The sequence below is a fragment of the Rhinatrema bivittatum genome, chromosome 13, assembly GCF_901001135.1.
Source record: "Rhinatrema bivittatum chromosome 13, aRhiBiv1.1, whole genome shotgun sequence".
Classification (NCBI taxonomy): Eukaryota; Metazoa; Chordata; class Amphibia; order Gymnophiona; family Rhinatrematidae; genus Rhinatrema; species Rhinatrema bivittatum.
The window spans coordinates 77,487,420-77,631,598 of NC_042627.1; the positions used below are offsets into that span (position 1 = coordinate 77,487,420).

A 144,179-nucleotide genomic window follows, 5' to 3' on the forward strand; every position below is an offset into this window, starting at 1 on the left:
ATGATCATGTTCACCCTGCAGCTACTGCATATATATTGGAGTTACCTCATTTTTAAAATGGTGAAGAAGGTGTTCTCCGGAAACGTAAGTAGAATCCTGAGCTTGCACCTGATTAGTCAGAGGTTGTATTGCCTCCCACCTACCCAACACGATTGTGGGTCAGTGGGCCACATGATCAGTCCTAAGGCAGCTTAACCGGCAGCAGATCTTGGAATCTTCTGTGTCCAGAGAGCTTGCATCAAGAATCTCACCTCCTACTACTGGGGGCCTGAGAGTGCCCGACTCCGCTTTTATCAGTAGGCGTTGTTCTGTGACGAGCATTAAACCCTCACCGCTCCCACCCCCTCAGGACTGGCTCCTTGTATCTGCTGGCTGGAAGGTAGATGGCAGGTTTAGGGGATGATCCAGGGTTGTTACTGAGCTGATGACTAGAGAAGATCCAGAAGGGCGGCCAAAATAAGGGGCATGGAACTGACTCCCCTATGAGGAAAGGCTAAAGAAGTTAGGGCTGTTCAGTTTGGAGGATATGATAGAGGTCTACAAAATAATGAAAGGACTTGAACAGGTTAAGTTATTCACTCTTTCAGATAATAGAAGGACTCGGGAACATTCATGAAGTTAGCAAGTAGCTCATTTAGAACAAATTGAAGAAAATTCTTCATTCAGCGCATAGTTAAGTCTGGAATTCATTGCCAGAGGATGTGGTTACAGCAGTTAGTGTAACTAGGTTTAAAAAAGGTTTGGATAAGTTCCTACAGGATAAATCCATAAACTGCTATGACAGTAATTAATAAGCAATACCGTGTTTCCCCGAAAATAAGACAGTGTCTTATATTAATTTTTGCTACCAAAGATGCACTAGGCCTTATTTTCAGGGGATGTCTTATTTTTCCATGAAGAAGAATTCACATATATTGTTGAACAAAAAAATGAACATTTATCATATTCTGAATAGTTGTCTGGTTATGCTGGTTTGTGATGACAACTAACTGTGAATCCTGCAGGGTAAAAAAATCACAGCTGCATGCTCTGGTGTTCTGTGCGACGGGCATGCTCCCAAATAAAAACTTTGCTAGGTCTTACTTTCGGGGGAGGTCTTATATTTAGCAATTCAGCAAAACCTCTACTAGGTCTTATTTTCGGGGGATGTCTTATTTTCGGGGAAACAGGGTAGTAGCTTTTAATCTATCTAATGTTTGGGTACTTGCCAGGTACTTGTGACTTGGATTGGCCACTGTTATGTTCTTATGTTATGGTAAAAGATTCAACTTGGAGGTTTTCCGTTTCAGCATTGCAGGATCCCATCCTTAGCAGTAGCTGCTCTTGTCTGGTTTACTGCTTTCTTAAAGCAAATAGAAAATCTAGATAAGTGCAATTGTATATTCAGGAATTAGTTGAGCAATGCAGATTAGAAGAGGTGTACATAGTGTTCAGGGTGTGTGCAGAACTCTGTGTGAGTAATTATTAGATGGTGCTGCGGGCTACGGAGTGACAAACTGGGGCTATTACAGCAGCGATGCCTCCTAGAGATATCCAGATATCGTGAGAATCTCTTCCTGCCGGTGAGATTTTTTTTATTCTTAATTTCAAAGCATTGTGATTGTCTGTCTGGCCTGCTGAAGACTGGGGCTGTCCTGTTTCTTTCTCTGATTTTAGTCAGTGCCTCTGCAGTATCTCTGACCCTTCTCAATGTCCCACTCTATAAGTCAGGGCTGCAAACAGCAAAACTCCGAGGAATGCAGTGGAAGCCCTGTTTTTTCTTCTGAGAAACTTGGCAGTGGAAGATTGGGCTCAAATACTCAGCTGGAGGGAGGGAAGCTCCCAGCGTAACTGTCCGAGCAGAGGCCCTACTTCTTTAAGAGAGTAAATTTCAAAGGCGCTTGAGCTGGTGAAGCAGTGCTTAATGTACATATATGTCTGTCGTGTAAAACTGCCTGCCTGAGATGTGGGGTATTTTTGTCTTTAGGTCTTGAACTAGTAGATGTGAATCGGTTATTTACACTTTCGAATACTAGAAGGACTAGGGGGCATTCCATGAAGTTAGCAAGTAGCACATTTAAGACTAATCGGAGAAAATTCTTTTTCACTCAACGCACAATAAAGCTCTGAAATTTGGTGCCAGATGATGTTGTTAGTGCAGTTAGTGTAGCTGGGTTCAAAAAAGGTTTGGATAAGTTCTTGGAGGAGAAGTCCATTAATGGCTATTAATCAAGTTTACTTAGGGAATAGCCACGGCTATTAATTGCATCAGTAGCATGGGATCTTCTTAGTGTTTGGGTACTTGCCAGGTTCTTGTGGCCTGGATTGGCCACTGTTGGAAACAGGATGCTGGGCTTGATGGACCCTTGGTCTGACCCAGCATGGCATTTTCTTATGTTCTTATGTTAGTTAGCCCCCCCCATACCGACAGGCCTTGCTAGATGGCTACGGTGCACGACATCCTTCAGAGCCTGGTGGGATTCAGCAGGGGACCCTGATGTATGTGTATACATGTGTGCGCACACTCACAAAATTCTTATCTAGGTTAGATCTGGTACTCTGTACTTACTGCTTTTGATTTTCTTCTTTGAAATCTTGCTTGAACCTAGGGATGTGCAGGGAAAAAAATTAATTTTCTTTATTCGATTTGTTTTCCCGGAGGTTTTTCCCCACAAATTTCGGTTCGTGGATTGCTTGATTCGTGTGAACAAAACGAATCAAGCAATTAAAAAAACAAAAACCCAAATATCCTAGTATGTAGCCAGATGGACTCAGGACCAATGGGTATTGTGCTCTCCTGATAGCAGATGGGAGGCTGAGACAGATTTCAAAGCTGACGTCACCCTACATATACCCTTGCGGTAAGCTTAGCTCTTCCGAATTTCTCCGTCTCCATAGCAGATGCGGACATTATCCCAAACGAGAATAGTGTAACATTTACAACAAGAAAGAAGAAAGAAAATGTACCTTTAAGAAGAGAGCCCCGCTTCTCCTGCGGTGAAACCTAAGGGTCCCTCTCCCAGTCGAGATTTCCTGAGGTGATTTTCGATATGCCTCAGGGGTGAGCCTTGGTCCAGCAGCCGGTTCCCAGCGTGGACTTAGTCCCCAGGGTGGCTGAAAGGCAGCGGGTGCAGATTCAAGCGCAGCGGTGAAGGTATTCCCCTCTTCCTAAGCAGCTGGAGACCGCCCGGCACACGACCGGTAAGCTCCAAGACCAGGTAAGGTAGAAACCTTTACATTTAAGTCTCCGGTCTCCAAGGCTCGAATAGCCGTACCGATCTTTTCCCCAGTGAGGTTTAAAGGGCACTGATCAGGTTGAGCAGCCCTGGTTTGGCTAGGCCCCGATTCGGTGCAAGGGTCCACACACGTGGAGACCCTCCAGGGGGGGGGGGGCGCCATCTTACAAGTGGGGTCGTCGGCGCCATTTTCTCCCCTCGACTGGCGGGACAGGCCGGGCGGCCGATGCGCCTAACTTGCGCGCGTCACACGTAGAGCAGTGCGCACAACGGGCGCACAAAGTTCATAGCCCATGCGCACTCCATGCGCATAAACTCTGTGCATCCAGCACGCACAACTAAGCGCATCCGTGCGCATACCTACACGCACAGCCGAGTTTGAAGCTCTCCACGTGCACAAACAATGGCACCGCCATCCAAGAAGGCCAAGGGACACTCCCTTTGCCCAGCCTGCCACATAAGAGCCGTGCAACCTGAATTGGAATCCTTCTTATGGCAGCAGTGCGAAGAGGCCCAAGGGGAACCTAAGCATGGCCCCTTACAGCCAAGAGCGGGGTCCAGAACCACTGATGATTGTACCTCGGACCTATGTATATTCGACTTGGCACCCCCCCACAGGAAGGCACCTCTGGGGCTCCTACTATAACCCCTCCTGCGATTCAGTCACAGACTCCGGGGCGAGTCAATCAGTTATGTAGGACAACACGACAACAGTTGCCTACATCAACCACCAGGGAGGAACCAAGAGCCAGCAGGTGCCTCTGGAGGTAGACCCCCTCATGGCGTGGACAGAAATAAAACTGCAAGAGATTTTGGCCTCCCACATCACGGGAAAAGACAACGTCTCAGCGGACTAAGTCAGCAGAAGAGCCTGGACCTGGAGGAATGGTCACTGGCGAACACGGCCTTCCAGCTGATAGTAAATCGCAGGGGTCTCCCAGTCATGAATCTACTGGCAACCCGTCTCAATGCACAAGTTCCCAGGTTCTTCAGCCGCAGACGAGAACCACAATCCCAGGGAATCAACGGTCTCATCCAGAACTGGCCAGAGGAAGACCTCTTGTACGCCTTCCCACCCTGGCCACTACTGGGCAGGATCATCCACAAGATAGAGCATCGCAAGGGGCTAGTTCTACTAGACGCCCCGGACTGGCCAAGACGGCCATGGTATGCGGACATGCGAAGACTACTTGCGGGGAACCCTCTGCGCCTACCTCCACACAGGGACCTTCTCCAGCAGGGACCGATCTTCCACGAAGATCCGTCTTGATTCTCTCTTATGGTATGGCCCTTGAGAGGACAAGCCTGAAGAAGCACGGTTACTCAAAGGCCGTGATTGATACCCTGCTCCAAGCACGCAAGTTCTCCACATCCCTGTCTTACGTACGGATCTGGAGCTCCAAGATTCCCTCGATCCTGGAATTCCTACAGGACGGCATGAAGAAGGGGTTGTCTCTGAACTCCTTCAAGGTTCAAGTTGCAGCACTGACCTTCAGATCCAAAGTGGATGGTACCAGACTATCAACTCATCCAGATGTGTCCCGTTTCCTGAAAGGGATTAAACAACTCCGACCACACCTAAAGTGGCCAGTGCCTCTATGGAACTTTGATCTAGTATTAGACTTCCTAGCAGGGGATTCCTTCAGACCATCACGCGGTCTGTCACTACGTCTCCTGACCTTAAAGACGGCATTCTTGGTAGCAATAAGCTCAGGTCTGCGCATCTCCGAACGTCAAGCACTATCCTGCCGGGAACCATTCCTCAGGTTCATGCTGGGTACCATACAACTGCGTTACTGTACCATCCTTCCTACCGAAAGTGGTTTCACAGTTCCACATGAACCAAACCATATCGCTACCATCTCCAGATGAGCACAAGGACTCTGAAGACTCACGCCTCCTTCGCCATCTGAATGTCGGCAGAATCCTAGTCTGATACTTGAAAAGATTGAAACCTGTGCGCAAAACAGATCACCTGTTTATTCTTCACAGCGGGAAGAAACAAGGGGAAACGGTATCGTGGGTGACCATAGCCCGCGGATCAAAGAAGTAATCAAGGCAGCCTACATAGAGGCAGGAAAACCACTACCTCTACAGGTCAAGGCCCATTCTACAAGGGCCCAGGCAGTCTCCTGGGCGGAAACTAAGCTGCTGTCGCCAGCCGAGATCTGTCAGGTGGCGACGTGGTCCTCCCTACATACCTTCTCCAGGTTCTACCGCCTGGACGTTCAGCCCAGGGAGGATACAGCCTTCGCCGTGGCAGTACTAATTGGGCCACGGGCAGCCTCCCACCCTGTGAGGGAGTAGCTTTTGTACATCCCATTGGTCCTGAGTCCATCTGGCTACAGGCTAGGAAATGGAGAAATTACTAGTGTAGACAGATGGACTCAGCATCCCACCCACGGCTGCCCCAGAAAACAAGAACCTCGGATAACAAATCTCGAGACTTAGCAAACACGGGTAAGCCATGGCCTACCCCTAGTTCAAGACACCCACAGTTTGTCTGGTGTCGGCTTTAATTGGTTGAGTGCACTAGCGGTCTCCAGTTTAAAAAAAAAAAAATCAAAAAAAAAATCAGTTGAACCAGTTCAAGGTTAATCAAGTTTAATCAAGTATTAAGCTACATATATCCACACTGGCTTTTCGAAGAGAATACTGAAGAACTAAGCTTACTGCACAGTAGGTGCTAGCAGGAGCACACTATACCCATTGGTCCTGAGTCCATCTGTCTACACTAAGGAAAATGAAATTATCAGGTAAGTAATTTTTCCAATGGCCAAAAAAACAAAAACTAGGCTCCCCCCTCAACCTCCTGGAAAAAAGCTGGGACCAGGATCCCCCTGGCCCCCACTTAGTGGTCTGGTGGGGATCCTCCGGTGGTGTCTAGGTCGAGGCCGATGCATTGGCCGAGGCCAGAGCCCGAACACAGGCCCAACGCTGCAGTCCAGCACAGAGACCGGTTCCCGACACCAGGGCCTCAGTCAGGTCCCAAAGCCTGGGACCCGAGCTCAGGGTAGACGTCGCCACTGTGACCCGAACCATAGGCTGGATCCCATCGCTGGGGCCTCAGCCTGGACCTAGACCTGACGATGCAACCCAACCCAGAGGCCAAGTCCCAATGACGGGGCCCGACACCAGGGCTTTGGCCAGGAGGCTGGATCCTGACGCCTGGGCTGAGAGTCAGGTCCAGGCCTGGGAGCTCCATAGTGTGTTGTCTTCCATCTTCGGCTTTTCAGTGCCAAATGGTGCCATCCGGTGGGGTGAATACGCCGGAGTTAATTAGCTCCGGACGCCCTTCAATTGGCATTGAAGAGCTGAAGAAGGAAGACAGTGGACCACGGAGATCTTTGGCCTGGACACTGAAGCCTGAGTTGGCGTTGGGACCGAGGCCCTGCCATCAGCCCTGGGTCTGGGCATAGGCTCCAGCCTCCGGGTCGTTGTGGCATTGAGCCTGGGTCCGGGCCTAGGCTCAGGCGTCGAGACCCCTCCTCCATGCCAGGTTGCAGTGTTTGGGTCTGGTCCCTGTGACCCGATGCCAGGGCCTTGACAGTGTAGTGCTGGGCTTGGGCCCTGGCCTAGGCTGAGGCCCCAGTGTCGGCCTGCGGGTCAGGTCGCAGCGTCTGGCCTCGTTCCGGGCTTAGGCCCCGGCGTCAGGACCCGGACTCTGGGTCAGGTTGCGGCATCGGGCCTGGTTCCAGGACTAGACCCGGCTTTCGCCAGATACCCGACAGATCAGGTAAGTTTTGGGTTTATTTTGTTTTTCTGGGGTCTCGGCATCGGCCCATGCCTCTGACGAGACCCCAGTGTCGCGCTCTGGCCTCGGCCTAGGCCCGATGGATTTGTTTAAAATAAAACGAGCAAATAAGGTTCGTTTCATTCAGGGGGCCCCTTATTCGGTTCGGGCCCCCCCCCCCCCCCGATTGAAACAAATTATCCTTATTTGTTGTGTTTTGCATTTTCGTTATAAACAAATGTATATCCCTACTTGGTTCTCCCTGTAATCAGAAGCAGGCTGTGAGATCTTGTATGCGTAGGATGAAAGAATTAGAATTGTAAATGTAGTTATATTCCTCCCCCTTTGTGTCACGGCTCCTAAAGACATCCTGGTGAAATGCCTGACAAGAGGTCCTTAACCAGGAATGCATCAAGCTGCAGGAAATGCACATGGCCTCCAGAAGCTTCATCAGTCCTGCCATTTTGTCTCCTCTGCTCAGATGTCCGGCGATGAACGAAGTGACAAAGAGGAGGACGACTTGTCCGAGGAGAATGAAGAGCCATTCATGAAAAATGGTTCTGGGGCAGGAAAGCGCCGGATTGTGAACGGACAGCATGACCATTAACCCCACCTCACCCCTGCACCGTGGCCTTAACCGATGCACACAAGCTGCCATTAACACGCCGTGCCTGTCCAAGTGATCGCTACACCATTAGAAGAGCCCTGGGGAGCAACTGCTTGACCTGAGAAAATGTGTTAATTCTCCTTAACCCCCCCCCCCCCCCCCCCCCCCCCAACCAGCCAACTGGTACATAAATGTATCTTCAGTATGTGTGAGTACACAGAGAGTAGCCTGGATGGGAGGATGTGGTGATAAAATGTATATTATGTATCTCTGCACACCCCTGCAATAATGTCTCAGGACAGTGCGCCTGATCTTTTGCTTGCCTTCTCCTCATCTGCCCTGCTATTATTCTGACCCACATTTATGACCTGTTCCTCTCCCTGAACTAGTCACCAGTTCCCCATCCTTGTTGGTGTACCATTCCTGCATGTACTCTGTAAAGCACTGGCTGGGTTGCAAGCATTTGAAACCACAGCGCCATCTGTTGACAATGCCGTTCACTGCAGGGTGGGAGGAGGAAAATGGGGACCACTCACTCAAAACCAGTCGCATTTAAAAACAATTTAAACACAATTAATGTGACCTGAGAAAGTGGCTTGGGAAACCTAGCCTTGCTTGTGGAACTATAAAATCCAGTCGGTCTAATTGCGTTTTCTCCCTGATTCCATGTTGTCATGCTCGTGACCACCAGCGCTGGCATTGACATAGCATTCTGGGGCATGAGGAAAAGGAGAGTTAAGAGGAAAACCAAGAGCCCATTTGTCTCTTTTTTTTTTTTCCAGTGTGAGTTGCTGCCTTCCTCACCAGCAGGTCACAGGCTATAGCTTACTAGTGAGAATTAATTCCACCTGCAGTCTCCCTGAAACAACTGGATATTTTATTTCAGGCAAATTCTATGCGTCTTAAACACCAACTATACATTGTATGTACCATCCATTTTTACCGTAAGTGCACTAAACTTATTAATATATATATACATACAATGGTTATGAAATCTTAGCTAGGAAACTAATTGGGCTATTCTAGGTCACATGACTGAGAATAGATTTCCCCGGTTCCCTCAGGATGATGTCATTACATGTACAGGAGCAGGCAATAGTCAATGTGATGCCACCATCATTTTAAATTTTAGAGCAGAAAAACAGCAGCCCCAAAGGAGAGGAACCAGTGATTATGGAGAGCAGTATTCCTCACTCTTCCTGTGCGGCCACTCTGGGGAGCAGTACAGTTATGCCTTAAGACTCTGTGGCAAATTGTATTTTTGCCATTATAATGCTGAAAGGTTAATACTGCCGGCATGCCGAATTTGCCCCAGGGCAGTTTGCTGCAGCCACGGTTACCAGATGACGCCATGTCCTCTAGAACAAGCTGAGGACAGACCTGGTTTTGCAGGCGTGGAGATGTAACCCTGTGTCCAACGGGGTAAAACCAGGACAGGCTCAGCAGGGTGGATTAATTTAAATCGCAAAGCCAAAAGCTTTAATTATAATCATTGATTTTAATAATTTTTAATTTTTATTTTTTTATAAGGATCCTTGTTGATTGTCATAGCCATCAAAACATTATTTACAGTTACCCAGCTTTTTCATTAGATTTGCAGTATTTTTTTCCTACCTAGAAGGTATCTTCTAACTACTTTTTTTAAAGCAAAGCTATAGCTTAATATTTTCAGATTTAATTATACAGACATTAGACAATTGTGAATGGTATGCTATTGATTAATAATTAACTTTTTTATTTGCTCCCAGCTGTCCTAGTATAGTATCTGAAATTTAATTACACATACAATACCATTTAAAATTGTACTTTTTATTAAACAAAACAACCTTAGATGATTGATTTTGTTTGCATTTCTATCTGTGCACCACTGCAAGGAGACATGGTCAGACCATCCAGAAACTAGAGCTGGTAATTACTGGGAGCTGCTATGTAGAGTCCTAAATAACCTGAATTGCAGAGGAAAAAGCTAGAATTAGGAGCTCACAGTTGTCTTGTGCTGGTAGCATCTACTTACCTGAGAACCAAGCCCACTCTCAGTACCTGCAATCATTTTATGTGCCAATCCATCACATCTGGTAACAGAGTCCCCTACAAGGTCCGATGTCAACCTTCAACCTCTGACTCTTCAAATGGACTCATTACATTTAAAGTTTCAGTAATTACCATATTATTGGGCCTTAACATTTTGCACTAAATGCAGATTGTGTATTAAAGTTTATTTTTAAAAAGAAAGCTTTACACTAATTAAAAAAAAAAGTCTGGGTTTTTTTTTTTTTTTGTTTCTGATGGATTTTTATTCCACCCTATGCCTCAGCCTGTTCTGGGGGATGTGGTATCCCCTGGTAACTCGAGCTGTGGATCAGCTGAAATCCTGTGAGGACGCTGCAGCGTGCGAGCAGTTAGGAGCTGCCAACACTGTGTGTCTGTGCCAAATATGTTCTATAAATGTCCATGTTTCTCAAACCATAACATACATGTGAAATCGTTGTGTACGTTTATAAAGATGTCTATTAGGAGAGCTCGGCTCATTTGGTAGTGTAATATTTAAGGCTGCTGCTGCACTGGTCAGATCTCATTGGCCAATCACACTGACATGCTGTGCTCTCTCTTTATCGGCCCTTCCTATTACCATAAACCTGGGTGAGAGCCCCAGGTATCAAGGTATTCGTTCCAGTAATGAAATTTGCTAGAAACTCATGGAATCCGTGCTGCAGAAGTAAAGGACCAGCACTGCAGGATTCTTAGCAGCGAGAATGCGAGGGCTTCAGCTAACGATAAAGCAGGGTTTCTTTGTTCTAATGAGAGACCACTGTATTTCTGTGGCCTCTGCTCTGTCACCGTGACAGGAGTATGACATTCCAGCTTTCAGCAGGATTTTCTCCACCATTTCTGGATTCTGTTGCCTGCCCTTCCAGTTTGGTAAGGGAATGCAGGTCCAATGCACCTGCTGAGCTCAGAAGCAAGAGTTAGGAATGCTGAGGTGACCCAGCAGCTCTGTCCGAACAGGGTTGCTACAAAGAACTAATCACTTACCAGTCAATAAAGAAAGCAAGTGAAAAAGATGATTTATGCAGAAGGTAGCTTGGATAGGATGCTCTGGTCTGTCACCTTTGCTGTGTGATTAGCACTTATCCAGAACAATGCCCCATTTATCAATCTGGAATCCCAGTCTCTCGGTCTGCATCGCTCTTTGGTCTAGTCATGCCTGCAGATATATCACATCTGGGATCTAAACTGCTTAGAATTGCTCCCGTCTGGGATCTCCACCACCTAGTCTAGACGGGCCTAATTCTTTTCATTTCTCACTGTGATGATGCTTGAATAACTCCTAATATTTGGGACTAATGATGTCCACTCTATATGTACTGACAGTCATATAGCCTTTATAGCTCCCTTCTGTGTGATCCACCACATCTATGTGACTCCACTATCCACATTTCGAGTCACCTCAGAATCTGCTGGTAGCCATCCCTTTATTGGGCTTGGTGAGCAAGGGTGCAACCCGTGAGGATCCATGATCCTTCTGAGCTGGGGGAAAAACAGTCAGGTGTTTGAATTTAGAGAGGAACAAGAGAGCAAAGCGGTCAGCGTGAGAGACGTGACAAAATACGTAGCAGACAACTCATTTCAAGGGCATGAACATGGAAAGGACGTGTCCCCATTAACAGAGAACTCTTCTCTTCACTTATTTCTCTGCTCATGCATGGACCATTGTTCTGTTCACCAGGTAAATAAGAGTAAACAGAACTTGTAAGCTTGTGCCAGAGTCAGCAGAAAGTTTAGATAAGCGTGAACTTTTAAATGCTGCAGATTTACCCTTGCCAGCCTTGTATGTTACATTTTGTTCTGGCGAAAAGGATTCCTTCAAACCAGCTGAAGGATGTGGCAGAGCTGATCTTGTTTACTAAAGTATTTGTATTGTTTTGTACATTTTAAAGTGAGGCGCTAAGCTGTTGTTTGTGTGCTAATAACCTTTGTTGTGCCTTCTTGTAACCTTTAGATGCAGAAGGCTTTTGTCAAATGTATGCCGTCACATACAGTAGGTTACAATTTTCTTTGTAGATGTTAGAAAAGCTGATTCATTTTCAAGTATTATTCCAGTTACGTTGTATGTAGAAGACATTACCTGCAACATGCATTGTATGATTTCATGTTTCTTGTTTTTATACTAAAAATAAAACAAGTTCTTTGCTTTGGGAAACACACTACTGGATATACACTTGAGAAGAAAAATGCCATAATAAGATTTTATTGTAACTACTTGAGAACTACCTATAATAAAACTAAGAGAAAATGGTTACTTGTTTGTTACTATCAGTTCTTGGCTTTGTGTTTGTCCAGATCTAGCCGTTCACAAATACACATACAGGGGCAGGGTGAGGCAGCCAGCATTACGGTGCAAGACAGTCTTAAGAAGGAGGTTAGTGATGAGGCCATGCTTTCAGTTCATCCAGATTCAGGACTCGGAAAGATTTCCATCAAGAAGTTGGTAGTTGACCTTGGCACACAAAGGTGGTCGTATCCCAAAGCCCTGCATGTTTCAGGAAACCTGACTAAACCTCCTTCACGTGGCTTTTTAGACAAGGCCCCCCTGTTTGGGATCGCCGAATAGGTTACCAGCTTCATTGCAATAGGCATAGCCCTAACCATTGTTTTGTGGGGAGGCAGCTGTGCTCTCCAGGCTTCACCAAGATCTGGAACGGAGCTGCAGGCAGAAAACCAAAAGCATTTACTCATTCCACTGTTTCGTTTCAGTGGCTTCAAAACTAAAAGAGAAAGTTGGGGACCTAAGAGAGAAGAAAAGGAGGCCAGAAATACTACATATCTCTACTGCAGTGTGGACACATTAGGGAAAACCAGAGAAAGAAATAGCTTTATCCCTACTGCACAGTTTGTATCATCCTAACTCTTATAAGCAGCACTGCAGAGAAGTGGAATATTCCTTCCACAAACATCTCCTTTCCAACACTATGGAGCCTTGTTCTCCATGCCAATCCTAGGATAGTATGACATCTTGACATCTGTAAACTGCACTGCACACTATCCAAAGTGAGCATCTGGCTACGACCCCTGACAGCTCATTACGGAAGTGACAGCACATAGAGACCTATTACATTACAGGTACATGGGGTGTAGCATCCACAAAGGCATGAGCACATCTGGACACATACGAATAATGGGATGTCTGTAGAAGAGCAGAGAAGCGTGATTACCTGAATGTGGACGTGTATGTGGTGTGATAGCAATTTAGTGCCATTTCCTAGCTCAGGGCCAGTCCCAGCCACTCCTTCAGAGTGATTCTTGGCCTCGCTGTGGCTTCCCTCCCGTCTCCTTGCTCTGATGCTGAGATTTGAGGGTCTGCCTTGTCTAAGCCGTGTCTGGGTGGTTAGGATGCAGCTTCCATTTCCTCATAATTGATCCAACAGTGCTAAATGGGATATCCAAGCACTTGGATATTATTTTGTAGCTTTTTCCTTTCGTGTGCATGTCTATATCTTTAATTTCCTTAGAATCTCCATTTTCATAGCTTTCTTTCAGATTCACAGTCTGACTTATGGTACTAGAATTAGGTTGTCTTTTATCCAGAAAAGCTGATTTTTTATTTTTTTTTAATGATTTACAGGTAGAGACCAATTGTTAGGGCAATATCTTTCATCTGTGTAAACTTGGAGCTTCCACAGCACAGGGGTTGAATAATTATGCAAGCAGCATTTTTCAGTTTTTAATTTTATTTTACAAAAAAATAGAGAACAAATTAATTGTGACTTTGAATATTTACTTTAAGAGCATACTGGTTTGCAATAAAATGCTGTCTGGAACAATCTGTGTCAGTGTCATTTGTAATTCACACATCTGCTGCCTTTTTAGGGGATTGAATACTTTTGCAAGCCACTGTATCTTTGAGATCCTTACCGTCCTGGGGAGCCATAGTGCCATGGACATGTAATAGACCAGTTGAAAGATGAAAAGGGTTTGCATGCATGCAGAATCTGTGTGGAATCGAAGTGTGAGTTTAAGAAAAAGCCTGAGGAAAGATGAGAATGTGAGAAAGATAAGGATAGATTAAGAGAGTGTATGAATGCTGTAAGGGTTCGAGCAGGCTGCAGCTGGTTTTCAAAAGTGAATAGTGCAGAAGGAAACTGGCTGTTTAAAAGCAACTTTTGCATGTTAAAAGTTAAGCCACTATTAAGTAGAGACCTTCCTTTTTGTTTTTTATTTTTTGCTAGGAATTTATCAGGGTTTATTATGACTAAAACAAATACAGGAGAAAATCAGTGGGGAAAAAATGACTCAGTTTTTCTGGTTAATATCAAAGTTTATTTTGGTGAACGGAAGCCAGGACAGTAAAACAATTAGTAAGCAGATTCTCCCACCCACTCAGCACCATCCCTTGCCTAACATGTCCCTCCCATTCTCCACCCCCTCATCATTACTGGTGGTGGCGCCAGGCTTGCTGCGCCTCCCAGGGAGCCTGCTGGAAAGTGCTCCTGGTGCAGGGGGAACCAGCTTCAAACGCTGCATCTGTGCCACCCGCCAGCAGTCCCTTTGCTTGGTGGGGGCAGGGAGGCAGGACTCGACAGGCTGCATCAGTGGCACTGGAGGGCAAATGCTTTTACAGGTGGGGGGCTGGGCCTTGCGATGCAACATGCGCGTCGATCTGCACTGGCAGGAGTCCGCGAAACGCTGCATCTGCAGTGCTTCAGCTGCTCGTGAATCGGCCTCAAATTAGAGTGAAAATCAGCTTAAACTGAAAATGAAGGATCCTAGCAATATTATAGGTAAAAGAGGATTTGTTCAAGCGAGCATGTTCATTTCCCAACAAGCATTAAAAAATGTTTAAAAAGGTCAACGTTGGAAGCAGCTCTGTGGTGCAAGATCTTTGCAGTTGTATCCCCCCTTGAAGGAGCTGCTGGGCCTGGATCATGCACAATGCCCAGGAAGGGGAAAAAAAAGGAGCTGCCACTACCAGCTTCATGCTGAGGCCCTTGGAGAAATGCCCTTCTAGCCCCAGGGCACCTCTGCTGTTCATCTGGCAAAGGCTGGGGGTGGAAATAGCTTTAGAAAACTTAAGTGCCAGTCAGACCCTTGGAGAAGGCAGGGAAAATGTTTTCCTTAATTGTTTCTTGCTTTTCCTTTTTTTTTTTGGTGCTGCTAGTCTGCTTATTTTCTTTGGCTTTTTTTTTTTTTACATTTTTTTGTTCTTTTTTAAATTTAGGTTTTCAAACACTTCTTTTCCTTTATTTTTAGCTTTTCTGCATTTTAGGCAGCAGTTGCCCTGGCTGCCTGTACTTTTCCAATCCAGCACCACGGGAGGTGGGGAATTGCCAAGACATCTACCCTATAAAGTAAGAGGCAGCTGTGCGCCAGGGCCGGATTACACCATTCTTGAGCAGGAGTAAATATATTTGGGTTTATGGGCAGAGTGGAGCAGCTTTGGTGCTTACTGCAGGCTCCAACTACCTTTTTTTTTTAGGCCATGATGAATTTGTTTTCGTATGTCCATCATAGCTGCTGTTCAAAACAGGTGCTACGGGGTAGATTCCATTATTCTTTGCCCACATGCCAAAAAGAAAAGGGGTGAGACAAATGATTTGTCTAAATCCACATAGTAAGTCAGTGACAGGGCTGAGAGTAGAAGTCAGGCACAAGCAGATAAAGTGACAGTCCCAAGGATACAGAAAGGCAGCAGCAGAGCTGGGACTGAGGGCCAGAAAGACACACAAAGTCAGTGACAGAGCTAGGATTAGCACTGAGGCACAGGACTTGTCCAACGTCACAGACAGTCATGGGAAGGGAATATTGAAGGTGTCTAATTTTCAGGTCTGTTCCTGTATTAAAATCCCAGCACATGCAAGAATGTATTCCAGCTGTTTGTGTATGCTGCAACCGCTTGACAGTATAACAAAAACTGAAGCAAATCCCCTTTCTAAAGCTCCTGCAGCTGATTGGCATGAGGACATGCACTCCATGCTTAGTTGGGTTATTTATTTATTTTTATTTTATTTTAAAAGATTTTATATAACCGCAAAATGGTCAGGGTCTGGCCGTCCAGGCGGTTTACAATAACACATACATAATTTAAAAAACAAACAGTATACATTCATTCATAGATAAAGCAGTACAAATTAATAATTAGTGCCCTAACAGAATAAAATTCTAACAGTATAGGTTCTTCATAACTTGAGAAATTTTAACGTGTCGAACGGAAGACTGTAGTGAGACATTTTTCAATCAAAAAATTGGCGTGTAGCTGCAGATAATGAATAAAAAGGTTATTAACAATTGATATATAAAACTGATTGGGTATGTACAACAGGATTAATCAGTTAACTGGGGTTGTAAGCACACTTAAAAAAGATATGTTTTGTATTAATCTGATATTTTCTGGAATAGAGTAATTGGTCAGTTTTTGGATAAGGCACTTGAAACTTTCCTGGCACTAAAAAAAAAAAAGGCAACAGAAGAAGTAGAGCCACTCAGGAAAGCGAACTAGATCAAATGTGTCCTGTAAAGATGCTGTGGAGGGCTGTCAGCGCAGACAGGATCTTGGGGCCAGAACTGATGCTCCAGTCTCGGAGATCTGCTTTAATATTGTACAGAGATGAATAATGCCCCTTCCCAAGCATTGTTGTCAGATACTTTGTTCACAGCAGCCAGTGAATTATTCAGACCTCTGCACATTAGTGTTACATGGTCTAGTGATGTAAGATAGGGGTTTTCTGTACATCCATTATCTGTGACTAGGGCACACACTCTATACTATTTTAAATCACGGCTGATGGAAGATCTTTGATAAGTTATGACCAGCAGATGAGATCACCTCTCACTTCTAGGAATTAAAAAAGAGCTAAGGTTAAGTAACTGCGGCCAAGGTTTTCGAGCACTGCCACGGTTGCAGGACTCGGTGCCAGATTGGTGCTGAGAATGCCAGTGCTAGCTGCACAAGGACCACGTGCATCAGTGCTGCTCCCACCGTGAGCAAGCAGGGTCTTTACAGCCGTCATGGGTGGGCATCAACCACTGGCAAAAAGAACCAGCTCCTTCCAAGAGACGGTCACTCCCTTCCAAATACAAGCTCTTTAGGAGGAGATAAGTTGCTGTCCTTTGAATGGGAAACAGATGTAATGATCACACCACAACCCAACTGAGAGATGGCAATCCCTTCTGTGCTGCATCATCTTTGTTCTAAATATGGCACAAGAAAAAGATGAAAAACTGACTACAGCCATGGGATTTTGGGCCATGGCCAGCTAAGAAACAGCGAATGGGAAAATCAAATTCCTTTTAAAAGGCTAAAAGCTTTCTCCCTGGGCCTCTGCCAGATGTGGTCAGTCAGGACAGCAGCTCATAAAATGCTCAGGTGCCATGCTGGCTATGCTGGGTGTAAGGCCAGGCTTTGGGTGGGAAGTGGCAATTCTCCAAAGCTTGCTGATTTAGCAATAAAAGTGGGCGAGTGGTCTGGCACATGATGCACAAATGAAAGGAGCATTGTTTCCACACTTTTGTCAGCTCCTGCCGTATGCAGCAGAGGCAATGTCACCACATGACTCCGCGCTACAAGGGCATAACCAGCCCATCCTGCATTCTTCTCCCACTGCAGGCCTGAAGCTGTAGTTCCTGCTTTTCTTTGGGGCATGAGAATTAGCAACTGTTCCTTCACTGAGTGTAAAAGCAAGATTGGATCAGCCAGGACACAAGACCTGGAGCTCATTGGTACCGTGCTGCCGCCGGCAGATGTAGCATTGAAAATAAACATTTTCTGGTACAGCTGTTGACACGAAAAACGGTAAGAGAGAAGCAGGAAGGAACCCTCTAACTACTGAAAACAGAAACAAGCTGCAAAGCTTTGGAAAATTATAACTGATTCTGCTGCCCTTCTCCATCATGCAAGGATAATCCAAGCCTCTTTTTTCTCTCTCGTCTTACTCTAATCTGGTGCACTTTGGGTTTTTCAAAAACCAGGTCTGGATAAAGGAAACTTGGGTCTTACCTGCTAATTTTCATTCCTGGAATACCACAATCAGTCCAGACAAGTTGGTTTTGCATCCCTACCAGCAGATAGAGGCAGAGAACAAAGAAGCCTTTCAGGCACTGCTACATAGCAGAGGTAGCACCTGCAGTCCCTCACCATTGACCTGTACCCAAGCCAATGTATAGCCACAAATCAACTCAACTTACAACTTCCCATCCTACATTGAGCATAGATTCCCGGGTTGGAGGCCCCTGAATTGGAGCCCTCACATCTAAGGACAGAAAAACTCTTTTCAGTCCAAAGATTTCAACTATATACAAAACTAAGCTTTGCTCTAAGGCACCAACTCCAACAATATAGTCTTTTGGTATCCCGGGGATGGATCTCTGGACTGATCGGTGGTATTTCAGGATGAAAGTTAGCAACTAAGAACCAATTTTCCTTTCCTGTTCATAACCCCGATCAGTCCAGACAATTGAGATGTACCCAAGCTCCCCTACACTGAACCTCTGAAATCCTTCTGGCTGAAAGACCTACTCATAGAACACTCTCACCAAAACTCACCTCCTCTGGCACGCGCACATCTATAACCAATAATGCCTGGTGAAAGTGTGAAGGGATGACCAGATGGTTGCTCTACAAGTCTCCTGTGGAGACACCAACAGATACTCCACCCATCAAGTTGCCTGCGCTCCAGTCAAATGTGCCCGCAATCCCTATGGGACTGTCTAATCCTTACAGAGATGGAGACTTTTTTTCAGCCTGTCAACCAACTTTAGAAGCTTTAGTTTCTTTCTTTGCACCTATGAACAAGGCAAAAAAAGATGATCTGATTGCCAGAAACTATTAGTGACTTTAAGATACCGCCACAGAGTCCAACAAACATCCAGGAAGTGCAGTTCCCTCTCATGCTGTCCCTCCCCAGCCAAACTCAGAAAAGCGAGAAGCTCTACTGTCTGGCTGAGCTGGAATGATGAAACAACCTTCGGCAAAAATGAGGGTACCGTCCGCAAAGACACACCACATTCCAAATTTCACAGGAACGAGCCTAAACCTCTGAAATCCTTCTGGCTGAACAAATTGCTATCAGAAAAATTGCTTTCAAAGTGAGGTCCTTCAATGATGCCCTCTGCAAAGGCTCAAATGGAGGATTGCAACACCAAATTTAAGTTCCAAGAAGGACACATCCTTCACAGCGGGGGTTGCAGATGCTTGGCCCCCTTGAGAAATTGTATGATATCCAGATGAGTCGACAAAGGCCTTCCTTGCATCTTCCCACGAAAGCAGCCCAAGGCTGACACCTGCATTCAAAGCAAATTATAGGCAAGACCCTTAGTCAAACCCTACTGCAAAAAGGTCAAGATGTGTGGAGTATCCACTTGTAATGGATCCAGGCCCTCTTCTATATACCAGGACTCAAACACTCTCCACAACCTGCCACAAACTAGCAACATGGCAGGTCTCCGTGCCTGAAGCAATGTAGCAATAATCGACTCAGAGTACCCTTATGATCTTAAACGTCTCCTCTCAAAAGCCAAGCCGTGAGACAAAAGTGATTCTCCCATTGAGAAGATAGGTCCTTGTCTGAGCAGACCTTGAAAATGAGCCAACCTGATGGGCCCATCCACGGCAAGATGAATCAGATCTGCAAACCAAGGACACCTTGGTCACTCTGGCACCACCAACACCACCCTGCCTGGATGTCGCTCTATGCGCCATAATACTTGACCTACAAGAGGCCATGGAGGAAACACGTATAGCAGAATCCCTGTTGGCCACAGAAGAACCAGAGTGTCGATCCCTTTGGCCCCTGATTTTCTTCTGGGACTGAAGAATCTAGTCACTTTGGCACTGCTGTGCGATGCCATCAAATCCAGTTGGGGGATTGCCCCACCTGGTCCGGATGAGGTCAAGGCCTCCATCGACAACTCCCATTCCCCCCGAATTCAACTGCTGCCTGCTGAAATAAGCTGCCTGTACATTGTCCATTCCTGTAACATGTGATGCTGCTATCCCTTGTAGGTACTGCTCCACTCAGACAAATAATTTCTGGGCCTCCAGAGCCACTCCTTGACTCTTTGTCTCGCCTTGATTGATAGATATATGCCACCGCTGTTGCATTGTCCGAGAATACTCTCACCATTCATCCCTGAACCTGAGGAAGGAACACCCTCAATGCTCTGCGAACTGCTCTCTTTTCCAATTGATAGACCAGGACACTTCCACTGGTGACCACAGCCCTTGGACTATCCTCCCTTGACAGACAGCCCCCCAACCTGAGGCTGGCATCTGTGGTTACCCACAACCCAATTTGGAACCTCCGGATCCACTCCCTTCTCCAAATTGGGTTGTGACAGCCACCACGAGAGACTGGATCTGGAGGCCTCCTGCAGCGGTAAGGGCAGATGAAATTCCTCCTCTGACAGATCCCAACAGGACAAAAGCACCCTCTGAAGCGGACACATATGAGCAAAGGCCCATGGTCCTAATCTAGCATAGATATCACAGAATCCAGAACCTGCAGGTAATCCCAGGCCTTGGGCACCAGCGTATGTAATAGTCGGACGACCTGCGACTGCAACGTCAGAATCCTTTCTGACATAAGAAACACCTTGCCCAGCCGTGTGTCGAATCTTGCCACCAAATACTCCGACTAGCTCTGAGCCAGATGACTCTTTGCTAAGTTCACAACCCAGCCCAGAGAAGGTAACATCTCCAGCACTCTTTGAACCGAACAGCAACATTCTACTTCCGATTTCACCCAGATAAGCCAGTCGTCCAGATAAGGGTGAACCAGCACCCCTTCCTTTTGCAGCATAGCTGCCACCACGACCATCACCTTCGTGAAAGTTCGTGGAGCTGTTGCTAAACCGAAACTGGAAATGCTGCCCCAGCACCATGAAGTAAAGTAACGTCTGATGCTCTGTGCATATGGGGATGTGTAGATAGGCCTCCCATTAAATCCAATGAGGCCAGAAATTTCCCTTGACGAACCGCAGCTATCAATGTTCGCAATGTCTCCATATGGAACTGTGGAACCCACGGCGCCTCATTGTTTATTATTATGTTTATTATTGCCTGATTAATCTCAATTAATTACAGTTGTAAAGCAAAGCAACGTACAAACAAAGTCAATTAAGACTTCCTGGCTGTTGGCTGAAGACGCGGAGAAGACCTCAGGGAAAGAGGGAACCAGGACCCCTAGCTTTTTAACCGCTGGATGCTGCGGGCTAAAGCTGCATAGGGATTACCAACCCCCTGCTCACCCGGCTCTACTTGAGGGATGGCCCACAAAGGAACCTAACAGCTGAGGGAGCATCTCTTCTAATCTTTTTTCTTTATCAGACGGTAGGTTTGCACTTCTACCATCCGCTGGAGACAGGGAAATATTGAGAGACTGCAGGTGGCACTCTCTGGTAAATGGCAGTGCCTGAAAAGCTTTTTTGTTCTCTGCCTCCATCTGCTGGTAGGGATGCAAAACCCACTTGTCTGGACTGATCTGGGGTATGACCAGGAGCATCAGTTTCACATTGAGAGGAAGTCAGGTTAACAACACCACAAACTTCTCAGTCTTCATGACCTCATCAAAATCACCATGCTGGACAGCAGGAGGAGACAAAGATTTATGAGGCAAACGAATTGTAAGGAATTGTGGCAAAAACCCGCTGCTGCCAATTTTCCTACTGCTTCACATACTCTTATTTTTTAATATTTTATTTTTCATTTATCACAAAACCATATTTAAACTCAAAAGTCAAAACATCTTTCACTAATTTTTCTTATTTAGATGTTGGAGTTTCTGAAAAGATGAAAAAAATGAAAGATGAATTGTCAAACCCTTAGTTTGCTGCTTGCTGTTAATAACAAAGTTATGGGGAAAAAACCCTTCAGATGACTCCAAGAAGTATCAAACTTCTCCGTGATAATCCACATTAATCGGCCGTCATGGGAAAAATAGCCATTTACAAGCCTTTTTGGCAATATCCTTATTGATTCACAGGTTGAGATTCACTCCTGCAGTTTTTCTAAAATGTCCAAAATCTGAATACTTCACTTCCAAGTCCATGGCTCTCATTTTGACTGTGCAATTCTCAATTTTAAATCCAACGTTTTTGAATTCTAAAAGTTCTTAAAATGGGCATTTAGCTTCAAGGATATCACTGCTGACATGGCCATGTTTCACATGGAAAGATGCTTCGGTGCAAACACTTATTTTGGCTCTCTCAACAGCTGTATTAGGGTTGCCATCTTACCCAGGTCAACCTGAGCAGGCCAATGCACTCCCGGATTTGCCCCATCGCATGCATGGGCCTTGTGGTTTGGATTTTCAAAGAGAAGTAGGGAAATCAGAAGTAGAAGTCCCTGCATGCAACAGGGAAAAACCAAGCCCTGCCCAGCCTCTCTGGGTTGAGCTGGCTGAGATGGCAAACTCTAATCTGTACTCTCCATCTGGCTTCCTACATGCTAGCAACAGCTTAGAGAGCGGCATCCTAGTGTGAATTTCTGTGCGAGCATCTGGGGAGAAGAGAAAGCTGTCCTTCCGCACCCTGACTGGGAGAAGTGTCAGAGCTTTATGTCACCTCCACTAATTAGTTTGCTACATTCTGGGCGAGATTTGCCACAATATCCCAACTTTTGCTCTTCTTCTGAAGGCGACTCCCTTCTAGGGGGGGAGACCGTCACCCCCTAAGTCCGCTATTCACTTCCATAATCGTTGGTGGCATGCTTCTCTAAAACATCAGAAATACAGACAGCGCAAAAGCAAGATAAATATTCAGAAAATGTGTTACAGATATTCAGCAGGAAAACGGCTCCGATTGAATATAGTCACCTAACGCTATAAATTATATAGCTGGGTAAGTATTGAAACAGAAAATGTAAAAAAAAAAAACCAAAACCAAAAACCATCTCTCTGTGCAGGCCTGGTCTTCCCACCTTGCAAAATCCTTCCAACTGACGTTAGGCACAGCTCCCGCCTCCCCCCGTGGGGGCATCGGCCTGAGGATCCTCCCCATCCCCTGCTCCTGGCCAGTCTGGTCCCAAACCCCCCTGTCCCTGGGAGCTTGGCACGCTGACACTGCTTTCAGGATCCCCGACGGCAATGCTGGTGCCAGTGGCGCTTGAAGAGCAGAGTTGTGTAGCCCTGATTTAAGCCTGGGTGGAGTCGTCGTGAGGAGCAGCAGCACCAGCCTGGATCCGAGGCCTTCTGGTTTAAGGCTTACAGTGCCACACAACTGCTGCCTCCACGTCACACCCCTTTATGTACTGCTGGCAACCTGTCAGGCTAATACCGCTGAAAGATAAAACCCCACATTTGGGAGGGTTGGAGGGATACATTTAAAATATATTCGTTGTTATTAATGCTTTATATGGTGACGACCTGCTATTACCCTGCAACTTTTGGAGTAATTAAAAATAAAATACAAACCCCCCTTGGAGAAGGATGGCTGCTTGAATGGAAGCAGAGCATGTCCGGAAGGGCTCAGTCCATGCGTCTCCCTGCCAGGCTCTCAATATGCACCAGCAGCTTCAGCAGTGCTGTGGGATTGTACGGGAAGAGGTTTCTCCCGTGTAAGCGGGAAACTGCTTTTCGCAGTTCCTGGAGGCATCTTACAGAGCGGAGCAGTGGCCCCTCTGTCGGGGCCCCATCATCGCAGGGCTCCTTCTGAAGGGAGGAGGTACTATCAGCTTTTGGCTTAAGAAAAGCTGTTTCCAGTTCAGCTCTGTTTATTCCTCTCATCTCGGAGCTGCCTAGCTGCCTTGCACAGCTCTGGTTGGCGTTTGCCAGTGATCCCAGTTCAGACTCTTCAGAGCTGCCATAATCTACAAGGCTTTGAGGCGCACCCAAAGAGGAGGCATCAGCCAGGCTGGGTTTCACAGACTGTTTGCCCCCTGGTCTCTTAACAGTTACACAAAGCTTTTGGGTGGGCGGTAAAGACAGAGGAACACCCTCCTCCATCTCACAGAAGGCACTGCTTACACTGGGGTCGGGCTCTGAAGTGCCAGACTCACACACAAATGAGGCATCTTTCACCGCCCGGGGGCAGAAAAGCGTGCAGACATGACAGAAGTGTGACCAGTCTCTTGTAAGAAGCTTGAGGTATCTGACAAAGTATTCCAAAAAGCAGGTCTCGGAGGAAATCAGGAAGTCGAGCAGGACTGTGGCATCAAACACAATGTTGTGTAAAAAGAACAAGAAGAGGCAGTGTGGGTTGTAGCCGCCGTCATGGGTTAGCCTGCTCCCTGGGGCATCTTCTTCCCCGTGGTGCTGGACCGCAGGAGATTCACTGCATAATCTGCAAAGAAGTTAAGTTCCAACACAAATTAACCCAACACTACAGCAGCCGTACATCTGCCTCATCTGACCCAATGTAAGAAGCAGCAGGGCTTTCCACACACCAGGCGCTAGGAAGAGGCTTGCGCCAGTATGGCTGGGTTAGAACAGGAAGGGAAAAAACCTTAACAGTTCCTCTTCAGGCAATGGAGGACCAAGAGAGTGGGCAGAAGGCCCTCGGCCTCCTCCTGCTCACACCTGGGTGCTTCTGAAGTGGCGCCCAGCTGACGAGCACTGAAGAGCCCATCTTACAGCAGTAGCTAGATTGCTAAAAAAAGATATCAACCTTTGTTGCTTTCTTCCACCGCTTTTCCTTCTTGAATTTTTAGTTTTTGTTTTTTTTTAAATAAAGAACAATTCCTCAGTTAGGGTTCCTCTTCCTGTACTAATGTTTCTGGTAAGGATCAGCATAGCCGTGCTTCTGCTTTACATTGATTCATAATGGAGGGAAGCAGCTAAGGGGAAGATGTAAAAATGTAAACAGCAATGTCTTCTCAGAAATAAAAGAAGACGTGGGATCTTCCTGATTGCTCGTTTTCCATTCCCAGTGAATTGCCCCTGCTTCTCTTAGCCAGAGTCCTATCCTGAAGCCTGTTCTCACCAAGCTATTCTCTCCCAGCTGAGGCATTTGAAAGACTTTTAGTGGATTCTTTACCCCACAGCAGGCAGTTTCTTGCTGGAAACACATTATAAACCAGCTGCTTTACTTTCCTAACTCAAGCGTATGCTGTTTCTCCTTCTTGAGTAGACTGTAAGCTCCCAGGAGTAGGGACCATCCATTATGTACAGTGCTGCACAAATGATTAATAATAGTAATTGTGAATGTTCCGATGGATTCTCTTTGCTGAACGATTTATTGGATATCGGGAAATATAAGAATATGTAAATACATAATAAGCTGAAGTAGGATAGAACTTAACTATAAAGCAGAGAAACACTAAACAGTGGATGACCATTTTCAAAATATTCCTGGTGGTTCTTTGCTAAGACATTCTACAATTTTGTGACATTATATGTTTGAGGATATGCTAATTTATATGATAACAACAAGAAAGGGATGGTTTAATAATTACATCTTTACAGGAAAGTCCCACTTAGAAAACACTAACCTCTCACACGCTAAATAAAGTGTCAGCAGAGTTTTCATAGCCTCTAGCATGTCGTCATCTTGTTCAATAAAGATGGAGATCCACTCACAGGCGTGTCCGAGCCAGGGCCTCTGAAGATGGGTCTGCAGGAACGTCAGCAGCTGCGACATGAAGCCCTGCACATCACCTGGAAAAGGAAGCCCAGGAGAGGAGAATGGTTTTTCTCTCTACCTTTGACAAGGTGACCCAATTGTTCCATCCCACTGCATCGAGGGATCTCAAAATTCTGCTGTTCTAAGGGAACTTGAAACCACGTGTGCAGAGATGCTAAGAGGTAAACCAGGACCACCTGCTCACCCTCCTGTTCAGGCTTATTTCGCAGGTCGGAGGCCTGCTCTTCTGGCAGTTTAGCAGAGCAAGTGTCCTTCAGGAAAGCACTGCCACCAAGTGGGCAAAGGACGCATAGCACAGGCAGCACATCAGTTTAAAATATAGACATTAAAACAAAGCACAGATTTGTTACAGAAGAAATTACTCCGCATGAAAATGTTCAGCCTTTAAAATAGAGGAATTTCCCACAAAATGTGCCATGCAGAATTTTACAGAAACCAGATTTTTCCAGTGCCCTGAGATCATGGGGAACAGTGCAATTTGTTGTGAATTTGGTTTCTGAAGGAAACCTTGCAGGTCAATCTTCAGCTCTGCCCCTAACTGTAAAATTACACTTTTTAAAGCCCACACAAAACACAAGGCACCTGCATGTTATAGGGCTAAATGCATGCACACACGTTTACTCCTTGCAAAGCAGGGCGGAGAGTGTGGCCTGGTTATCTGCAGCACCATGGAGACCTAAGCTATGTCTATGCCCCAGCAACAACTTTACATCCAAATCCGAGCTTGTGCACATGCTTAGGCAGCAGCAGATCCACTTCCATGCAGAGCTCCTTGTTCCTACGTCCCTGCAGAAAGAGGACATTTTCCCTTATCTCCCCTCACAGCCCCCAGAAACAGTTTTCAATTCATACCCAATCATTCTGGCACAAGACCTAATGGTGTACTGCCCAACCACGTTCTGCACTTCTGTTTAAACTCTTGCCGAGTTTGAAAGGATTCCCTTTCTCTGCTTGGCAGGACACAGCACTGCCACTGAGCCACCCAGCTCATCCCACAAAAAGCATAAACTTAAAAATGTGCTTGTGGCATTGGGGGAAACACAAAAAAATATATTTGTAGTCTGGTTTCCTGGCTCTGCTGCACACAGGCACAGCAAGGTCCCTCTACACACAGCAAACCACCCGAAGGCACTCTGCATGCAGAGAAAGCTCATGCCCAGGAAGTTACAGCAGAGGGCCAGGCTGCCTCACACCAGCAAAGAGTGTGCGAGGTAAGGGAGAAGAGGAGAGCGTAGAGGCTGTGACGCTGGAAGCTCAGGTACACCATCGTCTTTACAGACTTCCAACACATCCAAAACTTACCTTTAACCCCAACTCCTGATGCTGAAGGTTGGAGCTTGATCTCCAAAGCTTTAAGAGAAGTCAGACTCAGTGCTCGGAGGATCCCAATGTCAGGGCCAGGGTGAGCATCGTTTTCCGAGACCGTGGCCGGGCCTCCAAAGTGGCTGCTTTTCTTACCAACGGATATCTGCTTTAGCCACCCAGAATCCACAGCTCGCAAGATGGCCTGAGCCAGCGCCAGCATGTCCGTCCCCGAACAGGGATCCTGCAAAGCCCAGGCAGGTAAGGGGGCAGGCAGGAGGTCTTCCCCTGCTTTAGAGAGGAGGCATTTCTTAAGTAATAGGACAAGTTTCTTCTTGATGAAATAAGGAATAGGAGAGGTGACCAACGCCAAGGCTTGGGAAGCCTTCAGAAACGGGATCCTCTGGCACATGAAACACAGCCTCAGTCGGACTCTGAAGGCTACAAGCACTTCAAGCAAATCTATGAAACAGGACAAGTCATTATTCCTGCAGCTATGACTGGAAGGCAGAGACAAAAGAAAGTCGTACAAGCCTTCCAACGTGGCATCCAAGGGGCCTAGGAGCTTCGGCAAACTTTCTGAAAGACGGAGAGGAAAGAACCATTAGAAAGAAAGTGAAGATTCAGAAACATGCAATCCTATCACCCTCACTGAGTCTCCAGCCCACTCACATAACAAGCAAGATCTGATAGGCACTTGGGACCTGGACTGGCCTCTGTTGGAATCAGGATACTGGGCTTGAGGGAGTCTCAGTCTGACCCAGCCTGGCAGTTCTGATATTAGAGGACTTAAGCAATTACATATTTTATTTCTTTTTTTTTTTGGTCAAAAGCATTTTTGTTAGTGAGTACAAGCAGTAACAACCAGAACCGTGTTAAGGAGCTCAGGACAGGTCGTACGATCTTACAGATTTACAAATCAAGAGTCTACTCCTCGAGTGTCTTAACCAAACACAGATGGTGTCCTGCGTGCCCTCTTTTACAGGTCCAATGGACCATAACTACCAGACAAAAACCTAATCAATACTCACGCAATCCAGTCAATTTTGCTGGACCAGAATGAACGTCATGCCATTTGGCAGCTCAGTGACCTGCACTGGATTTTAACTTTCTTGAGTATATGTTTTATGCAGCTGTTGCTTTGTATGAAACAAAACCCAGAAAGGAACAGGCCTGCAGCAGGTCTTTTGCACTGCCATGCGGAGGGACCTAGGATTGATTTGGGGTTCAGGTCTTCTGGGACTGGGAATGCTGCACAACTGTGGGGGGGAGGAGGAGGTTACAGGCATCGTGCAACAGCAGCACCGAGTCTCTGGCAGAAACCCCAGTGCATGGTCCCTCTCCGAGGACTGTATAATGCAATGTCATTATCCAAAGGGAAAAAGACATCCAAGGGTAGATGTGATAAAGGCTCCTGGCACCAGATCTCAGTCCTGGTTCCAACTGAGTTGGAAGCCCAACGAAGCAGGAGGAAATTGCAGGACAAAAAATAATATATCCCTGAATGACAAGAATTTAAAAGGCGGCCACTGGCTGGGCTCTATCAGGGGTAGTCATACAACAGCCAATCATCATCATCAGGGTTAAAAGCAGCTAACGTGAGAGGCATCAACGACCCACAGCATCACTCCCAACAGTGCACATCCACAGTGAAAGAGTTCAAATAAACCATCCTGCACAGAATAAAATAAATGCAGAATTTCCAGGGCACTGCCAGCACTAGGCATGAGCAAACTAAGCAATTGTTTAGGGCTCCTAGACTCACTTTTTATTATTATTATGAGTTTTCCCACAGACCCCCACTCCTTCCTCAATCTCCCCTCCCAGCAGGACCTGACACTAAGGGGCCGATGCAATCAGACACGCATTAGAAACGGGCGCTCATAGCGCATCCCCACGGCACCCGATGCAATATTTAAATGAGGGGCTGCGTAAAAAAGGATGCGTTAGGGGAGAATTGTGCGTCCCTAGCACGCAAATGCATCGGGCGCCCGCAATTGCAACTGGCGCTCAATGCGAGTGTCCGTTCTTATCCCGCTTCTTATCCCGCTTCTTCTGGCCAATTTTGCTGAACATGCACATAGTAAGGGCTCCTTGCGTCTCCATTGTGCGTCCAGAAGAATTATTATTATTATTATTCCTTTTTAATCAACCCAATATATACTTATTTTTCAACACAACAATCAGTAAATTTAAGTGTCACAACGATATTAAGGAGGAGGAACCACAGAGGTCTGTATTTAAATTTCTCCTGAGCCCTTGACTCGCAGATTGACTTTATGCCACCTGCAGGGCTGGAGTTAAATTTGTTGCATTAAAAAGTGTGCGTTAGGCACCCAGCGATTTTCTCGTTGGGAGTAACAGCCAATAGCCTTATCTACACGGAATTTACATGTGATGAGCGCTATCGGCTGTGCATTTGTTTGGGTGCGTGCTTTGGACGCACTAATCTTATTGCATCGGATGCTGTTCTAGCGCGTTCAAAGCTTGTGTCCAACCACGTGTAAATCTGCGTGCTGGGTTAGGTGCGCTTTATTGCATCGGCCCCAGATAGCAGGGGGATCAGCTGCGACCGCACCGGATGATCTATTAAATCCTCAACATATCCAGCACGCCTCCTACAGCTCCCACTACTGAACTACTCCCATGTGTCTCCACTGCTAAATTACTCGTGCGCCTTCTGCCTGAATTATGGAGAAAACGGAGCTCAATCGTCCTAGTAAATGCAAGCAAAGCACCGCAACAAAAAGGAAAAGCCAGGAGTAGTAATCAAGGCATCCCACCCGCTGCGTTCAGGCGCCTGTCCCGGAAAACGCCTTTCAGGACCTCTAGCAGAGAGCCCAGATATTCCGCCGGTGGGGCTGTCGCAGGATCCGAGAACATCTCCAGGCAAACTTGCAGCCAAGCCTCATTAACTTTACTCTTTAAGAAAAATACAAATTAACTTGGGAGAAATCACAGGACACAAAAATTAATTCAAATCTTAGCTAAATACGATTGTTGAAAACAAATCCAAGTAATCCAATTAATCCACAGGCAAAATACAATAACACAACATAGGTGGATCATGCCACGTGATATTTCAATATTCATTTTTCTGGAGCACTCATGTAATGGCACACATGTCTTATCATGGCTCCACCATTTGTTTAGTTTTTTTAAAACGTACACAATAGAACAATTTAACAAGAGCCAGGATTGGCATATACCAGTCAGCTGCAATTATAAAGTCATGGTCTTATTTGTCACCAATCCTGTTCTTCCTCCAAGATTTATACTTGTTGATGCTGTATAAAAACATTCCCCTTCGGTGTCTCCTACCTGCTCAAGCTTTCAGAACTGAGGCCAAAATCCACTATCTATAGACAATCCTGACCTGGGCCAAATTTCGGCATTGCCAACCCACCTGCCTTGGGGGTACCGTTTCATCCAACTATCTCCTTGTAGATTTCCCATGCACTTTGACTTGTAAATGGAGCACAAAGTCAGAGGGCGCAGGAAAACTATGAAAAATGATTGGTGGTCGCTATTTGTTTTTCGATTGGCCCAAAGGAGTCATACAGAGATGTTACTATATAGGTCAGAAGACATTTGAAGGGCTCTATGCAGCTCTGAAAAGATCTATAATATCTGCTACAGGGTGAAACGAAACAACCTTCTTAAAATCTTGGGAATGTTTTGTTTGTTGATGCAGCAATGTAAGAAGAGGCCGACCTTGGTGCTGCTGTGACTACTCTTCCCCTGGGTGCAGAGAAGTGCTATTCACTTCTAGTCCTCGAGGGCCGCATGAGAGATTTGCATGCACGCCGCTTCAACTGTATGAAAATCTGAGGCATATTCATTAGGGATATCCTGAAACACTGACCCAGTTGCAGGACTGGAGGACTGGAAGTGTAGAGGGCCAGTGCTGAATTTGTACACAGGAGCTTTGCATACTCACCTCCTCCTTAAACTGAAAAAGCACCAGGTAAGCCATGCATTTTGAGGCCATGTGAGCCAGTAGCTTGTCAGAACACCCCAACAGGGAAATCTATAGATAAAGATAACACAGCTTCTTAAAACACTTCTCAGTTTCCTGAAACTTCTTAGAAAATTAAATAAAAACAGCAACTCTTACCATTTGAGAATCAATTTGTTTCTGCTTCAGTAGAATCGAAATGATCTCGGCATACTTGTGTCTGTTGCTGTCTTTGGTTTCTGGACACAGCACTTTGGTAATTATTGTCTTGATCAGAGATAACCGAAGCAATGCTGCTTCCTGTGGACAGACTTTCAGCTGGGTCTCAAGCACTGCATGGTCAGCTTTGTCCTCTGCTCTGGAGATCCTGTCATCTATGGTCACACCGCTCTGGCCACTGCCACATGCTTTGATCTCGGCTGGCTGATGTCCTTGGAGTGCAGTCTGAGAGCTGAGGAGAGATGCACAATCCTGGCTCCCCCTGCTTAATGGATCTCCAGCCAGCATGCTTCTATATATCTGATGCAAACTTACAATCTCTTCTTCCACCTTCGCCTCATCTTTTGAAGAACTATTTTTCTCATTTATCGTAACCATTTTGGGAGCGTTCCAATTCTCATGCTGTCAAAATAAATATTCTGCACTCAGATGAGTTTCCTTAATAAGTGAGAGTACGTGCTGTCATCTGAAATCAGGTTTTAATTCCACCTTCACCGTATGAAAAAGAAGTGCAACCTTTTCCTCAAAACCCTGCAGGTTCTCAGCCTTCTACAGCTCCTCCTGCACATGAAACTGAATGTAAATTATAAGAATGCATTAATTTAAGACCTTCAACATGACTTTTTTTTCAGCACTTCTATAACAATGATCCAGAACAAGGAAGTAAGCTGCTCTGCACTGGCTACCAATTTGGGAAAGAATACAGTATAAAGCACTAATGCTAATTGATACCTGAAATGTACCATGGCTCAGCATTACGTATTTACACACCATCAAGAACCCTACATTCACAAAACAAAGGCTTCCTTGACATCCCTGCAGTTTGTTTTCCTCATATTGGAGAAGTAAGAGATTGGGCCTTTTCCACTGCCGGCCCCGCATTATGAAATAACCTGCCAGAACAACGGAAAATGCAAACAGATACAAAAAGGACCTAAACTCCTGGCTGTATCATCAGGAATTTGCAACAGATAGCACAGCTACATAATGAATTCTGGCACAGATCAAAATCCAGCAGCCTAGTATTGTTTTCTTGATTAAGATATGTTTATTTAATTATTTGTAAATACATAAACCTACTTTTGTTATGTACATTGTATTTGTAAACTGCTATGACTTTTTTGTAGTGGTACATAAGTTCTTTTTAAATAAACAAATAAAGATGGCAAATTACCTACTGAAGTCTTTACATCACTTTTTTTTTTTTTTAAATTGTGGCACCTGCTCACTTATCACTTGTAGGATCTGTTTCCATAATGCAAATGCAATAGAGAGCTGCTGAATTAATTTAGTAAGAATAACTTGATGTTTGTAAAATTTTGTAATAATAAACATAACAGTGTGAAATAAATTATGTATTATTGTTTTTTTGTGAAACATTTAGTTTGAAGTGTTTACTTAGGTTTTGGGATTAATTAGGTTTAGGAAACAAGATATACCTTCTGTTATATTACAGAGAAAGAACACAAGTCATGAGTCAGAGGAGGGAGGAATGGGAAGGGAAAAGAGTCTAAGGGAAAAGAGCAGCAATGTAAGAAGAGAGAGAGAGAGAGTGTGTGTCTGAAAATGGGGGAAGACCATCTGGAGGGAGGGGAGCAGGAGAAGCCTGGGGGTAATGGAGAATAGCACCTAAAGGGAGAGAGCATCTGGAGGGACAGAGGGAGTGGGAAAGGGGAGAAGAGCTTTTGAAGAGTGGGTATGAATGAGAAAAAGAGCCTTGAGAAAAGGCAATGATGTGGGGGGGGGGGGGGGGGAGAACTTCTGGAGAAAGGGGTGAGGAGGATGAAAAGCCTTTGAAGGGAGGGGATGAGATGAAGGAGCAAGAAGGGAAGGAGGGGGTGAGATGTATGAAAGACCTGAAGGAGCTGAGAGGCAATGTAAAGAGTCAGGGGACTGCAGAGGGGATAAGAGAAAGAAGAAAAGGATTGGTCTCTGAAAAGGGGCTGGGAAGAAGGTGAAAGAGGGGGAACAGGAAGCTGGGTAGGGAGTAAGAGACAAGATAGGGGCTGGATCATGCTGGAAGGGGGAAGAATGACAGGGGAGGAGCTGGGGTTGGTGAGGGAATGAGTCAGAGGAAGGAAGAAGTTGGCAGGGGTGAGTACAGAAGGTGGAAATGGGTGACTAGGAAGTGGGTGAAAGACAGAGGGGAAATGGGAGGGGGTAAGAGCAGGAAATTGAAAACTGGTAGGCCAATTTCTTGAGAAACTCGGGAGGCAGTAAATAAATTTGTAAAATAAACATATAAGAATAAATAACTTAGCAATGAAGAGAGGAAGACTGTGGACTGGAGAGTGAAAGAAGAAGAGAAGGGTAAAATCTAGTTATTAGTAGATAGTGATGCAAAGAGGAGAGACATGGAAAAAAAGATAAGGGAATGATCAATGTCAGAGAAAGATGTAGAGAAGGAAGTGAAGAAGATTGGAGGAGAGAGAAGAAATAGAAAATGGAAAGGAGAACCTGAAAAAGGACTTAAAAGATCAACAAGAGAAAAGCAGACAAGAGAGTCCAACGAGAAAAATAAAATGCCCAGATATCAAAGTGACATGGTATCTGACCCCTGGGTCCATCCCCTTTAGTGTCCAGGTATTCTTTACCTGTTAAATATGGTTTAAATATATGAAAGCAAACATCTCCAATTTAAAAACCAAGGAACAGTTTCACAGTTTCAGTGTTAAATAAAGAAAGAAAACTGCATAATTGCTTGACTGGGAATACAACCGAAGCATAAGCATTAAGATGGTTCAGTAATGATGATCTGGGCAATGTTCCCAGCTTTCTTGTTAATAAAGTCTTTGGCAATCAAATAAAATTAAAAAAAAGTATTTTCTAGCATGTTTAAGAGATAGATTTAGAGTGACCCATATACTAGTTTATGGAGTTTTTCATAAATGACTATGTATTATAAACTACATTAAAATAAAGTTCTTTTAATATACTAACTTCTTATATATTTGAATGTCTGATTAAAGACAAGGCAAGGCAAAGCACTTAACCAGCTAAGCATGTATGACATTAAGGTATTATACATGATCAAGAATCTCTATGGATATAATTTAGTGCTTTTTAGTAGAGAAAACTTCTATATATAAATATATGAGCACATATTATAATCTACAGATATTGAAAAACATATCCATTTTAATAATATTGCTTTTACAGTTTTAGTGAGAAATATTGTATAAAATGTGAGCATGTGTCTCTGAGATGAAGTACATGTATCATTAAGACCATAAGCTGTCAACAAGAAAAGGGTATATATACAATGAAATGTAAGTACTCAAGACTGCCATACTTTCCAATTTGTGGTATGCCCAGGATCATGACAAATCAACTCGTATATGGTAAGAAACCATTAATTTTATTATCTTAAGTTTCTGTACCTATACATGGCTTCATCAATAATATACTTTCCTCATGTAAAATAAAAATCATATTCTTTAAGAATCTCTCTCTGGCTGGGTTACTCAGATCTCATAAATAATTAATTGTTCTCAAACTAATGCATTATCTCTAAAGAGCACTGATGTAACATGGTTTTATAAGAAAAGAGAGTAACCTATAAGGGAACTCCTTAGTAATGTTTCTCTTACCTATCTACCTATTAAAGCAGAAACGAGACAAAAGGTAGAAAAAAATTATTTTTAATTTTAAGAATTTGGACTATATTAGAAGAGATATACCGTATTTTTCGCTCCATAAGACACACTTTGTTTCCCCTAAAAGTGGGGGGAAAACGTCTGTGCGTCTTATGGAGTGAATATTAAAAAAAACAAAACAAAAAAAAAAACCCTAACTACAACCCCCCCCCCCTCCTGAACCCCCTCCCCCCCCCCCCCCAAGACCTTCCAAAAGTCCCTGCCAAAAGTCCGGGAGCGATCTCCTGCACGTGAGCCGTCGGCTGCCAGTAATCAAAATGGCGCCGACGGCCCTTTGCATTACTGGCAGCCGATGGCCCACATGCAGGAGATCGCTCCCGGACCCCCGCTGGACCACCAGGGACTTTTGGCAGGTCTTGGTGGGGGGGGGGGGGGGTTGTCAGGAGGTTGAGGGTTGTAGTTAATTAAATTTAAAGGGTTGGGATGGGGGGGGGGGGGGGGGGGTTCCCACAGAAAGAATGATAAAAGTTTTCTGATCTGGGGAGTGGACCGAAATGGCCCTCTCCAGACCCGAAAACGAAATGGGGACAAAAAAAATTTGTATGCATTCCCCTAATCTGCTCCATAACACGCACAGACGCCCGGGAACAGAGCCGGTTTAGCACACTATTTTTTATTTTTATTTTCCCCCTCTTAATCCTAGGTGCGTCTTATGGTCAGGTGCATCTTATGGAGCGAAAAATACGGTACATTTCCCATAGCTATATCTGTATTTTGCAAAATACAGGAGGAAATGCATTTGTTTCTCTTTCTTCAGTATTTGCACTGCTCATAGAATCTGGCTTCTTGGGGTTTCTATTTCAGTTTTTATCTGCATGTTTCTAATTTGTGGTCCCTTGTTCTGAATTAGATGAAGGATCTGTCCATGTTCTGTGCACGACCAACATAAGGGATTCTGCTAGCATAGTTTCTATGTAAGGATCTGTAGCAGCCAATAGGTGGTGTGCATTGGTATTTTAGGACCTTGTTTAATATTTACAATGCTACCTTTTCATGGGTGCTGCCATTTGAGTCCTGGGAGTTTGTGCTCTTATGGCATGGTAAGTTTACTACATAGATTCCAAGGGTCTTTATTGCAGGGTTTTATGTTACTTCACAAAGTGTCTAGCAATGAAAGGAGTGTGTGTTCTGAAGTAACACCACAATTTGAAAAAAAAAAACCAATTTTTTTGTCTAGTAAGATGTAAGAGGAAAAATGCTAGTTTTGTTGTTGGGGGGAATTTCTGTGGATGTGTTACAGAGATCATATTGAAATTCTGTCCCATTCTATATAGATTCCCGACTTCACTCCCATATAGAAATATTGGTTGAAACTGGCTCATCTTTTCTTTATAAAGAGACGGACCTTAGGACTTTTTCTTGTAGTGTCCTATTGCTAATTTAAAGGGGTTGGGAGGGAGGTTATGCTGTAGGGATCAGCATGCTGTGTGGAAATGCCACTTTGACTTGCCCCCCTGTTGCTTCCTCAAAAAGTTCTGTCTAGAGATCCACCCCACTTCACACCTCCATGGCTGACCCCAGCACCTTCCAACACTTCTATAGCACTACTCAACATGCACAGTGCTCAGGGCTGGTGGGACATATTAGCTGGACTAGGCAGCCGCCTAGGGTGCCGGAATGGGGCAAAATGCCGTATATTGATGCGAGGGCACCAAATTTGAAAAGAGAAGGAGTTGCGCAGTGCAACACGGAGGTAGGAGATATCCCTGATAGTGCAATTCAGGGATGTCGGGGAAGAGAAGAGAGAAGAGATCACCGCCTAGGGAGGCTGGACATCCTTGCACTGGAACTGACTGTGCTGTACAAAAAATATATATGACAGTCCTTTCTCAGTCTATTCAAGACAAACATACAGGGCAAAAGAGTTGGGGAATTTCATTTATGATGACAATGGTTAAAAATTAAAGAGGCTGTAAACAGGACAATCAGGGGTTAAGATTTAAAAGCAGCTTCAAAAAGATGGGGTTTTAGCTCCACTCTTGCATCAGCTTCCGAGCTGCCAAAAAAAAGCATTATTTCCAGCATTTCTCCTTTGCCATCTCTCCTCCCCTGTAAATTAACATTTTCTGTTGTATTCTTTAGGACTGTACCATATCTAAAACACTACTGAAGTTATACTAATTCTTGTCCTGTCTCAGATTGTATTATGAAATTCAATTAAATTGAATTCAATTTTGTATATATGCTTGACTTTTTCTAATTCGGCAGATTTCTAGAAAGTCACAGGTTGCAGTACAGAAATATGATGTAATAATACCTGTTAAAAATGGAAACATGTAATACAATGTAGTTTCACCATATCCCAAAATAATAATTTGTCTGGTCTGCTTGGAATATACTATGAACATTATGCTACAGTTATTATTATATCTGCTTATATACCACCAATGCAAAGGCTCTAGGCAGTATACAATAAAACATACAAAGTAAATCTTAGCTATAATAAAAGGGCAAGAACAAAAATAATCTATTAATGTAAATAACACAGTGACCTTATTTCTCCAACATTCTGATTTGATTTCTAGTACTAGAGCAGTAATTAAAGATATGAAGTGAGTAATGAGGGTGAAGGCCTTTGATGGGATTTGGGGAGAAGTGACAAGGCTACTAAGGCTTCCCAAGTAATTAAATAAACCTAAGATGCAGTGAGGAAATTCACTGTATGTTTCTGATGTGCTACAAGCCTTCAATTAGTGAGTTCCAAAACACTACTAAAATATGCCATTTTTATCTCTATAACATCAGTAAAATACATCCCTTCCTTTCCGAACACATTACAGGAACCCTCTCTCATCTCTTCCTGCTTAGACCATTGCAACCTGCTCCTCACAGGCCTCCCAGTGGGCAGTCTCCTTCCACTACAATCTATCCAAAATGTACAATGTAGATCGCTACACCCATATAACCCCTCAAGTCATTGCACTGGCTCTCTATCCGCTCCCGCATACAGTTCAACTCCTGTCACTCTCCCTACATCCCTCCTCGTGCACTCCGCTCATCAGGCAAGTCCCCCCTCTCCTCTACCGCCAGCTCCGTGCTTTTCCTCCAGCTGGCTGCACGGTACACTTGGAATAGGCTTCCTGAGCTGTCATGCTCCCTTTTATTACCTTATTTAAACCCCATCTAAAAATCATACATTGGCACTGATACTGACACAGAGGAAGCCTTCCGCCACATTTCCCATAGCTCCAGCAGGGCCTGTGAGCATGGGCTGACAGTCCACGGGTGCCTTCAACCTAGTGTTGCTGCCAGCGCTGGAGCCTTAGCCAGAACGTCAACGACCGACTTTATATGTAACGCTGGACCCCGCCCTGCCGGTACCTCCGCTCCAGCACCGCTCCAGGTCCCAGCGCACTTCCGCCAGGGTCATCCTGGGTAGCGCGCTCTTCACGTGCAAAAAAAACACCTCCCCCGCGGCTTAGCAACCTGCCGGAAAGGGGCGGGGCAATAGGGATGGCAACAGCCAATCGGACTGCGCGTCAACGTCTGGCTGCTTTACGCCGTCGTGCAGCCCCTTTTTACGGCAAACGGGGGAGCCGAGCGTGTGCGTTTACGGCAGAGAGCTCCGCTGAAGCGCTGGCTGCTGATTGGCTGCCGCGGGCCGTGGAGCTTGCCGGTGACCTGAGGTGCCCAGGGGTTGGCTCTGCGCGATGCGGCGGCGGCCTCCGGGCGGTTCCTGAGGGGCAGGAGCCGGGTGAGCCCGCTGCGGTGTCATGTGGGGACGCGGAACAGCAGGAGAGGGCCCTGAGCCGGGGAGACAGGTAAGGGAGTGCGGCAGGGACAGAGGGTGGGCCTGAGGGGGGAGGGGAGAGGGTGGGCCTGAGGGGGGAGGGGGCCCGGCCCCGGGCCCCGGGCCCCGGCCCCCGGCCCCGGCCCCTCGGGCAGTGGGCCCCATGTACTGCCTGCTGTAGGAAACCCCTTCAGTTCCCAGCTGCAGCCGTCACCTCTTTCTTGTTTGTGTGCCTTCCAGCCTCATCAGCAGAGCGTTGGCCGGGAGGAATAAGAGAAGTCTCTGGGGAAATCACACAAGAAACTGGGAGCAGATTTTCAGGTAACCAGAGCACCCTTCTCCCTCCCTTCCTTTCCTCTCCTCCCCCCACCACTCTACTCCCGGAGTACCAATCCCCTGTTGCTCCCCCTCTGCAAGCTTTAAAGCTTGGACGATCCCAAAGGGAGTCTTTTTGTTCCCCCCCCCCCCCCCCCCCTGCTTTGTGTATTCAAAGAAACGGAGACGCAGAGGGCGGAGTCGCTTCATGGAGACACATCCCCGTGTTGTTCTCGTCTTGTGGATTAATGGGATGATATCTCTCTTTAAATGACGGGAACCCCCCTCTTCAGATTTGCTCAGAGTATATTAGATGCTGCTTTTTAAGTTTGCTCTGTGAGTTATTTGTTATTTCATGATTTCGGTTTGATTAGATATTTCCTTTACGTGTTTATTCACTGTCTGTCAAAACGGCAGAGCAGAAATGTAGCCTACTGCAGCTCAAAACCTTTTTCAGAGTGATTAAACAATTAGAGAACAGGTTTTTATTTGAAAAATCTGCAGTGAAGGTTTTTCAAACAAGGACGATGGTGGATGGTATTTTTTTCTTCAGGGAAGTGTGTGTGTGTAGTTTAAAAACGAGAGGAAACTGAGTGTTTTGGGGTTTTTTGTTTGTTTTTTTTACAATGCCTTTTAGAATGAATTGTTTGAAAAATCAATTTGCAAGTTTTATTGTAAGACATTCTGGCATTTTGATGGTTCTGGAGTTTAAGGGTATTGGAAATGCAGTACTTAACCAAAAACTGGTTGTCAAATTGCCTTTGCTTGGTGTAAATCTAGTGTGGATGTATTTACTGTATTTCAAATCATACAATATGCCAATGCACAAAAACCAAGGGGCACACAATTGAAATACACATTTTTTGGGAAATGGTAACTGATCATAAACGAGTTTAGAAGCTTAATCCATAGTCTCTTGCTTGCAATGGGCTACAAATTATCATTTTGAAAGCACTGCAGGTAACATTATCAGTTCCCAACTTATCAAAAAGTAACCTTTAATATTTATTCTTAGAAAATGTCTTGTTTCATTAGAAAAACAATTTTTTTTCATATAAAAACCTTTAATTATCTTTTAACTAAATTTTGTACGTATCTGTTAGAACATATCCCAAAAAGTATTGCACCTGGAGAAAAACTCCGAGCATGTCGATGACTACTTCAGTGCTCAAATCAAGGCCTGATCGAACATTGACAATGTTCCTTCCTCAGGGGTCTAAACTGTGAAACCTCGTGTTCAGCCTCTCAAGGCTCTGCTAGCTTTTCGAAAACAAATCCTTTAATATTGCTAGTGCCGGAAGATTATTATTGTTTGAAAGCTGTTTGGCATAGGCAAAATAAGTTGTGGTCTTAGGGCAATTCCCAGTGTATTGTTGTCCACGCTACTAAAAAGTCATCAACAGAATTTGGCACTAACTTGGCACACCTGTTGATAGTCTCAGCAGAGAACATACAAGCACGAGGACTGAATTTCTCTTTAAGATCGGCTACCTCCAGAACAGGGTTATGGCACATTACTTGTTAACCGTTATGATGGTGAAACCGAATGACGGTATATAAAACTAGATAGATAAATGACTAACCTTGGGAAGTTTGCACTGCTGCTGTCCATGCTGTATATGCTTTGATGTAACCAGGGAAACAATAAATCATGGGTAATCCTTTATATCTGCATTTGAGATTTTGCACTGTAATTACATGACCTTGCTTAGGGCCCTGTTAACCCCAAACTTTCTTCAGAGGCATCATATAAGAGGAAAGACATGTTGTGGAATAGGGCCCAGCATGACTAAAAGTTTATTTTTGCTTCCAAAAGAGTTGTCTCATATGGTAAAGATGTTTCCAGAGCAAGAAAGACATTTGTTTGGTCTACATGCTTTTACAGTAGCTTTCCTCAATGCACTCATTGCTGGCAATTGGTTTGGTACAGAGTTAGAATAAATGTTTTAACTGAGTACCTCTACAACAAGAACACTGAGGCATTAAAGCTGGTTTTCAGTGTGAATTTTAGTTATGAGAGAGGCTTCAGTGTTGTCCATGAGCTTGCTGTTTGCTTCACTATTTCCCACTATTTGGCAATATTTATACTTAATACTCATCCATTATATTTTATGTTCTTGACATGCAGTCCATTACACATTTTTTGTGCTGTATATTTTCTTTTTGGAGTTGTTTGTGCAGATTTCTAATTAACAAGAGCATGATATGACTTATTTTTCAAAGTGGTGCATCACTGGAAGAGAGAATTAGCACATCTCATGTAGGATGAGTAGTGTGAGGAAGTTCCCTGTTCTAAAGAGGGTTCTGTGTGGTTGGGGAAGCTGCAAAGGAAGATTGCTGTAAAAAAATGATTAGTGGAAAAGCCATTACAAAACTAGTATTCCTCTCCAGTAAAATCCAAAATGATCCACTTGCCATTTATTGAAACCTGCTTATTTCATTTGCTGTTCAGACAGAATGATGACCGAAATCTTCCAGAAGGGTAGATGTTAGTCTGTAGTAGTAGAAATGACAGAGGCAGTGGTATCCTTTTATATCAAGCAGAAAATAAATAGATACCTCAATAAGTTGGTTAGTTTGTTTTATGAGCTTTCAAGGATAGGAGTCCATGTCAGTGATCGGACTCCCTCGAGTCAGCCCAACCATATATGGAGCTCTTTCTGCTTCTGCCAGGTCACCTCCAGTTTCTGTTACTCCATTCCAGTGCATCCATGGCATTGTATGTCCAAATTGAATAGGATGAATGTTTTTTGAGAGCTATATGCTGAGTCATGTAAGAGGAGATGTAGCAAACTAGAAAAGAAGCTCTGGAGGAAGACATGATCTAGGAAACGTTGGACTGAGTCCAGCAAAGGTCAGTCAGCACTTTGCCTCTTGGTGAGTGGAAAGAGGTGCACAGGATGTTAGGAAGAGGTGGTTGAGGGTGAAGGGTGATGATGATAGATCTTAGGCTCATGACTGATTTGCATCACAATGTTTGTCAGCTAGATGTGGGCTATGAACTTCTAAGGAAAGGAGAACTTCACAGTTGTGTGTTAAAGAATGAGTAAAGAGAAATTTAGATGTGCTTCTCCCTAAACATTCAGAGCATTTGTAGTCCTTAATAAACCTTTTGCTAATTTAGGGGCCACGTTTTGGTGTTTGGTTTTCTTGAAGGAATACTGAGAAAACAGAAATCCAGCTTTGTTTCAAATAGTGTGTCTCTGTATATCCAGAACTGATCCCCTGTTCTTCCTAAAAGGAGCAGGGACAGGGTGCCCACCATTTTAATTCCAAAGAAGAAAGATACCATATGCGCTTCCCTAGAAGATTTGCGTGCACCCAAGTATATTTCACTTTAAAGCACTGAAAGCCATCCAAAGTCACTCGCAGGGTCAAGTGCTAGGGGATAGCAGCAGAGCCCCTGGGGTTGGACTGCACAGTTTCTAGATTCAAAGCCCTGGTTAGTCAATTTTGGATGAGAAATAATTCTGCAGTAAGGCATTACAGGTATGGCTACTGTGATTTCACTACCACCACTACCACCATAATTTTGCCATCCAGCCTAAGGCTTCTAGTAGCTGTTGTACTCTTGTAGACCACCTGCTTTGCTGCACTGATTTGGCTCAGATTAGTCAATCTTCCAGATAAAAGTGGACCAGGATCCCTTCTCTGTGCAGTAAGGCTTTTTGGTCTTTATCTGATGTCATTTATTATCTAAGGAGCGTTATTGTGATTTCACAATAACGCTCCTTAGATAATAAATGACATCAGATAAAGACCAAAAAGGTCCATCCAGTTGATCAGCAAGCTGTGTAGGATTTGTGAAGGTTACCCTATGTCTTCAGTTTAGGGTTGTAACTGCTGCTCCTTGCAGGTTGCCCCTATGCAGAAATATTACACTTGTTTGTATCCCATGCCCTTTTGAATTCTGTTACTGTTCTTGTTCTCACCACCTCTTCTGGGAAGGCATTCCAGGCATTCACCACCCTTTCAATGAAAACGTGTTTCCTGATTTTTGTTCCTGAGTCTTCCTCTTGGAGCTTCATATCATGACCTCTAGTCCTACAGGTTCTTTCCATTGGAAAAGGTTTGATTCCTGTGCATTATTAATACCTTTCTGGTATTTAAAAGTCTGTATCATATCCCCCTAACTCTCCTGTCCTCTAAGGTAGGCATATTTAAGTCCTCAAATCTTATTTTGTGAGTCTTTTGGTGCAGAGCACACACCATTTTAGTTGCTTTTCTCTGGAATGCTTCTAGCTATCTCTATCCTTTTTGAGATATCGACTCCAGAATGGAACACAGTACTCTAGGTAAGGCCTTACCAACGACCTGAACAGGGGCATTATCACCTCCTTCTTCCTGTTGGTTATTCCTCTATGCAACCCAGCATCTTTCTAGTTTAAATCACCAGCTTGTCACATTGCTTCAGATCATTTGACATTGTCACCCTGAGGTGTGTCTCCTGGTCCATGGACATCAGTCTCTCAACACTCATTAAGTACAGCTGCTTTGGATTTCTGCACCTCAAATACATCACTCTGCCCTTCTTGACATCGAATCCCAGCTGTCAAATCTTCAGCCACTCCTCAAACTTTCTTCGATCACTTCTCCTTCTCTCTACTTCTTCAGGGTTGTCCACTCTATTGCAGATCTTAGTGTCATCCACACAAAGACAGACTTTTCTTTCTAACCCCTCTGCAATATTGCTTACAAAGATATTGACGAGAGTTAGCCCCAGAACTGTTCCCTGAGGCACTCCACTAATCGCCTTTCTCTCCTCAGAGTGTTTTCTTTTACCACTGCCTGCTGCTTTCTGTCCGTCAACCAGTTTCTAGTCCATCCCACAATCTTGGGACCCACTCCTAAGCAAGAGAGGATCAAAAGCTTTTGTGAGAATCCAAGTAAACTACATAAAGTACTCACCCTTGATAATTCTCTAGTCACCCAATCAGATTGGCCGCCTTCTGGTAACCCCATGTTGTTTTGGATCTTGCAGCCCACTGGATTGTATCCTTTCCTTCAGCAGAGTCTCCATTAATTTTCACACCCTGACGAGGTGGGGCTAACCAGCCTGTAGTTTCCAGCCTCCTCTCTGCTGCTACTTTTGTGAAGCGGGATCACAACTACACTTCTCAAATCTTGCGGTACTACTGGATCCTTCAGCAGACCTGCCAGCTCCTCTCTGAGCTCCTTTAGCATCCCAAGAGACAGGTGTGCATAGCAGTTACCATGTTTATCTGGGGTATGGAGAAGGGCAGGAAGAGGAGGCTGTGACTGGAGTGGTGGTTGTCAGTCCTGCCAGCAGGGATTTGCTCTTAATGTGCAGAACATTATGTATGGACTTTGAGCATTAATACCATTTATTATGTACATAGCACCTGGCTTCTCCTTTTGGCTAAGATTCAAGTGGGACATTCCACATCAAGTGGACCAGTTTTTAAAATCGTCCCCACTCGACCATCTCCGATTTTGCTGAAAATTTATAAGGATGTACATGTATGTTTGAAACGAGGTTCTGTAAAGTTTTAGCTCCAGATCTTAAATACCTGTGTCACTGTTGCCCTTTCACTGGAGGTCCCACCAAGCCCGCGGCTTCAGCTACGAGGATTTTGCAAACTTTGGCACATAGCCATTATAGAAATATAGTGGCTATGATGCTGAAATTGGACATACTAGCTCAACTTTTGCTGGTGAACACGAAAAAATTAGTACCAGCAATCACAAAACATGTCGGTCTTAATTTAGTGTCAAAGTGGCTTAAAAATCACGCGACATGACATTTAAGCCATACTTTGACCAAGTATAACTCAAAACCAAACACCACTAGTAACTGGTGCTTTACCCTGTATACCAAACAGCTACATGACTTTGCATTGCTGCAATATCACGGTCAAAGCATATGTATTTGTGGAGATATTCACACCCACATATGATGAAAAACGTTTAATGATCAAATCTGACCTATTTTCAAGGTCAAATATCTCAAAAAGGGTACCCCTCAAATCTATTTATTTTGATATCAGTGGAAAGAGCAAATTTTTCTCTACAAGGATCATCATTTTCTTTTTTGGAGTCTCTCAGTTTAAGAAAAGAAAAATGCCACTGAACATGGCGTTTTTTAATCATATGCAATGAATGGTAACTGCACTATTTAAACCCTTGCGTTGGTCCATGGTGGTTATACCACTACCAATTCCCTAAGAATTGGTATTATAATCCTATTAAGAATTGTAATAATGCCAAGTCTTTTGAGAATTGGCAGCCCCATCGCCTAGGGGCCACGCCCGATAGCCGTGCAAGGCCAGCCACGGGCGGTCTCTTTATCGCAGGTTCCGAAGCCTGAGGGTGGGTGTCTTAGCCTAGGATCCCAAGCCTAATATTGGGTATCTTTTGTTGGTTCACAAGCCATAAAGTTCAGTCTAAGTGGTCTGGAATTCTTCAGAAATTAATTTCCAAATTCCTGTCAGGAACGTGGTTAGAGAGCTCCTTTCACCGCCTGGCAACTGCTGCGCGGAAAAAAGAAAACTGAAGGGAGACCCCTGCTGGCTGCAGGGTCAGTGCCTTGCTGGGCATGCCCAGTAGGGGCCAGTCAAAGTTCTGTTAAACTTTGACAGAAGTTTTCCGTGGTGGGCTCCATCCTCGATGTCACCCATTTGTGAGGACAACCATCCTGCTTGTCCTGTGAGAAACCCAATATTAGGCTTGGGATCCTAGGCTAAGACACCCACCCTCAGGCTTCGGAACCTGCGATAAAGAGACCGCCCGTGGCTGGCCTTGCACGGCTATCGGGCGTGGCCCCTAGGCGATGGGGCTGCCAATTCTCAAAAGACTTGGCATTATTACAATTCTTAATAGGATTATAATACCAATTCTTAGGGAATTGGTAGTGGTATAACCACCATGGACCAACGCAAGGGTTTAAATAGTGCAGTTACCATTCATTGCATATGATTAAAAAACGCCATGTTCAGTGGCATTTTTCTTTTCTTAAACTGAGAGACTCCAAAAAAGAAAATGATGATCCTTGTAGAGAATACTTTGCTCTTTCCACTGATATCAAAATAAATAGATTTGAGGGGTACCCTTTTTGGGATAATTGATCTTAAAAATAGGTCAGATTTGATCATTAAACGTTTTTCATCATATGTGGGTGTGAATATCTCCACAAATACATATGCTTTGACCCTGATATTGCAGCAATGCAAAGTCATGTAGCTGTTTGGTATACAGGGTAAAGCACCAGTTACTAGTGGTGTTTGGTTTTGAGTTATACTTGGTCAAAGTATGGCTTAAATGTCATGTCGCGTGATTTTTAAGCCACTTTGACACTAAATTAAGACCGACATGTTGTTTTGTGATTGCTGGTACTAATTTTTTCGTGTTCACCAGCAAAAGTTGAGCTAGTATGTCCAATTTCAGCATCATAGCCACTATATTTCTATAATGGCTATGTGCCAAAGTTTGCAAAATCCTCGTAGCTGAAGCCGCGGGCTTGGTGGGACCTCCAGTGAAAGGGCAACAGTGCCCCAAGTATTTGATATCTGGCCCTAAAACTTTACAGAACCTAGTTTCAAACATACATGTACATCCTTATAAATTTTCAGCAAAATCAGAGATGGTCGAGTGGGGACCACTGGTCCACTTGACATGGAATGACCCAAGTGCAAGTTCAAAACTGTGAGCCAAGGACAGACTCTTCGCAGCCTTTAGTCTAGAATTGCGAATCTTTACAATAAAGGAGAGTTAAACCATGCCCCGTGATCGCATGGGACCCAAAACTGGGAGTATTAAACCTCCCATTCCAAACTGCACATGCTGCCATCTTATCCATGCAGTGTTACCATTGCACGGGTCCAAGGGCAGTGCCACCCATGGTGGAGGGAAGGGGACAGACTCCAAGGCCTTTTGGCTCAGATCAGATCGAAGGCTTGAGTCGAGGATGGTCCCTTTGTGGCTGAGGCTCTGTACAATAACATAGGGCGGAAGGAGGGGATATTAATGCCCTGCCAACTGACCTTCTTGCTGGGACACAGAAATGTTACGATGATGGTTGAAGCTGAGTATTAAGCCCTCTATTAAAAAAACAAAACAAAAGCAAAACTGTATAAACCGCTGGGGCTGCAAGAATGCAGCAGGGAGCAAAGATGTCTTCCTGGAATTTGTCCTCCTCATGCACAAAGCTTACTGTGACATGAGGGGACCAAAGGGGAACCTGCATTTGGGACCCGGGAGTTCTTCTACCCTTGGTGGACCTCAGGATTCTGTTCAAGATCAGGATCTGTTGGCAAAAAGGTGCAGTATAGAATTAGGAGGAGCTTCCCCTGGACAGTTCCCGTATTCCCGGGGTCCACGGTGGCCCCTAGGACAAGCTGAGAGAATCTCAGGACTCAATAGCAGAGTCAGAAGAAGATGAGGTGGACTCGGAAGCGGGGGGAGATGCGGCCTTAAGGCTGTTTAGGAAAGAGAAACTTGGAGCCCTTATCTCTAAGGTTATACAGTCCATGCAACTGTCAGGAAAAGGTACAACAAGGGGATCCTATTCTATCAGGGATTATAAAGCCCCACAGAGCCTTTCCTTGCATACAGTCATACAGAAAATGATCATGGCAGAATGGGATGTGCCAGATACATTGCTAAGCTCCAGGAAGACGGTTGTACCCGATTCAGTAGATGCTCTAGTAGGCACAATTTCCAGAAGAACCATTATTCTGGTGGAAGGAGGCTTGGCCCTAAAGGACACACAGGTCTGTAAGATTGAATCAGAATTGAAGAGGTCCTTTGTGATAGCCAGCTTGTCCCTACAGGTAGGGGTGTGTGTGTGTGTGGCGGTATATGGCTAGAGCACTGATAAGGTGGGACCAGCAAGGACAAGTGAATGTTGAAGCATGGGATTCTTTGGGCAGAAAGGCCTCCAGATTTGAGTTAGGCAAGGCCTTTCTTGCAGATACTCTCTAGGATATAATCAGGACTTCGGCCAAACAATTGTCTATATCAGTGATGCTTAGATTTGTTATGGCTGAGGCACTGGGCCTCAGACTCAGCATCCAAATCTCGCCTGAGCAGATTACCCTTTAAGGGTCATTTGCTGTTCAAGGAAGAGTTGGAAAAGTTAATGAGGGACTTGGGAGAGTCTGAGTCACAGAAGACAGGTTCAGGAGTACACCAGAAATTTCTGTAACCAGACCAAGGATCTGAGGCAGTTTAGGCCTAGTAGACCAAATATCCAGGTAGGAGTGCCATTTTGAGGGAGATAGAGAGGCAGCCGAGAAAGGAGCTCTTGAAGCATCTTGGAATCCACAAGTTTGAAATGAGCACATCCACTCTAGGTGGCTAGTTAATACAATTTTATGAGGTGAAGGTCTGAATTACCTAGGACAAATGGGTCCTCAAGATAATCCAAGAAGGATTTGCTCTCAGATTGGCTGCCCTGATCCCAGAGTCCTCTGTCCTGGCCCCATGCAGCTGTAGTACCAAGAGGGCTGCCGATGTAATAACAGTGGATCGTCTGATTCAGTTGGAGGCAGTAGTCTTAGTTCCTGAAGCAGAGACAGGGCATTGCGTGTTCCACATTTCTAAATGAAAACACTAAAATCAGTGATAAAGGCAGGGAAGATGGGAGAATTCCTCACCTTTCTAGATCTAGCAGAGGCGGATCTATGTATCCCAATCAGGGAAGATCATCAGAAGTTCTTGAGATTCACAGTGTTAGGGAATTACTATCAATTCCAGGCCATGCTTTTTGAGCTGGCTACAACACCACAGACACTTACCAAGATGTAATGATTGTGGTGGCAGCCTTACTGCACAGAGAAGGGATCCTGGTCCACTTTTATCTGGAGGATTGACTAATCTGAGCCAAATCAGTGCAGCAAAGCAGGTGGTCTACAAGAGTACAACAGCTACTAGAAGCCTTAGGCTGGATGGCAAACAGATCCAAGAGTTAGACGCATCCTCACAATCTCTGGTCTATCTGGGAGCCTGGTTTGATACAAGTCTAGGAAGGGACTATGGCACTAGAGAGAATCACCAGGTTGCAGATGGCACAATTGCTAGTGGTCAGCTCACTCAGAGACAGGGCTTATCTTCGAGTGCTAGGGTCAATAGCAGTGGCCATAGACTTAGTACCCTGGGCCAGGGCCCATATATATTCTTTACAAGGCGTGCTTCTGTCCCGGTGGTCCCCCCCAAACAGGACTATGAGAAAAGGCTTCCCTTACTGAAAGAGACCAGGTACAGCCTACAGTGGTGGCTGAACAAACCCATTCTGAACAAGGGGATAGACCTGGTTGCCCTGAATTGGATCACAGTTATGGCAGATGCCAGCCTAATGAGAAGAGTCTAAAAATCCAAATGATCAGACTGGCTCTAAGCTGATTTCTAGAGTTAAAGGGAAGGGCCGTGAGATTGTTAGGCTACAGCTGTGGCGTTGTCCATGTGAACAGACAGGGGCACCAGAAGTCCTCAAAAAGCAAGGGAGACAAAATATATGATGACTTGAGCAGAAGCAAATCTCATAGGTCTATCATCAGTGCACATAGCACGGAAAGACAAATGTCAAGCAGAATTCCTGAGCCAGTACACCCTAGATACAGGACAGTAGGAACTAGCGGAGGCACGTTCCTGTTTGATCCTCTCCAGAGACGCTACCACACCCGGAGAAGCAATGGAACCTGCAGTCTCCTTCCTCACTGATGCTACCGCTGACCTCGTGCGCAGATCATCCAGGGGTGTCGCCGCTGCAGTGGCGGCCAGAAGACAATTATGGCTCCGAAACTGGTCGGCTGACATGACTTCCAAGGTGAATCTCACAAATGCCTTTTAAAGGATCTCTCCTGTTCGGAAGCGAACTGGAGAAGTTAGACAACAAATGGGGCGAATCCCCAGGACCCCGATTACCTGAGGACAGGAGCAAAAGAACATATCGGCGCTCCTCCCCCCGAAGAGCCAAGGGTAGAGGATTGCAGCATTTTTAAACCTTACAGGAACACACAGTCCCAAGCATCTCGTACTTCAGGAAAGTTTCAGTCCTTTCAGAACAAGGACATTAAGAAAGGGTCAAGCTCAGGGGCAGGCTCCGGCCATGCCCCACAATGAGAAGACGCAGACCCATCCACAGGAAGAAGACATAGGGGGCAGACTTACCCTCTTCTACCAAAGATGGGTCGAAGTACCATCAGACAAGTGGGTCCTAACTATCATTCGAGAGGGGTATGCCCTGGAATTCCAAAGCATCCCCCCAGACAAATTTATGGGATCACCGTGCCACTCCCACTCCAAGAGACTGGCAGTAGAAACCACACTAGCAAGACTACTCAGCCTGAAGGCAATAACTCCGGTGCCTACGTCTCAACAAAATACTGGTCACTATTCCATCTATTTTATCGTTCCCAAGAAAGAAGGAACATTCCGGCCCATCCTGGACCTCAAGGCCGTCAACCGTTACCTGAAGTGTAGACAGAGATGCACGGAGTGTAGGGTTTCCATGTGGTGATAATGGCAGTACAACTGGGAGAATCCTTAACCTCCCTGGACTTATCCAAAGCCTACCTTCGCATCCGGGTCCATCAGGACCACCAGCGTGTCCTGCGCTTTGTGATACTGGGCAATCATTACCAATTTTGAGCGCTACCCTTTGGACTAGCTACCGTTCCCAGAACCTTCACCAAAATTATGGTGGTAGTAGCAGCAGCACTGAGAAAAGAAGGAGTCCTGATTGAGAAATTGAAGAGTAGTAAATCAGCGTTACGTTATTCATATATGTATATTAACTGTGTACATGTTTGCTGTGATATTGATATAAAAAACTTTTTTTTTAAGTTCTGAAGAGAGTCCCCTGACAAAAAAAAAAAAAGTCTCTTACTCAGTTGATGCCTGTGTCCAACTGAAAAAGCAGTAAGATGCCTCAATGCCGTCGCCTACAAGCTCACCCAGCTATTGATCGTATTTACATGCATACAGTGACGGGTCGTCACACGGAGTGCAATGAAAAATCTTACTCAGAAACTCTTTCAGCCATTGATCAATAACTAAACTCAAACAAAAAAAAGATATTTGATGTTGTCAGAGCTGCTAAAAGGCCCTTCTCATACCATGGAAAGCCAAAAACGTCACGCGTGGAATAAAACGTGAAGCCCAATTTATCACCTTCTATTCCATCAGACCCGATGAAAGCGCCAGTATAAAATTATAGCTGCTTTAAATGAACTGATAAAACCCATCACTATTAAAATGCATTATGAGGATTTTGCACTACTAAGCTTTCACCATTGCTGTTCCATTCCTCTGATGCTCTTATACAAGAAAACTTTTAGAAAGCGATTTTGACAATGTTTCTTTTCATTCAAGCCTTAACTTTTATGATCAATTGCTTTAAAATTGATTTAGTAGCTTAAGCTCTGGATACCTTTCAACATGAGGGCATTTGTCCAAAGTTGGTGAATTTTCTTAGTTAAGGATATCACTATCCCTTCTGTTAGTTGTATCTATGGTGTTCTTTAGACATCTGGAAGCAGCATTTATCAGTAGGGAGTTTTCAGTTGTCACAATTTTAATGTTGAAAAAAAAAATTGTACGATGTACAGTCAAAATGCAACAAATTCAGATATTGCAGCATAACCATTACAGACTTAAAAATCAAAAGGGGCAGCTGGATCCCTTATCTAGCTGCTTCTTTAATGGCTCAGTAGAAGAAGGTACATTCCCCACTCAGTTTAAGAAAGCAGTAATTTTTCCTATCATAAAAAAAAAAGGCTTCTTGGGACTCAGTTTCCTGGACTATCTCCCATCTCATTTTTATGGGGAAATGTAATTGAGCAAGTAGTAGAAAGGCAGTTATCTGAATTCCTAGAGGCTTCCGCCAAAAGTATAATACGGAGCCTGCCCTGTTGCAAAGGCTAATGAGCTTAGAAGTAATTTGGACCTTGGAAAAGAATGTATTCTGATTTCATTAGGTCTGTTGGCAGCCTTTCATACCATAGATCATGAACTGAAGTTAATGAGTCTAGAGGATATTGGAATCAAGTTTTAAGAGTTTGCCTGGGTCTTCTCCTCCCTACACTGAACCCAACGGCTTTATTGTTCAATATTTTCTGGCAAGATAATATGATGACAGGTGCCACAATTACATATAAAACAGAAATTGTATTATTGAATTGTTAGTTAAACAATAAATCATATACACAAAATACAAAAAATCCCCCATCAACCCCTTTGGGTTGGTTTTGCTGTTTTTAAGGGGAGGGTCTATAGGGATTATTGTGATAGTGCCTGCATAGGTGGGGGATTTTTTTGTATTTTGTGTTTATGATTTAGTGTTAGTTTTGATTAATAATTTAATAATAACATGTATCTGTTTTTATGTGTAATTGTGGCACCTGTCATTGTATTATCTTATTGAATAATATTGGTGCTAATTTTTGTTACCTTCAATATTTATTTATCTGGCTCATCTTGTCACATTGATTGAATCATGGGGTCTTTCGTATATTACATATGCAGAAGACATACACATTTACTGTCCATTAGGCACGAGTCGTCTGGAATTTGAAGTGCAAGTGCATCTCTGTCTACAGAACATTGAGCATTGTCTGTCCCACAACAAATTAATATTGAATCATAATATGAAGACAGAACTTTTATGTTTAAAATATCCACATTGGCAATTGGATAGCCATCGGCTCCTGTTCCAGTTCTGCAAGCACTGGAGTATGGTTTGATTCTGCATTAACAATGGGCAAGTGTATTAGCACAACAGTGGGAATCAGTTTTTATACGCTATCTTCATCCTTATTTAGACAAAGATGACCTCTCTACTTTTGTGTAGTTGCTTGTTGCAAAGCGCATAGATTACTGCAACTCTCCTTTGACTGGCCTCCCAAAGTAAGAAATTCACTGGTTCCGGGTGATTACCAGTTTGAGGACACGCAGCCTGCCCTCAGAGGCCCAGGTACTTCATAGGCTTGATTTCAAGGTGCATTCTCCGTGATTGTGAGATACTGTGGAGCCCAGCTGTCATCTCCGGTTATCAAAGTAAGAAATTCACTGGTTCCGGGTGATTACCAGTTTGAGGACACGCAGCCTGCCCTCAGAGGCCCAGGTACTTCATAGGCTTGATTTCAAGGTCCATTCTCCGTGATTGTGAGATACTGTGGAGCCCAGCTGTCAGCTCCGGTTATCAAAGTAAGAAATTCACTGGTTCCGGGTGATTACCAGTTTGAGGACACGCAGCCTGCCCTCAGAGGCCCAGGTACTTCATAGGCTTGATTTCAAGGTGCATTCTCCGTGATTGGGCTCCACGGTATCTCACAGCTGTCGGCTCCGGTTATCGACCAAATCGGATCCTCTGCTCTTCACAGCTACTGATGGTTCTAAAGCTTAGACAAGAGGAAATGAAGCAGACAGCCTTTCCGTGTGCAGGACCTTCTTTATGGCTTAGTCTGCCTCTTCCTAAAGGCCTTTGTATAATGTTTCATGTGTGGCTTATGATGTTGGTGTACTGTTTGTATATATAGTCGAACTGTAGCCCAGTGGGAAGAAGTGGCTTATACAGTTTGAAAGGAAATAAAATAAACATCTTAGAGCTTTTTGTGAGGCGATTAATTGAAATGAATTAAAAAGCCTCAGCCTGGTTGCAACATAGCTAGCCCAGATGTTGAAAGGCTGTCCTGCTATAGATGAGGGTGCCGTTTCTCCTGCGGACGAGAAAACAGTAAAGTGATTTGGGGTTCTCTTTCTGCCACGGTGCTGCTTAGACCTTGTCAGTGAGCCTGGCACTTGCTCTTCCCCCACAGGTATATTTTTGTACAGGGGGAGCACTGCAATCTAGTGACATTTTGGGCTGACGGAATGGCTTCCCTCACTTCAGTTAATGCCAGTAAATGTGAAATCTCATTGAGACCACTGATGACCAAAGAACAATAAGGAAAATCCAGGCCGAACTACCCACATGAGGGGAAAAAAAACCCCCCACTGGAAGCTAGTGCTCAGTATAACTCAAGGAGAGGCGATGTGGCAATTATTGAACCATAGGTATGTTCCCAGAAGGTGTTTAGACTTTATAAAAATATTTTTAAGTTAATTTCTTTTAGGGATTATTTTACATTTTAAAGAGGCTTTGCTGCACCTGTCTTTCAGTTTTGATGTTTTAGCATATTTTTGAACTGTTAAAGAAACCTGAGAGATCTATGATTACAAAATGTCTGGTGTTTATCCAACTAATGCCTACTTATATGAAATTCCCTTAAAAATGTACCATTTAAAATAAGCCCAAAAATCTTTAAGAATAATCTTTCTTTTGCTATTTGGGACCACTTTCTGGGTTCCAGGCCGTGTTGCACGTGGATGCACAATCTGTGGGCAGACATCTTCAACATGTTTTTTGGGAGCGGGTGGTGGCAGGGAGGGTCTGAAAGGCATATCAGAAGATACCATTGACCTCCATTGGACCAGAGGACCTTTTTTGCAGTACAGAGCAAAGCCTACCCTTCTAAAGCCATTCTCTCCTCTGTAAGCAAATGGCCGCCCACTTAAGGTATTCTCGTTAAATAGAGTGAATTGCCTTAGTGATGCTCTGTCTGCAGTTTCTGTCCTGTTTGATGCTTGTGCTCTCTCTCTTTAAAGGCCTCCCCTCATGAACCCCTGGTGAGGAAGCAGAAGCTGCGAGGATGCTCCACCACCACTGTCGCAGGAACCCTGAGCTGCAGGAGGAGCTGCAGATTCAGGCAGCCGTGGCGGCGGGGGACGTGCACACCGTGCGCAAGATGCTGGAGCAGGGCTACTCCCCCAACGGCCGGGATGCCAACGGCTGGACCCTTCTCCACTTCTCTGCTGCCAGAGGCAAGGAGCGATGTGTCCGAGTGTTCCTGGAACATGGCGGTGAGTTCTGCAGGGCTCCTGACCAGATTTCCTATTTCAGAAGGGAGCTGTCTGGCTAGGTCTGGAAATAGGCTTTGGCTTTGGGTACTGAACGGAAGCCAGCAGAGGGTGTGCTGGAGGGCATTTGTTTCTGCCTAATTCTGAGTGGACTCTGTCCCTCTGTTGTTTATTCTGCTGTCAGAATGTTTTATTTAAAACACTAATAGCAGCCCATTGCACAAAGTATAATTTGGCTTCATTACTACCCGTATTGATCATATCCAAGGTGGGTTTGCACTGGGATAGCTTTTTTTTTTTGTCCAGTTTTATTTTTGGGGGGGGAAGGGGTTGTTTTTATTTATTTAGTTGGGTTTTTTTGTTTTGTGTTTGGGGTTTTTTTTTTTAGGGGTGGGGATTAAACTAAAAGATATGTGGCAGAGCTGGGATTAGAACTGAGGCCCAGGGAGAGCCGCCTCAGTGGGAGTGCTGTGCATTTCCATGTGAAGGAAGCTGGGCTCCCTACACTGACTGTGACTGGGGATGCAAAAGAAATCGTGTTCAGTCTCTGGGGTGATAGGGTGCCATAGTCATTGTGCAATGGGGACTCCTGGTGGCCAGATTCAGGGCTCATGATTGTAGGTTCTGGAAGGAGCCCTGGTATCTCATGGTCTCCATCTGAGGACGGATGATGCAATAGGGGATCATCCCTGAGTAATTGTGAGTGGAGCTGATGGGGCCAAATCACAGCCCTGGTTTCAATTGAGCTGAAAGGCCCCAGGAGCAGGGAGGATATTGGCAGTTCAGAAAATGAAACTGTGACCTAGGGACAGAATGACTTGCCCAGAGTCATGCACAGTCATTGACAGAGCTGGGATTAGAACTGAGGCTTGGGGAGATAATGATTTATTCAGGGTCACACAGAGTTGGTGGCAAAGTTGCTTTTGGATGTAATGTCCTAGGACTTCTCCTGAATCCTCCATTGTAACCATGTGGCTGCTGCTTCGCCTGTCACACCTGCTGGGGTTGGAGTGCAAGCTTTTAAAAAATTATTTTGGGGGGAGGAAGTGACGTCACCGATGGTGGCAGCAGCCTAATTGCGAAGCTCCTCATTCTCCAAGCTTTATCTGTATCCCCTCTTTTTGGCTACCTATGCGGTATAAGAAGTGGCTATGGCTGCGAAGCGAAAATCGGTTTTTTGTTTTTTTTTTTGTTTTGTTTTTTTGCCATTTCTCTTATTGAAAAAAAACGAGGCACCGGATGAAGAGGATGGTGACGCGGATAGACCTGGAGAAGTCGAACTAGGCCTAGATTCCACCGATACGACATCCTCAGCTGCCGCAGAGCTACCAACTAGAGAGGAATTTAGAGATTGGTTTTGCGAGCTGTGAAAAGATTTAAAAAAAAACAAAACAGCGAGAGCAGCTGCAAAGCATGGCAGAAATGAGAGGAAATGTCCTCTTTATGCCACTGCGTAGACGAGCTTGACACGCGGCTGGACTGTCAGGAAGAGATGAACAAGAATTTGCAAGACGTATGTGCTTCTTTGCAAGATGACAACAGCTCCTCAATGGAAAAACTTGCGGACCTGGAAAACAGGACTCGTAGAAATAACCTACGATTCCGAGGTGTCGAGGAAACATCGGAGAATGTGCTGAGACCGTGAGGAGACTGTATCATTTTATTCTTAATGCCCACAACAGCGATGCTGCGAGCGATACACCTGAAATTAAAAATTGATAGAGCACACCGGTCGCTTGGGCTGATTTAACAGCAACAGCCCGAGAGATGTGGTCGCCTGCTTTCAAAGCTACGCCATAAAAGAAAAAATTGCCACCGCAGCCAGACAAGAACCGGTGTATGGGTCTGGGCAAACCAAGAAATCTCCGTCTACGCAGACCTCTCCAGAGCGAGACTGCAGAGTCATCTAGAACTTAAGGAAATTACTGCATATCTTCGTAAGGAAAATAGAAAATACCATTGGTTACACCCTTTTGGTCTCCTTCTAAAAAATGATTTTAGGAGAATTTCTCCCTGCTTCCACCTCAGTCTGCACCAGATCCCGTAATGTGCTATATAAACCCTGTTTTTAGTCCCAATGACTCTCTATTTTCAACTGATAGAGGACGAGCAGTCTTGTTTTGGTCTACAAGAACTATTTTTGGGAACATCTCACAAAAATACTGCAGGAACAAATGTTGTTTCGCCACTGGGTTTATTTATTTTCCCTTGTCTAGCAAGTAAAATGAAACAGCAAAGGTGGTAAAATTCTCCATTTCTCAGAATAGAAACAGAGCTGACTTGCGCGTTGGTGCCTCCTGGTCGGGGTAAACCAGGGTTATATAATGTGCTGGTCTCCTGGTCGGTATGCAGCGGCATTACTCTAGGCCACTGTTCCTCGAGCTGGTCCTAGAAGTACCCAGTAGCAGGTCTGAATTTCAGGACATCCACAGCTGCATGCTAGCTATGCTGTCCCAAGGAGGTAGTGTCCCCTGCTGATGCATTCGGCTGCTTTAGTGCTGATTGCAAATGGACGGAGCATGCAGGTTCAAAAGCCTCCCTCCCAAAACCGGTTCACATCTATTTTTTTTTTTTTTTTTGTGTTAAATTTTTATTTAAACAAAGGCAGAATATACAGGCAAGGCCTGTTTGTCATACACAGGTCTCCAGCAGTTGCAAACAAAGTGCAACCCCAAAATATTGTCCCCCTCTGGTTACATAGAATGATAGCATTTCCAGTAAGGATCCCAAATCTTCTTAGATAACATTTATGCTGAAAGATGAAGAGTTGTTAACTCTTCAATTAAAGTAACTGAATGGATCTGAGCCCGCCAGTGTTCCAAAGTAGGCACAGATTTCCATTTCAATACGGCTGAGAGTGAAAGTGCCTGCGGTGGGGGGAACGTACATGTGGGGATTTAATTTTAAAATCCGCGTGCATACTTTTGCACCTGCTTCAAATCAGGTGCAGTGTACACAGCACTGGCTTTCCCCACTGGCCTGAGTTTGTTTGGTTTTTTTGTAATTAAAGTTTTTTATTAGTCAAAACAGGTCAGACAGTGAACCATACATGTTATAAATACTGATGCAACAGAATAAGTCTAATAAAATGTCAAAGTAACATAACAGCCATCCTGGCTGGGATAACAGACCATCCATGCAGCAGCAGAATCGAAAGCTATTTAATGATTCACTCTCCTAAGGTTTCCCAAACCCTCCCCCTCCCCCCTGCCTCCCATACTTACATCAAATATTGGTTTACAAACAGTCATTACTGGAGAGAAAAATAAGAGCCTTGGACCAGACCTGTTAAATGTAAAACGCTCCGGCGTAAGTTCCTGTTCACTGTACACCGACGTGATATCTTTGATGAGTGGCGGTATATAAAAATTTATAAATAAATAAATAATAATAAATATTCTTAACCCTCTGGAAGAGTGAGACATCTGGAATTTTATTTTATTTATTTATTTAAGGTTTTTATATACCGGCAATCATGAGAACATATCTTGCTGGTTTACATGAAACGGGAGTGCATTAAATACATCAACTAGGAACTGTTGTGACCGAAGGAATAGTTACAAATAACGAGGGTAGAAGAACTTGGAGAAGGAGGAAGAGATAGGAAAGAATAAACGGTTAACGGTATACAGATAAATTAAATTAACTGCTATGTACAAATGGCATGATTAATGGCTGAATATGAGGAATCCTTGGTTTGTGTCTTTGGCTTGTGTCATTGTGATGTGTCTGGGAAAGCTTGCTTGAATAACCAATTGTTAGTTAAGGCTGCTGGTCCTGCGAGGACTTCCATAGCTGATAAGCTTGCCATCTCTTTTCAAATTTAAGGAGACCTTTGTGTTTTAGGCTGTGATTTTAGATAATAAATATATTTTATCCACCTTTTGTTGGTACCCCTGAAGACTTCCACATTTTTGCTATTTCACATCAGCTGGCTGTCAGAATATAATGAGCTAATCAGTTATGGTCAGCCGTGATCCCTGGAATTTTAATACCCAGGAACGCCTGGGCTGGCGTGGGTACGGCCATGCCCGGTATCATTTCCCCCATCCATTGGAACACCCCCTGCCACATCTCCTGAACAATTGGGCAATCCCACCACATATGGAAAAAAGTACCCGCGGCCGCCCAAGCCTGCCAAGATTTATCTGAGACCTGTGGCATGACTTTGTGTAATTTAAGAGGGTATAGATACCATCGGTGTAAGAGTTTTCTAGGAGGGAGGTGGCAATGTACCCTCTTCCCATGTTCTGAAAGATGTTCTGCCATTCCCGGGTGACCATTCTAGCTGGATATCCCTCTCCCAGGCCTTCTGAAAGGCTGGTGTGGGTTTGTCACGTGGTGCTAATAACTGGTACCTTTTTGGAGCTATTTGCTTTTCTGCAAACCTTTTCAAATTCAGATATGCCTAAATTGAGATGCATATCAATCATGCTGGCTCGTGCAAAATGGGCTAATTGCACATAAGGGTAAGCTGCTGACTCGGGCATTGCAAACTCTTGTAAGCCTAAAAAAGAACGCATTTTCCGTTGTCCCCAGACATTCTCCCAGGCCCAAATCCCCTGCCGCCGCCACATTCTCAAAGCCAGGTCTAAACGCTTTATTTACATACAGACTGGTGCTAGCATGATATTCCTTCCGTCCCATACTGATGCCACAAATCCTAGAGAAATGAGGGTAGACAGGGGAAGCTTGGTTCCCAGCTCAACAAGCCAGGTCCCTCTGGGCTGCCACAGAAGACTACGAAGTTGAGCGTGCCCAAGCATTTCCTGAGTAATTTGCACCCATTGCTTGGGCTGCCGTGCATTGTGCCAGTCTTCCAGCCTCTTAAACTGGGCAGCCCAGTAGTATCTGGAACATTAAGTCTCCCCTGAGGTTTAGGTTGGAAAAGAACCCGCCAAGCCACCCTTGGTCTCCGCTCTGCCCAAATTAAGGCCATGCATGTCCTCTGCCACAGCATTAATTGTGGTGCGGGGATCTTAATAGGTAGTGTCTGAAATAGGTATAGAAGTTTTGGTAGGATTATCATTTTGAAGACAGCCATTCGACCCATCCAAGAAATGTGGTACCGGCTCCATTCCTCCATGTCTTTTTAGTTAATTTGTTCCACAAGGGAGTATAGTTTATGGAGAGCAAGTCCTGGGTGGCACTGCGTGGTACTCCTGAGTACTTTATCTGTGCTTTTGCCCACTTAAATTTAAACATCCCCTGTAAATGAGTGGCCTCTCAGGGTAGGATAGTAATATTAAGTATCTCTGATTTCTCCCAAGTAACTCTAAACCCCCGATACTCTACTAAAGGCCTTCATTTCGCTAGTCGGATGTGTAAGGGAGGATTCAGGTTTAGTAAAATATCATCTGCATATAGGGAGAGTTTGGTGGAGATCCTTCCTACGGTCAACCCTGTGATGTCAGCATTGCGTCTAACGCTAATCGCAAAGGGTTCGAGGAAGAGGGCGAACAGCAACTGTGATAAGGGGCAACCCTGCCTAGTCCCCCTGCCCACCGTAAAGTAGGTGAAAAGCCACCATTAATCTGAAGGCACGCCTTAGGTGCACTCTTTAACTGACGTAGCCATTGGAGATAAGGGGCCCCAAATCCCATTCTTTCCATAGTATGAAAAAGGTAAGGCCAGTGCACGATATTGAATGCCTTTTCGGCATCGATAGATAGTGCTATAGTAGGTATATTTGTGTTTTTTCGCATACCAGATATTATCAAGGATTTTGTGGACATTATCGGCCGTTGTTCTCCCAGGGATGAACCAACTGAGCTATAAAACAATTCAAACGATTTGCGAGAATTTTTGCCAATAGTTTAACATCGATATTCAGAAGAGAGATGGGCCGGTAAGATCTGCAAAGTGCCGGATCACTACCTGGTTTCACTAAAATGGTGATCCCCGCCGAATTAGCCTGTGGCAACAGGCTGGTCCCTGTTCTCAAAGAATTAAAGAATTTCAAGAGTACCGGTGCCAGCACTATTGAGAAATGTTTGTAAAACTAGGTATGTAGCAATCGAGGCCCGGTGATTTACCAGGTTTTAGTGTCTTATTGGCTTCGTGGCCTGAGTTTTTAAAAGGAAACTGTCCAGGGAGTTTCCTTTGGAAATTAGATTGCAGGTCTGCAGGTACCGGTGCTGATTTTCTGCCAGGTCTCATGGAGTTACCAACCTGGCACTTTTTTGAACTTCCTTCCTTTTCCCCATTGTAGCTGGAGTAGGAGGTGAAGAAGGGCAATTTTTAAATAGCTTGGGCAATTGCCCTCCCTAGGTATTCAGTTTTGGTCAGTAAACGTTTTTTTAATATTAAGTTTTACACTCTATGAATGATTCTGGAATACATATAATTTCTTTTGTTATATCATGCAAAAATTAAAGAGAAGTGCACGGGGGGTCCGCAAAATGTTTTGAGGCTGAAAGGTTGGGAACCCTTGTTTTAGAGAAATGTCCAGTCGAGACTCCTGCTGCAAGCTGAGCCCAGTAGCCTTTTACTGATTTGCCAGCAGGTGGCGCCAGAGCTTTGGCTCCTTGTGTATTCAGATTTTCCCATCTTCAGAACCACTGAGCCCCCAATGTAATAAAATGTGAGCTGAACTTCAGTGCACATGTACTTTAGTGACGCACTAAAAAAAAGTGAGCTCCCGATGCAGTAAGCTTAGAAAAGCAGGCTACCCCGAAAATGTGTGCAGAAAGACGTGCTTTGTGCATGAATCCCAAGTACAGGAGCTCCGCACCATGAGTTCCAGTTTCAGTCCCAAGAACGTTACTCTACTCTCTGGCCAGGATATATGTTTCCAGCATTAGGGTAATGAGTTCAGCCAGCATCAGGGAGGAATACCCAATGCCTTGATTAACATGGGCTTTGCATGGAGGAGTGCTAACTTGTGCACACACTTTTGTGCACTAAACTTCTTGTTAAATCAGGAGCAAAGCTGTACACGCAAACATGTGCAAACAACCGCACATTAACAAGTATGCACAGCTGAGTGCACCTTATTACGTTGTGGCTTGAGTAAATTAGTTCCAGGAGCCTTCGATGTCGATTGAACGGAACAAATATAATCTTCTGAGGGACTTCTGTGCCCTGTTTTTATAAACACTGCTTCTAATGTGAATGTGAATATTCTCTTTTAATAGTTTTCCTGTATACTTGTGTTAATGTATTCTGCCTTGAGGCGACTGTTTTAATGTATTTCCGCCCTGGAGGCGACTGTTCAGTTCCTTGTAAACCGGTGCGATATGTATTCTTTACAGGAACATCGGTATATAAAAATTAAAAATAAATAAATATTTAATTTATAAAGCCAACACGGCTTTATAGCTAAGCAGTGATGTTCCAGTGTCGTGCTTGGTAGTATTTTCTTAAGACAATATTTATTTTAAAAATCTTTTTACCCCTTTTTATAATTACATTAAAAAACAGCAGATCAATAACTCTACCATCTCAAGCCTGGTATTCACCCCTTACTGCTTTGTTTAAAATTTTGCAGCACAGATTCAGAGCTGCCTTTTGCATTGCGCATAATGCGAGAGCTCAGTTCGTGCTGTTTGAGCAGAGGGGCGATTCGGTGACCGTTTCATGGTCACAGGTGATGCGAGTGATATTGGGAGCTCTGCACTCCTTCACTAGACTGCAGCATTGCTGCTTCTTCACTGCCACCAAGATATGAGACATGTTCAAGGAGGTTTGGAGAGCTTGCAGATCAGATGGCAGAAGATGGGCTGCTGCTGCTACCTGTGGGGGTCCTGCTCCGTGGAGCTCGTTTTACCTGATTCTTGCAGGATACTTCAGGCTTGCAAATTCCTGTCAAATAATTAATGCAAACAAGGCTTTCCACCTTTAAAAGAACAAAATGTACTCAAGTAATCTTAAATAATTGACTTTGTGTATTTTGGACATCCTACAGACCACAGGGAGACATTTTACACCCTAAAAACAAAGGAATCGTGCCAGACCACAATCCATCCGTGATTCTGCGCAGCAGATGTTTCGACACATGCTTTCTTTTAAGAACCAAGATGCAGCACAGGGGAAATCAGAAAAGAGGGAAGAGGCATGGAACTAGAGAGGGCCGAGCAGGGGGTCAAAGGCCAAGGAATCGCACCCCTTATACCACACCGCAAGGAAACGGAGCTGCTCATGTGCCACACGATCTTTCTAGGAGTCCAGTAAAAGGCATCGTGGTCTCCAGAGTTCAGGAACAAAGGATGAAAGACATAGTTTTGAATGTAAATAAAAACCAGAATTCGGTTTGCCTTTTTTGTGTCCCAGACTTCTCCAGTAACCACAGGCAAGTTCCCTGGCCTTTTTATGTTCACATTATACACTGCAGGGTCCTCAGAAAATAGGTGGAGCAGATTTCTGTCATCCCAGTCTTTCACTTTGAGCCAAGTTTGATGTCAGATATTCTATAAAGAAAAATTGAGGATGACCTTCTCCCAAGCAGGACTTCATCTGGGCTCTGATCTCTCACGTATTGGATCATATATCAGCTTTTGACACTTCAGGTTCTTCCATAAAATGCACTTTAGATGTTAGAATTAAATGATGTATTCTTAATGCTTTTTCCTCCAAATTTCATAGAACATGCACAGTAATATGATTTTTTTTTTTAATGGGGTTTTGTATGCTAGTAAGAATAAATTTTGTTTTTCTTTTTACTTTGTAGCTGATCCCACCGTCAAGGACTTAATTGGAGGCTTCACTGCCCTGCATTATGCGGCCATGCATGGCCGGGCACGCATTGCACGCTTAATGCTGGAATCTGAATACAGAAGTGACATTATCAACGCCAAAAGCAATGACGGCTGGACCCCCCTCCACGTAGCCGCTCACTACGGCAGGGACTCCTTCGTCCGCCTCTTGCTGGAGTTCAAAGCTGAGGTGGATCCCCTGAGCGACAAAGGCACCACCCCGCTCCAGCTGGCCATCATCCGAGAGCGGTCCAGCTGCGTGAAGATCCTCCTGGACCACAATGCCAACATAGACATTCAGAATGGTTTTCTGCTGCGCTACGCTGTGATCAAAAGTAACCACTCGTATTGCCGTATGTTCCTCCAGAGGGGAGCGGACACTAATTTGGGTCGCTTGGAGGACGGCCAGACGCCTTTGCACTTGTCTGCCCTGCGTGACGACGTGCTCTGTGCGCGGATGTTGCATAACTATGGAGCAGACACAAACACGAGGAACTATGAGGGGCAGACGCCTTTGGCGGTTTCGTTAAGTATTTCCGGAGCTAGTCGGCCCTGTCTGGACTTTCTGCAGGAAGTAACACGTATGTATGCCTGCCCCATTGATGCTGTGGCCTTCCTTAGTATCACAGGTTTAGTTTTATCATTTCCAGGTAAAACTAAGACTAAATGGCTTATTTTGCTTTGGGGAAAAAATATATAAGAGAAATACACTTTCCAAATAAAAACGTTTTTGAAGGGTCCTGCTGCTTACAAAATCCATACACGTGGCAGCATTCAGACCTGCGTAAGAGCCCGATCCAAGCAGAGTACCAGGGAGAAACTGGGTGCTTTACGGTACGCTGCCATGTGTGAGATCAGTTCCCCGAGCTGGCTGGGATTCTGCAGTCGCAGTCTTCACGGTCCCCTAATGAAAATTAGTGACCAGACTGGGGTCTGTGGCCTCTGGCCAAGGGCCATCACTAGAATGGGTAAGCTGGGTGGAATAGAAGAAAACGTCAGGCAGCCATAAGTGAAAGACCCTGGCATCTCTTGACTAAGATAAAAGCACACAGGGATAGCAGGAAACTGGCAGGCCAGAATAACCCATGAAAAGTGCCTCCTAATACCAAAAGAATAAAAATATAAGAACTAAAAATAGTTTTAGACAAAATAGAGCAAAAAATCAGGAATAAGAGCAACAGGAAAAAGAATAGACAAGCTGATAACTTTTAGGGAAACATGAGCTGCTGTCAGGGGCTCTGGCCGTTGGAGGGAATGGATAGGGAGGACAAGCCTCGCTGCTATTCTGATCCTTTACAAACAAACTGCAGATGAGAGCAGAGCAATCTGGATCAGGCCTTGAAAATCGCCCCAGCCTAAAGAGAGAGAGGGGGCTCTGCCCGGTAAACGTGAGGAATTTGTCATGGGAAAGCCTCGCCTTTTGCTTTTAGTCTTCATTTTCCAAGTTTGTTCTCGCTTGCTTGGCTCTCAGTCTGCTTCTGATTTTTTTGCAAGTTTCCTTGTGATTCTTACTGTCTCTTGCAAAGGTCCTGCCCGCATCTGCTTTATCACAGACCAGAATCTGATTTAATCTCTCGAATGCTGCAGAATCGGGCTGAGGGCACAGGGCTGCCCTTCAACCTTCAGGCAGCAGTGTTTAGAAGCGATGAGCAGACTGCGAGAGGCGCAGGAGAAAAGCTCTTTGAGTTTGCAGTTTTAAAACTGGGAAAACAAGGTTAAACCAAAGTCAGAAAACAGAAGAGATTCAAGAATGGTTCATGCCGCATACTTGGTGGCGAAGCGCTCCAATCTCCATCTGTCCTATTGACTCTCGGGATACATAACGCTCCTTTGTGCTGTGCTTTCGCCCCTTTTCTGCTGTCTCTTCTTGTCCCATCCTTCTAAATGAAAATGTTCCTGAGTTGAATGAAATTGATAGATACGTAGCAATCTTTCTATCTAGCTAAAATGCTGATTCGTTCCTTTTCCCTGCCTGCTTACCTTTCACAGATATTTTCATTTAAAAGATCAAAAAGAGAGCACAGAGGCTCATTTCTGGTTTTTAAGGAAATTATTTAGCCAACAGTATATAATAGGGTGGAGAGAGGAGAATTGCCCAGAACAGATGACGAGACCAGAGTTGAAATTCTTTGGTTGCTTTGGTACAAGCTACAACTTCATTTTTAAGGTTTAACATTGTATTTTTTAATGTACGCCTACACACGTACTGTAAAATACTTGATGCTCCTTTTTTCGATTCAATCAAAGATTGACATAGTTGGAAATAATAATGGAAAGATAATATAGGGTCCAGAAAAAAATGGTTAGAGATGGTGCAGAGCTCCATGCCCCAAGTGTGATTAAATTCACTTAATTCATACTCTGTTCTCTGACATATCTTTGTGGGAAAAAAAGAAAATCAAAAGAACTTATACAAGGAATATTGTACTAAGGCTTTTTGGTAACAGCAGGCACAACTTGAGCAGGATCCGGTTTCAGCTCAATTATTGTCGATATTAAAATTGGGTATTAAATGCCAAGCCCGTCGTGTGCTTGAGTGAACATTTATTGTTATCTGTTAACCAGGGAACGTTTATCCTGTATTAACTAGTAGGTCTTAAAGACCGTCGAGCACTTACCAACATTTTCCACATTTTTAGGATGTAGGCAGTCCAGAAGCCTTGATCAGATCTTTCCCAAGATGAGCTGTATTGAATTTTTGGCATTTGCATCTGTCAATTAAATAAGTAATAAAATACTCTGCTGAGTCCTGCATTAAGCTGAAAATAATATAGGGCCAGGATATTTTCTATTTAAAAATGCAGTTCATTCCGTTGCTTTTTATATTGGGAGACATGAGCAAAACTAATGTTCACTAATTTTGTTTCTCTATCTGTAAATTCCCAGAAAATTATATTTTTAAAGGCCTTTCTACCGATGCCTACCGCACATCCCTCAAACATTGAATAGTGACGACCTTTGTCTTATGGTACAGCACTGCCAGACTGACCTGGTTCTGTTTCACTGCCTGCATGCTTTGAATGTGTGACAGTCTCTTAAGTGCTGATTACGTTGGACTCTGTTACCATCCAAACAAACAATTTGTGTCATTGCAAAGCAATGAATCTCAGCTTTCCAGCATTTATAAATTAAATGATATGGAAATGGGTTGCTGAGGTATCACAAGGCTACACAGATTCTAATAAATGAATGTTTAAATGCAAGAGATCGCAAGTCACTTCTGCAGGTGCTTCTGACCTGACAGAGGTTGGAACTGGGGGCAAATCCTGATAAAATTTAACAAATGAGGCATTGCTGTTTTTTGGGGGGGTTTTTCCTCCTTTATACCGCTGATTTTCAAAGATTGCTTCTGATAGTCCTTTGATGGGCCTGGAATATTTTTTTTTGGATTGACCACTGCTTTGACTAATTGTGATCATATGGCCAAATAAAACCACAATGAAATATTCTCAATTCATAGTTGGAGCTTAGTGAGCGATCAGTGAGAACTTCCTGAATCCAACGACTGATGGTCACTCTTCCCTCCTGAGTGCAGCCAGTGCTGGATTTTCTGTCTGAGGATTAGGTTGATATTTTATATACAGTCTTTCACATTGAAGATTACATTGGTTTATAAAAGTAACATTTCTCCATTTGATAATGGCGGATAGTTCACATGGCGGGTAATTGTATTTTTCCGTGCTGTGATTTTTGTCCGAATGGATCACAAATTCAGTTACAGATCTTAGACAAGGGCATGTTTCAGAATCTGTTCATTCTTTCTAAAACCTCTCAAAGTCCAGCTTCTTGCAACTGTTCTGTTGGACCATTCGCAGTCCTATGCAAATTTCCACTGTCCAGTAATAAGGGCTGGAAAACGCAGTTCTAGTGTTGCAGTCTGTAGATGAGTTTTGGCTTCTAATTCGGCATGGTTAGTAATTCTGTTTGGATTTTGGCAATTGAACTGGTACAAAAATCTCTTGTGGTGTTGCGAGGATTTCTGGTTGGTCTTGTTTTGCTGAATAGTATTTGGGCCTCTTTCTATAAGTGTGATGTCCGTTTAAAACAATGGGAATGGGAAGTCTGTGCCTTTAAAGAGAGAGGATGCCATAGGAAAACCTGCCTTTGTTTGTGCACTTGAGTTCTCGACATCTAAGCCAACCATTGCTGGCCCTTATGGTATAGAGGGATTGAGTTTTATTTAAAATCTATATTACCCATTCCTCCACAGTTCAATATGGGATACAATATTACATGCATTAATAGAAACAAAATAAACCCTAGACAGCCAAATAAATCCGCTGCTGAAGGTATAGAGTCACTCACAAGCAGGAGTCAAAGTGCTGTAAAGACGTGAGTAATAGGATCCTGAAGTTGGATTACTGAAGGCCATTTAAAAAAGGATTGGGTTTAAATGCTTTCTTAAACATTTTAGGATCCTTACTGTTGAATAGAGTTCCACAGTGAGGGACTGGCTCTAGTCTAGAAAAAGCCCTTTCCCTTGTTTTATGGGAGAAGGGACATGCAGCAGGCCCAGATGAAACAATTTGAAGGTGTGTAATGGAATGCAAATTTTAAGGGTGGAGATAATCCAGTGAGAGGCCAAGTTATTGAATAAGTTGTGGATAATGATGGCTAATTTGTATTCAATTCACCAATAAATCAGTAGCCAGTGCAGCATTAACAAAACTGGGATAATATGATCACCCCTTAGAGCCCCAGTTAATAACCACGCAGCTGCACTCTGGGTGATGTGAGTATGGCATAGAGCGTTTGCAGGGAGGCCTATGTAAAGGGAATCGCAGTAATGTAAACCAGAAAAAAATGAATGACTGGAGGATGGTGCAGCAATCAGCTGGATCAGGTCTTAAATAGTGCAATAACCAGAGTTTGGCAAAAGATGTCCTAACTACCGAATAAATTTGAGTTTGCAAGGACAGTGAAGGATCTAAAATTACCAAGACTATGAACGTTTTGGAAATCTGAATGTGATGGCCATCAATGACCAAGGTGGATAGATTATCAGAAGGGAAGCAAGTGAGAGTGATTATTTCAGATTTGCTAATATTGAGAGAGAATGTAATCTGACGTAACCAACTGTGAATTGTGAAGAAACACGTGATGTAAACTGTTCAGTGAGAGCCCAAAATGATGATTTTTTCCCCCGAAATCATTTTTATTGCGTAAGACCAGGAATACACAATCCAAGCCATAAAAGAAACTCATCTGCATTACATCTGAAACGTACAATAACAGCAACTACAAAACATTCAAACATCAGATACCAAATATTCCCATCTTACCAAAGACTTTTTTTATATTCCTCCCCTAATCTTACCCCACAGAAGCAGAATTTCCCCTCCACTGTAGTAATTCTCTTCTCTTTCATACCCTTGCACATACATTCATACCACTAACCTACCCCCCTCAGTATCCCAGTCCAGTCCGGAGATTGTTATTCTTTGCTATCTTCCATATTGGAGAATAGCCCAACTCGTTGAGTTGAGATCCCATATCACTTACACGGTTTGTGTAAGGGAACATACATCGTATCTTTCCATCTGCATGATAACAGGCGTTTGCTCAGAGTCTTCTGAGATCCACTCCTTCAGGATGCAGCGACACCACCACCACCACCACCACCAAGAGAGCCACAGCAATAGAACAACATTGACCCTTCGACAGCCAAGGAAACAAAGTCCTCAGTCTTTCAGCTTCCCTCCCGACCAGAGTACAGGATTTGTTCAACCCTCACTCTCCTTTGGGGCTTATTCATTTGGTGGAGTGAGGGAGAATATATTGATAAAGCCATTGCTGGCCTCTTGGGGAGATATGCGGAGGTAATTGGGGATGCTAGCCTTGTTTCCAATCCTTTTTGCCTTTACAGAGTAATATCCATTTTATACCTGGAATGGAGATTGGAAGGCTTGGGGCCTCTTTAGTATTAGACGGATGATAGATGAAGATCAGTGCTGTGTCATGAGCTTTCAGCAACTTCGGAGTGTATTCCCTATCTCTAGTAAGCATTTTTATGAATTTCTACAAATGAGACATTTTCAGTCACTAAACATCTCCAAATCGTCTCCTCAATTTGATATACATCCGACAGCTGAGATGGGATGGATAGCATTAGGAAGAACTCTATATCGTATTGGTACAGATCCTGTAAAAATAATGTTGAGGTTCATCTTTTAGGGGCGGATTGGTAGAGAACTGGAAGAAGGATACTTGGAAATCCTACAGTGTCAAGGACTTCATGTTATTTGAGGACATACATAAAACTTCCTGTTTTCCATAAACTATTAAAAAAAAAGCAGTATAAAATTGTCACTCCCAGACAGATAGTGCGATTATATAAAATGGGCATTGCAAATTGGAAGTGGGCTCTTTTATCTCTCTCTCTTTCTTGCCTGTCCTCAGACTTCTACTTTTTGGCAGGAAATTATCTCGTATATGCAGAATTTAGTGCAAGTGTCCCTACCATTAAAAGGGGAAATTATCCGTCATTCATCGTATGTATATTTGCCCATGAGAAATTCTCCAATACACCTGGTTTGACATGCCAAATTATAAGAATATCCTTATTCTGTCAGTTTCTTAACTCATTTTCGGTTGTCTGTCTTGCCATAAAAAAAAAAGTATAAACATAGATTTAAAAAATGCAAATCAGCCAGCAGGGAAGTATTTGCATGTGGTATAACAATTTAGGGAGCATAATCATTTTAAAAAGAACATTCCTACCAAAGAGGGAAATCGGCTGATCTTTCCATGTTTTTAGTTGATGAGCAAACTCATGCAATAAATCCCTAAAGTTGGACTCGTATAGGGACATTAAGTCCTGAGGAATTCAAACTCCCAGATATTTCATTTTTTGAGCATTTCATTTAAAAGGAAAGGGGCCCTGCCAGCTTTCTATCCGCTCTGAATTTAAAGGCATAGCCTTTGATTTATCAAAGTTTTTAGAGTAAGTCCTGCAAAAGATTTAAAGGCAGAGAAGCAGCCCATAGAGTCCATGGCTTGCATAGCATTACCCATAAAAAGTAGGATATCATCTGCAAAAAGACACAGTTTCAGTTCCTTGCCACCTATCGTAATCCCTGCGAAATCTGCTGCTTGCCGAATACCAGGAACCAGAGGATCTAATGTTAATACAAAAAATAGAGGGGACAAAGGACATCCCTGACTCGTCCTATCTTCCAGTGCAAACTCTTGGGATAAAGTACCAGTGGCTAGTATGGACTCCTTATGGACCCAATTTAAAAAGGGGCCCTCAATGCCATATTTAGCCAACACCCAGAGCACAAACTGCCAGTTGATCTTATCAAAAGCTTTTTCTGCATCCAGACTGAAAATCGTACCGGATTTATAACACGTCCTTTGCTTCCCAGTATGGCCAATGCTTTTCGGATATTACTAACCCCATATCTGCCAGGTACAAATCCCGTCTGTGGAGACCACTGACCCCAGCCTGGTCACTGGCCAGCATTTTGGGGGTGCTAGAATTCAGGACTTCCCAGATCTCTCCCTTTTTTTGGTAAAACTAGTTTGACAGCATGATTCATAGAGGAGGGAGCAAAACCATGTTGAAGGGCATAATTATATATACGCTGGAAGGGTGTTAATAACTGGAACTTAAGAATTTTATAAAATTTTGGACCAAAACCATTAGCTCCTGGCGCCTTACCTCCCTTGAGGCGAGTATTTGCCCTTAAGATTTCTGTGTCGGAAATGGGCATATTTAACTCTGCTAATTGCTCCTGATTGACAGTAGGTAGCTGAATCCCTTGAAAAAATGTATCCCTCTCCGCCTGATTATATAGACCTGCACTATACAGTTTTTGATAATAGGACCAAAAAATCTCCAATATCTTCTCGGAATTGGTGAGAGATAATCCAGTGTGATCTCTTATACCTGTTTTCTGTTGTGTTCCTTTAATCAAGTGCACCATCATCCTCCCCGCCTTATTACCATATTTATAAAATTGAAATCTGAAAAAATTCAGGGAGCAACTAGCTTTAAGGCATTTAAGCTGAAGCAGCAGCCATCATTTTCCCATGTCCTTCCGACATGTAGCCTTCCAGTGTGTGTCCTCTTTTGTTCTTGCAGAAATCCTTAGGTTAATCTTGTTGTCACCTCTTCTTGACTACACATGGCAATGTTTTCCCCACTTCCCATAAAATTGTGGGAGTAACTTCCGATATATCACTGAAATTAAAGCATTCCTTCCGTTCACAAAACTCCTTATCCTTTACTAGTGCTGGGTTCATTTGCCATAGGGAATTTAGTGTTTCTCAGAAGAACGGCTACTGGAGCATAGACTGAGACTGTGGCAGTACCTGCGTAACCACCCCTCACCAATGGGAATAGTTTCTCATCTATTAACATATAATCAATTGTAGAGTAAAGTAAATTCCCACTTACCTGGGTGTAATGTTCTCCAAAGGTCAATTCCCCCCAATTTGTGAACCAACAAGTTAATCCCCCTGAACCCTGGGCTGCTTGGCTGACTTGCAGTCTTCCTCACCATTTTCTACCAAATTAAAATCACCCCCTAGTACTAGAGTACATTTGGGATATTGAAGAACAAGAGTGATCAATGGAGAGAGAAATTCAGAGGAATATGTATTTGTGGCATAAACATTACCAAAATTATATTCACACTGTATAAGCTGCCTAGTAAGAAAACATATCTGTCTTTTTTGTCTTTTATGTTTTTCTCAAAAACAAATTGCAAATCTTTGTGAAGGAGAGTAGCCGGCGCCCTGTCTGAGAATGAGACATAACAGGAGCCCATCCAATCTCTCTTGAATTTGGCATGTTTCACATCAGTAAGATGGGTTTCTTATAGATAGGCTATTCGTACTTTATCCCTCTTCACCATAGTAAGCAATTTAGTTCTTTTTACAGGAGAGTGTATCCCATCCACATTAAGCGCAGCCACTTCGAGATCATCCCCCATTTCCAAAGATAGAGTGGATGTAACACACAGCCTTTGCAGGGCCACCTGATCTAATGTTCCATCATCATCCAAGATGCTTTTAATAGGAAAAAAAGAACTATATGTCATCTGCATACAGTTGAAAATGCACCCCAAGGCTAGCAAGCAGATAACATAAAGATGTCAAATATATACTATATTAAATAAGGCCACCAAAAGTGCTGAACCCTGTTAACTTAGAATCCTCCTCCTGGCTTTCAGTTTTAAATGACTTCTTGTGCACGATTAGACAGGTTAGATTTAAACTGTATGGAAACCGAACCACTTATTCCTAGGTTGGATAATCAAGAGAGAACATCATGATTTATGGTGTCAAATGCAGAGGATGTATATCAGACACTAAGATCTGCAACAAAGTGGACACGCCGGAAGGAGTGGAGAGAATGAGACTGGTTTAAGGAAGCTAGAAGAATGGTCGAAGATATGGCAGCTGAGATTAAATGCCAAGAAGTGCGCAGAGTCGTGCATATGGGATATGGAAATCCGAAAGAACTGTATTTGATGGGGGGTGAAGGGATGATGTGCACGGAGCAGGAGAGACACCTTGGGGTGATAAGTGTCTAATGATCTGAAGTCAGCGAAACAATGCGACAAGGCAATAGCTAAAGCCAGAAGAATGCTGGGCTGCATAGAGAGAGGAATATCGAGTAAGAAAAGGGAAGTGATTATCCCCTTGTACAGGTCCTTGGTGAGGCCTGACATGGAGTACTGTGCTCAATTCTGGAGACCATATCTCCGAAGGGACAGAGACAGGATGGAGGCGATCCAGAGAAGGGCGACCAAAAAGGTGGAGAGTCTTCATCGAATGACTTATGAGGAGAGAGATTGAAGAATCTAAATATGTACACCCTGGAGGAAAGGAGGAGCAGGGGTGATATGATTCAGACTTTCAGATACTTGAAAGGTTTTAATGATCTAAAGACAGTGACAAACCTTTTCCGTTGGAAAAAAATCAGCAGAACCAGGGGTCACGATTTGAAACTCCAGGGAGGAAGATTCAGAACCAATGTCAGGAAGTATTTCTTCACGGAGAGGGTGGTGGACGCCTGGAATGCCCTTCCAGAGGAAGTGGTGAAGACCAAAACTATGAAGGATTTCAAAGGGGCATGGGATAAATACTGTGGATCCATAAAGTCTAGAAGATGTGAATGAAGAGAAGAGGCATGGGGGGTGGCTTGCGGGAATGACAGCTACTACCTGGAGATAAATACCCTTATTCAATAAACAAACTCGCTGTTAACGTGACTCCAACATTACTCTATGCTTCAATGGCAAGAGGAAATGTGGGAAAAAAGGATTTGCATTCACAAAAAGCGGGGGAGCAGCTTGCTTGTTGCGGCAGTTACTACCCCAAACCAAATAAGTCTGATACTTCACTTTCAATGCATATTCAGCATAGCTCTCTGCTTCAACGGCAAGGGGGAAAGAGGAAAAGAGGATTTATATTCAGACAACTACCAACAAGGACTGAATTACATAGTCTGGGTAAACAAATAAGCATGGGAGTAGCTTGCTTATTGTGGCGGTTACTCCCCCAAACCAAATAAGTCTGATACTTCACTTTCAATGCATATCCAGCATATATCTATGTTTCTAAGTAATATGAGCCGACCTGAACCCACGTTTTACTGTGCTGTGATATTTGTGGAAATCAAATTTAATATTGGTCAAGATTGGAATGGTCGTCAATGATACAGTACAGCATTCTCAATTTTCTTTTTGCAAGGAATGGCAAGGACACTTTGGAATGATAGTTTGCCAGTAGGGAAGAATCTGCTAATGTGTTTGGTTTTTTTTTTTTTAAGGATTGGGCGAACAGATGCCCTTGTAAGGGAGATTGGTAACTCACCAGAACTGAGGGACAGATTGATTAAAATAGTAAGTTCCACAATGTCATGACAAACCAATTTGAATAGAGTGATTGAACTGGTATTTAGAGGGCATGCTGAAGAGTTCAACTTGATGATGATCTGAAGAATTTCCATTTGAGATACTGTCAAAATGTTCCCATCTCATCCCATCTGCAGGATGTTAACAGATTAGTGTATTGACATCTGGAAAATTGGCACATATGCTCACAACTTTAGAAACCAAGTATGATGCAAAAGTGTCAGACACCTCTGTATTCCTTCCCAGAGAGGTGGCGGATGCACTGCTTTCCATCAGGAACCCTCCAGCCAAAAGATCCTATGGTTTCCAATGGAAGGTGTGGGACTAGCCAGCAGGATCCCTTCTCATGTGGCCCAAGGGACTTGCTTCAATAACTATTCTTGGTCAGTCCTTAGCACCTCTTTGATCAAAGTTCATTGGGTTGCAAGGGGCTCTATCTCTACGTCCTTTGGTGTCAAAGTTCATGAAAAGTCTGGGTATTGCAAACCTCCAATGCCTTGGGACCTCAGTGTAGTCCTAGCTCAACTCGTTAAACCTTCTTTTGAACATCTCGAGTTTGGTTAATTTGTCGTGGCCATCACTTTGGCAGGTTCTGGTTTCATATTAACCATATGGTCCGTTTTTTCATGATAGAATCGTACTACAAACTCATCAAGCTATTGTGCTACTTCCATTCTTTCCAAGACCACATCCGGGCTCCTCTCTCCTTGGACTGTATGAGAGTTGTGGCATAAACCTCTGTCAAGCTTTGCCATTTTCATTCTTTTGCCCTTCCCAAGCTGTTGTGATCAGTTGCCAAGTTAATTGGCTAATAGCCTTTATAGTGCACTGTTTTTTATGCTGGCTGGATTACAGATTGCAGACTCTGTTAAGGTCGTTGGATAGCGTCACCCATGCATTGTGTACGGAGAACCCTGTTTACAGACAATGTGTTCAGATCATTTCCTATAAAAGGCTCCTCCGGTCTCTGTTGGCAAGTGATAATCTTCCACATTCTTGAGTGCATGATTTCTTTCCAGCGTACCCATCAGAGCTGTGGCTAATTTAGTAAGGAACTTAATTATTTGTCTCATCTTTTTTTTAAAGTAAAATCTTTATATACATTGCCTCATCATGTGTGCTTCTCTCATCATGCACCCAAGAATGAATGTGTACTGAGCACTATTCCTAAGAAATCACAAATATATTAATAACCCTGGAATCTACAAAGCGTGACCCTAAGCCACTCAAAGCCACTTGGTATAAGTCACTGATGGTTAACACGGGAAATGTCCATTGCTAATGCATTCCCAGAAAGGGTTCTAATCTTGCTCAGGAAGCAGTGGGAGAATGTCAGGGGTTTAATTACTAGAAAGCACCAATCATCTGTTCCTTTTGCCTGTTTTTAGGTTGTGCCTACTCCTTTCTTTCCTCAAGCAAATCATAATAAAGTAGCATTCAGCCCAAGCAAAATCATTTTATCCTTTGTGCTCGGCCCACTAAAATAATCATCAGACCTGCTTTGGTCAGCCTGGCCCAACAGCAGTGCTGTGCTCTGCTAAGCAGAGGGATCTCTGTTTGGTTCCTGACTTGGTAGGGGAGGGAGTCCTAATCATTGTGCAACGGTGACACCTAGTGGCAGGATTTGGAGTGCAGTTTTGCAGGGTACCAGAAAAAGCCCTGAAATATGGCTCCCAGCCAAGGACTGTTCTTGCAGTGACTGGGAGGGAATATTAAATGGGGGATCTCTGCCCTGGTGGAAGCAGAAAAGAGCAGGAGGGAATTGCTGGGTAAAAAAGCTGCTTTTGTTGAGCTGCATTGAAGTATTCCTGTGTCTGCTCTTGCCCCTTCTCCGCTGCATAGCGCATTTGCTGTATATCCGCATTCTGTTCTAAGACCAGTTTCTGAGAGGCTAAAGCTGGTTTCTGACACGTTCAAGATTTTAAAGCAAAATAACATCAGTGCTAGCTATTAAGGCACGTCTCTCCTGTATTGTCCGTTGTTAATAACTAACCTAAAATGAACTTTGGTTAGGTATGGCTTGAAAATCTGGGGGCCAGTACGGAGTCTGGGAACAGCGCTGGCTTTGGCTCTTCCGTCTCTCAGGGACCGTTGCGCCTGGCCATACCATGAAGGGTAGCATGCTCGGATGTAGGGAGAGAAGGTTGCCGCTGTTGCAGTGGTGGCTCCTGCCAGCCATTGAGCAGCTTCAGGGGTTCACTTTGGAGGAGGAAGATCTCGGGCCAGTCCTTTGCCACATGGGCGTGGTGTCTGGAGAGGAAGGGAGATCAGTGATAGAGGGTACAAAGTGGACTTTGAAAAGTGTAAAGATTATAGAACACATTTTTATGTACATTTTCTTCCTTTTTTTCAGGGCAACCCAGAAATTTGCAAGACTTATGCCGGATTGAGATTCGCCGCTGTGTAGGCCTTCAGAATCTCAAGCTACTTGATGAACTGCCCATTGCCAAGGTCATGAAAGACTACCTAAAACACAAATTTGATGATATCTGACGTCTGCTTTATAAAAACAAACATTTTTGAGCAAGATGAGGAACTCCGTTCCAGGTATTCGGAAGGCCGTTTGCCTTGCACAAGTATATCCTATGCAAGTTCTGGTTTGCAGTGAAATCAGAAGGCAGATAGACACTTCCTTCATTTTCCTAGGGCTCTTTGCATTTGTTTTTTATACCTTATGGAAGAAGGGTCTTACTTTTGGTTTCTTGGTTCAGGTTTGTGAAGTCCAGGCTGTATGTACATTATAAAATATATAATAATACTCTCTTTTTTGTAATGGAGAAGTGGAACTAAATTATAGGTTCTCCTGGGCAAGGCCAAGCAGCTAACGAAGCAGCTCTGCTGGCGGCATGGATTGTAAGTAGGGTATCCTGGGGGTTTACCATACAAAACGTTAAAAGAATACAGTTACCCCGTTTCTTTATTACTGAGAATTCTTTGGCTGTCTTTCTGACATTTGTTTTCCAGATTAGATCTGGGGATGGGTCTGTCTTATATGGGGACCAATGGCTGGAAGCTGTGTCCTGTTCTGTCACGACATTTTTAACAGCATTAATACTCTGCACTGAGAAGGGAAGTCTCGGCATAATTTCTTTTTTTTTTTTTTAGGTACTTTTGGAAGGGGAAAAAACCTTTTTGTTTTTGGAACCCACTAACCTTGGTTCTGTATTTGTTCTCCCTCCCTTTGCATCCTCTGCTACACTTTTTTGTGTTTACCACTTTAAGCAATATTATGTTCATTGTTCATTATTTTGTAAAGGGTCTCTGTGTTCCTAAAAGTCATTCTTTGTGAAATTCTACAAATGAGGCGCTTGAGTTATATGTCAATGCTTGTTCCTTAACTTCTGGTTCAAATCTTCTTAGTTTAATTCTTAAAGAAATACCTTACTAACTTCTCATTTGCAGTTTAATGGCAATGAACCATTAACCTCCTCCTGATGTGAGCGGCGTGTTGGCCGTTGGTTGTCATGAGAAGGGGAAGAGACAGGCGGAACATGAGAACTGATTCTCACTATTAGTACTCAAGAACATGGACATTGGATGCTTTTTCGTAACCAAGTACAGATGACGGACGTGGTAATCGAGGAAGCACAAATATATAACTGAAAGTGCTACCAAAATTTAGGGTTGCTGTAAATCCCTCTACAAGCAGTTCTCAATCCAGTCTTCGGGACTCACCCAGCCAGTCTAGTTTTCGGGATTTCGACAATGAATATGCATGAGGTAGATCTGCTTGCACTGCCTCTATTGTATATGGATCTATCTCATGCATATTCATAGTGGATATCTTAAAATTCTACTGGCTGGGTGTATCCTGAGGACTGGGTTGAGAACCAGTGCAATAAAGGACTATTCTAGATCCACTCAACAAGCTGGACCTCATGATGATAGTTTTCTTTGTAGACTGAGTTATTTCTGAAATATGGGCTCAGGAAAATGTAGCTTTTTTTTTTTTTTTTAACCTGAAATCCCTCTGACTAAAATGGGCTACATTTTGGCTATTTCTGTCACTGTGTTTCCCCACTGTTTCCTCTTATACAAGGATAGAGTTTTCGGGAGGATGAGAGCCTGATAATGCTTGGCAGAACCTCCCAGTTATGCTGTCTTTAATTCTCTTGGTTTGATGGACAACTGAAATCCCTCGAGGCCTTCATCTGCCTCCCTCCCTTGTCAAATTGTTTTTCTGCTGCTATGGACAGACAGCTCTTCTACTGCTTAAGACTATTTCATTGAATATGGCTTTTGCTCTACAGTGTCCTTGGTGTGCCGCAGGCTTTCATAGTTATTGATTTCATCACGGGCTGCTTAAAGCCACATTTCTACCAGTCTAGCAGCATGGAGAGCAAACAGAATGGACCCTGTCCCTTTTATGGCTTGAATTTTGAAATCTGTACTAGCTCCTCTTCGCCTTCTCCTTTGCTGTAACTGTAAACAACTACAGAGTGTCATCCGGAAAGATGTGACCTCCGAGGAAGACGCACATCTTTTTATGCATGAGTAAGCATTCAGCTAGAAGAAAGGCAGAAGCTAGGAAGGAGACCCAGAAATAAGAAGAACCGAGCCTTAAAAGCTAATGGTGGTCCTGCAATGCTTCCCTTTTCTCATTCTGCATGGAGAAACTTGGGTACTTTGAAGGTGCACAGGAGGAGGGATGCCTTTTATCTAAGACCCCAGCTAGATGTAAGCAACATGGGCAAATAGTGCGCCCTGTATAGATTTTGGTTTCTACCCCCCCCCCCCCTTCCCCCCCCCAATCTCGGGGATTACATTTTTCCCTGGAATTCTCATTTCATAGTTCAGTAAAATAAGGATCAACTTTTATTACTTATGGGAAATGTGTTCAGATAGCAGTCAAGTCGGATCTTAACCATTGTATCCAGTGCTGTTTAATCAATGGATGAGGCCCAGTAGCTTAATTATTATTGTATATGTATGTTTTGTAAGCAGTAGCCCTCTTGCCTTTGGACATTGCCAAGAGAACTTGCTTTTGACATTGATTATGCACTTTCAGCTCAAGTCTTGTAAAGCTGGCACTGTCGCTTTCTTCGTGTCCTTCTATAACTTTGAACTTTGCTGAACTTCCTTTCCCTTTCTTTGACAACAAATTTGAATGAGTTAGGTGACTGTTCCCTAAGAACGAGTAACTTAAAGTGAGGAAAGCTTAAACTGAAGGTTATAGGAGGAGACATGGGCGAACCACTTGCCAGTGTCACAAAATGTACCTTTATTCATCCTAAGCTAAAAACACGTTGTCAAGTTTCCCAGAAGTTTCATGGAGACTGGTCTCTTCCAGCTCGAGATTGTTTTGTGAGTGTCCTTCCCGTTCGGTGGCATTAATAAGCAGTTAAGGTTTGCAGGAACCTCAAGTTGGCATCCGACTCCAGTTTTTTGTGCATTCACAGCCTCTGAAAGGGAGTCCTGCAGTCATTCAAGAGTGAGCTTGTGATTTCCAAAGGGACCCATAGGCCATGGCATTAAGACGGGGACATCACTGTAGCTTGTCATTACAATCCTTGCCATAATTAGCAGTAAAGGGGGTTCGAGGCAGATTTCAAATGGAGAAGGAAGCTGCCTGGTGAAGAAAAGAAAATGCAAAACGAAGGTGCGAGGAGCTTTGCCCCAGCCCATCCCAAAAGCCTAGGAGGAAGTGGTTGAGTTGATATTAAATGGTCTTCCTTCATCTTGTTTTTAATAGTTATTTGCATTTACCTCTTACTGGTTAATCCCAGAAATCTGACTTTCTATCAGCTTGCCTGGATGCAGGCAGTCCCATGCTAAGAGCCAAAATGAAGGCAAACCAAGTTGTCTTTTAGCTGTAATTCAGCAAAATTTAAAAAAAACCCTTTTGTCTCTGGTTGTGACAATGTTATTTAATGAAACAAATGTATAATTCCATTATTTATTAACTGATTATTATTTTAGTAACGTACATTTAGAGGGAACATTTTCAACCTACATTAAAGCTGCTAAAAATGTCGTCTTTGTCTTTCAAGAGCTCAGAGCTGCTCTGAGCATGTGATTGCCTCAGCAATGATGATATCAACTTGAGATCATTTTTCCATCTGACTTAAGAGGTCCTAGACTCTTGTATCTTATCATGACCCAATTACTCTCTTCATAAAGAGGATGTTAGAGAGTAATTGGGTCATGATAAGATACAAAGCAGGTCGTAAAGAGAGAAAAATTGGACTTTTCCCTTTCGTGGGTGGTAGAAGGTAGTGCAGTCACAGTCTGCATGAATGCGGATTATGATATTTGTATTCCCTTCTAAACTTGCCCAAAGGCAGGTCAAAATGAGCTAAAACTGAATGGGTCTGTTGATAAGATGGTTGCTTATCAAGAGCAAAATTGGTTCATTTTCAGCAACTTTTTTTTTTTGCAGTGCTGCCTCAAGAGCAAAGTGGGTTTTACAGATTCTTTAGGAAGTTTCGCAGCTATTCCCATGTTGGCAGGAATATCACATATTGGAGCCAGGTGCTCTCCAAGAAATGTGCTTAATAGCCTGGGCTAAGAAGGAGGAAGATAGTGGTGTTGCTCGACAGCAGAAAGTTACCAGTTGAGCGAGGGACGTAGTTCCCTGCTGCTCCTCTTCCTTGGCCAGAGAATTTCCATGATGCTTGATTTGCTAAGATGCAACGAGTAAGTGCAAATGGAAGAAGACTCTATGAAACCACAAATGGAGACGCACGGCAGCAAGCAAGGTTGGGTAGGTTCCAGGGCAGCTGGGGGATGTATTTAATAACCTACTCTGTATAACTGAAAAAAAACCCTCACCCTTTCTGCTTTGTTTTTAACGCAAGATTCTAGGAGGCTTATTGGTCCTGGATAAAACTATACCTGTTATTGGACCAATATGTAAAAAAACGTAGCACACGAACTCTGGGGACCATATTGGTCAGTCTAGAGAAGGGACCCTAGTCTACGACATATTTTGTGTTGGTACAATAAAAGGTATCGCATCCTACAAAGGTTTTACTTATTTGCAGTGGTCGGCTCGTTCACTTACGACACTATGGGCAGCCATGTTGGCAAGCTGTTGCAAAGGGTTGCATCGCTCGCTATTTGGAAGACCACTGAGAAAACTTTGTATGTGATGTACTTTGTATTCGGTTGCCAACATGGCCGCCGCAGATCAGGTTAAAGATTTTCAGAACACAACTGAAAAAAACCAAACTGCTATTGATACTGGGTGGGTTATTTATGTGAAGCTTTGGAGCGCTGGCCGGGGCGAGCTCAGGGAAGTTATCTTGTAAAGCCAGCGTTTCCTTTCCTCTCCTCCTTTTCACACCAAATGCTTGTTTCAGAATCCGCAGAGAAAATTTCCCTGCTGCCCTAATTCTTTTGCTTTGGAGCTGGAAAACAAATTGAATTCATTTTTCTGTACCTCTTTTTCACAGACCATTCAGCAGCAGGAAATATCTTAAACTGGTCTTTGAATGCTGTAATGTAAAGAATAAATAAATAAAAACGCCAAAGAATCAACAGTTGAGTATCAAGGTCATGAAGGAGCTGTAACCTCATCCCTCACACAAAGACAGAAACCTGAGTTTTTGTAAATATTTGTGCTATAAATGTACAGCAGAGTAAGAAAAGTGTTTTTAGACTATTTAATTGCCATATTTGTAAACTATTTACAGAGTATAAACCAGCCTGGTTAGTTTTGGAAAGGATTCTGTCTTTTTTTTTTTTTGCCTTCCATTCATTGTCACTTGTCTTTGGAGCAATGGTCTGACTTCTCCAAATTAGCCTCAACAATTTACTCTCTGATTCAGGGCAGCTGAATGTTGGATGAAACTGCAGAAATGGTATACAGTGAGCGACATGTCATAAATACACTCCTGATTCAAACTAAATGTTCTGCCCTGTTACGCAGTTGAGATTTTCAGCATCATAAACGCATTCTACACAATGGCATATTTTGATTGTCTCGGGTCCATAGCAAGTAGTAATACTCCTATGAAAAACGAAGGATTTGATCTCCTAGTGTTGGTTTTTGAAATGTTTTATGCCAGCTTGATAGATTGGTAAAACCAGTCCTTGTGTACCCTTCAACAAGGATGCTTTTCAGTTTCTATAGCACTACTATGCAAATTAGCCCAGTTCTTTGCCACAGGCATGCAGCTATTTCTTGAACATTTGTCACGGTTTTTTGAGGGACTGTGTTCCTTTAAGTGTGTACAGAGAATCTTTGATTCCCTTCTACTTGTCTGGTGGTGCTCCAGCCATTTCATGGTTTGACACACATGGGGCCAGAAGGTCCCGTGAGATACAGGGCCCCCATGCCGTTCAAATCACAGTATGGATGGAGCAGCACCAGGCAAGAAAGAGGAGTCTGGGGTTTCCTGCATAGGTCAGCTGGAATGTTGGTTGGGGGCACTCCAGGGCCCGGCTTAGAATCCTCTTGCTTGTAAGCATTTTGCTTCCAGCCATTTGGGCTGACACCATTGCATTTCCTGGTATCTACCTGATCCATACTTGCACAAATATACATAGTATGGAACCAGTTGATACCAATCCATGGAATGCTATCAGTGGCACTTAGACGTGAAAAGAACGTGGCAGTGAAAGTTGGGGACTTCTGGTCACCATGTGTGACCTCTTGAAGTAGTTAAGACCATGGTTGGGTAAAGAGTATCTGTTTTGACGGACAGCTGGTGTGACACATATTTCACCCACACACACACAGTACGCTACATATGCTAATCAGTTAGGGTTTTAGTAGCCGGGTGGTCTTAGTATGCGTGCAGGTTTCACTGTAGTTTGAATATCATATGGAAACAGCAGGACCTCTGACTCGTAAGTTCTTTCAACATGCCCATCAGCAGTAGCATTCTGTATTTTGTTCAGTCTTTGATATTTTGCTGTGGATAATTTGTAATTTTAAAAAAGAAATTGAAAGCTGGTTAATTTAAGATTCGTTCTGTCCCATTTATTATTGCTCTCCCCTTTCATTGATCGTGTCAAATTATCAGCTGGAAAGAGCAGGGGTGAATAGGCATTTCTATCCCCTGTGGGCTGTGCATGAGCTAAATTGTACCTCAAGATTCACAGCATTGGCACAACTGTTGACTCCCTTTATAGGCCTCAGGCTCAACCTACCTCGAAAATGGACACATTCGCTGGCATTTCTGGCATTCCTTTCTCAAATACTTGCTTTGTGCCCAAGATCTCAAGATCAATAAAACTGTGTGTGTGTGTGTGTGTGTGTTGTCAAGACAAAAATGGCAGCAATGTTTCCATTGTTTCTCTTCCCTGCTGCTCTGTGATGCTAAATGTTGAGTGGACAAATCTTCTTGGCGGTGCCTATCAGAACCCTGGGAACCTTTGCTTGTCAGGCTTTCCCCCTACCCACACAATACGTTTATATACTGTGCTTGCAACTCGCTCTGCATCAGAGTTGTATGACCTTAGAAGTTGAGGCCTGGTGCTGGTTGTTTACTTGTTTTCTTCCATTCATATTGTTACAATAAATATATTTGCTATAGTACTAGCCTGTTGGTTTTTATTACCCTTGCTTGTGGTGGACTCGTGTAATTGTAACTTGCACACTTCTGCTTTCCCTGATGCAGTGGCTGTTGGGTGAAAGGGAAAAAGACATTTGCGTGGCTCACTCAGTTGCATGGAGGCGCCAAGGTACCCAGGGAGAATAGTGGACTGAGACTCCATTTATAGTTATTGATGCCTTTGAGCAACCAGCAGTCATGCAACTCTGAAGACAGAAAATCAAATGTGTTTTATGCCAAATGCCCTGGTAGAACTGCAGCGTGAGAGAGACATTATTATAGCCACCCTCTGCCCCAGTTACATGAGCCCTGTTTAAGGGATCTTATATATGTTGAGATGAACTCCCAAGAGCAAGGAAAAGAGGATTGGGCACTCCATGCACCAGGCTGGTGTTCTCGGGGGGGGGGGGGACTCCATGCACCAGGCTGGTGTTCTCGGGGGGGGGGGGGGACACTCCATGCACCAGGCTGGTGTTCTCGGGGGGGGGGGGGGGACTCCATGCACCAGGCTGGTGTTCTCGGGGGGGGGGGGGGGGACTCCATGCACCAGGCTGGTGTTCTCGGGGGGGGGGGGGGGGGACTCCATGCACCAGGCTGGTGTTCTCGGGGGGACGGGACTCCATGCACCAGGCTGGTGTTTCTCGGGGGGGGGGGGGGGACTCCATGCACCAGGCTGGTGTTCTCGGTGGGGGGGGGGGGGAACTCCATGCACCAGGCTGGTGGTTCTCGGGGGGGGGGGGGGGGGGGGGGGGGGGGACTCCATGCACCAGGCTGGTGTTCTCGGGGGGGACGGGACTCCATTCACCAGGCTGGGTTCTCGGCGGGGGGGGGGGGGACGACTCCATTCACCAGGCTGGTGTTCTCGGTGGGGGGGGGGGGGACGGGACTCCATTCACCAGGCTGGTGTTCTCGGCGGGGGGGGGGGGGGGGGGACGACTCCATTCACCAGGCTGGTGTCTCGGCGGGGGGGGGGGGGGACGACTCCATTCCACCAGGCTGGTGTTCTCGGGGGGGGGGGGGGGGGACTCCATTCACCAGGCTGGTGTTCTCGGCGGGGGGGGGGGGGACGACTCCATTCACCAGGCTGGTGTTCTCGGGGGGGACGACTCCATTCACCAGGCTGGTGTTCGCAGGGGGTGGGGGGGGGGACTCCATTCACCAGGCTGGTGTTCTCAGGGGGGGGGGGACTCCATGCACCAGGCTGGTGTTCTCGGGGGGGGACGGGGGGGGGACTCCATGCACCAGGCTGGTGTTCGCAGGGGGTGGGGGGGGGGACTCCATGCACCAGGCTGGTGTTCTCGGGGGGGACGACTCCATTCACCAGGCTGGTGTTCTCGGGGGGGGGGGGGGGACTCCATTCACCAGGCTGGTGTTCTCGGGGGGGACGGGACTCCATTCACCAGGCTGGTGTTCTCGGGGGGGGGGGGGGACTCCATTCACCAGGCTGGTGTTCTCGGGGGGGGGGGGGGGGACTCCATTCACCAGGCTGGTGTTCTCGGGGGGACGGGACTCCATTCACCAGGCTGGTGTTCTCGGGGGGGGGGGGGACGGGACGACTCCATTCACCAGGCTGGTGTTCTCGGGGGGGGGGGGGGACGACGACTCCATTCACCAGGCTGGTGTTCTCGGGGGGGGGGGGGACGACGACTCCATTCACTAGGCTGGTGTTCTCGGGGGGGGGGGACGACGCCATTCACCAGGCTGGTGTTCTCGGGGGGGACGACTCCATTCACCAGGCTGGTGTTCTCGGGGGGGGGACGACTCCATTCACCAGGCTGGTGTTCTCGGGGGGGGGGGGGGACGACGACTCCATTCACTAGGCTGGTGTTCTCGGGGGGGGGACGGGGACTCCATGCACCAGGCTGGTGTTTGCAGGGGGTGGGGGGGGGGACTCCATTCACCAGGCTGGTGTTCTCGGGGGGACGGGACTCCATTCACCAGGCTGGTGTTCTCGGGGGGACGGGACTCCATTCACCAGGCTGGTGTTCGCAGGGGGTGGGGGGGGGACTCCATTCACCAGGCTGGTGTTCTCAGGGGGGGTTGCATTTACTGTTTAGGTAAAACAATTGCAGGTATTTACAATATTAAAAAAACAGTGCGTGCGGTTACCTCTCCTCTCCCAGCTCCTCAGGACGAAGGTGCTGGCATCTTGCTAAGACTTTTGAATTCCCCCAGGGGGCAACCCTTTTGTTTAGAGCAGAGGAGATGCCACATGCGCCAAGCCCACAGGGTAGATCCAGAAGTGCATTCCTGCCCGGTCCCCATTCCAAAACTCTGGTGCTGTTTCCCTTGTCCTATGTGAGCAAGTACAACTGGCACCTCCGGTACGCCAGCTCTCAGGTGCCTGCTTCTTACAGTTCCCGTTTGAGGGTCCTGCTGAAAAGATGGGGTTTTCTGAATCCCGTCCTGCTTCCTCACTTGTGGTGGCTTTCTCCACTCTCCAGGACCTTACTACGTCCCCTGCTGGAATGAAACAGCCAGCAGCCGTAGAAGGATTACATTTAAGGCAAAGAGACTTACATTACTATACAATAATATAGCTGAATATTCATTCAAGATACTGAAAAAAGGCATGACAAGAATTAACGCTCCTAGACCATGGAGAAGCAAGTTTGAGAGGAAGAGGTGGCACTGATTATTTACTGCAGAGAGGAAGATAATCATGGGGAGGTGAGCAGTAGAAATAAGTGGCAGGAGTCAGGTGGCACCTTATAGACTAACCAGGACAGTGTCCATCAGTGGAAATAAGGTGAGACTTCTGAAATGAAGGCAGCCCACCTGGCTCCTGCTCAATCTTTACATGTTGTGGCCCGCTGCTTTCCTCCAGCATCGACGTCGTCAACGATGGCCTGTAATGACGCGTGCGACACGGACCATCGGGCAGCCTGCTGGAGGATGACGGTGGCGTTGCCGCGTTGGCCCTCTGGAGGACCTGCTCCTGTTCGCTGCAGAGGAGAAGGCGATGTTCTGCTGTTCCTGGCAGCAGGAGTAGAGAACTGCTGCTTCTGTCTTCCCAAGTTAGGTCTCCTGTGTGGTCTCCAGGAGAGCTGTGGCCACCTTCTTATTGAAAGGTAAAATGTATCGGCTTTAATCATTGCTGTCGCAAGGTTGATTGTAGGTGTTCAATGTAGGAAAGCAAAACTGTGCATTGAACTATTATTGTAGTGCACATTACAAGAGAGATGCTTGGCTGCATAGGGAGAGGACTGGTCAGCAGAATAGGGAGGAGATATTGCCCCTGTATAGGACCCTGGTGAGACCTCACTGGGAATACTGAGTGCAGTTCTGGAGACCTCACCTTCACAAGGATATAAACAGGATGGAGTCGGACCAGAGGGAGGCTACTGAAATGGTCAGAGGTCTTCCTTCTAAAGCACAGGGGGAGAGACTTAAAGACCTAAACATGTACACCCTAGAGGAAAGGTGGGATAGGGGAGGTATGAGAGAGACATTCAAAGGTTTCCATGCACAGGGGGGTGAGCCTTTTTCAATAGAAAGAAGGCTTTAGAATGAGGGGTCATGAGATGAGGGTGAAAGGGGGAAGACTCTGGAGTAATCTTAGGAAATATTTCTTTACAGAGAGGGTGGTGGATGTGTGGAACGGCCTCCCATTCGGGCCGATACAGTACAGTGCACTCCGGTGGAGCGCATGTTGGCCCACTTTTCGACGCGCTAGCTTTACCCCTTATACAGTAAGGGGTAATAGCGTGTTGAAAATGCGCATCCAACCAACCCCCCCCCCCCCCCCCCCGAAACTAATAGCGCCCGTAACATGCAAATGCATGTTGATGGCCCTATTAGTTATTCCCGTGCGATACGGAAAGTAAAATGTGCAGCCAAGCTGCACATTTTACAGAAGAGCAGAAAAAACTGCTTTTCTGTACACCCTCCAACTTAATATCATAGCGATATTAAGTCGGTGGCCCCAAAATTAAAAAAAAAATCAAAAATTAAAAAAAAATAAATTTTTAATTGGCTCGTGGGTCGGAAGACGGACGCTCAATTTTGCCTGCATCTGGTTTCTGAACCCGTAGCTGTCAGTGGGCTCAAGAACAGACGCCGGAAAAATTGAGCATTGGTTGTCAAACCCGCTGACAGCTGCCACTCCTATCAAAAAGGAGGCGCTAGGGACGCGCTAGTGTCCCTAGCGCCTCTTTTTACCACGGGTCCTCATTAGCATATTCTTTCCCCCTGAATCACGCGCACAGGAGAGTGGTCTGTGTGCGCGCCAGGAGAGCGGGCGCTCGCCCACTCTCCTGCGACTTTTACTGTATCGGCCCGAGTGGAAGTGGTGGAGACAAAACAGTATCTGAATTCAAGAAAGCATGGAATAAACACAGGGGATCTCTGAGGAAGCGATGAGGATTATAATACTAAATTAATTGGATGGATGGGCCATATGGTCTTTTTCTGCCTTCATGTTTCTGTGTTTTTTACCAGGTGCAATATAATTATAGACTGAAGGACTCAGAAAACTGTGGGATCTGCTGCATACATCCACTGTGGCTGGTGATGCACTGAGGTGGGGGAGTCTGGCTGCACATCACTTGGAAAGGTATGAAGGGCAGAGAAAAATGGAATATAGAATAAAATTCTCTTGCCAAGGCTCATTAAGTTCCTTTATGACTTAGCAGAAGTGAGGGGGATAGGTATTTGGGTGAGAGAGCATGTATGGGTGTAGTCCCAGTTTTAAAAAAAAAATTGCCCACCCTTACAGAGTTGAGATGAAAGTTTTGAGATGGGTTTGCCATGGACAGAGGGATCGAGGCTGTAGGGCAGAAGCTTTTGAGACCACTTAGATCCCTTCTTGTAGATATGAACGTTCTTCTGTTGGCCCAATACAAGGTCTCAAAACCAGGGCCAAGGTATCTACTAGAACTCTAAGTAACCAAGGCAGGATGAATGTTCTCGTACTGTGCCTTCGTCCTAAATACTTTGTAGAGGAGCCCTGTTACAAGCCATACTCGGTTTGGGTGTGATGCACAAGATTTTTTCCCTGTAGACACAAAATGGGAAAGCAGCCTTTGTGAATCAGGTCCTTTGCCTACCTTGGATGGAGGAAGAGCGTCCGTCCGCAAGTCACAAGTTTGTGTATTGCAGATGGATGCCTTAGATAGCAGAAGTATCTCCCTGCAATCTATAAGAAAAAACATCCAGCTGAGATGTTGGTATTTAATTGTTCTATTTGTCTTTGGTTTGGTTTTTCTGTCTGAATTGTACTGTGAATGTCTGATTTCTATAAGGCACTTGGAGCCATCCTTATTAAGCAACATACAAATAGTTTAAATGAATGAGTAAAACAGAGGAAGGGCTGTTAGAGAGAGAATTCCTAGGGTTAGTTCACCAAACAGTTAAAGAACTGGGTGTAGAAATATTTCCTGGACCTGAAAAGAGACAGCTGCTAGTGTTGATGGCATTTCAGCAATCAGAAGAAAGTTTGCTTTAACTAAATATTTACATAGCATAAAGACAATTATTTTGAGGATGGTGCAGTTCTAAAATGTCAGTCTTAAAGCAACAGTACCAGTAAGTACCTTTGATAATGCAGTTGGTGTCTAAAATCATTATCATTCTATTGCACTCCCCTAGCTCACAATCAGTGAGCATACAATGGAGCAGCAACAGCTGGCCTGCTTTTACATCACTTCCTGTCCATGAGGTCTTGTCCTTCCCAGTCAATTGCTGGTCTCTGATGGAGAAGATGCAGTTGTGACTGTATTGGTCACTGGAGGAAGCAGTGAAGTTATTAAAAAGAAAAAAAAAAAGCTATAATTAATCTCCAGGGCTGTGTGTGTGGTGGTGTTGTCCTTGCAGCATGTGGCTGCTTGCATCTCTTACAGTCGATGCAGTTCCATGGAGGCTATGATGTGGGATTCTTCTCTTCCCCTTGATGTCCATTTTAGTGGAAAAACTGTCTGCTTCTGTGCTATGAAAATGTGCAAATATGAGCAAGGACTGGTGAGCCCCCTAACCGTTGATTTGCAGGGCTGGGCCTGGCCTAGTTATCAGGACATCCATCGAGCCTACTCTTGACACATCATGCCTTGGCTCTAGCATATGGTTAATGTATTTGGGTTACGCTAAAACCCAGGCCCAGTTATAGCCCTGGAGGACCACAGTTTGAAACCTGTGAAGAATATTCTAACTGAAAGAGGAACAAGTTATCTAGAGACGTGGGGGAATCTTTTTGTCCTTGGAGAATTTTCAGAGCAGATTAGAGAAACGTGTCTGGGATGGTTTAGGTGGAAGATATAGACAGCCTCTGGAGATCCCTTCCAATCCTATTTTTCTATAAATCTTTTCTAAATACAAATTTGAAATCCAATATACAGTATTTGGCACCCTTAAAAAAACAGGCTTTAAGTACTGAACATAGCCACTCTGGAAACAAATAGAGAGTAGATTGAAGGAAAAAGGTTAAATCAAAACACACATACACAAAGTAAATATTTTGTGTGTGTATGTGTAACCTGTGAAAACCTATCAAAAAGTGATTTAAAAGCTGTTGGTCTGTATTGACTCTTCTGGGTCTTTAGGCTGGCTTGGTTGGTTTTACTGTAGAATATTTTTATTGTAACACACTTTGAGGCCCCAGGGATTTGCAGGCTATCTAAGCTGCACAGAAGAGGGATCCGATTTCCTTTATCGTTCCCAGCCAAAATACGAGTGCGCCACAATAACAAAGTGCTGGTTTTCTCTGCAAAAGATGAGCGGCAGAATGAAGTGATGACGCTGTGGCTGGGTTTTGTTCTCTCTTCTCAGTTTGGCCTTTCTGTTTTCTGGGGCCCAGTGATAACCTACGGAGCACTTTTGCATCAGTTGTTCTAGTCCTGCCTTCTCGGCTTTGATACAAACGTTTGGAGGGCTGTTCAGCTCCTGTTTGGTGCTTCGATGGTAACCTCTTTTCCGAGGATCCCATATCAGTTGGACCATTGAACGTAATATACATTATTTATCGGATTGCTGCTAGGATGCTGGGGTTTTCTCTTGATCTATATTTGCCAATATCATCTGCATTTAACGTGTAACATATTTCATCTTTGTATTCCTTGAGCTATGCGTGGGAGGGGTGGGTTTTTATTTTTGTCTTGTGCGGCCTGGTTACTCTCTGCTTGTTTATGGGGAAGAGGATGCCCCTTCCTGCGGGGTTTCTGCTGTGCTGTGGCTGAATCAGTGTATATGGGTGAGTGTGTTGTGTGAATTGTGGGGGGGGGGGGGGGGAACCCTTCTGGCTGAGAGTTTATGACATAGGAGAAGACTATGGGATTCAGTGGCCCCCTCCCAAGGCCCCCGGGTTCATATGTGTCATGTTCACCTTAAGCCCCTCACCGGGCCATATTGGAGAACATGGCGAAGATTAAAATTATACCACTGGATGCGGATGGGATCCACACCTCAATAAAACATAAAACATTACTGTCTGTGTGCCAGAGATTACTCTCTCGTGGTGGTGTTGCAAGAGACTCGCCTGTCTCATGTAGAACATGCAAAATTGAAAAAGGAATGGGTAGGACAGGGCATTTTATTTCCTCTTTCACCTCCAGAAAACGTGGGGGGTGGCAATCCTTATCCACAAACAGATCCCGTGTTGCAGGATAAGGAGGGCCGATACGTTATAGTGGCAGGAACGCTCCAGCAGCAAAAGGTTGTCCATTGTAATCTGTATACTCCATGAATTTTTCACTCACTTAGTGGGTCCACTTTCTAATTTTCCTGATCACAGTTAATGGTAGGTGGGGATTTCAGTATTGTGGCTGATAAGACTGTGGATTGTAAACTCGCTAAGGAAGTGGATAGAAGGGAGGCTCTGCTGGGTGTTAACTTCTTATGTCAAGAATTGGGCTTGTTAGATGTAGGGTGGGTTTTGCACCCAGGAGAGCAGATTTTTTTGTTCTACTCTAACCCTCACAACTCCTATTCCAGATTGCGTTACCTCTTAGTGTCCGAGAAGCTTTTTCCTAGTGCTGGGTAGGCTACCATAGGCACTATCTCTATTTCTGACCATGCCCCAGTGGCTGTGAGGATGGAACTGGGGCATTTCCAATGTCCCTCTTTTTCCTGCTGCATGAGCCCTGAGCTCTATTCTGAAAAGGGGTTTCACGATTGCCTGAAAGAGTGTGGGGGGAGAATCTGAAGTTTAATACCACGCCTGATCCTTCTTCTGTGCTTTGGAAAGCAGAACTCCTCCCAGCTCGTTTTGTCCCAACATAACTTAGCCTGCTGGAAAATCCACATGAACCAAGCATGCTTTGGCTAAACATTTGAACATAAGGTAATCTTTATGTCCCTTTGGAAGTTTATTCTGGAGAATTGGAGCTATGATTGAAAAGTCTCTCTCTCTCTCTCTCTCTCTCTCTCATTTGTTGTAGATGAGCATCTTTTCTTGAAGGGACACAGGCTCCTTGTGGGAGAACCATAACCCTCGAGTGGAAACCTAACTGAATAAGCCTGTCTGTAAATATTCTGTCCATGCAGGGCTTTAAAGGTTATGACAAAGATTTTGAATTGCACTCAATATTCAAATGGCAACAAGTGTAAAGTATGCAATAATGGAATAATATGCTATCTGAAACCCTCCCTAAAGAATTATAGCTCCTGTATGCTGGACTAATTGGAGCTTTTTTAGAACTACTGAAGTAACCCCACATTGACTGCATTACAATACTCCAGTCAAGATGTAATTAGGGCATGGATAACCCTTGTTGGGTTCTCAACAGCCAAAAAAGCTCTTGGTGAAGCATCCAAAGGTTCCCATAAAGCTCCTTCATCAGAGCTGAAATGACAAAGTGAGACTAACCATATTCCCCCATTCCATACCACTGGGGCAAAGTCCAATTTCTGACCATTCACCAACACATGAAAACTCTCAGGTGTATCCCCGATAGGCAAGTTTAATTTCACTCTGTCACTACCCAACCACCAGGCCACTGCATCCAAACCTTGTTCAGCTTATCTAAGTCAACACTCCAGTTTTGAGTAACAGGGCACAAATGTGAATGTTCTTTGCAAAGATGAAATCTCAAACCCACTGATCTCAAAATGTCACACAAAGGGGCCATAAAAATATTAAATAGGGTGAGAGTTTAGACCCTCACAATCTAATATGCAAGGTGACAACTGTATGTGTCCCATGGTCATCTGCTGAGAGTAATTTGTAAGAAATGAAGTAAATCAATCACTTTCCCCACAATCTCTCCAGTTTTCAGAGGAACAACACAAGTTTGTGGTTGATAGTATGACATTCTGCAGTGAGGTCTAAGCATAACCATCATAACATTGTACCCCGTCTATAAACGTCATCTAACAGTGACATCCAGAAACCAGACTAAGACAAATCTAGAACTGAAACATCCATAAACTCTACCAATAGTATTAACCAACAATGGTTTTAAAGAGGCTTAACCACTGGAAAAATCCCCTCAACGTGTGACCCAAGTGAACAGGATGACTCTTTCCACCATGTAGGCTTTAACTGATTTAACCAAAATTGATGGGTGTGGGTCTTATTTTTGGAGAATCCAGAGCATAGTGGGAGTTAACGTGAAGAAATTCCTTCCACTTTGTATTATCTCTTCCCCTTCATTTGACCTAGAATCCACCTGCCCCAGTACAAAAATTTGAGATCAGTGTTAGTTTGCTTAGTTTATGCCTTCTGAAAACCAGACCTGACCAAGTGTGAGAGACCCTGGTTTAGATTATCTTGTGGTCTATGATGAGGATGTTGTTAATTCTTTTCTTATGCTGCATATAAACAATTAAGAGGCCCCCCTGAGAAGCAATAAATTAAGTACCCGATGCTGTGAACAAACCCAGGGCATTGCACTCTGTCATGCCAGGAAAGAATGCAGCATCCTGAAATGTAAACACATGGAAACAAAAATCAAAGGACACTGTGCTATTAACAAGTTATAATCTCATTTTGCCACAGCTCTCATGCTGTTTATTCATTAGTAACATTCAGCATTCATTTTCCTTTGTTCAGAAATAAACATTCTGGATGAGGAGAGAACACCAGCAGAGATTCCCTGGGGTCCTGTGAGGCTGAGGTAGCTGTGACATCATCTTCAGGGGACTCCTGTCTACATAAAACCTGCAGCGAGAGCTGGGAGTGGAGGAGAGAATGTTGATAGAGATGCCCCATGTTTCCTTGAGGCTGAGGCGGGTGTGATGTCGTCATCTTCAGGGGACTCCTGCCTACATAAAACCTGCTGCCTGCAGCGAGAGCTGGGAGTGGAGGAGAGAATGTTGATAGAGATTCCCTGGGTTTCCTTGAGGCTGAGACGGGTGTGATGTCATTTTCAGGGGACGCATACTGAAGTTGCGTGCCTAAGGGGTGCACACCTTAGGGCAAAATATTTTCTTCTTTGCTGACATATCTCCTTTGTTGTCTGCCCAGAATTTAGAAATGGGCAAGAAAAGGAAGGGCAAAGTACATGCCTTCGCCACCGGGCCTTCAATGCCATCCTCTCTTGTGCAACTGACTCTAGAGGCATTTCAATTTCAAAGGCAAGTTGCAGGCAGTCTTAAGATTGGAGTTTATAATTCCATTCTCACAATGTCATCTGTGTCCTTGACTCCTGAGGGCCTTTTGTCACGGCAGGACAATGCCTTATTGGCTGCTGGGTCTGAACTAGCTTCTGTAGGGTCTGTTCCATTTTCTGGTCCTGTCGGAGAGTCTCTAGCAGTGGATGAGATGGTTACATCTTCCCCTCTAAAGTATTCTGTAACTGAACAGGAGCTTGTAACAAGGCTGTCGGAGATAAAACTAGATTTGTTATGGACACTGATAACTACTCTGCAGAAGTCTATTTCCACATTTATCAATAATAGTCTTAATTCTCTTGTAACTTTGTCCTTAAAAGTTGTTGGTCATTCTGAATAAATGCAGGATCAGTCTGATAAACTGAGTGGTTTAGGGAATAAATATTCTGTTTTAAATGATTGTAAATTGGCGTTAGTTAAAGACAACAATTGTTACATCAGAAATTTGAAAATTTTGGTAATCAATTTAGGAGGTTAAATCTTTGATCCCTGAATTTTCCATGTTGTATGTTAATTTCTCCTGCAGAAATGCTAAGGAAACTTTATTTAGATTTTCTACGAATTCCAAAAGAAGCAATTCCTACTTTCCTTAAAGCTTATTACCTTACAGATAAAAATGTTGTCTCTAATGAGAATTTATTGTAATCCACCTTTGGGAAAAGGCAGAATATCAAATAGTCATAAATAAATAGGCAGATGACTCAAGTGTCTGTGGCGGAAGTCTAGCTCTCAAGTGGACAGGAACAACTGCAGAATCTATTGCAAGGCTAGCATATAAGCAAAAAAAAAAAAGCTTCTTTTCTAACATGATCACCCAAGTGACAAACTCACCAAGAGAACCTTTCCACGCCACCCTGCAACCCTCCCGCAGCAGAAAACTACTGCACCAAACTAGCCATAATCTTCACTGACAAAATCAACTATGTCTGAGAAGAGCTAGACACGGCCACCAATGAAGGCCCCTCCCCCCCGCCACCTAGCAAATTAAACTGCACCCTCTGACCTCTCTATAACCCCACCACATATCCAGAAGATCCCTGCTCTTCCTGGCTCATCAAACTAGCCAAATCTGGACTGCTCAGCCACCATTAACTGAGATCAACTCCTCATTATCAAAGGGCCTTTACAAAAAGGCTTTGAAAAAGCAACAATCAGTCCCTCTTTGACGAAGCCTAACCTGGACTCCAAAGTCTTGAGCAACTACTGCCCAGTCTGTATATAACATAGTAATGACAGCAGAAAAGGACCAAACGGTCCATCCAGTCTGCCCAGCAGGCTTCTTATGGTAGCAACTGCCTCTCCGTGCAGGTTACTCCCTTGCTTTTCTTAATGGTAGTAACTGCTGCTCCATGCAGTTATTCCCAAGCCTTATGATAAGGGTAGTAATATATACAAACAAAACCAAGCAACTGTCAAACCCATAACAAATTACTGCTAGCAACATTTATACTGGGTGATGAACCTTCCTGAAAACTCAGACAATACTGCTTGACATACTTTGCTTTTGGACTTGGCCGTAAAAGTAGTCCTGTGCTTTTTACCTAATGTCTTCGTATCAGTACCCCCAGACCGTAAAAGTCAGGACCCGTGATGGTTGTTGCCTGAATACAATTCCTCTTTCCCCCCCTTCCCCTGCTGTCGAAGAGGGGAGCAATGTTGCAGTTGTCAAAAGCATCAAGGCTTATTGGTTAAGGGTAGTAACCACCATACCAGCAAGTTATCCCTCCGCCACGCACCTTTTACTTCATTTCAGTCTTCTAGCTTTTAGGGATCCACAGTGTTTATCCCATTCCCCTTTCAATTCATTGACTGTCTTTTTTTTCTTCACCACCTCCTCCGGAAGGGCAATCCAGGCATTCACCACTCTCTCCATGAAGAAATATTTCCTGATGTTGGATCTGAGTCGTCGCCCCTGGAGTTTCATTTCATGATCATTTAGTTCTACTGTTTCCTTCCCAATGGAAAATGTTCAATCGTGCATCATCAAAACCTTTCAGGTATCTGAAGGTCTCTATCAATGGTTTATGGTTTATTTGGTTTTCTATACCGTCATATCAGTCGGAACCTTCAAAATGGTTTACAAACATTTAGCAAGGAGAGTACAGTAATGTTATAGGAGAGTACAAAAATGATATAGTGAGGAATGATCACAGCTATAATATATATATCAAAGGTAGATCATTGGAAATAGCAGTTAAATAGGAGTTAAAATCTAAAATATTATTGACTAATATATATAATTATCAGAAGACAGTAACAAATCGTAGGAGCATGATTAAGTAGCATATCTATGAGATAAGCTAAGCAAATGCCAAGGGTTGGTCACTGGTTTTCTAATCAGTGGGAGCTTTCTTGGTGGTTTATAAACATTTAGCAAACCTCCTCTTCTCTGGGATATACATATTCAGATCCCTCAGTCTCTCCTCATAGGTCTTCTGATACTGACCCCACACCATTTTAGTCGCCCTTCTCTGAACCACCTCCATCCTGTCTCTATCCTTTTTGAGATATGGTCTCCAGGTGAAGCCTCACCAAGGACCTGTACAAGAATATTATTACCTCTTTTTTTTTTCTTACTGGTTATTCCTCTCTCTCTCTCTCTCTGTAGCCCAGCATTTTTCTAGCTTTAACTATTGCCTTGTCACATTGCTTCACCGTCTTCAGATCACCAGACACTATCACCCCCAAGGTCCCTCTCCCAGTCTGTGCACATCAGTCTTTCACCATCATCACATACAGATCTTTTGGATTACCTACCTTTCCTTAGCAAGACCATTGGAAATGTAGTCCTACTACAACTAACTGATTTTCTGCAAGCCATGAACAACATAGGCTCTTTCCAATCTGGTTTTCAACCCCACCACATCACAGAGACTATTCTAATCAACATAAATGATAAACTACGATTCTGCTTAGACTGGGACCAGATGGTCCTCCTGGTATTTCTGGATCTCTCTGCTGCATTTGACACTATTAATCACAAAAATTCTCATTTCCCACCTAATTGACCTAGGATCTTTAGGCAGAGTCCTAGCATGGTTTACGTTTTGCCTCCAGACTGTCTCCCATGGCTAGGCCTCATCATGCTCCCTTTTCCTCCCATGTAGTGTGCCACGAGGATTCATCCTCTCCCCAACTCTAGTTAACAGTTACATGGCCCTCCTCAGTAAGCTTCTTAGAGAATCAAAATGGCTCTATCACACCTATGCAGACAACACCCCGATATAGTCTCCATCAGCATCTCTCCTACCCTCTCATTCCAGTCCACCCCTACCCTCTGCCAATCACCTTCCCTTTCCTACCCTCTCCCCTCCTTGGCATCAGCACTTCCTCTTCTCTTCCCTTCCCTCTCCCCCAAAACCCCCAGCTTCCTTGCAAATTCAGCTACCTCTTCCAGCAGCACTGACCTTATGCTGCTTCTTTCTTCTATGGCTGTAATCGGAGCTGCATGCGTCCAGCAGGACTTGTGAGCCTACAGGGTCCCCCATGCCGTTTCAATTGCAGAGGTTGAGGGCAGAGGGGAAAATGGAAGCAGCAGATAAGCACTGCTCTGTCTCCCACTGCTGGCCGGAAGATATTCTGCAAGCCAGCTGTTGGGGAAAGAGAACGTGAAGACTGTTGCGGGGCACAAGAGCTGCAGCTGTAGCACACCAGTTGGGAAATGCTGATATAGAGGAGGCTGAAGCCTCCAGATTCTTTATGGAAGGTGGAAGCACATTTTTTTTTCTTTTTTTAGATCTAACAGTTTACTATTCCTATCTTGTGTTTCAAGCTCAGTCAGACCTGGCTTCTAATGGAGCTGCAATGTCATAAAATTTCACCCCGGTCTCCTCCCCACACTGTATAACCACCATCTTCCCAGCAATCGGGCCCCAGACTGTGCTTCCCTCTGCACCCCGTGTCTGGCCACTAGGTGTCACTGTTGTGTGATGGTTGAGACTCCCTCTGCTGAGTCCCCTACCCTGGCCAGTCTGAGTCAGGCTTGGGAATCCAGCCCAGATTTCCCACATAGCTGCACAAGCAGATAATTTAAATCAGATCTTAATGGTACAAATTGCAAGCAAACATTAGGGAATAAACTGTGGGAGTCATTTGCTGGTCTATGGATAATATATGCTTAGATATGAAATCTGGAAATTTCTAATTGGAGTGCTGCTAACTGACTTCACAAGGGGTGATTAGGGATGGCCAGTATTTCAAGGCATTAAACTGTTCATGTTCGGCAGAGTGACAGAGGGATGGCTATGACCTTGACTTCTGGTCATTTACGGCTCTACAAATCGCTCTGTTACGGTGCAATAAGCATGACAATTAAGCTTAAGAGACCCCTCCTGTTTCCTGTTTAATTGCTTGCATGGTTCTGTTTTATGACAAGGGGTTAATGGGAAGAATGAAGATGCTTTGACACCATTTAAAGCTCTTTATCCTTTTCTAATTAAAACAAATGCTTTAAAGTTGATGCACATGGCTTAACATCTTCACTTCAAAATGCTATCTGCCCATTAGTAAAGATCAGAGAGTTAGAACCCATTGCCATATTTAAAGAGAAAAGGAGAACGTTTTTCTTTAAAGCAGCAATCTGGGCAGTGCCTTTTTTGTTCAGATAATTCAGGTGCCAATTGAAAGGAAACAAAATCAGTGAGAGCTTTGTTAATTAATTCTGATGGTTGTAGGAGTCCTGATGTGAGATTAGTGTGCATGTTGTAGTTCTCTGCTCTTACCTTTAAGAAGCATCAGCAAAGGGAGTGGTGTTGGGGCGTTCATCATTCGAAAGCCCATGTCCCCTCCTATCCCCACATCTCCAGCAAGCTTCGCACTAAGGCATGCTAAGCATAAACAGGACATGCACCAGAGTTGCTAATGCCCCTAAAAATAGCCTAAAACTGACCTGGCCATAGCATTCATAAATATCTTTGGGCCGCCTGTAAATCTATTGGCAATTGACAGCCTTTGCGATATCTCTCAGCTTCCTCTGATGGAAGCAGAAGTTGCTGAAGCTCTTTTTCGGTGCATGGTTTGGGAGAGGAATTGATACTACAAGTGGAGAGAGATAGACAGAGGTCAAGAGTCCAGGACGAGCCTGGTGGTTGCCTACAGATTGCTCAGTTTATCTTTCGAGGGAGACTAGGGGGATTCTCCCCCATCCCCACGCAATTCAGGTGACCTGAAAGACAATTTTAATAACGGCCAGTGAAAAAGTTGGGTTGTCAGTAAAAATGTTTCCCAGGAGCTGGTAACCTCGCATAGGCCCAGTAAAGAACAGACTCCAGAAAGAAGAGGCTCACGAGGAGCAGGAAACGTAAGACATGAATTCTGCTAATGAAGAAAAATGATTCAAAGCAAACAGCACAGTAGGTGGGGAAAGATGATCCCTTTATTGGGTTAACAAATGTCTGAAGCTGCAGCTTTGAAGGGCACCTAAAAGCTTCTTCGAACATTGGATTGTTGTATCTTCATGACCAAACTGCTTTTCCTCGGAGCAACGGTTAGTTTTGGTGGAATCGCTCCGTACACCTTTTCTTTTAAGGAAAGATAAAGACCAAGACCTAAGACCAAAAAACGAAACCAAAGAGCCAAGAACCAGCCAAGTTCACCTGGGAAGCTGCCAGCCAGGATCACTTCCCCGGCTTCTCAAGTTGCCAGTTTTGTAGAAGTTTGTGATTTGAGATCCCTAGAGTCCGGAGGCTGCAAATGAAGGAATGGGGTAACTTGTATTAACTTTGGATGTAACATTTCTGCATGGAGCGGCAGTTGCAACCCTGAACATCTTGCTGGGCAGACTTGATGGACCACGTGGTCTTTATTTGCTGTCATTTCCTATCTTCCTACTTACAATGTACAAATTCACAAGATGTGCCCAGATATCCCTCTTCCAGACACCAAAAGTCATCGGAGAACCTAAGAACATAAGACTTGTTTCTTCTGTGTAAATTTTGACTTTCCATATGGCGCTAGTGCAAGGCTCGTGACAACAGCTCTCCCCCAAAATTGTTAAGTTCCGTATGGAATTGGTACCCAGCTCAAGACAAGGGCAGTTAGTAATTTAGGAGCTAATGCCTTTATTATTGTTTTATTTTGTCAACTGTAACTGTCTATTTGATCATTTTAATTCTTTGTAAATCGCATGGGAAGATTTGATCTGGAAGGTGATCAATAAATAATTTTAAATAAATAAATAAATACTTGCCATACTGGATCAGACCAAAGGTCCAGCAAGCCCAGTGTCCTGTTTCCAGCGGTGACCAATCCAGGCTACAAGTACCTGGCAGGATCCCAAGGGGGTAGAAAAGATTCCAAGCTGCTCATCCCAAGGATAAGCAGTGGATCTCTGCAACTCCACCTTAATAATGGTTTATGGACTTTTCCTCCAGGAACCTGTCTAAACCTTTTTAAACACAATTACACTAACAGCTTTCATCATATCCTCTGGCAACAAATTCCAGAGCTTTAATTATGCATTGTGTGAAAAAAATATTTTCTCTTATTAGTTTTAAATGTATTCACATAGGGCCAGCTTTTAAAAGCCCTACGTGTGTAAATCCAGAGGATTTACGTGAGTGGGGGGGGTGTTGCACGCACCGTGCCTATTTTAAAAAGGCCTGGCGACGCACGTAAAGCTCTGGGACGTGTGTAAGTCCCGGGGCTTTACTAAAAGGGGCAGTGCGGGGGTGGGGCCAGAGGCCTCCGACACAGCGGCCATTGCTGCTGTGTCGGAGGATCGTGTGCCGGCAGTGCTGCCAGTGCACGCAACTTTCGCCTTCCCTACTGTGCTCCCTAATGGCTGCAAACAGGCAGAACTTCTGGTTTTCAGATCTCCACAATGAATATTCATCAGTTATACAGTAGTAAGTTCAAGAACTGGGTAAATTAGCATTTTTTGGTTAGAAATGGGATCTATTTGCTGTTCTAGAGGAGCAGAGCTGAGAGCCTTATATAGCCTCTTGTGTTTTGCCTACAGCTGCTGCCCCCTGAATAGATCAGGTGGTCTGGGGCAGCCGAGTGCATGAGTGGCTATAGCTTGTCGGGGGAGCAGAGCCAGATGTCTCTAGCACATCAAGCACGGATGAATAAGGCTCAGGTTATTGTTCCCTTTCCTACTCATTGAATTCTGAAGTCTGCAATAGAGCAGCACTTCTAGAAGCAGCTCAGTTGAGCCGGGGCTGTGAGATGGCCTTGGAACCTGCCACCTTTACCGTGAAACAAATCCTTTTCTCTCTTCTGCTCCAGCGTGGTGAGAGTCACACAGCTGGATGTGATGACGCAGGGCTGTCACCGCTTCAATCTGACATTGTGCTGCTCCTGTTTCTGATTTGAAAATCATTAGAACGATGACTGCTATCATGGGGAATAAATCAAGCTGCGCTTTGCAGGAAGATGGTTTCTTAATTGTTTTTGCTAACACGGATGCCGGTGGCCACCATGGCGGCAGCAGCAGCCCGCAAAGCTGGCTTCCTCCACCGTGGCCACCAACCAAATGTAATCTGTTTCCAGCATCTCCTTTCCATTCTGCGCCTCTCATGCTGGAGCAGAAATCTTTCACATCTGACACAAACTGATCTTTTTTTTTTTTATTGCTAGCTTGCCGTCCTTCCTTGCTATGCAGAAGGCAGTGGTATAGCCAGAACTGATTAACAAGGGTGGGTTGTAGGCCTGCAGGTCTGAGCCCCTACTAGTTTCTAGTTTATTAGTTTTTTATATACCATTGTATCAGAAGGACCTTCACAACGGTTTACAATACAATGAAAATAGAGAAAATACAATAAATCATTAATAAAATCAAAATACTAGCAAATATGTAGCTATAAATAATTAAGAACTAGTACAATACTAAAATCGTAAAATCATAAAAAAGAACAACTACAATATAAATTATAAACATTAAAAGAAAGGTGAGCAGTAAAGTTAAAAGTTTCTTAATCTAAATAGTAAAATAAGAATCATTTTTAGTTAGTATCTGCAGAATCATGTCTTAAGCTCGGTCTTAAATTTCTTAATGTCTGCTTGTAGTCTTATCTGGCTGGTAATGTATTCCAGAGTTTAGGGCCAGCTATTGATACTGCTCGATCTCTTACCTAGCTAAGGTGTGCTGACTTTAATGATGGAATTGTTAGTAGGCCCTTATTTGCCGACCTAAGGTTTCTTTGAGGAACATGTAAGCGGATGGCCGTGTTTAGCCATTTGGTTTGTTCACCATATATAATGTTATGTAAAATGCAGGTGGTTTTATATTGTGTGCGATATTTGATTGGTAACCAATGCAATGAGATTAAAACTGGTGTGATGTGGTCGCATTTTTTACTCCCAGTCAAAACTCTAGCGGCAGCGTTCTGTAAAACTTGAAGGGGGATGGGTTGTGGATTGAGGGAGTCCAAGAAACAAGGAATTACAAAAGTCGATGTTAGAGAAGATCAAAGATTGAAGTGCTGTCCTAAAATCATTTTTTTTTTTTGGGTAATGGTTTTAACCTTCGCAAAGTGAGAAGTTTATAATAGCCGTCTCAATTTGGTGGATATATATTTTTTTAAACTTAGTTCTGAATCTATGATTATTCCAAGGTCCTTCACAAAGATGGTCTGTTTTATCTTAATCTCAAATATTAATGGGGAATATCTTCATTTCTCCATTTCCTTTCTAAAAGTATAATTTCAGTTTTGTCCTAGTTTTGTACTAGTTGTACTCCAGTGGGTTCCTAAGTAGTCTACAACAACCCTTTTTTGCATCATGAGTGAAACTTTTAGAATATTTTAACTCTTATTTCAAGCACTTGCCAATATTAAAAATTCCTTATTAATCTGTATTATTTTATATTTATTGCAATTTATGAATACAAAAGAATATCAGGTAAAAAGCAAAGAATACATAAACATCAGATCCAGTCAATCATGTCATAAAACAAAAATCAATATATTCTTTCACAAATCCTCTTTCCAGAAAGGCAGAGATCACCACAGCTACAATAAAATAGCAATAATCATAAGAGCGGGTGCAGAGGAAAACTATGACATTTCACAACACAACATGAAAAAAACCAAATGATATACAAATTCTGGAGTCACCTAAGCCAAAAAAAAGACGACCTCCACTGCTAAACATTTTGTGAAGTAACAGAAACCCCTGCCAAAAAAAAAAAAAAGCATCTAGAACCTTGCCCTACCCTACAGCCACAGAACTGACTCTCAGGACTCAAATAACAGCAGCCTTATGAAAAAGCAGCAATGCAAATACTACAGCAGGCCCTAGAACATTCATACACCACCTACTGCGGTAACAGAACAAGCCAGACCCTACAGAGAAACTGCACGCTAGGAGAAATACTGTACCTCAGTCACACACAGGCAAAAGAGAGACCAACCCTTACCTAATACAGAAATAAGGGACTACAAATTAGAAATAGAAATATGCAAGCAAAACCAAAACAGCCTGAGAAACCTGGACAGTGGAAAGCTAAAGAGTAAAATACAAAATGATAAGAAAGGCACATACCCAAAGCTGGACAGTGGAAAGCTAAAGAGTAAAATACAGAATGATAAGAAAGGCACATACCCAAAGCTGGCAGATTCCAATTGCTAAAATCTCAAAATATTTTTTTTACCTTTTTCTCTTCTTTTTATTTTTCTAATCAGTTGGTCCAAGTCTCTCTCTTTCCACTTTTCCCTTGTCAGTCTTTTTCCTAATTCTTTTGGCAGGGTCAATCTTCTCTCTCCTATCTTCTTCCCTTCCTCTCTCTCACACACAAAAGCTCATGCTTTCTCTCACAGACTCCCTTACACACACAAGCTCTCACTCACACACTCAGGCTCCCGTTCTTCCACACACACACAAGCTCTCACTCACACACTCAGGCTCCCGTTCTTCCACACACACACAAGCTCTCACTCACACACTCAGGCTCCCGTTCTTCCACACACACACAAGCTCTCACTCACACACTCAGGCTCCCGTTCTTCCACACACACACAAGCTCTCACTCACACACTCAGGCTCCCGTTCTTCCACACACACAAGCCCTCACTCTCACAAGTTCTTCCACACACACACAAGCTCTCACTCACACACTCAGGCTCCCGTTCTTCCACACACACACAAGCTCTCACTCACACACTCAGGCTCCCGTTCTTCCACACACACACAAGCTCTCACTCACACACTCAGGCTCCCGTTCTTCCACACACACACAAGCCCTCACTCACACACTCAGGCTCCCGTTCTTCCACACACACACAAGCTCTCACTCACACACTCAGGCTCCCGTTCTTCCACACACACAAGCCCTCACTCACACACTCAGGCTCCCGTTCTTCCACACACACACAAGCTCTCACTCTCACAAGTTCTTCCACACACACACAAGCTCTCACTCACACACTCAGGCTCCCGTTCTTCCACACACACACAAGCTCTCACTCACACACTCAGGCTCCCGTTCTTCCACACACACACAAGCTCTCACTCACACACTCAGGCTCCCGTTCTTCCACACACACACAAGCTCTCACTCACACACTCAGGCTCCCGTTCTTCCACACACACAAGCCCTCACTCACACACTCAGGCTCCCGTTCTTCCACACACACACAAGCCCTCACTCACACACTCAGGCTCCCGTTCTTCCACACACACACAAGCTCTCACTCACACACTCAGGCTCCCGTTCTTCCACACACACACAAGCTCTCACTCACACACTCAGGCTCCCGTTCTTCCACACACACACAAGCTCTCACTCACACACTCAGGCTCCCGTTCTTCCACACACACACAAGCTCTCACTCACACACTCAGGCTCCCGTTCTTCCACACACACACAAGCTCTCACTCACACACTCAGGCTCCCGTTCTTCCACACACACACAAGCTCTCACTCACACACTCAGGCTCCCGTTCTTCCACACACACACAAGCTCTCACTCACACACTCAGGCTCCCGTTCTTCCACACACACACAAGCTCTCACTCACACACTCAGGCTCCCGTTCTTCCACACACACACAAGCTCTCACTCACTCTCCCATTCTAACAAGCATGCACCGTGCCTCACTGCCAAACATCTTCCTCTGCTGCCGCAGGGATGGGCTCCCACCATGGCTTTACTTTGGCTGGGCCAGACTTCCTCTTCACCACCATGAGGATGAGCTCCCACGGTGGCCTTGCTTTGTTGGACTGGGCTTCCTGTTTGCTGCCATGGGGATGAGCTCCTGTTGCGGCCTTGCTTCGGCTGGGCCGGACTTCTTCACCATCACCGGGATGGGCTCCCATGACAGCCTTGTTTCGACGGGGCCTTCTTCTTCTTCAGCCACCATGATGATGGAGGTGGTGACCAGGCCTCATTTGGTGTCGAGTAGTCCTGAGTGGGTGAGCCATAGCCCACCCAGGACCGGCTGTGGCTACGCCACTGGCAGAAGGTCATGTGTGCAGCATCCTTGCCGCATGCTGTGAGAGGTGCTTCTCCTGTCAGTGCTTCAAAGAGGCTTTTTAAATTTGACCTCTGCAGTTAAGCTCCTTGGTAGAACTTCAGTGTGATTCGATTTATTAATTGCCTGTGCAAGATCTAGGCGTCATAGTGGATAACACATTGAAATCGTCAGCTCAGTGTGCTGCGGCAGTCAAAAAAGCAAATAAAATGTTAGGAATTATTAGGAAGGGAATGGTGAATAAAGCGGAAAATGTCATAATGCCTCTGTATCGCTCCATGGTGAGACCGCACCTTGAATACTGTGTACAATTCTGGTCGCCGCATCTCAAAAAAGATATAATTGCGATGGAGAAGGTACAGAGAAGGGCAACCAAAATGATAAAGGGGATGGAACAGCTCCCCTATGAGGAAAGGCTGAAGAGGTTAGGACTTTTCAGCTTGGAGAAGAGACGACTGAGGGGGGATATGATAGAGGTGTTTAAAATCATGAGAGGTCTAGAACGGGTAGATGTGAATCGGTTATTTACTCTTTCGGATAATAGAAAGACTAGGGGGCACTCCATGAAGTTAGCAAGTAGCACATTTAAGACTAATCGGAGAAAATTCTTTTTCACTCAATGCACAATAAAGCTCTGGAATTTGTTGCCAGAGGATGTGGTTAGTGCAGTTAGTGTAGCTGGGTTCAAAAAAGGTTTGGATAAGTTCTTGGAGGAGAAGTCCATTAATCAATTTTACTTAGAAAACAGCCACTGCCATTAGCAATGGTTACATGGAACAGACTTAGTGTTTGGGTAATTGCCAGGTTCTTGTGGCCTGGATTGGGCACTGTTGGAAACAGGATGCTGGGCTTGATGGACCCTTGGTCTGACCCAGCATGGCAGTTTCTTATGTTCTTATGTTTTTATCTGGCACTCTAGGGAGGCAGAATGGGCCCACTTGTTTCTGTACAGTCCTGGTCTGCCTCAGAAAATTTGCAGAACCTGAAATGGAGCAGGTGGCAGAGATGAGGATCAGGTAGCTACATCCCCAAGGGAGGCACTTTGGTGTGAAACAACAAATGACCTTCTCTGCATCATTTCATGTCTGTATTAAAAAGAAACGAGAGAAAAAAAACAAGAATTTTCTTTCTTTCGTTTTTAGTGCTCACTATGTGCTGAAATAAAAAAAAGAGAAGAAGAAAACCTGAAAAGGCCCAAATGAAACAGGATTCAGATGAGAGCCTGCCCCCCACCCAAAGCAAATGAAACAATATATTTTGGTCTGTGCAGCTCCCCTTCTTACCCATCGCTTGAAAGTATGCAGCTTCAGTTTTTGGGTGCTTTTAGTAAAGTCACCAGCTGCATTTTTTGTAGGGTTTTTTTTTTATTGTGCTCTTTTCTAAACCCAAGCTCAAGGTGAGTTTCACTTTAGCTACAGTAAATAAAGACAGCTCCAGGTCATCAGGGACAGGGTGATCCAGCCCTGGATTTGCCCCATTGCATGCATGGAATTGTAGCTCTCATTTTCCCATTAATGTCCCCAGGAAAATCTGAAGTTCAAATTCATGGATGCAATGGGACAAAATCGGGATCGGCTGAGCCTGGCCCTGATGACCTGGAGCCGCCTGTAACCTTAAGTTAGGCTGTGTGACTGTTAAGAGAAAAGTGGGTGGTGGTGTCCCATGTCTGTGCCCACAGCATGCTAGGAAGGACAGCCCTATAGAAACCAGAAGGACTGATGAGCCTTGGCCTTACCTAATGTGTATTACCTATGACTTTTTATGTACAAAAGTACGATCAGCTGTGCTTTTTACTCTTAAAATAAATGGATCTTCTCACTCTCTTGAGCATCTGTATACCTCAGTCGTCGATGACCAGTGACTCGTCCATCTTCTTCCCTTCAGGGCCTTACGGGCCGATACAGAAAACTTTGCGGCCTTACTGTATAAGGGGTAAAAAAAGCGCGTCGAAAACTCTCCGCCAAACGCAGGCTCACAGTGCGACCCATTAGGTGGGATGGATCACACATGTTTTCAGCCTGCGTATCATGGAGTTCCCTTTTTCTGGATGATTCAGTAACCTACTTGCACTAGAAAAAAAAAATCACCCTGGAGTTGAGGGGTAAACATTTTTTTTTTGTAGCCGGAAACAGGATGGAATATTTTGATTTGGGTGAAAGTTGTTTGCGTGATTCTATGGAGCCTTCCAGAGGGCTCCGCAGATGAAGATGGAAGGGGCAGGCCAGGAGGAGCTGCTCCAGAATCACCGTCGCCATGTGGTTTCTCTCATCACACACCAGCTGGCAAGGAAAAACAACAAAGAGTTTTGCGGACAGAAGCCTTGGAGAACACAAGCACGCAGGAAGGACGGTGCCAAAAGAATTGTTGCTGAAGGAGGCAGTAACCCCACCAGGAGGAACTGAAAGCTGCTGGGACCCATTGCACAATGTGTATAGAGAGGTGTGGTGTGACATGTCATGAGAGCATGCAGAGGCTGGCTGCAGGGTTTTAAGGAGGAAGTACGATTGTGCCCATCTTCCTCCACGTGCGGTGGGCATTTTCAGCCGTTTCTAATGCGTGTGCTGTGTGTGTCCCCCTCATAACCTAATGCCAGGGGATTTGCCTGTTTGCTTCTTGCAAAGTACAGTAGGATGCATTAATTCCCGTATGAATCTATTTGTTGGCTCTTGCATTCTGTGTTTATGACTTTGCAACGCCAAGTACTAGGGATGTACATTTGTTTCATCCAAACGGGTAAAACTTGATGAATGAGTCCATTTTCGGTTCAGTTTGTTGCAACTGAACCAAAACATCAATCCATCTGAAACTTCTTCAAAACGTTTTTGGTTTGGTAAACAGGGCCAGTGCAAGGGGATTAGGCGCCCTAGGCACCTTCTGCCTTGCACGACCCCCCCCCCCCCCCGGTCACAGCCCTGACTCCTACCTCTCACGAGCAGGGTGGCCCCCCCTGGCTCGTGCCCCCCCTAACAGTCAGCGCCCTCAGCCCAGGCCTAGCTCGCCTCGTGCTTCCGCCAGCCCTGTTGGTAAATAATGTGCACTATTAGCAAACGATCCAAAGAACAAGAGAGGAGCACTGCTGCACGCAAGCGATCAAATAAACCAGGAGAATGTGCAGGATAAATTCAATGTCCACCCATAATTTTTACTGAAGGGAATGTATTCTTTTGAAACGGCAACACCACAGTGTTATAACAGGGGGACCCGCTTTGAATTATATCCTGTTATAACACTGTGGAGTTGCCGTTTCAAAAGAATACATTCCTTCACTAAAAATGATGTGCGGACATTGAATTTATCCTGCACATTCTCCTGGTTTATTTGTTCACTATTAGCAAACCGCATGATGTATCTGAAGTAGAAAGGGGCAAAAGTGATCCCCAGTTCTGTCTGCTCGGTTCTGCAATGGCACTGCCCAGCCCTGAGACCCTCACTCTGTTGTTTACAGCTGCGTTCAGGGCTGGTCGGCACCATTGTGGGGGCAGGAGTGACCGGTGAACCCCACAGAAGAGGGAAGTGTGGGCCGTGGGGATGGATGTTTTTGGTTGGGTTTTTTTTAAAGTTTTATGTTTATCTTGGATCAGGAAATTAACTGAATTGAAATAATCATTAAATTAACTAAAACTCGAAGAGCAGCCCCTCCCAAATGCACACTTTTCCTGTGTACATTCCTAGCGATTACTGCAACAGGTGGCCTAAGGAGGTGTTGGGATCTCCGTCATTAGAGGAGTTTAGGAACAGGCTAGACACACATCTGTCTGGGTTGGTTTAAGTCAGGGCTGGTGCTTCCATTAGGCCAACTGGGCACTCGCCTACAGCACCAAAGGTTTAGAGATGGTAAAATGCAGCCAGTGCGAGGCTCAAAGGGGCGCTGTGCCAGAACCAGTACCGCCATGGAAGGGAGCGCTGTGCTGGAGCCATTGCCCTAGCAGGAGGAAGCGTTCTTCTGGAGTTGCTCCTTAGAGGTAAATTGGGCGAGAGGATGCACAATTGAAGGTTCATCTTGGGCACCAGATACTCTTGCACTGGCCTTGGTTTAGGTACAGAGAATAACCAGCCCTTTCGTAATGATTAATGCTTCTGTCATCTCGCTGCAGTTTGGATCATATTCAGCACCGAGTGCCATCTTCAGTATTAGATTTTCTAGAAAACTTAGTAGATCTCTATCCATGTTTCTGAAAAAGTCCAACAGAGCTCCAAGAAACATTGCGAGGAGTCTCTCTCAGAACTGGAACTTCAAGCTTTAGACTCAGGACTTAGCCAGTGTGAAATCTTTCTTCATAGCATCAAGGAGCTTCAAGTACGCTTCAGTAACCTGAGAATATTCGCATGAGGTCTTGTTTTTATCTTTGTTTCCTATAGTTTGTCTTTTATGGGCAGTATCCAAGCTTTGCAAATTAGGCTTGTTCTGAGACCATACGTGTGCAAGTACTGGACATCTAGTGAATATTCATTGTGGATATCCTGAAGACCAAACCTTACTGAGAACCCCTGTTCTAATCACTACCCCATCTCCTCTAGATACCCTTAGCTGCAAATACTCCTGTTTCTCCTGTATTACCTTTCCATCTCTACTGCTGCTACTTAACCATTTCTATAGCATGACTAGGTGTACACTACACTATATAAAGTTACACGTCAGGGTGCAACTCTATTCTCTATAAAGACTCCAGGCTGATAGGGTTCCATGTGCATGATTTCCTGTCACTTCCATGAGGCCTAAAAATTAGTGTTACCCTATAGCACCGGAGGACCAGAGTTAAGAACTTGCTAGAAATCTGATTCTGTTTCCCTATCTGCCACCCAACGTATGATCACAAGTAAGTCACTTGGAGAAGATCTAGTGTGGACATTACTGGACACGGGCACTAGCAGAGGCTGTGAGTTTGCAGCCAGTGCCAGTTTTTATGTAGCACTGTGCCAGTGGGGATTTGTTTCTTCTTCCATTTTCTTCCTGCCATATTTGAAAACCCCCCAACCTTTCTAGACAGCTTGCCTAGGTGGTTCAGACGATCCTCATCAGCCCTCCATGGGGGTACCCTTTGTGCCACGCTTTGGCTGGAAGGCGCCACCACCATAGTGACAGCTATTGTTCTGCCCTGCCTGGTCCTGAGTGCACCTCTTGTGCAGTGCACCCAGGGCTGGATAGATAAGAGTAGGAAGTTATTCTCGCATGTGTGAAATTCCAGATGTGACAGCAGAAGCCAAATTCAGTACTACTGGAATCAATTACAAGCACCATATTAGAACATACAAAAAAGGAAGGACTGACATTTTGTATTTCATTTATATTTTATTCAGTATAATCTTAGCATCACTATCTGGTATAATGCAAATGCACAATTTTTAAATGAAAGAAGATCATGAAAATCTTGCAGAAATGTATTTATTTACATTCTGATTACGGTCAGGTTCTCTAGGTTCCAAGAATGTAAATTCATCAAGCATTAGTCAGATTGTACGAGCTTCATTGCAGAGTCTATGTTCCTTCAACAGTTTACTATAGATGGATTGCGCTCCTAAATCTTACCTCCTGTCCAAAATCAACACTACAGTCCCCAGAATGCATTGAGGCTGGAGTCAGAAGCTAACACTAAATTCTCCAGGCGGGCTGTGTATTAGAAACTCTTCTCAGATGTGAACCCAAAGTTAAATAGTGACTGAGAGAGAGAGAAATGTGCAGACAGCTCCACTACCCAGCACACAGGAGGAGAGCATTCAAGCTTTCAGACTAATCCAACATTAACACTGCATTTAATGTGCTGCTTTGAATTTACTTCATGCTTCAATGAATCTCCATTCCTTGTGAGACTCAGCCTGAGAGCTGGTAATTTGTCTGGGGAAAATGTTATATTCTACAGACAGTGCAAGTAAACAAGCAGTTAAGAGGAACACAAAATCTGACAGCAAATGAGGACCAACACATTTTATTTCTAGGCAAGCTGTCTAGAAAGGATGGGGAAAATGGAAGAAGAAACAAATCCCCACTGTCACAGTGCTACATAAAAACTGGCACTGGCTGCAAACTCACAGCCTCTGCTAGTGCCCGCGTCCAGTAATGTTCTTATAAAAAGCCACACTAGATCTTCTCCAAGTGACTTACTTGTGATCATATGTTGGGTGGCAGATAGGGAAACATGGGACAATGCCATAGACCCTAGCAGATCTCTGGCGTTTCTTACACAACTAGGGATCCTCTCTGCTTTCTTGAATTCTTTTGCTATATTTTGCCTATTTACAGCAATGTAAACTCCATCGGTTGTTTAGAATTTTGAAATGAAAGTGTAAAAAAAAAAAGTCCAGAATTCCTTTGTCATGATCTGTTCTCTGTGTGAGTCCTTACTCTTGAGAAAGAAAGTCCCTGAATGATTAATGAATGGCCTTAGACTCCTGGATTTCAGGGAAAGATTTGAAACTCTGCTATTCAGCATGTCTCAGCTGTAAGAAGTGCCGGGAAATCCTGGAGCTTGATGAGCTTCCTGTAAGCGAAAGCATGGGGGCACTGAGCATTGCAAAAATCCCCTCCCCCGTAATATGGGCAACTGGTCACTCCTTCCTGAGGCCTGAGAGTATCACGTGTGAAGTTTAGAGAAAAGAAAGAATGGCTCAGAGTGCAAAGGTATACAACAAGCTCTTTCCTATGATCTAACAGCTGAATGGGGAGTGCAAGGCACGACTCCAGGAATCTGTCCCAGCCGTTGCCCCTCCTCCCCCTGCACTCTCCACGGAGGCCCCACTGTAACAAACTAGCCAAATTCTTCCTGCATAAGATTGGAGCTAGACAAGGGGATCAGTAGGTAGCCCTCTAAAAATAAACAGCCTCCAGTCCACCACTAGAAGATGCAGGCACCCTTCTCACCACCATCAAATCAACCATTGGCCGTGAGGATTCCTGCCCATCATGGTTAATCAAACAAGCCATCACATCCAGACCATCACTAATGCATCACTACCAAAAGCTCATATCCCAAACTCAGTAACAAGAGCAATCGTAAGACCAACACTCAAGAAACATAACGTAGACCCAATTGATCCAACTATTGCTCGCTCTTAAATCTCTCCTTCCTAAGTAAGATCATAGAGAAGGTGGTACTACTACGATTTTTTGATTACCTCCATGCTATCAATGCCTTGGACCCCTGATCATACCATGACACTAAAACCATAATAATTAGCCTGGTGGATGAACAACAACTAGGCCTGAATCTGAGACGAGTCTCTATTACACAGCTGCCTGGAGAATTTAGTGTTAGCTTGGCTTCTGACTCCAGCCTCAATGCATTCTGGGGACTGTAGTGTTGATTTTGTGCAGGAGGTAAGTAGGGAAGCTTTCCATCTACAGTAAACTGTTGAAGCATTGTCAGAGGAACATAGACTCTGCAATGAAGCTCGAACAGTCTGCATACCGACCTTGTTTTTTCTGATCCCGGATGTGGAGGTTGCCAGCTCGTGGTTCAACCTGAAGAGGCTGATCCAGTGCAAGCTTTTACCCACTGCAGGTAGAACCACATGGCTTCCCCTGTGTGGGTTCTCCTGAGTAAGCTGTAACCCCCACGTAAGAGCAGCTAATGGGGAGAGGGGGACTGAGTGATGGTTTAAGCACAGAGACTTTTAGGTTCTCCTTCCCAGAATGCTAGAGGGCCAAAGATGACAAAACTGGCTTGGATAAAGAGGGATGTCCTGCAGGTGGTTGGGCTTGCGTGGCTGGCAGTTGGGAGATACCTTGAACACCTGGGCAGACTGCGTGGGCCTTTTGCTCCTTATCTGCTGTCATCTCCTGCTTCTCTGTAAGCTGGGTCCAGGATTGCTGTAACTTGAATATTTATAGATCAAATGCTATCAGTGACATTTGGTTCAGATCATTTGTTTGCTATAAGAATAATTTGAACTGGAGCATCTAAAGGTTTAGACAGACACATTCATGAAAATGATGATGAGACAGGCCAGAGGCAGAAATCTCTGGCAACTTGTGATTCTTCCTCTCTGCTATTACCGACCTCCCCAGCTTTCTGCCTTGTTTTTACAACTATGTCCTCCCTGCAGAATGAACAACTGCTTCCTTCTTCAGCTCTTTCCCTCTCCCTCGTCCAGCTTCAAATTCTCCACCTTGGAAGTTACCCCTTTTGGAAGCAGCCTTAACTTCTGGCCGCTGAGTAGGATGAAGGGACCCAGCACACTTGTGGCCAGTTAATTATCTGCTTTGTGCTTATGGTGGCCAAATAGAGGTGAACCATCCAGCCTAATGTATCTCTGTTTAGGGATCATCTGTAGCTGTTTCAGTGTGCTGCTTAGTTCTTCTTGGCCTTATTTTGGCTAAGAATCAGTGTGTTGATGACTGTCCCTTCTAGGCCTTTGGCTGAGATCAAGAACCTGTACAACATTATTAGGTAGGTAGACTAAAGAAAGCCATTGCTATCCCTGGGAGTGAGTAAGAGGAATTAGATTTACTCTCTGGGATCTGCCGGGTGCTTGTGACCTGGACTGGTGGACCTTGGTCTGACCGAGCATGGCAGGTCTTATGTTCCTATTCCCTGCCCGCCACCTACCATGTGTCCTCCATTGAAAAGATGATGTTACGAGCACTCTCCTATCAGGAGGATTAAATTTCCTATTTAAAAAAAAAAAAGTGAATGGATTGTAGCAGGAATGAATGAATGGTATAATCTTTATCTGCCTTCACAGCCTGTGTTTTTATGGATCAGTAACAAAGAGTCTATGCCTTGACAATAAGTTATTTACTGCTCATAAGCTTCGGCCTTGTGCCAAGAGAACCATCCTTTCAAATCTTTATTTGTCAAATGTACCGAGGAAGGCCTCCATGGTCAGTTTTGCTTGACTTCATTCTGTATTGAGTCAGTGCTTTTGCCTCTTGTCTCCTTCACAAGAAGGCTCATCCTATCATTGAGAGACTTTGCACTTGCACTCCTGCTGGTGGATAAGAAACCAGTCGAGTTTCTGGAAGTTTCCTCCCACCGCTTTCTCCTTCCATAGGGACATTCCAGAGCAGTCATTCAGAGAGCTCCGGCTCTTGTAAACCCACCCTTCTGTCACTGAGAGCGAGGGTGGAGAGCCCTGTGGGTCCCTACCAAGAGGAACGTCCCATTGGTATAGGAGAGTAGAAGCAGTACTGCTATTGAGGAAGGGCGAGTCCCCAGTGCATAAAAGTCTTTTCCACCATTAGAGGGTGTAGACTTTTAGTTATTCCTGGTAGGGCCAGCAGATCACCATATTGGCTCCTGGTTTAGTTACTTTCTTTGGAAAGGACCTTGAGCATCTAAGAATGAGGCCTGGGTAAGGAGAAGAAGAAAGGGTGCCTTTACCTAACCTTTAACTTGGTTTTCAGAACCTTTTAAGTTGCAGAGAATAGGATTGTTCCACCCTTCCTCTCTCTACTTTTGGTTACCCCTTTTTAAGCTTTCATGTCTTTCTGCATGCCTCAGGGGACTCAGTGTGCTCCATCCAAGGAGAGGTGTCGCTCATCCAGAGAGAACCAATGGATTACTGTCAGTCCTGTGGAGGAATTAATCTGCATTTATTCCTGGGCACAAGGAGGCTGTGAAGAACCGTGGTACCCATCCACGTTTAGAAGACGTTGAAGAAAAGATTGAGAAGATACCAACCATATATCAACCATGGAGTAAAGAGGAGACTACCTTTTGAGACAATGGGACTAAAGGTATGAGAAATGGGACTTTGTGGTAGTACATCTAAGGTGGGCTATCATCTTATCCAGCAGCTATTGGGAGGAAACTTAAAAGCTACCCCTGTGATCCTGTGATTGGAAAGGGATAGGACTAAAATAATTAATTGACGGTAACAGAACAATTTGATTGGAAATGTAAGGTCACATATTTATTGAAGATCAATATTGTGAAAAGACTGTACCACACAAGCACTTTAATTGAATATTACCATCAATTTTTCCATTATTAATCAGTAAAAGTTAAGTTGAGACCAAATCAGCTTCCAGGGTGATTATTGATGCTGTATACAAGAGTCTATAGACTGTTGAACAACACTCAGGGCCCAGGAAGTAACCTTCCCTCTACCCCCATAAGCCCCTAATTTGAGGTGTGGTTTTTGAAGTCCCGAGAAGGGACATTAGCCCAGGGGTTACACAAGCAAGGCCACTTTTACAAGGAAGGATTAGATGGAAGCAGGCTTTAATTGGCATAAATCAGTATCAAAATCACGGTAATGACTAAGCCAGTTTCTTGATTTGAGTCCAAAATATACAGAGTCAGAATTTTCGTGTGCTGTTGCCTTCGGTATTGCCAAGGTATAGAAAGCAAAGATGGCGGGGGGAAGCACCACTAGATTGGACTGGGCAGTAGTGAGTATCAAGGCATCCTGTGCTTGCCCAATCCCTCACAGGCAGGGCCGTGACCTGGCTAAAGGTCAAGATCTTAAGAACAATCTTTTAAAGAAAACCTATACTTGCTACAAGTCAAGAAGTTTTGTATTCTGTGATTTGAGGTGGAGCTGTTGGAATAATAATTTCAGTACCTGGTGACTAGGATCCAGTACAGAGAAGTCATTTGCTCAAGGTTATGACAGGTGGTGAAGGCTACAATATGAATCCCAGGAAAAAATGTCTTGTATTTATTAAACAGACAGTAGGTGACTTGGGCAATCTCCTCCCATCCTTGGACATCCTCCCCCTCCCCTCTCTTTCTTGTGCATTATTTATTGGTTCAGGTTACTGATTCTGCTGTGAGATGAGAATTGGTAGCCGATAACGCGTTCTGGGCCTTCAGTGTTCTCACGATCACGTCGGTGATGTGAGCAGCCAGGATTTCACAACCCAGCGCCGATACCTTTTGCGCATCTCAATGAGGAGATTCTTTCTGCTTCTTAGTCACTCACCTCATAGTTTCTGCAGCGTTCCCCACATTCCAGCTTAATACCGCTGCCAATTGCACAATTCCTCCCGGAGCTGGGAATCAGGTTGCAATAATTCTTGTTTTCTTTGTGAATTAATGAAGTTATGGGAGCACTTTAGTTACTCAGTGCAATGAGGACAATCCAGTCAGTCAGGAAGGGAAAGAATGTGCCAGTGGATTGGAAGGCCCCTCGCCGAGGGCCCGAGCACAGCAGGCAAACAGTTACTGTGCTCTCCGACCCAGATGTGAGCACAGCCCATCCAATGAGAGACATTTTGAGTGCACCCCAAAATGCACAGCTGTACTTAGATATGCACTGAGAAGGTCAGTGGATTTTATTTTGGGGGAGGGGAGGGAGTTGGTTTTTAAAATGAGAATGGATCTACAGGCACCATGTTTGGGTTGTGATGGCAGTTTTGGTGGGTTTGTTTTGTTTGTGCAAACTCATTACATTCACAGGGCAAAAAATGTGTCCCGTCTCATTTCCCCCTACAAGTGTATAGCAGCACTAAAATGTAGCACTGTCTTTTTGGACGATTTATACATTGAATGCATGGATTGATATAAACCCCTAGCTTCTTGATTAGTGATATGACGCTTGGTGAATTCCAAGAGGTTAGCATTCATAAATTACAAGAGATTGCAGAAAGAAGAAGACAGGCAGCAATATTACAGATGTGCATTTGTTTGAAAGAAATTCGAAATCTGAACCAAAAATGGCCAATTGTGATTTAGTTCATTTCAAGCAAACTAAATCCCTACCTTGTCCAAAATTACCTGAACTTGTTTTACTTTTTTTTGTATTAGGAAACAGTGCACAGAATTTGCTGAGAAACTTTAAAAAAAAAAAAAAACAAAAACCACAAAAAAACCCTGCAACCCCAACACCCTCTGCCACCCTCCACTCCATCCACAGTGGTGCAGCAAAGCTGAAAGGGGCAAGAGTCATTGCTCCGTCCCACCAGGCCCTCTTTGAAAATGGCAGCAGTTGGCGCCATATTGTTTTATAATATTGTGCAGCAATATGATCGTAAAACAGGCCACACAACAGGAGTGTGAAGCTTGCTTTATGTCCGTATGTAATACTTTAGAGTCAAAAACAATGTGGCACCAACTGGGACGGTTTTGTAGAGAGGATCCGGTGGGGGTCGCCGCTGCCCCTTTCAGCCTTCATGGAAGGTGTTTGTTTATGCCTGGATTATGTAGGGGATTTCTGTTTTTTAGGTTGATTGTAATTGTAATGTTTTAGCAATTATTATTATTTTTTTTTAATTGTAAACTGCTTTGTTTATTTGGAAAAGCGGTGTAACAAATTATTAAAATAAACCAATGGGTATCGAGGTGGCAGGGGCTGCATGGGGAGGCATTGCCGTTTGTATGGTTTGGGTTTTTAATTTAATGCTTATTTTGGCTTGGCAAATGAACAGAAGGGAAATAAACATCAAACAAATGGAACCCCCCCCCCCCCCAGAAACAAACTGTTTTTATTTGTTTCATAGTCTTGCATCCCTAAACGATATCTGGAAAAGCTTAAGAGAAGCTGAGAATGTAGTAAGGAGAAGAAAGGTGCACAAGGAAAATAAAAGCTAGCGCAGTAGAACAGGGGGCAAGAGGCGGCAAGATTGGTAGCTGAAGGGGAAGAATTTACAGAGTCCGACAAGGAGGAGGCGGAAGGAAATCTTCACTGAGGAAGGGCTTGAAGCAGGACCACAGAAAACTGTGTTCTCGAGGAGCTAAGCAAAACTAAAAGTAGATGAAATCAATGGGGCTGGATGGATACATCTGAGGCTGTGACGAGAACCTTTTCAATGCTTCTTTAGAGATAGAGATAGGTGGACGTGGTTCCTGTTCACAAAAACTGAAGTAAAGAGGAGGCTGGGACGTACAGATGTTCCTGACTGCCATTGACAGACCTTTTTAAATCAGTCATGAATGTTAGACAACAAAGAGCTTGATTACGCATAGCCTGAAAGGGGAAATATTGATATTGAGTTGCTTCAGACCAAGAGAGTTCCAACTTTAATTCAAATGTCATTGATGTTGCTAAGGGTTGGCTAGACACCTTTTTCAGGCAGCCGATGAATGTGTCCCAATTGAAAGGAGAGTTTCCTGCACATCAAATAGGCTCCGTGGTTTTCCAGTGAGCTAAGGCAGCCAAAAAGTCTCCTTTGCTGTTTGAGCTGCCATTGGCAGAAATCTGGAGCTACAAACTGTCAAGTGCAATTGTCCAAATATAAAATCATTGTCTTTGAGACAAAGAGATCCTTTATTTCAACTAAGATTCAATCAGCTGGAAATAGCCCAAGAGACCTTTTCTCCACTGTTTCTTAGTTAACAGCCACTCAAGCAAATCTTGATGCCAGTACACTAAATATGTCATCTGCATTGTCAGTGTTGGGCAGAGGTAGCCAAGACTTAGGGGGGTTTAATGTTGAACAGGGTTATCTGCAACAAGGCTCACCCTAGAATGGCTGTGGTCATCTGACACCTGGGCTCTAGTATCTGGTGTAGTGTCAGGCATAGAGGGCTGGCAGTCCTGCTTGCATAAGGCACGCTATCCGGAAAGCCCGGCCTACTTCCTCTGACTAGATGACTCCTGGTCCAAGGGAGACAGCAGTCCTGCTTGAGTGAGGTGGGCTCCTATGCTAACAGGGGATTGGGTACATAGGTTAGACTCCCTTGTCAGAGTTCATGAATAAAGCTGCAGCCTTCTTCATTCCACTTGAATAACTGTCTCTGAGTCATCATTGAATTGAGTATTTGTCCAATGTATGCAAGGCCTGGATGATTAACGGTTGCCACGGTTACTTATGGTGGGTTGCCAAAATCTAGTCTAAGGGCTCTACAGGTTGAACAAAATTCTGCAGCCTGAATAATGGGCACGAGATGTAAGAAGCATATCCCGACGACATTATAAGCACTTCACTGGTTACCAGTGCAATAAAGAATTAAATTCAATGCTTGTTCATAAAAGACCTGAGTCAAGGTGCCCTGTTATGTATTAGTAAGTTACTGAAAATCTATAGACCCATCAGAAGCTCTTAGATCAGCAACTGTAATTTCCTAGATGTCTCCTTACCTAGGTTACTGCATTTCAATGAAACATGAGTAATACCATCTCGGTTGTAGGCCCATTTCTGTGGAATTCTCTTCTCAATGAGTTACACAATGAATCCTGTCTGTCACTTTTACAAAGCAATTTAAACAACTGTTTCAAGCAGCTACTACTCATCATCCTAGATACTATTAGACACTCTGAATGTTTTCAGGTAATACCAGTAAGTGAGGTTGATATAAGTAATGAAAAACTGAGATATTATTTGACATCCAATGGCATTTAACAGCAAGTCTGTTTCTGTGTTTTATGTACCATTTTATAAATATATGTGTTTGATTGTCCCTCGTCTAGTACTTTTGGATTGTGCAAGGTCACCACCTCTGACTAATTCACAACAATCTCGGGGTGACTGGCATCAATTTGTAGGTATGGAGAGCAGGATAATTTTTTTAAATCCTTTATTCTTTTTAATTATTGGATGGTATTTCATGTGTCTTCTGTTTTAAAATATTTTATAGGTATTAGGAAATTTTTAAAACTTTTTCAGTTTTTGATTGTTGCTCTATTCATCAGCTGTTGTGAAATATTCTTTTTATTAGTATGGTATTATATTATAATTTATATTTTGTTTTTTTATTATTCTATGTTTTATAAGGAATGGTGATATTTTTCTTTTTCCATTGATGTACTTCTTGTCGGGTTTGGCTGCGGTTTTCAGTTCAGTTTTGACTGCATGTTGCTATTTATAGTTTATGAACTCCCTATTCTGTATTTGGTGAGGATCTGTCTATATTCTGCATGTGTGACTGAGGTGAAGTATTCTGCTAGCGTGTACTTTCTGTGTAGAGATCTATATATTTATAAATGACCTTTGCATCAGGAATAGTAGCTTTGTGATGGGGACTGCCTTCTTTTGGAGAGTCTGTCAAGCTGAGTTTGACTCTCCTAATCTCACAAGTGAAGTATAAATTCGTTCTCATTCCCATTTAAAGCTTTGATTTCCCAATATGCAGTATGAGCTGGGTCTGAGCCCCTGTCTGTTTGACGGTCAGAGTCATCTCTTCAGGGTTAATATGCAAGCTAAAGGGTCTTTTATTAAACAACAAATCCATGATATAATATTCTGTTGGTTTGATGTAATTAAAGGTCTCCCTAATAGCCTGACATTTCAAAGCAAGTGACAGCAGCGTGCAAGCTAACACTGCACTTGGAAGCCTGCGGCACTGCTGCTCCACATGTCCCAGCTCTGGAAGGAAGAGGATAATTGTTTCGTGCAGCACAGTAGGGGCTTTATGTAAGTTAAGACGTTTGAAGAGGAATATGAAACCTGATCCAATTAGACAGGACTCAAATACCTGAAAGACAGGAGCTGGTTATTATAATCTAAGTCCAACAAAGCACAGACTGCTGACAGCCAAGAGGCCATCCACTCCGTGCAATAATGAGGCAACCGATGTCTCACACATGACTTCATGGGGAGAATGCGACCCTCTCTGCTTTCCATCTTACTACGGTAGTCTAATAAATCTTAAAGGAAGATGCACTGTCCCTGCATTCTGTAAGATACAGAAGAAGTGAGAGGGGAATGGTGCATTAAAGTGAAAGAGGTCAGTTAGGTGAGGAAGCAAGATTTAACGTGGACGTCTAGAACTTGGGAACTTTTGGGGTCTAATCCTTCCTTCTACCTCATGTTCTGGCAAGCCAGTTCACTCTCTGAGTTTATCCGATTGTAATTAGCCGACAGGAGTATTTACTTCTCGTCTTGCACTCCAAAAGCTGCCAAGGCATCCTACCAAAGGAGCGTCTGCTGGCCTGCTTCTAAAGTAGTCGTTGTACAGCAAACTGGTCTCCAGTTAAACATGAAGGGCACCATATAATCCCTTTATTATTAACAATTACATAAAGGGGGTCACATAACACTGTGCGAAAACCAAGGTCAAATTGCTTAGAATGTCATTTGAGCCCTGGGATCTTTTTACCTTCACTGAGGGTTGACTGTTTCTTATTTTTAATTTGCCTTTCCAGAACAACCTCAGTTGTCTCCTGTATTGACCTGGATCTGCTGTAACTCAGACTCAATGATGAGCCATTGGTTTCATTCCTGACCTCTCTATGTTGAATTAGGGTTGTCTTCTTGGCTAGGCAGGAGAGCACGTGGCTCAGATAGTTCAGGTTTCCAACCTGACTGAAAGCAAGCTGAAGATTTAGATAGTGACGTTGACTCATAAGGACAATGCAAGGAAGCATCCTTTCTCAAGTAGGCTTGGTGTCCACTGTTTGTCCATTACCCTCCCTCCGTCATCGATGTGAATCAAAAATCTGCTTTTAGAGGCATCAGGCTTGTGTTTTAGGAGCTCCAGCCTCATATGTACAACGGCATTTTACCAGCATTCTCCCATTCTCCCAGGCTTGGCAGTAATTGATATTTTGTATGGTGTGTGCAGTGGTAAGTCACCACTTTGGGGTCAATTTTCAAAAAATGCTCAGTGCTTCATTTAGGCTTCTAAGTTTATTATCTTGGCTGAAAATTGCCCTAAATTTAGGTAGCTAAAACCTAGGGCCTGAAATTATTTCCCTAAATTTAGGATTTAACGTTTAGGTTTAAAGTTAGATGCCTAGTGCCGATTCAATAGCTGTGCCTAATTTCTTTTCCCCGCCCTAATTCCACCCCTGTAGTTGCACACATTTTTAGGATCTTAAATTTTGATACTCAGCCCTAGTCAATTTTCAAAGTGTCCAATAGAAAGGGTTAACTTTGGCCCTACTTGACTCCTTTAGTGAGGTTGCACTGCAGAAAGAGCAGCGCCAGGCACTACACTAGGACAGAAGAACAATCCCTAACAGACGGACGGACGCAGAGGAGGCACCGAGGGTGCTGGGAGAGGAATGGCAGAGAGAATATCAGTAATAATATTTCTAGGAAGCTGTCAACCCAGTGGCACTGCAGGGAACCCTACGCCCCTGCCTCCCCTCGCCTCCCTATCTGCCCCCCGGGGGGGTCGGTGCAGTTGTGTGGGTGTGTAGCACACTCTCTCATGAATTCCTGCTCCCTCTAATTCCTTTGCTTTTCTCACCCCATCTCCCTTTTTCTCGCTTTACCAATCCCCCCCTCCTCTCCCTTCTCACTCAGACACCCTTTCTTTCCTCTCATCCTCCCCTTCCCTCTCCTCAGTGGCCAGTGAGGGTTGGGAACCCTGCCATGCATGGCCACAAAAGAATAAAAAGGTAAACCTTGATCCAGGCCTATCCTGCAATGCTCCATGGGCTATGGTATGGGAACCCCTGATTTAATGGATAACAGTGCTTTGTGGTTTTTAACTGTAGAAACCCCTAGGTCTCCACTATTCCAAATTAATTGATGCCCTATGTCGGGAATTTGCAGGCCTGCCCGCGTCGGTCCATGGTTTCCCCTGCCCCTGGGTTGCTGTGGCATTCTGAGCTGGGTTTTGGTGCCGTTTTGGAGTGCTCCCGGTCTTTTGGCCTCACAGCCTGAAACAGGGGAAGTTGCTTTTGGTTTTGGAGTTTGGGCATGATGAGTTGGAGGAGTAGCGTGGTGGCTCTGATCTCTGCTGCCAGTACCCCACAGTCTCAGAGGAGAGAAGACTATTTTGAAAGACCTTTGAGAAGAGCTGTTTTGTTTTTTTTTGTGCCTGCCATGGGAGGTCAGGATCAGGAAGATGCTGTGACTCCCTTCGCCTAGCACTGAGCTGACAGAGAAGATGAGAGAGGTAATTTTGCAGGAAGTTGGGTTCCAGTTCTTTTGGCCACCAGTTCCTGCCCACTGAGGAGGAGAGGGCGACAGTTTTGTTTTGACCCTTTCTACCACCAGAAGAGGGGAGGTGTGAGACCCCAGCTGCACTGGGAGCCTGCTCTCTGTCACTCAGGAGGGTTGGACTTTTATCTGGTGCTTGCCATGCAAAGGGACCCTGACTCAGCTGTTAGAATGGAGGGAAAAGGATCCCTTGCACTGTCTGTTTTTGTGAGAGGAAAGTTGGAGAATATTGGTTGCAAACTGGACTTAAAGTAGTTTTGTTGAAGACCCCGCCAGAATGTCCAGCAGCTTCATTCAAGGACTTGCCAAGCACAAGAGAGTTTAAAGGAAGAAAGAGATTGGCGCCCTGAGGCCTTCTCTGAACTGAGACAGAGTTTGGGGAGCAGAAGTGGCTCCAGGCTCAACAGTAAGCCCTTGCATTCTGGGAGGTCCCCGACGAGGGGGGCTACATAACTAAAATCCTTTGAGCTTTTCAATTAAAATCCATACAGAAAAGCAATATTTTTGGCTTTGATGTGGCGGCTTGGCGCGCATGAATACTTATCAGCTCCAGGCTGGCGTTTGCATGTTAAAACGTGCATGTCAGGCTCACAGTGATTTTTTTGCATCGGGGGTCATAGCTAATAGGCTCATCTACATGGCATTTACATGCGATGAGGGCTATTAGCTACGCAGCGATTTAGACACGTGTTTTGGATGCACTAATCCAATTATTGCATAGGGAGTTATTGTAATGCGTCCAAAATGTGCATCCACCCCCAAGGCACGCTGTGAGCTAGGCTGAGCGCAGTGTATTGCATCGGCCTGATTGTGGGTCTTGATATCACCCCAATCAGCCACTGCAATCTTCTCAACAACCTTTGTATAAGATCCCTGAGCGTATAAACTTAGTTTCAGCTAAACACTCTATAAAAGATGGTTGTTCACTATGGCATATGAGTGTTTCTAAAACTGTGTTCATTGTTTGTGTTTGACTAATGTGATTGTTTTATTTTGTTGATGTTTCTTCCTGTACGCTGCTTTGTCCTGTAAGAAACCTTTGAGCCCTGAGAAATCTGACTGCTGGTAACCCCAGAACTGTGAAATGCAAGGTTCTGTGTGACGATGCCTTTTAGAGTGAGACCCTCCTTTGCCTCAGAGTATGGCTCAGACAGAGGCCGTTATCAGTTGTGGAAGAAGTTGGGGAGCAGTCAGAAGGGATCAGAAAGCAGAAGGAGGTGTTTGTTTGGCGCCTTCACTGTCCAGCGTGCCTCTAAGCAAGGGGTCCTTCCTTCTACCGGAGCTAATCCCTCCTTCCTTCGGATCTTGCTTGCTAACTTCTTGCTCTGTCCAGACCTCGCTAGCTTCTGCGATACTTCCACAAGGCCACTGGTGCATCCACGCTTCCACTTGCTCCAGTGGAATCTGTTGGTAATCCTATTGTGGCTTCATTTCTTTCCTCTTGTGAAGACGTCAGGCAGTCCACTTGCCAAAAATAGACTAACCAGCCATCAGTCTCGGAAGTGTGTTGTATATTACTTTTCTGTCTGAAGTGGTACAGTTGCGATGTGTTACAGGATCCTGCGTGAATGAAAGGCATCCTATAAAAGCTAATGATGATCATTTTAATTATTAGCTTCTGGTGATCAGCTTGGGAGCCTGGTTTTGGCTTTGTTGAGATTGCACTTCAGAAATTCTGAAGCACTTGAAGAGGTCTTCTGGCATTTGCTCCGCAGAAGAGGGAAACATGGTCCATAAGGTTTCCATGACACTGAAAAGCAAAGCCAGCTGTCAGCAGCTGGAGTTACCCGAAAGGCTTATAATATCTAATTTAGCAACAGACTTGCTTTTTACCCTTACGGAAAAAAGCCTTGGCAATGGGGAAACTCTGAGAGCAGTTAGTAATATTTTCATTTACCATGCAGCGTATAGAACAGCTGTCAGGGGATACCAAGGCCCCTTCCCCAAAGAGCATGCAATCTGAGCATCAAAGGGCTGGCAGAAGCAGAAGAGGTGGTGGAACTGGAACCTGGGTCCCACAGCATGATCTCAGCAAGATGCCAAATGTCCGGAACACTTTCAGCACGCCACGGCTTGGGGGAATCTGTCTAGAAGCGCAGCTCTCTTTAGAATTTGCCCCATTGCTTCTTACTGAATTTTATACTGCGGTTGAAGTTTGGCTCCTGACATGACCTCTGTGACCCTTCAGCGTCCCTTGTGCCCACTGGATGCCACAGAGAACTCCCCAGAGGGCAGACTCTCCCTGCTTCTTCTCAAGAGAGGAGGGATTAGCTCAGGTGCCAAGATATTCAGTAAGGTCAGAGGGTGGGAAGGTCTCAACTATTTGGGGAGATTCAAATCGCAACCCGAAATAAAGTGAGAAATAGGGGTGTAGCCCGGTGTGGTTAGGATAAGAATAGATGTTAATCTGCGAACTTCGACCTTCCTTACATTTACCCACATTGGGAGGGGGGGGGGGGAGAGATAACAGGGAATGCAAAACTAAATCAGTGCAATGAAACAAGTCAATCAGGTAACAGTAGGATCATCTTCAAACATAAGAGAGATTATGGTCACTCCTTGAGAGCCAAAAATGTGTCTTGTTTCCAGGTTATGTGTAATGAATATTTATCAGATATTTCATTTATTTATTTAGAACTTTTTTATAATGCCCATTCATAGACATATCACATCGGTTTACAGATCAACGGGGATAAACCAAAAGATGAGAAATTGATTTATAAAGTTACAATTAACAAGGGGTCAAACGAACAAGTAGGAAGTATTAGAGGGTCGAGCGGATCTAGGTAATGAGAGAAGCAGATAGTATAACCAATAAATAGAGGTAGATCTGCATATATTGTATGGAAACCCTATAAACAAGACCCATTTGTCATCATCAAGGGCTTGAGTTGTGCTCCCTTTTCTTCCCTCCTACTCACCCCCCATGGTAAACATTTTAATTCAAACCTCTATGTGGTAGATTCTCAAAATGTATCTTTGCCTGCCTCTGGAGCACCAGAAAACAAACAAACAAAAAAAAAAAAGCACAGTGCTAGGAAATTAAAATGAGTTAAATAGCCCAAAAAAAGGTGAAGTGCAGCGAGTTTGCAAACGTCGGCTCAGTGTGCTGCAGCAGTCAAAAAAGCAAACAGAAGGTTAGGAATTATTAGGAAAGGAATGGTTAATAAACCGAAAAATGTCATAATGCCTCTATATCGCTCCATGGTGAGACCGCACCTTGAATACTGTGTACAATTCTGGTCGCCGCATCTCAAAAAAGATATAATTGCGATGGAGAAGGTACAGAGAAGGGCAACCAAAATAATAATGGAACAGCTCCCCTATGAGGAAAGGCTGAAGAGGTTAGGGCTGTTCAGCTTGGAGAAGAGACGGCTGAGGGGGGATATGATAGAGGTGTTTAAGATCATGAGAGATCTTGAATGGGTAGATGTGAATCGGTTATTTACACTTTCAGATAATAAAAGGACTAGGGGGCACTCCATGAAGTTAGCATGGGGCACATTTAAGACTAATTGGAGAAAATTCTTTTTTACTCAACGCACAATAAAGCTCTGGAATTTGTTGCCAGAGGATGTGGTTAGTGTAGCTGGGTTTAAAAAAGGATTGGATAAGTTCTTGGAGGAGAAGTCCATTAACTGCTATTAATCAAGTTTACTTAGGGAATAGCCACTGCTATTAATTGCATCAGTAGCATGGGATCTTCTTAGTGTTTGGGTACTTGCCAGGTTCTTGTGGTCTGGTTTGGCCTCTGTTGGAAACAGGATGCTGGGCTTGATGGACCCTTGGTCTGACCCAGCATGGCAATTTCTTAGGTTCTTAAACATGAACACTATAGATCAAACTTTATTTTACTAAAAATAAAACTGCAATGTTGGGCAGGCCTGCTAGCTCGGTGCTAGTGCTCTGCCAGGTGCTGAGGCTCGGGGGCGCACACCAACAGGTGGGCCCCTGGCTTCAATGGCCCAGCTTCTGCCCCTAGGACTGGCCAGGCCTGCAGTGTTGTGGAGAAGGGAGTCCCCGCCCTGGCTGTAACGGCCAGATTTAGAATCCTTGTTAGCTGGGCTCCAGAGGGGTGCTGGGGGGTTGTGATCTTTCTTTCCGATCCCTGGCTGAGGACTATCACTGTACCGGCTGGACTGAGTTGGGAAGGAAATAGGGACAATATCTTTGGGTATTTGCCAATGAAAACTCCTGGCAGCATAACTCAATAGAAGTTGGTTCTGATTGAGCTGGAAGAATCAGGAGGAAACTGCTGAGCAAAAGCTTAATATTGTGTGCAATAGTGAGACAGCTCTGTTGGAAGCAAGCCTGCTCAGCAAACCAAATCTTAAGTGAGCTATGAACCTTGCTGCCTGCATTTTCCAAGTTTACTGTAAAATTGTGCTGTGTGTGTTTTTATTTGTGTGGCTTCCTTCCTTCTGCCCACAGAGCACACTTTGGCTGGTCTGGGACTTGCAGATATGGTATTGAGATTGAAAGGCATTGGATTTGTTGCCTGAAACATCTGGTTTGGTTATATGACTCTATTGACAATAAACAAACACTGGGTCTATGAATGGCTAGCTAATCTTTTGTAGACCAAACACTTGTGGTCTGGAAATGTAAGTCCTTAATAAAGTCTGTACTTCTTATATTTGCATTTGCCCAGAGTCACACCGAAGACTGTTAACTACGGTGTGCACACTCTCTCTGTGCTCAGCTTTCCTCTTTCTTTTGCCCTCATTTCCAGATCATGACCATTTTTTTATGCAATTACCCCAGATTGTGCTCTGCTTTCTTTGATCTTTTACCCTCTATCATGCCATCCAATACTAGATAAGCATAGCTACTTTACCATCAGAGTCTCATGTACATGATCAGCAAGTCTCATTTTCCTTTTAAATAAAGGTCTTCTACCAGAGTTCTTCACCTCTTCCCATCTCAAGCTCCATTTTATTTGAGATCATGTCCTTCAAGATAATCTTCAGAATTTTTAATAATACCACATTTAAAATGCATGTAGTTTCTTTATTATCTCTTTACTAATTCATGTTTCACTTCTGTATCCTGTCACTAAGATGATGAATGCACTCAGTAGCCTTTTATTTAACTTTAAATCTGTTCCTCCCAAGAATCATTCTTTGTTAAGTTATGATTCAGAGGAACTGAAGCAAACCACTTGTGAATATGGAAAATATGCTAGAGCAAATTGACAAACTAAATAGAAAATCACCAGGATCTGATGGCATTTCCTCTCTTTCCCATCCCCGCCAGAATTCTGAATGAACTCAAATATGAAATTGCAAACAGATAATCTGTAACCTATCATTAAAATCTGCCACTGCATCTGAAGACTGGAGGGTAGCCAGTGTAACACCAAAACAAGTCTCCAGGTAATCAGGACCCTACAGTTCAGTGAGACAAATGTCAGCACTGGGAAAAATGGTGAAAATTATTGTTAAGAACAAAATACTGGAGATACTGATAAATGTGGCTTAATGGGGAAACGCCAGCATGGATTTAGCAATGGGAAGTGATGCCTTGCTAATCTATTAGAATTATTTGAAGGTGTAAATATACATGTGAATAAGGGTAAACTGGAACTCTGTATCTGGATTTTTAGAAGGTATTTGCTAAAGTCTGTCATGAAAGATTCCTGAAGAAACTGAAAAGTCATGTGTAAGAAGGTAATGACCTTGACCAAGCCAGTTTTCTAATGGCAGTGCTTGAGGGTTCCTGGTTCAATTTCTAGATCAGGCCTTCTGCACTCTGGGTCACCTGGGGTTGGACCTAGGGATGCTGAAGATGCAGCATTCACAGCTCCTGAGAAGGGTGGGAGGGAGTCATGATCATTGTTAAAGGTGACACCTGGTGACTGGATTTAGAACCTCAACAATGACCAGACTTGGAACAGTGGGAGGGTAGGTCTAGTAAAAATAGGGGAAACATTCACGGGTAATTGTGAATGAAGACTCATGGCACCAGGTTCTGATTGAACTGGAAGAGAGAGAAGGAACTTCTGGATAAAAAGAAAATGATATCCTATTGTGAATTGGAGAAAGTAACGTGGCTGCCGTACTAGTCCACTTGAATGCATGGACATAAAGCTTAACAAACAATATAATAACAGGTGATGAGTTTTTATTGGACTAACTTAATGCAGTTATTGATGAGCTATGGGGAGGTTGATGCTCCCTTCCAAAACCAGGCCTAAGGGAGGGAGTGTCACTTATAAATTGATAACTGCATAAAGCAGAGACTAAGGCTAAGAGCTCGGTTTTCACAATGAGAGAGGTAAAGAATGGAGCACCACAAAGATCTGAACTGGGCCCAGTTCTTAACTTATTCATGATCTGGAACAAGGTGCAATGAGTGAAGTGATCAATCTGCAGAGGAAACAAAATTATTCAAAGTCCTTAAAACACAAAGGAAGACCTTGCCAGATTGGGGAGTTATTTTACTTAATAAACTGCCGATTAGGTGTATCTCTTAACACAACAACAACATAAACCACCCAATATTTGTTGGGAAAATCTTTATAAATGATAATCCAGACCTCATATATTGATTAGAGGAGCTTATAACTTAATAGCCCACAATTCCTAAAATTGATTAGGAATTTACCACATTATTATTTGTGTTGCGGTCTTTCCATTTCCATAGGTCTCGATTATATTTTTTAACTTAGTGAATCACACTTATTAAGATTTCTCAAACAATGAATAACACTTATCATAGAAGTGGAGTGATCAAAAACGCTTGTAAGAGTGATCATTAATCATGATGCCCGACACGGCTCGTGTTTCTTATACTGCTTCATCAGGGGCAAAGATTCAACGTAGACAATTATGCTCTCAGCGTCTTCCCAAAACGGGTAAGTGCACGCGGAAGAAAAGTAAATGGTTTTTGAACCAGCAGTTCCCTTCTGCTCCAACTCCAAGAGAACCAGGACTGGATCTGGTGTCAGGAGTCTTCATTTGCAATTAGCTGGGAATTTTGCCTGTAACGGCAGGTTCTTTTCCATCTTTCCCTGGGCCCGAGTACACCAGCTGGTCCTGACACCCAGGCCTGTCCAGCCCTAATGCACTGGGAATCTGAATCTGGATCCCCCTACACTGCGTTGCACAGCTTAAGCCCCATTCGATCCCATTCTGTGGGCCCTGGGATGTAATGTTCTAGTAATGGCATTTGGTGAAGCAAAGCTCTACATAGAGTGGTACTACATGGAAGACGATGTGACTTCCCACACCATGTGCTGTCTTCTGTGGAGGTGTGTCTAGAATGGAAGGTCTGCAAAGCAAGGAAGACATCACAAAGAGCTTTTTCTTACCTAGCATGCTTTTCATGTGTGTGTATGATGGGAGATCACATGCTTACTGTGAGACAAGTGCATGACTTGTTTCCTTTCTTCTTGTAATACTCTAGTTCCCAAAATCTAAGACATCTTGTAAACGTTTGTCAAATGGATTCCAAATTAAATGTCCTTACAATGTCACAAGTTGATGGAGGTTCTGTCTTTTTTTCTCTAGTAAGGACGTCTGAATTCAGCAAGGGGGGTGATGGTAGTGGAGTGACAGTTCCTCCCAGAATCCAAGGGCTCAAATTCCACTTTAAAACTGGAGTGTCATTAAGATCTAATGAATGTTCTTTGTCAAAGCAACTCAAATCAAATCACTGAAACCAGAGAAATAACATAAGCCTCCTAGCTGAGACAGGTAAATCATAATCTGAGCTCTTGGAAAGAAAATCAACAAAGGGCACTCATCTTTTTTCATACATCACTGGGTCTTTTCACTTGTCCCTCTGTGTCTCATCTCAGTCTGTTCTTTCCTCTAATAGGGCTCAAAATCTTCCATTTCTAAAATAACTGGAGTCCTTCTAAAGGCTGAAGACTAAAACTAGACACCTGAGTCCGAAGAGCAGTGCTTGAACCATAGAACTACCCATGACCTTGGTTAAATGTTCCAAGGTCAATACAACTAAGATTACTGCTATTGGAACAATTTTTTGTACATCTATGAAAATTCTCAATCCATGATCTTAACGCCACCAATTGGTGAGTGAGACTGATTGGACTATTAAGATTTCACAAAATGAGAGAGAATTCAAATTCCCCAACACAACAGAGCAGAGGTTCCCAACCCTTTCCTGCAAACTTTATCTCATGCATATTCCTTGTGGATATCCTGTCCTCCAGGACAGGGTTGGGATCATTTTCTATTCTACCCTCCATTTTCCTGGGATCTTTATAACCCTCACAATTCAGAAAAACTTTGTCCTGGTGATGAATGCTCTCTAGGTGGTATTTCAGACTGTGATCATGGATGACAATTTGTCAGTCCAACCTTACTCCCTCTGGCACATCACTAATGCAACTCTGGTGGACTCTGTTGTATCTAGAGATGAAAAGAGGGAAAAATGAAATTTTCTGAGGAATCGTACAGGTTGGGGGAAATGGAAATTTTGATATGGTTAAAACTGTTTATACTTAAGTATCAAACTATTTAGTATTTATTTCTTCAGTTTCTTAAAATCAGTATTCTGGAAAGACATGGATGCTTCAGCAAAACAATGGTCAGGCAGCTCCTTTTCCTGGACATCAGCAAAGTTCCCTGATCCACCCGGGAATGTCTTAATTGGTTTGTGCTCTTTAGAACCAGCTTTAAAGATGTCAAGTGTACGGCTTTCCACTTCTTTAACAAGATGCAGCCACAGCTTATCAGAGCCTATGACCCATTTTACGTGAGTGTATTTCATATCTGTTCATTTGTTGTAATATTGCTTTGGATATAATTTTGTGCAACTGAATACTTTATAATTGTTTAAGCAAAAATACTAAAATAGATGTATACACCATGCACTATACTGCTGCTCAAGTATAATTATTTATTTCCCAGTTTTTCCATTTCTTCCTGTCTATCTCAAGGTGTGACATACGATTAGGAGAGTCCTCTGGGCACATGTGGCTACTTTCTGCCTTTCCAGAACTAGTACCGCTGGTATTCTGGGGACAACTGCAGTCCCTCCCTTATCCTTGCTCCCTGCACTACAGTTAAACGTTAGCAGATGTTGCACTGTTGTACTGTCCACAGACTATCGTGTTTCTTTCAGTGTTTTGGAGGGAAACATGCATCCGGAACCCTTTTCCCAAACCTGAGATCTTGTTTTGCTGAAGCGTCCAGCAGGCACTGAATTCCATTTACAGTACCACTGTGCGGGCTTAATGGGGATAAAAAGGCAGTTTTCTGCAGCTTGAAGCTGAAGGGAAGCACGTACAATCTGAGCCCTTGCCTGAGCCAAAGGATCTGCTTCTGGCCAGTAACGTCATCAGCAAGACTTGAGTTTAACATTCTGCAGAGTTTGATGCAAGCCAATAGTGTGGGTTGGGGGTTTGACTGTTTTCCTCCTCTTGCCAAGCTGTTTATGCAAAAAGAATGTAATTTATGTGTATCTGGATGCTCTCCTAATGTGATAGCATGCTCTGTTATCTCAGCCCTTTCTCATTAAGAAGTTGGTTTTACGTCAAGAAAAGAAAAAAAAGTTAACTAGCACATGTACCCAAGTAAAAAAAAAACAAAAAACGTCCAATGTGCAGAACTGAATTAGGCACAGACTCTTTAAGATATGAAAACCACTGCAGTTTAGGGAAGAATGTGCTTCAGTATCCGCGAGCACCTTCAGGAACGGGGTGAAATTTGGAATGTGGGGTTGCAACGAGATGTGGAAGTATCTGAAACAGCCTTTGGCGAGTGGGGATCTAGAATGGCCATTTTGAAACTTACTCTGGCTCTCAGAATAACTATTTATTTATTTATTTATTTTTAACTTTTATATACCGACATTCTTGCATTAAATGCAAATCATGCCGGTTTACAGTGAAACAGAAAAAGCAGGAAAAAATTCCTTAGTCGAATACAATGAAACAGCTTAGTTAACAAAGGAAACATAAAAATAAATGTTTACATATACACAAAGGTTTGCACGAAGGGGTGCATAAAGGGGAGAGCCCCTTTGTCGCGCGCCTTTGGCGCGCGATGCCTGGTGTTTAGGCTGTCTTAACTGTCCGATGTTAGTGACGTCATGGAATACTGATGTGGCTTTCTGTTTGTTCCTAATATTGGCACTCCTCGTTCTGAGCCTTGGGCCAATTGTTTTGAGTACCCAGATACCACGCCACAATCTGGAATGCCAGAGTAGACGCCCAAATGTCTTGCCCCTAACAATTCCCCTGGCCTTGTGTTTAGAGTCTTCCAAGCCTATCCATGGATATTGGCCATTCTGTGGCATGTTCTGAACCTCGTCTCTCCAGGGCCAAGGCATGGGTGAGTTCAATTAACATCTGCTAGTTAAAGAGACAGAACAGAGCGAAGCATCTTTGTCACAAACACATGCAGCATACCAACAACTCCATTGAGCAACTCAGCTGCATATCTTTAAACAAACATTTTTAACTGGATGAGAAGAAAATACTTTGGGCCAAACGTGATTATAGCTGATGATGCATCAGCAGATTTGTGTAATTGTTTTTCTCTTTAGAATCTGGGGGTCTTGAACGTCTGCTATTAATTCTAAGGCTCTTCGTCCATCCCATAAAAATGATGTACCAGATATGAAAGTCCCAGTTCATTAAAACAAGTTGGAAGTTCTGGGGCTTGCACGAGACCCGAGGAAACCACTGAATCTGAGCATAAAAGAATGCTTATCTATTCCATCTCCCTGTGGATGTTACTTGGGAATTGTCAGGGGCTGTAAGTGGGTTTCTTTCCAACCACAAGATAAGGGGAAAGATTTACACAGTAAGTAACCAAGGCTGTATAAAAGTTAATCGTTTCCAGGAGGTAAAAAGCAGACTAGATGGTACCTGACGCAGAGGCCTTCCCAAACGGGCCTATAGTACTTGTAAAGTGTTCTGTTTCTAGCCCACAGATCAGACGGAGGGTTAGTATCTGAGTCCCTACTGCTGCTGAAGAGCTACTTTGACCAATCTCTTCTCTGCTACTGTGACTGGAGGAGGTTAGGGGCGTTGGGTGCTTCTCTGGAACAGTTACCCAAACATCCATGGCAAATATTACGAGTTAGGGCACTAAGGGGACAGTTCAGTAAATGATACTGCACCCCCATCCTCCCTTGGGAAGAATACGCTGCTTCATCTTATGATATTTTATCCTAGTAGGGAGCATGAATAACGTAGCATTAACATTACCCATGTTGTGCCCTAATGTTTTACCTTCTTACTGAAATGTGAATTGAACCTTAACATTTTCCCAGCTCAGCTCCAGTTCCTGCCTTCTATGAGAACTTGTAGAGGGAACCTGCTTGGTTCTGAATTCAAACCCCTCGTTCTTGGCGCTGTGTCTCCTTATGACAGTGATCAGACTATTTGCTTCTCTCTCATCCCCTGGCCAGGTCTCCCGCGGCTGCGCTGGGATTTTATAATAAGAGTTTAATATGCTGCCTGTCCCATTTGGAGTTAGATTTGGCAGCAGAGAGAAGACTGAGCAGTCAGGATCTGCTTAAACTTTGAGAAGTGAACATTAGTTTGTATTGTTACTCCTCTGGTGACAGCAGTGGAAGATGTCACCGAAGGAAAGAGGAGGAAGAATGCATGTGCCCTGTAGCGTCTTCTGCCCATGACACGCTAGAAAGGTGCAAAAGCTCATTTGCACTAGACTGTGCTGAATTTTATTCCATTAAATCCCATGGGGAAACTTTGTGCAAATAAACAAAAACTCAGTGCATGTTGACAAAGCGAGGTCTTTACCTTTGGATGTGATCATGGAATATCAGCAGAGGAGGATCTTTAGTCGTGGAGGCTGTGCATAGAAGAGCATGGCCAGGCAAGGAGGATAGAATGGCCTAGTGTTTAGAGCTTGGGCTGTGAACCAGGGCAAGTCCCGCTACCTCCTGTTGCCTCAGGTACCCCACTGGAGGGCAGATCCAGTAAAGCATGTTGCCCTTGGTGTGGGTTTTAGTGTACGTTCTCCCATGCAAAATTAACAGAGTTTTGCATGAAAAAAGCACAGGTTAAACTCCAGACTAGGATTAGCCTGTGTAAGATGCAAATTTCAGAGTAATGAGCTTATTATCCATTTCCCTGCAATGCAGAGAGGCCCATTGGAGGTGGTACTGCCTAGCTTGCCATTTTTTAACCATGCGTAAAGCCCTAGCGCAGCTTTTTTATTTGTAATCATTTATATTCCGCTTTTCACACTTTTTTCAGTGCTTCAGGTACTGTAGGTATTTCCCTATCCCCAGAGGGCTTAGTAAATCACCCCCTCTACGTGCAAAGTCATCCGGGTGATGATTCACCAGCAGGCCTTGTAACTGTGCATCAAACACGGAGCTCCAGGCTCTGTTGCACAGGGTTACACATTTCTGCAAATTAAGAAAAAGTGCCAGAAAAGGATGCAGGAAGGACTCTTGAAGTCGCAGAACCCCTGGGGCTACGTTCGTAGTCCTTGCTTCGGGCCTCCCTTGGGACCTACTTGTCTGTGAGTTTCAGTGGTTTCTAGGTACAGGTTAGGATTTACTTACATTTTAATGCGCTGTATTAGCTTTTTATATTTTATTGGCATCTCCAGCACTTGGGTTGTTTTTTCTCTTGTGATTTTCATTCTTTCCTTTATTTCTACGGCTTCCCCTGCCTGGTTAAATTAATTTGGTTGATTGATAACTTTTGAATTCGTTATTACTTTAGTTCATTAAAACCCTTCTGACTGCTTGCCCATGGCTATTTTAGCTACTGAGCAGCCTTAACGGGTCTGGGTACAGGGAGAAGAATTGAACCCAATGCAGTCTGGTATAAAAATTAAAACTAGGACCTGCGCAGGCTCCTTGTGTCAGCAGGGGCTGGGGACATTGTGGAAGCAGGGAGGAAGTCCAGGCTGTCACTGGAGAGGACACCACCTGTCTGACTCAAGGGCACTGAGCTTTGCGGGGGAGTCTTTCAGCCAGAGGGAGCGGGCGTGTAAAACTCAGGAAGACCCAAGCTAGTTCTGACTGCAGGTCCGTGACGGTGCAGTTCCAAGCGAGCTGGAAGCCCACAGGAGAAGGGAAATTTGCTGGAGGTCACAAAGAATGGTCTTTGCCTCCCGCCGAGCACAGTGCCGAGGGTTAAAAATGTAGGCCAAAGGCCTTTCTTCTTAAAGCGGGTCATGTGCTGACTGCTTTATGCGCCACGTAAATCCTGGGATCTCTCCTCGGTCTGCAGCACATTGACGGACATGCAGCAGTGAGGAAACCCCCCCCCCCCGATTCCCCTGTTTCTCAGCTTCTCCTGCCACGTCGTATGTTCACTCACTTTTTAATTTTAGGGGGAGCAAATACTCTTACCGGAAGGCCTGCAGGAGAAGTGCCAGCTTTCCTGAGACTGATACCTGGGCCTAGAGACCCTGGCCTTGATTAATAAGCCCCTAAGTGTCAGATGACTAGGAAGATGTGAGGTCATACCTTCTGGCTTAGAATTTCATCCTGGTTGTAAAGTTGTCAGGAGCAAAGTACAAAGCGTCCCTGTTTTATTAAATTTTACCCTAATCTCACGGTGCAGACATTTGCTAGAAGAATGGTGTTTGTGCCAGTGTCAGTGAAAGCTGGACCTGGCCCATGTACAGCAGCAACTCCCCAGGACCGCTTTCACAGTGCCGGCATTGTGCCTGCAGACGGTTTGATCTATTGTTACCGGCCTTCTTAATGTTACTGATGAGATCAAAGAGTTTAATTTACGATGGACCGGGGGGAGGGGGGGGGGGGGCAAGTTCAGCCGTTAGAGAGGCAGATGGTGGGCTGCCTGAAGCACCGAAAAACCAGCTCCCCCCCCCCCCAGAAAGGTGGGGGAACCACAGATCCAGCGGGCAAAGCTGGTTCCGATTTCTCCAGTTCCAGTTCTGAAAGAGCATCTTCTCGGATATAAAAGCACAGGGCTGGCTGCCAAGCCTTACGCCGGATAACCCCAGGGTGGGACAGGAGCAGGCTCACCTGTCCACGACCGCCTGAGTCACCCACTGCTATGGGCTCTTCCTTCCAGCAGGCTTTCGGTCAGGTCACCCGTAGAAAAACCGGCAGGTCCGCGCGCTGCTCCTGACCATTCCTGTCCAAGGCTTTAGCAGGGGAAACCCTAGAAGTGTAGGTTAAGGCTCTGCTAGGCCGAGAGAGCTTTTGAAAATCTTCTCTTTTTATGGTCTCTGAAGGTTTCCTGCAGCCTCACCATTTTTTCCCGTCCATTCTCTCGCTTACAGTTCTGCTGGCACTCCTCCTGTAAAACCGCAAACGCAAACAAACTCCATTCGTTTTAATCTTTAACACTGTGGCAGTCTCTAGGAAAAGGAAGAGACTGAAGAGAGGAGAAACAATGGCCTGCTTCTTAGTGGCGTCATCCGGAAACAGCGCAGCTTGGAGATAAAAATGCATGTTGCACTGGTTGATGAAGCCTCCACAGAGTGGAGGCTGCCCAGAATAGCGGGGAGGAGCAGTAAGCAGTATGACAGAGTGTTGGGGAGGCGCTGATACGGTAGGCACCGGTGTAGATTCAGTCAACATGCCTACTGGAACAGAAGAGTCTAGGCGGGCATCAAGATGCTCCAAAGAGGCTGTTAGAGCTTCAAGAAAGTGTTGCTGTTCCTGAATTTTCTGGGCCAGGCCTGGAATGGCCTGCAGAGCGGAAGCCTCTGCCGGGTCCATTGCCTTGGCAATCTGTTATGCTGGTGGACCATTGTACCGAGGAGGGAGTTAGCGCTATTTGTGGGGAGGAGCCCCACAGTTCCCCATCATCGGTAGGTGAGGCTGATGGAAAGCAGAGGCCCAGCTGGAGCTTCACCACTACCAACCCATGTTCCCCTTAGGTTGAGGCCTCGGGTGCCAGGGCCAGCTGGACTTAGGTTGGGCCTCTGCAGTGATGGAAGTCCTAGAATAGAAATGAAGCTGGTGCTCAGGTCGAGGTCCGGAACAAAGAGCAAACTCAAGGTAAGGAGTCAGGCAACAGTCAAGGCAGGCAGCTTAGGTCATGGTCAAAGTTCAGGCAAGGGTCGAGGCAGGCAGTTAAAGCAAGGTCGAGGTCCAGTCCGAAGTCAAAGCCAAGATCAGGCCAAAGTAAGAAGAAGGAAGGCAAGAAACACAGGAGGCAGGAAGGAACTCAGGAACGGCAATCCACTACTAAGAAGCAAGGAGTCCTATTGACAAGGCAAAGGCTGGGGGCAGGATCCAGCTTTGCATAGTCCTGGGTAGATGATGTCATCAGCAAGTGCCGCCGGGCTTTTCCTGCCACTGGCCCTTTATTTATTTATTTATTTTATTTATTTCTTTTATATGCCGACATTCAATCGAGATATCACATCGGTTTCCAGGTAACTGAGAGAATAGGGCGAGTTCTGCCCTATTTTACATTATAACATGATACAATTGTTACCATGTTATAATTGTTAACAGAAATACATGGAAAAATAAGATTATTTTTATTTTTAAAATTTTTATTTTTATTTATTTTATTTTTTTATTTTTATTTTTAAATTTAGAAGAGAGGTGCCCGTGCACACCTAGGAGATTGAGTGCTGAAGCAGGATGGCAGCAGCATTCCCAGCCGCGAAGAAGGCAGCGGTGGCGTCAGCAGCACCCTGAGCCAAATGGGAGCAACAGCAGCAGCACTCAGGGCCGCGAAGAAGACGGGTCATGTCGGCAGCAGCTCCCCACCACTACCAGGGAGCTCGGGCCTGTTTCCGCCGCTGCAGCGCAGCATCAGGTAAGCGAAGCCGGCCGCGGGGCTCTGCGACCGGCAAGCGTAACAAATTTCTAAGAATAAATATTACATTTTTCTTAGCTTGTTTGTAACAAGAAACAAGTTATGAGATCAGATATATTAACGAGCAGTTACTCATGAGGTTAAGTGTGCAGATATCAGGGAAAATAGGACTTCAGCAACCTAACCCCTGATATGATTAGCACAGACAGTTGAGGCCTCAACAAATGACAAGAACATATGGGAGTAGCCCATAGAAGAAACTGAGACATAAGTCAAGAAAATTAGCACAAAAGATCAAAGTCAAGGCAGACTGGTTAGATCAGAAGAAAGAATAGCTCCGAAAACAAGCTTGTTGGATATTAAAGTGACTGATGACCTGTTCCTGATCTCCAGCACCGTGTTTCTGATTGTACAAGATATATAAGACTCACACTGAAAACTGTGAGGGGAAGTATCTTTGTATATATTCTTAATGCAAAGTCTAAGTAAAACTTCTATACTTATTTATAAGTGTGAAGGCAATCTTCACATTACAGTCTGCCCAGGTAGGCCAAAATGTTTCTTCCTGGCAATGGCTGCCCACAGGAGTCCCTGGGGGAATCAGTGTTGTCAGCTAGGCTTTTCAGTGTTTATATTCCTCCACGCTGTAAAATACTCGCTTCCCTGGAGGTGCCGTTTAAGATCTGTGCGGATGATACTCGTTTTTTTTTTTTTAATTCCTCTTCAGTTTTCGTGGAAATACACCTTACACCTTGCTGCAATGTGTTTGAACGCTGTCAAACAACGGCTCTTTCATAAAAAATTGTCATTGAATGCCCAAAAAACGGAACTACTCATCCTAAGCAGATCTCCGAAAAAAAGCTGCAGTTGACCGCCCGCTGTGAGTCACCAATAGTAAAAACAGGTTCATAACCTTGAAGTTTTGACGGAAGGCGACCTCTCCAGAAAATAACGTATGCCTCTTAAGGTACCAGAAACCTTTACTTCAAACTGCAGAATTTCGATCTGTTTTTTCAGGCTAAAATTCATCTCAGGCCTCTAATTATTGTACTTCATTATATCTTGGTTTGCTCGATATTATTATTAGACCTTTACAAATTGTACAGAATTCGGCGACAGGTGATCTAACTGGTATTGGCCTACAGCAATATGTCGCTGCACTCTTAAAATCATTTGAAGTCACCATGCTTATTCATAAAATGCTGAAGACGCCTGGCTGTGCTGGATGCCATGTTCATTTATCATCCTGGAAGAGCTTCCTTCTGTGCAGCATGCCAGACTTGGAGAGACAGAGACAGGGTGTTCTCCATTGCAGGTCCTTCATTCTAGAATTCCCTTCCAGGTCGAATTTGTTTGATCTCTTGCACAAAGCAGTTTTCCCAAGAGCTGGCATCCTACCTTTTTTCGAAGGCATATGCAGACATATGACCTGATTATTTGTTATGGTAGTCCCTGGCGCTGTCAGCATTGTTCCAGCTGAATTTATTTAATTATCTGTTTTACTATATGTGTTTTTATTTTTGTTATCCACTGTGAACGAAGGATACGTGCGGGCTAAACATTTTTTTTTTTTTAAATAAAATAAAATAAAATCCTGGTATCTGAACGGAGGCCATCTGCCATCCAGGCATGTATGTGTTAACTTGAATCGCTGTAACTGGGAGAGAGGAAAATGCATTTTTTATTTCTCTGTTTGTATTTTGTCTTCAATAAACCAACTGGGATGCTAAACTTGACCTTTTCAGAAGCCAAGAAGTAATCTATCCTTTTCTTTATAGAAACCACAATTAGATGATAAACAATAAAATCCCCAGAAAGTTATAATGATGATAAATATGTAATCAGGTTTTTTTAGAAAAAAGAGACTATTATGCTTTTGTTCCAGGTTTGGTTTGTATTTTCCACCCTCACTGACGTTCCTGAGTCTGTGGTAAAGCACTCAGCTACCAACGTGACTCGCCTATGATGCAGAAACCTTTCTAAAATAAACAGCCATTATACAGGGACTCCTCATTTTAGCTGCCATTGATACAGAATCAGAACCTTCCCTCTACCCCAAGCCTCTCTCCCGCCTCCAGTCCAGATGTCCCTCCCATCCACTGCCCTATAACAATCCCGCGATGGAAATACCTATGGTACCTGAATGTTCCGGAAAAGCAGAATATAAATCAAGTAAAAACCTCACTGTATGCAACTCTAGCAGAGAAGGGCTTTATCTCCCCAAGTATTAACTAGGAGATTTAGTTCCAATCCAAAGATAATTGTACAGGTGCCAAAACTGCCCTTTATATCAGTTGGCCACTCTTCCAGGAGATGTGTGCAGAGAGCCGGTATTTGAACCTTGTTTCAGTCAGTTTTTTACGGCTTCTGATTTTAACAACAGTTTCTGACTGAACAGATCCTTTGGTCTATTGTCCAAATTCACAGTTAAACAGATTTATTTCAAGCTTTTTCTTCACTGAAACTTTTAACTACAGCAGATTACTATTTTTTCCATGCATCTCTGTTGATAAACAGAATTTCTTTCCACACAAATTTCTCTCTTTGCTTAAACATTCTCGCTCCAGTAGAGCTGTACCAACTAGATTAGAGCCGAACCTACATCGGCCAAGGTTCAGGATCTTTCTCTTCCAAACAATGTAATTTTTTTCTCTCTGACAAAAAACCAGCTTTTTTCCTGAAAAAGCTGTAGTTACCCTGGTATGCTTCTTCTTCCCTTTTATGTCTCTCTCAGTCTGCCTAGCTCAGTCTCCTAAGGCTTTCTACTTTTTCCTGCTTCTTGCTAAATGTTTCCAAAGCTGAGCTGTATACCAGCAAAACTGTTGTTTACTTTTCTTGGCTGTCCTTTTGCTTTGTCCAAGTAGCTTTTCTCTGCTGGCTGCATGCTTCCTTGTTTACATTTCCTTCCTGCAGATGGCTCTTCTGGTTGGCAATTAATTAATTTAAAAAACAGGTTCTTTTGTTACAGCCAATGCAGCTCTGGCTGTCTCTCTTTCTCAGGACAATTCTTCAGAGTCCCAGGCAATTCATTATTTATAATTTTTTAACTCTATTACAGTATATTTTATTTTCATATTTATTTTTGTGTCTACTAATATATTGTGCTGTAATTTTAGTTTTCTTGTGCCATTGTGTATGAGAACTGCATATGTATTAGCCACTGTCTGTTTTATTGCAATCGACTTCAAACAGTTCTCTGTAGTTGAGAGAATATAAATTTTAAAATAAATAAATCAGGGCAACTGCCCTGGGCCCCAATCTTCGGAGGGCTCCATACTGTTGTGGTAGCCCCAGTGTCTAACGTCACTTCCTTGGGATTGCTGGCTGGTCAGGAGTAGCAGTAGGCTGCCCAGCAGAGACGTTAGCACCAGGCTCCAGCACAGTGCTCTTCAAGGTTTTGGGAGGAGGGCATGGATTCCACCTGTGCCCTGCACCCTCCAGGTGTGTGGGGGTGGCCATAAGGCTTTGTATGTGAATGTGAGGCACGTTGGCTGGGTATGAGTTGGCGGTGTGTGTGCATGTGAGAGTCACAGAACATGAGCAAGCGGTCTGTGGCTGGCTGGAGGATAGATTACAGTCTGCACACTCTGATAATGATATATAGGAGCAGCTTACCTCAGTGATACTTCTTACCAAACACTTCAACCAAGCAGTATTTCAATGCAGCTGCCATCTCCTCGTCTTCCCCAGGACCTGCCTTGCTCTCCTCTAAGCCTCTGCTTTATTCTTGCTCAGAAGAAATGCCCTGTACCCAGAATGCCCTGTGTTAAGGTGGACTGGGCCCGGACTCATGGGACCTGTCTATTAAGGTGTTCTGAGGGTTTATACAGTGCACTCTGTCACACGCCCTCCCCCTCAGCTCAATATTACCCAACTGAGTGTCTGCCCCTACCAGGGCTATGTCCCACAATATGACCTCGGCAAGCTTGCTCTTGGGTCCTGTGTCACCCTGGGACAACCTTTTTCGCATTCTAACCCCCGCCTGCCTTAGCCTATGGGGTTCCAATCCAGGGAACCTCTTGAGATTCTATTTATCTCGGATAAGTTCCTCTTCTATCAAAGGATTCCTCCCCCGAACTTTTGGGTTTTTAGATGAAGCTTTCTTACACTCCCTCAAGCCCTTTTGGTTCTCTGGGTGATCCACCCTGGTTAGCCCCAGAATCCAATTTCCTGGAATGTCCATTTCACCAGTCTCTACTGGCATCTTGTCCTCTCCGGGTTGAATTTCCCAAAACTCCATTTTCTCACTAGTCCTGGCTTTTTCAGTCTCTTTCTCTTGCTGACGGGTAGCAGCCCGATTTCCCCAAAACTGGCCTGGCTTCTCCTCTGCCTGTTGAACCCCTGGGCTATAGACCTCTGCCACTGCCCCAGTGTTGTCCTTTTGTTCTGGCTTTATCCCCTCTGCTTCCTGTGTCATGCTGCCCTTGGTGAGTGGATTAGCCATCCTAGAGGAGTGCTGTTCTCCTGTTCGCAACCATGCATGGGACTCCTGTCCTTCTGGCGTTTGCTCTACTATCTGTTCCAGAAGAGCAGTTTCTGGGTTCTTTGGCCCCTTGCACCTTCCTTAGGCTACGCTCCAGGATAATCATCACTAGCTCCCCTGCCACCATTTTCAGGCCAGACTCTGAGTTGACCCAGGTCAGCCTTGACCAAGCAGGTCTTTTCTCCATTTTCTGACTCCTAGCCTTCATGCTTTGGGAGGTCACAGTTCCAATCAGGCACTTCAGAGGGTTGCTGCACTTCCTCTGCTTTCAGGCCTTCCAGGGTTTTCAGAGCACATTGTCCCAGTTCACTCACTACCATAGTTTTCTCTCTGGTGACTTGCCTTAGCTCCGCCTTTTGGATCACCTCTGTTGCAATCTCCTGAGAGCAGCGACCAGCTGCCGCCATTTAGTTCTGCCTTCCTCTCTCTGGGCATCTGTGGCATCTGGGGATGGCTTCGTTGGTCCCAATAACCTGGTTGGCCTTTCCATCTGCCAAATCTCGAGCCTCAGGCTCTTCCTCTCACACAGCTCTTGAGACTGGGGAACTCCAACCACAGTATTTCAATGGGACTGCCATCTCTTCGTCTTCCCCAGGTCCTGCCTTGCTCTCCTCTGAGTCTATGCTATATTCCTGCTCAGAGGAGACACCTTAGACCAGTCTATTAAGGTATTCTGAAGGTTTCTATAGGGCATTCTGCTACAGTGAGATGCTTTGTTTGTAAGCATGAGGATGTTGCAGGTTCACTGTATGAGTATGGTAAAACAGACAGACACAAGCTGCCAAATCCCTTTCCTGGGGAGATTCCCTACTCTGACACTCAAACAGGGCCAGTATCCCCTAAGCACATTCCCCCCTCTTGAGACCTACTGCCCTGAACACAAATTAAACAAATATCCTGCAGGTTCCCTTCCTTGACAGGATCTTGTATTCAAAAAAATGTGCACACAGTAGATTACAGAATAGCTCTGTTTTATTATATGTCCCGCAGAAAGCAATGCAGCAAAGGTATCACACCACATACAGAGCAAAGGCAATAGTTACAATAATAAAGCAGTGACATACTTCCCTCTCTCTATTGTCCCAAGAGCCCAGAAGAGCAG

The 144,179-nt window shown here is 44.3% G+C and overlaps 3 protein-coding genes and 1 long non-coding RNA gene across 6 annotated transcripts in view; 3 read left to right on the forward strand and 1 right to left on the reverse strand.

The window, feature by feature from the left end:
- LOC115074751 (ceramide synthase 2-like) overlaps nucleotides 1–11,855 on the forward strand; it is a 37,821-nt gene extending 25,966 nt beyond the window's left edge. Inside the window, 2 exon segments of the mRNA XM_029574513.1 lie at nucleotides 1–84; nucleotides 7,430–11,855. The exon segment at nucleotides 1–84 is cut by the window's left edge and continues 70 nt beyond it. Coding sequence (XP_029430373.1) covers nucleotides 1–84; nucleotides 7,430–7,555 — 210 coding nt within the window. The 3' untranslated portion in view covers nucleotides 7,556–11,855.
- Nucleotides 11,856–22,824: 10,969 nt separating this feature from the next.
- LOC115075335 (protein Lines homolog 1-like) lies at nucleotides 22,825–37,689 on the reverse strand. Of its 2 annotated transcripts, none has more exons than XM_029575637.1 (7): nucleotides 37,580–37,689; nucleotides 30,543–31,175; nucleotides 30,366–30,455; nucleotides 29,209–29,347; nucleotides 26,426–27,004; nucleotides 24,972–25,137; nucleotides 22,825–23,824 (listed from the first exon to the last, which is right to left on the reverse strand). In XM_029575637.1, the coding sequence occupies exons 2-7, from the start codon at nucleotides 30,978–30,980 to the stop codon at nucleotides 23,011–23,013; spliced, it is 2,226 nt and encodes a 741-aa protein (XP_029431497.1). In that variant the 5' UTR covers nucleotides 30,981–31,175; nucleotides 37,580–37,689; the 3' UTR covers nucleotides 22,825–23,010. The 2 variants fall into 2 exon arrangements, with proteins under 2 accessions (XP_029431497.1, XP_029431496.1); XM_029575636.1 differs by having other exon boundaries at nucleotides 37,413–37,669.
- Nucleotides 37,690–37,799: 110 nt separating this feature from the next.
- ASB7 (ankyrin repeat and SOCS box containing 7) lies at nucleotides 37,800–83,203 on the forward strand. Its single transcript, XM_029575059.1, has 5 exons — nucleotides 37,800–38,019; nucleotides 38,229–38,309; nucleotides 53,907–54,161; nucleotides 62,827–63,432; nucleotides 76,073–83,203. The coding sequence occupies exons 3-5, from the start codon at nucleotides 53,951–53,953 to the stop codon at nucleotides 76,210–76,212; spliced, it is 957 nt and encodes a 318-aa protein (XP_029430919.1). The 5' UTR covers nucleotides 37,800–38,019; nucleotides 38,229–38,309; nucleotides 53,907–53,950; the 3' UTR covers nucleotides 76,213–83,203.
- Nucleotides 83,204–135,260: 52,057 nt separating this feature from the next.
- LOC115075453 lies at nucleotides 135,261–140,303 on the forward strand. Of its 2 annotated transcripts, none has more exons than XR_003852517.1 (3): nucleotides 135,261–135,376; nucleotides 138,371–138,594; nucleotides 139,322–140,303. It is a non-coding gene; the product is annotated as an uncharacterized LOC115075453 (long non-coding RNA). The 2 variants fall into 2 exon arrangements; XR_003852518.1 differs by having other exon boundaries at nucleotides 135,263–135,355.
- The last annotated feature ends 3,876 nt before the right edge of the window (nucleotides 140,304–144,179 follow it).

Bases quoted from the DNA above. Each gene is read 5' to 3' on its own strand.
- LOC115075335 (XM_029575637.1), bottom strand. From the start codon at position 30,980: ATGGTTACGATAAATGAGAAAAATAGTTCTTCAAAAGATGAGGCGAAG. The intron at 30,456-30,542 runs GTAAGAGTTGCT...CTTTATCTATAG, and splicing joins AACAAATTGATTCTCAAATG to ATTTCCCTGTTGGGGTGTTC. The intron at 29,348-30,365 runs GTGAGTATGCAA...TTTTTCTTAAAG, and splicing joins TTTTTCAGTTTAAGGAGGAG to AGTAAAGTTAATGAGGCTTG.
- ASB7 (XM_029575059.1), top strand. From the start codon at position 53,951: ATGCTCCACCACCACTGTCGCAGGAACCCTGAGCTGCAGGAGGAGCTG. The intron at 54,162-62,826 runs GTGAGTTCTGCA...TTTACTTTGTAG, and splicing joins AGTGTTCCTGGAACATGGCG to CTGATCCCACCGTCAAGGAC. The intron at 63,433-76,072 runs GTATGTATGCCT...CCTTTTTTTCAG, and splicing joins CTTTCTGCAGGAAGTAACAC to GGCAACCCAGAAATTTGCAA.